At 41.5% G+C, this 119,424-nt stretch overlaps 7 protein-coding genes across 8 annotated transcripts; 4 read left to right on the forward strand and 3 right to left on the reverse strand.

The window, feature by feature from the left end:
- Positions 1-6,004: 6,004 nt before the first annotated feature.
- Positions 6,005-7,186, reverse strand: LOC124267439. Its single transcript, XM_046702362.1, has 3 exons — positions 7,122-7,186; positions 6,587-6,857; positions 6,005-6,495 (listed from the first exon to the last, which is right to left on the reverse strand). Exons 1-3 carry the CDS (start codon positions 7,142-7,144, stop codon positions 6,235-6,237), a joined length of 555 nt encoding a protein of 184 aa, XP_046558318.1. The 5' UTR covers positions 7,145-7,186; the 3' UTR covers positions 6,005-6,234.
- A 26,555-nt stretch (positions 7,187-33,741) lies between these two features.
- On the reverse strand, positions 33,742-51,885 carry LOC124267443 (cyclin-dependent kinase 9-like). The gene is made up of 4 exons (XM_046702365.1): positions 51,706-51,885; positions 50,658-50,739; positions 42,653-42,775; positions 33,742-35,142 (listed from the first exon to the last, which is right to left on the reverse strand). The coding sequence occupies exons 1-4, from the start codon at positions 51,798-51,800 to the stop codon at positions 34,393-34,395; spliced, it is 1,050 nt and encodes a 349-aa protein (XP_046558321.1). The 5' UTR covers positions 51,801-51,885; the 3' UTR covers positions 33,742-34,392.
- Positions 51,886-52,086: 201 nt separating this feature from the next.
- On the forward strand, positions 52,087-58,831 carry LOC124267404 (STING ER exit protein-like). Its single transcript, XM_046702314.1, has 7 exons — positions 52,087-52,291; positions 53,522-53,636; positions 53,969-54,010; positions 55,996-56,125; positions 56,211-56,300; positions 56,690-56,782; positions 58,150-58,831. Exons 1-7 carry the CDS (start codon positions 52,171-52,173, stop codon positions 58,201-58,203), a joined length of 645 nt encoding a protein of 214 aa, XP_046558270.1. The 5' UTR covers positions 52,087-52,170; the 3' UTR covers positions 58,204-58,831.
- A 2,234-nt stretch (positions 58,832-61,065) lies between these two features.
- On the forward strand, positions 61,066-65,812 carry LOC124267405 (zinc finger and SCAN domain-containing protein 2-like). Its single transcript, XM_046702315.1, has 2 exons — positions 61,066-61,158; positions 62,718-65,812. Exon 2 carries the CDS (start codon positions 62,768-62,770, stop codon positions 65,693-65,695), a length of 2,928 nt encoding a protein of 975 aa, XP_046558271.1. The 5' UTR covers positions 61,066-61,158; positions 62,718-62,767; the 3' UTR covers positions 65,696-65,812.
- On the forward strand, positions 65,695-66,902 carry LOC124267445 (zinc finger protein OZF-like). Its single transcript, XM_046702366.1, has 2 exons — positions 65,695-65,712; positions 65,760-66,902. The coding sequence occupies exons 1-2, from the start codon at positions 65,695-65,697 to the stop codon at positions 66,900-66,902; spliced, it is 1,161 nt and encodes a 386-aa protein (XP_046558322.1).
- Positions 66,903-84,285: 17,383 nt separating this feature from the next.
- Positions 84,286-111,658, reverse strand: LOC124267407 (kinesin-associated protein 3-like). The gene is made up of 17 exons (XM_046702320.1): positions 111,510-111,658; positions 110,555-110,686; positions 109,834-109,988; positions 105,202-105,405; positions 104,095-104,319; positions 103,375-103,467; positions 100,050-100,228; positions 98,562-98,724; positions 97,624-97,724; positions 97,160-97,378; positions 96,527-96,695; positions 96,084-96,209; positions 95,591-95,689; positions 94,636-94,721; positions 93,785-93,977; positions 88,701-88,803; positions 84,286-87,810 (listed from the first exon to the last, which is right to left on the reverse strand). Exons 1-17 carry the CDS (start codon positions 111,539-111,541, stop codon positions 87,627-87,629), a joined length of 2,463 nt encoding a protein of 820 aa, XP_046558276.1. The 5' UTR covers positions 111,542-111,658; the 3' UTR covers positions 84,286-87,626.
- A 174-nt stretch (positions 111,659-111,832) lies between these two features.
- Positions 111,833-116,743, forward strand: LOC124267414 (N-terminal Xaa-Pro-Lys N-methyltransferase 1-B-like). Of its 2 annotated transcripts, none has more exons than XM_046702330.1 (3): positions 111,833-112,035; positions 115,305-116,306; positions 116,350-116,743. In XM_046702330.1, exons 1-2 carry the CDS (start codon positions 111,853-111,855, stop codon positions 115,815-115,817), a joined length of 696 nt encoding a protein of 231 aa, XP_046558286.1. In that variant the 5' UTR covers positions 111,833-111,852; the 3' UTR covers positions 115,818-116,306; positions 116,350-116,743. The 2 variants fall into 2 exon arrangements, with proteins under 2 accessions (XP_046558286.1, XP_046558287.1); XM_046702331.1 differs by having other exon boundaries at positions 116,385-116,743.
- Positions 116,744-119,424: the final 2,681 nt, after the last annotated feature.

Raw genomic sequence — 119,424 nt, forward strand, 5'->3', positions numbered from 1 at the left:
CGTGCGGATTTTGTGAAACCCTCCACGCACGGTCATCTATGTTCGTTACACTTTTCGAAGAAGTGCTTTGAAAGAGACCTAACCTCTGGCGAAATATGGATACGAATAGGGGCCTACCTTTAGAATACAGCACCACAAACTTTAAAAATACGTCATTATTCCCTTTTACGTAATGTAATGTGATTTTGTTCGAAAGCACGTTCTCAAAACAATGCCCTATGACGCCTGCATGACAACACGGTTGTCTTGCTCAGCGATAAGCTGGTTCCCGGCTCCCTTTGCGCGCCATAACGTTCGACAAAGCTAGGAGCCGGTATAGCCTTTTGTTTTTATAATATAACGGAAATAATGTCATTCCAAAATGTGGGCCCACTTCAGCACCCGTTATAGGAGCCGAAAAAAAGTGGGCCCACATTTAGAAACTTGCTTTTTTTATCATGGTATTCTGTAAATGCCTTTTTGTTTTTATAATATAACACAAACTGCATGAAATTCAACTAAAACAACTTTAATTTCCTCTCAATGAACAAGAATGTATTTGCACTTGTTGAATTCCTTAGACACATCATCAGGTTGATTTTATTGAGTGTGTCCATATGCAGGCTTATCACTTAAATCATGCGGAGGGAAATGAAACTATAATGAACATAATGAAACAAGAACAACAGTTAATTAAAACTCATTACTGTGATGGAAATAATTTTACATCAGAGACCTGGAGGTATTTACCAACAAGTAAATACTGTTTCTGTAAAGTTATGAACACCAAACAGAAAAACTAGTGAAAGGGGTGGTATTTCCTAATGAGATCTGTCATGAGGGAAAACATGCACTCATTCTTGTTGTTTCAAGGGAACATAAGTTCATCAAGATGCGCACCAAGCTGCCCTTTGGATACACCATGCATGGATTTAAACTTTGATTTGGCATTACCCCAAAACCCTTCAATGGTATTGGTGTGAGCCCCAGTATGAGGATTTACATAATTGTTTTTGTGGCAAACTGTTTGGTGCTCATAACCATTTCTCTTTAACAAAGATATGAGTTGAATTCGTCAGTTATGATCTGAGTGCAAAGTTCAACATGGGCAAGTACTATGGGTAGTAATGTTTCAGTGGTTCTGTTCTCAACACTGAATAAAAGAACATTTTAGTGCCTCTATCTATGAGACCAAAACCCAATAGGTAGGAATACCCTGACTGGAACCCATGTGGTATTTTCTCTTCTCTACCCCATTTGCTTTCATCCATCTCCACAGTATGGCCAACACCCCCCAAAATAAATGGCTCATCTAGTAATGCTCGAGACATTAAGTCTCTGTATAAATTGTACCAATTGTACGATGTTGTCTCACAAACATCAAGCATTTTGAGAGCCAAGTGGGCAGGTACATCAATGCAAATCAGATACAATATCATGAGGAAAGTACCAAGACTAAGCCTCTGCCCTTCCCAGAAGCTACCTAATCTCACTGACCTTGTTTTTCTACATTTAGGACATCGCCAGTTATGGCCATCAGCGTTCTGTTTGTCTTTCTGCCACAACATATTACAATTGCATATGCTACATATTTGTGAGGAAGCCAGTAATTTGTTCCTTTTCATATAGTCAAGTGTTTTCTCAGAGTCATTGCAAATTGAAGCTATATCTAAAAACTGTAACTTCCATTTTGATTTAAACACACAATTACATCAGTGAATATCCTGTGAAATGCTTGAATGCCTCAACGGCCAGCCAGCATGTGTATTGCTTGGAATAAATTCCTGAAGATAAGATGGAACTGACCCACCAGTAAAGTCTCCCAACAAAGGTAAGACCATCAAGTCTGCTGATCACCAGAGTGTCAAATCCATTATGTCTAATTACTGCAAACTTGTATCTGTTATAACATCTTCCAAACATTTCATCAAATGAGGCTACGGCCTCGAACCTGCTTCACGTGCTAAACTAATCGCGAGTTTTCGGACATTCTCCAACACATAATGTCATTCAAACATGAATATATACCACGTCTGCACCATCAATTTATGAAAAAAGTCGTAAAAAAGTATAAATATGCACCAAAACTAAAACCACTTAAGCCCCGCCCACTCGTATGCATATTTTTTTATTTTTAGCGGTCTGCCGTTTGTGGGTGTGACGTCATACCCGAGAGTCCGTTCAGTGTGTTGACATTTCAGGAGTGTATACGCCATCGAGTTGAAAGTGACACGAAGCGCAATATTTTGAATGAAGCGTTGTTGTGGTTATGTATTGGAAACTGACAACAGCTCTACGAGTTTTGATGATTATCCAACTGCATAAACAACACGGATGTACATTTCCTGAGAAATTCTGTTTGACAAGAGGAAGGGCATAGATTGTTTACTATCGTCGTGCGGATTTTGTGAAACCCTCCACGCACGGTCATCTATGTTCGTTACACTTTTCGAAGAAGTGCTTTGAAAGAGACCTAACCTCTGGCGAAATATGGATACGAATAGGGGCCTACCTTTAGAATACAGCACCACAAACTTTAAAAATACGTCATTATTCCCTTTTACGTAATGTAATGTGATTTTGTTCGAAAGCACGTTCTCAAAACAATGCCCTATGACGCCTGCATGACAACACGGTTGTCTTGCTCAGCGATAAGCTGGTTCCCGGCTCCCTTTGCGCGCCATAACGTTCGACAAAGCTAGGAGCCGGTATAGGCTGCCATTTAAAACGCTCTGCTCGTTTATTTGACGTCACATCCGATTGGTCAATCTGGATTCCGTCTCGATGAAAGATCTATAAATCATAAGACTTGAAAAGTGAACGTTGTGCGAGAATTGCGCTTACCTGGTCCTGGATCTGCGTATGGCTATAAAAGTACATAGAAATGTAGAATATTAAATTTCCTATCCGTTGGTATTAAATATAAGTGCACCTACCTCGGCCGTGCGAGAAATATACACTGTTAACTGTTGTCCAAATCTTTGTTATGCGTTAAAAAGCAGTAAATATCTCCGCTTTTGATTGTGTATTGATGAAAGCACTGTGCTACGAATTTTTTAATTTGGCATCGTTACGGAAAGTGTGAGCGAAAAAAATACAGCCTGATATCTGAACTACATAAGTATATATGAAATGGGTGTGTGTGCTTATGCATAACGTCTTAGATTCCCATATTCTCCTGTTAGTGTAGATGTATTTTGACTAATTTTGCATCATTATTAATAGAGTATACTAGCCATATCTTCAAATGTAATGAAATTACTGAAAATAATACCACTGGATGCGGAAGTATTTTGTGACGCAGTTTCATAGGATCTGAAAAGTGAACGTTGCATTGGATCTACGGTCCTCCGACCATAACATTATGTTCAGATGTAGAATACATTTAGATCTGCTGACACTTGTCTAAAGGTACGAGACTTTGTATACATCACTAACATTGTCAATTTCCTATTAAAAGTATGTTCAAACCAACTAATTATCAAACGTTCATAAATCTATAAACTACACAGTGTAAGATCTGAATTGTGATGATTTGTTTACATTTTAAACAAGTAGAGTTTGCTCCGCCTTCGTTTTCACACCTTATCTATATTGTTCAATTTCATATAACCACTTTGTATTGATGACAAGACCATATTGCTTAAAAAGCCTACCCATGTTGATTTAATATTTGGTGAAAATTGATGAACAAAGAGTTTGCCGCGGTGTTGATGCATTGCATCAAAAGTTTTCTTGTTGCTGTACTAAAGTGTCTTCAGGACACATTCAGCATTTTCTAAGTGAATCATTCAATACTTATATATCGCCACAAAATATTATAAATTCATTTTCCGCCTTACTACTGATTTTGTGCCAGTGTTGGCACAACTACCAACTCTAAGACACACATACCTTTCTAACGTCATCCGCGAGGAAAGTTTAGAATATTTGCAATACGAGATTTAATTTGTATGCGTGGCTCGACCGATGTCCACATGTATAAATTACCTGCATATTTGTGTCGTTCATACATCAGTGATGATTTTATTCGCTCACAGTTTTCTGACAAGCATATAATAAAAATCTTTGTCGCATATGTAATTAGGGTATGTATTTGAAAAGCGACGATCCTTTCACGCAAATAAAACGAATATTTACGTTTACTATTTGTTTTCGTGAATATTGATATCAAATATGTACAATAACAGAAGGTAAGAATTTTGAAAAAGAAGTTTCCAGAAAATAAGAACAATTTATATTTTCAAAGGTCTTTCAAGCGCCTGCATGACCGATTTTTGAAAACGATACAAAATGTGTTTTGGACGTCTTCCGACGAAGGGACAGCGCGGCCGTCTAAAAATAGCAACCAATGGAACATGACATAACATTGTCAATGTTGGCTTTTCGTAGGCCTTCTCAGCCATCGTCTCTTTGGCCTGTACCGGCTCGTATATTGCGATATGCGAGACGGGGCCCAGCTTACCTCAGCGAGTGCGTATAAGCTCCGCTCACTGGTGTTTCATCTCTACGAGCTATGTCATTGCATAAGCCGTACGATGTTGAGAGTTTCCAGTAGTTGTATACCGGCGGATGCGCAATATTTTGCAAGCACCAGTTTGAGATATTTTTCTTTTTTCACTAATACGCTCATATTTATTTGTATTACGGGCTGCTGAGGTGTTATGTTTTGTGTATTTTGTATATTTTTTTAATTTACATATATATTTTTGTCATTCAGTAATTTGCACCATTACATAGAAAAGTGTTTTATTTGTATTTTATTTTTCGAAGCGGTAATAATGCATTACACTAGACACGTCAGTCGTGTTTGTGCCGGTTTGGTCAATGCATTCTATTTATTAGGATTAATTCAAGGGATTGGGGTTAGGGTTAGGGCTAGGACTAGGACTAGGGTTAGGGCTTAGGGTTAGAGTTAGAGTTGGGGTTGGGGACCTAATGCAATATAGTAGGTACATGTCCGGTGGTTCGGTCAATGCATTCTATTCATGTGTACCACGCCTGAGTGTCGGTTCCTTTGATCTTATCCGTGGTGTATGTGCTGGAAGACAACAGTTTTGTCTTGAAGGCAGATTTCGTCTTCCAAGCAACGCCCCGCGGCAAGAGGACTGAACTCAAAATTGTTCAACATTGTACACAATTTATGTCAGTCAAGGTTTGCAACAAGGAATTGTAACTTCTACAGTTTTAATGGTTTCAAATGAATTTACAAGCTGAAGAGTGAGCTGGGAAAGTCCCTCAAATGCATGAAATTCATTTTCCATAACTGATGCGATCTGTGACAGTGTGAAGTCGTCAATGTCCTCGTCCCACACTACATGTGCACTCATTTTGGCAACTAGACTGAGAATGAAACGGTCGTTAAAACTTTAAATTTTTTCCCGCTTCCCATACATAATAGGCGTGGTACAAGTCAGTTAGCTCATCCAATCCTCGATCTGTGCTCGTATACACCACAGTTTTGCCGGAGTTGATTGACAGGTGTTGAGGAAGCTCGAGCAAAGCTCTCGCGTCTCCCACCTGTCAATCAACTCCGGCAAAACTGTGGTTTATACGAGCACAGATCTCGGTTTGAAATGATCTAACTAATACTAGGATTATTTCAAGGGGTTAGGGTTTAGGGTTAGGGTTAGGGACCTAATCCAACATAGCAGGTACATGTCCGGTGTAATACGTGAGTACCATTTGTTGTTTTTCCTTTTTGCATTGTAATACTTTTTTTTCACACAAAAACGGGAAACCAAAAAAGTCGAAAGTACATTATGAAATGGGTTAATGTAGAAATTTTGGGCTAATGGAAATTGGCCTGGAATTTGCACTCAAGCCTCTTTCACACGCAACATAAATTTTGTAAAGTAATGATTCGAAGGCTAACTCACCCTCGAGCCGTCACTACACATGCTCATGTCTCCCTCGTTCCTTAGTGCGATCCACATTATCCTTACAGTGTTCCCTACATCACTTTTCTGTCACAAAATCACCGATTTATATAAAAGCGCGTCATTCATGCATGCACCGTGAACAGTGTTCACGAAATAGTTTGTAGTCCTGCAGGACATGGGTCCTGTGACTCTCAGAAATCTGTCTGACCCACTGAAAATTCACAGGACCCAAATTAAATACACAACAACAATATCTGAGCGCAGTAAATGGTAAATATTAGCAACAAAATTAAAAGATAACCTCCCTCCATAACAATACACTTTAGTGCACATTAAATTTACAATGTACTGTTTCATTTATCAAATGGCAATCTCAATAATAGTTCATGATTTTAGCAAATGTCTGTTCTTCATCCACGAAATCCGAACAGTAATCGCTGTCTTCATCGGGATCGATGGCTTTGTTGAAGACGGCGATCTCCTCTTCAATGTCTGACTCTTCTTCCTCCTCCTGCTCCTCAGCATCTTCCACATCTTTCTCCTCCACTACACAGATGACTTCAGATGTCTTGACAGCTGATTGGTTGTGCTTGCCTCTGTTATAGTTAAGAGACCTAGCCCGTGTAGGTGTTACCTGAATTTAGATGAGCATTCAGTCAACCCAAACATGAACTCAAATACAGTACCTGACAAAAATGTTGACAAATTCAACAAGATATACGTACCAACCACCTGTCAATGGCCTTCTCAGGATCAAAGTCTGTAATTGATGGGGCTTGTAGCTTCACAGTCATCAGAGTGTTGAGTGTCGATGATCTCATCCTACATCTCCTGCTGGTCTTGATCAGCTTCATCTGCGAGAAGGAAGTCTCACATGAAACTGATGTTGGTGGAAGACTGTGCAGCAGGTCCATCAAGACCAGGAGTTCAGGAAACTGCTCTGCATGCTGTCGGTGAATATCAGCCCACTTCTGATGTGGGAGGTTTGATCCAAATCTAAAACAAATGTAATGGAATACGACGACCACAATCTTAAGATTAAAGTCACTTTCAAACCAGCCTTATTATGTTGTACTTCATTCTATATGTCTTTATCAGTATTTTAAGGTATCAATTCAAATGACAATATGCTTTTCCTAAACTCTCTTTTGAGTACACAATATAGCTGACAGTTAGACACCCAGTATGCTTACAAAATGTTTCCATAAACTTTCGGAGAAGAGGAATTGCTTACGTTCAACATATGTTAAATATACTTACCTTTTGTAAAGTATTTTCTTCATCAGTCTCTATTCTTGATCAACAACGTCCTTTGTTATTCCTGCATTGGTTAGAGTGTTGCTGAATTGCCGGAATATGACACAGATATCACTGTCACAAAACTCTGAAATTGATCATTTTCATTTAAAATTTGATGTGTTTCATAAGATAGATAATTACTTTTTAAGTTTGATTTGATAATTTGCGGCGGGGGATTATGTCACCTTAGTGCCAATGCTTGTTGTGAGTAAATTCCATTATCAAATTTATCTTGCCTTGCGAATCTTCAACAGATGGCCATGACCGCAGACAAGCAATCTTTGTGGCAGCAAATATATCCGCTGATTCAGAGAGCTGCATGGCGAACCTCTCCTCTACGGCCTTCATAGTCTTGTCTACTAAATCAGACTTGTAGGTCATGGCTGGATAGCTACCTTTCAACTTCACATCCTGATAACTTCCTTGTTCCAAAACTTTGTGAAGATCCTATTGCACTGGCTGAAATGCAAACATAATGAATCATGATACAGATGCCTTATGATTGAACTGTACAAAGAAAATTTTACTTAATATCCTTTAATTTCTCTGTGTAATTGACAGAATAAAAACAGCTTAATATATAGATAGAAATAATCAAATTGGGCCACTAAAGTAATTCAGCAGGTTATATGTTATGAACAAATTATAAAAGTGCCTTTCTTTGCAATCTTGAAGCATCTCCGTAGTAGCCTCAGTCCAAAGTAGGACATCAGAGAGAGAGTAGCATTGTTCCTCTGTAGTTGCAGTGAGAGTTTCTGGAGGGGCACAAGGAGATTCTGAAAAATGTAATGTTAATTAATGCACCCAATGATTTAACGATTTCTTGAAATATTAACTTTTTATGCAGTTTGATGTATTGTGGAAATGCAATGTTTCACAATTATTTGAATAAAAACATATTTAAAACAAAATCATACCTGAAGGAAGAGCATGAAAGCTACCAGATGTCTGTCCAGGACCGTCTTCGCTAAGCCTTCAGCCTTAGCATTGCCGTGACTAGCTGTTGACAGGTGGGCCTCCAATGCAGGATATGACCGGAAAAATGCAGTCAAGCCACGTGAGAGGTGGGACAGCCATCTGGTACCAGTCACTCTAGGAGGAAGAAGTCCATTAAAACCTAAGGACTTCTTGATGTGGACAAGTCCTGTCTTCTGCTTTGGTTTCAGGTAGAATTATTGAAGACCTATGAGTAAAGTCATGCACTTATCATAGAGTGCTGTCTTCCTGAACACATCCCAGAAGGCCAACTCGAGTCGGTGGCATAGGCAGTGAACAGAAACCATCTCTGGAAAGTCCTCTTTTAGACGTGTTGCCAGACCTGTTTTGGAACCAATCATGTTCGATGCACCATCACTTCCCATTCCAACTAGCTTATCTGAAATACACATTGTGTACAAATGATTGCTTGAAAACTATATAGGCATCACTTGGAGCAAGGTTATTGTTATATGTAACTACTAAATTGTCTATCAAATTTGAAACTGAAAAGGTACAAACAAAGTGAAGCTAAAAATATTCCAAAAAGTTCCATAACATTTGAGAATATATTTTGGAAAGTTGTAATTTGACATCCCTCTCAATAGCTTAATTATATCTTTCAACATTGAGTCCATTTTCTGTTACTGGTTATATCCACAGTGGTCTCTTATTTTATTCAGTCGAATATAATTGTATGCATGTTAGGTGAAAATAATTATTATTTTCAGGGATATAAAAAAAAAGATGTAATATGGTATTATGTGCTGTTGGGATACAGTTCATTAAGATGATAGCTTTTAATTACCTTTTGCAAAGCTGTGTAGGCCAGTAGACTCCAAGATGTTTGTGACATAAAAGTACAAATCCGATGAACATGTGCTTCTTGGACTTCCTATATTGAGAAAATTCTCTGTGACAACACCTTTGTGACATGATCTGACATACATGGACTCTTGTTCATCGCCACTTATGTCTGTGCTCCCATCCATTATGAAGGAAAAAAAAGGTGCATGTTCCAAGTTGTTAATGACTTCATCATGTTGTGTAGCAGCTATAGCATGAATAAAATTCAAAGCTGCCCTATCATTAAGGTATGTGTCTCCAACTTCTAGAGATTTAACTTTGTCCAGTTCACACAACCATTTGAAATCCGAAAGGGGTCTATTTTTTACTGCAACTGCATGTGCATTTCTAAATAGAAAAGTCATATTTGTTTTGTCAGCACTTTTTAATTTCTGTAGAGCTCTCCCAGCCTTTGAAAACGCTATTTCATCACTGGAACTAGTCTCGGCTTTGAATAATTCAAATGAAGGAATGTGAATTCTACTCAGTTCGTGATCGTCACAGCCGATTTCTTGAAGTTTCTTACCCAGAAATAAAATTCTGATCAGAACTAGGCCTAGCTGAATTCTTGCTTGCATTATAGTTAACACAAATGTCGCAAGTCATTTTACCATCGGCGAATGTCAGCCAACTTCTCCCGTTTTGCCATGACGGATTGAACGAACGGTCCGGTCGTTCATAATTAGACCGTTTCTCTCATGATTTAAGTTCATCTGTAGGTAGACGCTTCTTTGCAGGGGCCTTTGAAGGCCTAGCACCATCATAATATTTGAGGAAATTCAACATGTCCCTTCTATTTATGTCATGACACGTCGTGAATCGCAAAGTTACGGAAAACCGGCCATTCTTGTTGTCACAGTATCTAACCTAAACTTTCCGTATCGTGGAATCTGATTGGTTGTTGAAAAGAAGCTGTCATGAAAACAGCCAATCAGATTGCACGATACATTAAATAGTACATAACCTTGCTAGCTGACCTTGATCGATCGATAAAAATAGCATCAAACGTGTTCCACTTAATATTCCATGAAAAACAACAAAAGCCGTCATGTTTTATTTTATTTATTGATGAAAACATATTAATGCAGGACCTTCATTGATGTAATATCCTGTTGGACACAAGGACCGACAGTTCTACAATATGCATCGGACCATCGTAACTTCCATCGGAAATGTCCGACGGACCTATGCTTTTCGTGAACACTGCGTGAAATCTACGTCTGAAACCTGACGTCAACAACCCTTTTCAGTTTGAGGCATATCGGCTCATTCCACGCCACACGTTAATTTGTAGATTACGGAATGGGACGAGTGTGCCAAATGGCATCGGATCCATTCGGCAATTGTCCGTAGAATAAAATCACGAGACACCAAGTCTACCCGTAGCATTCGTAATTGTCCGTGACCTATTCGACTCTCCGTTCATTTCCGTGACGTCACAGGAATGACTCGATACATTTGCACATTGTGCAACAGTGTGGACGTAGCTCAGACGGGTTCGCGTCCGACGGCTTCTCACAAACTGGTTGCTTGTCTTAATGACACGTCACCTACGGCAGAGATCGTCCTCACGAGAAGTTGTGGTGCTGTATTCTAAAGGTGCTCCCGAATAGGCAAAACCTAAACTTCATAAAGGATGCTATATATCGGGCATTCCTTGCGACATTCCAAGCAAACACAGAAGCCGAAATGTCAACTTTGGACTGAGACCGAGAGAGTTGCATTCCGGACGCGACGTTAGTTGCAGGTGAGTTTTAAGATGTAGTTGTTTTGGAGCAACATAAACACTCCAGTAGCTAGCTATATAAAGCAATAGTTGATGTAAAAGTACGTCATAATTTGCGCTCATGTCCTATTTTCGATCAGGGATATATTTTCACAGCCACTGTAACTGTTATTCAGTAGAACCAGTCATCTATTTCCCTAGGCGTGTGTGTTGTGGTGTGTGTGTAAGTGTGTTTGTGGAGGAAATTGGGATGGGGGTGGGCATGGAAAAAATAGAAATTGCAACATATGGGTGCAGTGGTGAGAGAGAGCACATAATTATTAAAAAATAATTAAAAATAAGTCATATGAGATAATTATCCACCAGGGACTGGTCCCCAACTATGTTTATATGGTATGTGAATTGAGGGAGGGGGTGGATGGAGTGTTAGGGCATGATTAAAATGTTGACTCTCACTCTTTCTCTCTTAAGGCAATGTACAATAAATAAAATGAAAATGACTGCTCTGTACAGGCATAAAACTAAGGTATTTATGGACCCCTTGTAAAAACATCCTGGCAGCTGTATATATAGGTAACTTTTAACCCACTTTCAAAAATGGGAAATCAGGGAAATATGTTCATTCAGATAATGGATTTGTTTGTTTTGGCAAATGTAAAAATGCTACTTTAATGCTATTTTTAGGATGTGCATGGCAGCATTTCACATCAATGAAAACAGCCTAAATGCCCTAGCAGTGACCAAGACTGGAGAACCCAAGTGGGCAATCAGCTTCCCCAAAGCCTAAACCAAGAGGCCAAGCCAGTGATCAAGAGACCAACATGTGGTAAATACAATTCAGACAATCAATAATTTTTGCCTCCTTGCTCCTTTTGTTGAACTGGTACACTGTTCCTATTACTGTATGTTTTTTTCCCTAACTAATGAGTCAACACTAAGTCTTGTTTGCAAAGACACTGGTTTTTAATCCTCATATATATTTTGCCTCTCAGCATTTGTTAAGACAAAAGTACTTACTTTATTAGTGCAGATTTCAAAGAAAATTATTATTATGATTGCCAAAACAAAATATACTGAAGTTGTGTTTCAAAATGTCTCTAATTCAATGTCAAATTTATTCACAGAGTATCTGGAATTCCTCCTCAGGGCCATTCTCGAGAGAAGAAACATGTTTCCTTCCGACATCCTTGCAGGACACAACAGGCCTATTTTTCCAGGATATTCTGCCAGACACTTTCATTTATAACTAGTAAACAGGAACTGGTGAATTCACTGACATCAAGATATAAAATGAAATCATGCAGTTGTGCCTAGGATGTGAACTGAAACCAGTTGTGCCTGATGTCTTAAGGTCTATTGTATTCCGGTTTGAATCCTGGGACTTGTTCAGATGGTAAATGTTTCCAAATTGCAGTCACCACTGTGCCACATGGTGTTATTGGAGAGCAATCTTGTTTTCTTAGGCTTTTACCAGTCCATCCAGTTAATTTACACGCAAGCCCATGCCTTCATGATGTTGGTGTACACACTGTATTCATTATTTTGACATAAACAGTTTAAAGTATGCAAATAAACTATTTGCTTTTATTTCTGTGTGCTGGTTTCTTGATTTGATCGCTGGTCTTTCTTTAGGACTGATCACACTTTACACATTACTACTAGAACACAATGACGAATTTTCACTAGCTGACAGTTAAAGAGAACGATAAGGATTTGTCAGTATTTATTGCATCTATATTTCTTTATTATATCTATTATCAGCTGTTAAGGAGGTTACTGTACAGATCTTTATCATTTTACATTTTATGTATATTTTGCAGATTTATATGACAAGTATCACGACATATGACATATGCTTTACATGTGCATGGAAATTGAACATGTAATAAAACTGATCCTTGATGCACCGATACACCGACTTCTCCTAAAACATACACTAACGAATTTAGGGTACTTCTCTACCATACAGTAGTGAGATCGAACTTATCGACTTCCGTAACGGTACGTATTTCATAGAAAAGATTATCACCATACTAAAACCTTTACGGATAAATTTAATCAGAAGACGCATTTTATGAAATAAAGCTGAAAGTTACTTAATAACCTTCATAAAATCATGAACCTCGAAAGTAACTATTTCAGTGTTTACCTTCCCGATGGATACCGGAAGACAGGCTCAACACATTGATCGAACATTGTTGTTATCGTGACTGCAAATTTCACTGTGACTGCTGAAAAATTAATTCAGTATCTAATCAGTTTTCCGTGAACATGTGATAGGCAAGTGACTTGCATACCAGTCTGCGGTAGGTCGATTCAAAACGTAGTCGGGATCGGGATCGTCCCACGGCTGTATGTTGTCAACTGGTGGAATCGTCGTTAATATTCATGTCGGTCTTGCCGCTAGAAATACTTTCAAATTGAAAAGGTTGCATGTATGTGATATTATCTGTATCTAATATGCCATCCAAATCCAGGTTTGACTTCGTGGATTGATTTATTTGCTAAACTAGAAGCAGACCTCAGAAAGCGAACAAGCTCGGTACCACTGTATTTTCCGTGTTCTGATGTAGCGACTCTCGGGTATGACGTCACGCGACCACGTGACTGCCTACCTCATTATCTTGCGAATAGGCGAAATATTTTTGAGGGACGTTCGTTTTAGATTCACAACAGAAGCTGTATAATGAAATATTACTGTTTATAACTGTATTTTTTGTATATTATATGTATCTAGGTGTTCATTAAGATCGAATATAAACAATGTGTAGTGACCTTTTTAAAAATCCTTTAACCTGCAACTGCTGAGTACAAGACAGTCTGGAGAAGCAAATGTTGCCCGCTACGAGCTTGGCCTGGATACTTACTCGAGTGTATTTTCACCATCTATACAATTATAAAACACTATCCATAAGTCGTTCGACATCTGGTGGACAATTGAACTTTACAGTGCTATCAGTACATACACCGTGGGGTAATGGTTCGTTAGGCATGGTTAGGAATTAAGATATATATTTCATTCCCATCCATTAAATAATAATAATTAAACAAATATTATTAAAAAGGAGTTCCTATCATGTCACATATATGAGCTTAAGTTTATGTCTGTTATTTGTAATAAAATACTACTGTTAAACAAATTGATGATTTTGAAAGCGTATCACGTCTGACTTTCTAAACGTCTATTAAATTGACAGGTTAATTGCCGTTTCTGTTGTCAGCCATGTTTTGGGCAAGTTAATTAAGTATGTGTTTATATTGATTTCTCAGTCATGACGACCAAGCATGTATGTCTTAACAGTGTAATAATCTCTTACTAGACGCCATTGTACCAAGTGCCGGAGCCCACGGTATGACGACGAGTTGTGTTATTCACGGTGCTGTCACCATCAACCTCAAGTCTCTGGATGTCTGTAATCTGAACAGTCCCTTCAACCAATACATTCACATGGGATCACTGTGTCCAAGTACTACTGCGTGTTTTTCTCTAGCATTAACTGTTTTCCTGCTGCTTGCATCCCACCCAGTGACTGCTGGACAATGTTGGCTTGAACATTCCGTCACTTACAGGACCATTGGCGTTAAACTGTGCCCAGATAAAGGTATCGAGAATGGCTTAGCTTTTAATTTCAAGTACAGTTATGAAGCTTTATTGTGTAATCCAACAAATGATGAATTAATGAAGATTATGGAGAGGGGAGTGCACGCTGTTCTTCCTAATACTAACTCCTATGTAAGTATCCATGAATGTTACACTGGTGTACGTTAGCTCTCTTTGATTTCAAGATTACGGACAAGCAAGTTTGCTGCGCCCTTGAACTATTTAGTTTCCACAGTAAACATCATAACTTTGTTGACGATTGTGTTCTGCTGGACAGAAATGAGTGCCAACCCAACGATGTGTCATATCGAATCGACAGTCACGGTGGTTCAACCCGCCCATCTACCTATACGTGTATCGGCGGATGCAACTTATGAGGGGAATCATCAGACCACGTTGCAGTGCATAGCTAAATTGTTAGTGTTTGAGCATGCAATGTTGGTTGATGGGTGGGTTCTAGAAACAAGAATACAATCAAATAAAACACTTAGAATACTTACAAATCCATATTTACAGATGGATCCATGATGGTGGCACTGTTGCTAGTGATACTGGCATTGGATCCAGAGCAATTTCTTCAAGATTACCCAAACAACAGTTGCATTATATTATTCTGCTCTTAAATATATCAATAAACAGTTGAACTATTAACAATACATAATATTTTCAGATTCCCATTTGTTCTCGCAAACCACTGAAAATATGTCAAATAAGCATCCACTATTAATAGAAATATTTGAATAACAAAACTGATCTCGCTATTGGACGTCGGCTTCTGCTGGTTACCCAGCCATGTTGGAATCACAGGTAACACAATGGTCGATACTGCTGCTAAGCATTCAACAAATCTGTGACACCACCTCTGATACTTTCCAGTGACAACAAACCTGTTATTAGAAGCTATATCCCAAATCTAATGTAAAAGAAGTGAGGCACCCAAGAAGGCATCAATACATTACATGCAATAAAACCCTGTATTGGCCAAAACCAAGGAAATGTATTAAACGTGTTGAAGTGTACATAAATCCATTGAGCTTGAACATAAATGAACGAAATTCGACACACGGATGAACATATGTATTGTTGTCAATGTCAGCATTAATCAGCTCACTCACTGTACATGTGTCGACACAAGGGGGCGTTCAGGTCAGCACCTGATGACACCACCCCTTGCAGCTCGACACCGCCTTGGAAGGGATTGCACAAGTCGTCGGATTTTTGCTTGGAAAATTCTTGGCCATTCCTCCTGCAACGCGTTAGCAAGTTCTGCAAGTGTTTGAGGACGATGGTGACGCGTTGATCAAGTTCGTCTCATAGATGCTCGATCGGGTTCAGATCAGACGATTTGGAAGGCCAGGGAAGGACACTGACATTTACATATATAGGCACCTGTTACACAAGCTGGGGCGGTGGGGAAGCCTAGTGGTTAAAGCGTTGGCTCGTCACGCCAAAGACCCCGGTTCGAATCCCCACATGGGTACAATGTGTGAAGCCCATTTCTGGTGTCCCCCGCCGTGATGTTGCTGGAATATTGCTAAAAAGCGGCGTAAAACCAAACTCAGTCAGTCAGTCAGTGTTACACGAGCTGAGTGGAGTCGAAACTTGTCGTGTTGAAACAGCTCCGTCTGGAGGTTAAAAAGTGGAAGGAGGTGAGGTCGCAGGAATTGGTCGATGTCACGATTTGCTGTATGCCTTGCCACATACTCTGATCTATACGTGTAGGACATGGCACCCCACCCCATGACGCTTTCTCCAATAAATTTATCCAACGAGACACGTTGTCTCCCACCCCGCTGTTGCAGGAGGACACGTGATTCATCGCTGAAACAAACGCGTCGCCAGTTCCCAAGGCTCCACGCATGTACCATGTTGCACCATTGGACTCGTCGTTGTCGGTGTAGTTGTGGAAGGACAGGGCCAACGTTTGGTCGAAATGCTCGAATTCCCGTTTCTCTCAGACGATTTCTGATGGTTTGGTCGGAAATTCTTCGAATACCAGGCACCTGTCCCGCAGTGTCCGTTGCTGTAGCATATCAGTGACGTAGGTAAAACACCCGGATGAATCGGTCCTGAGCAGGAGTGGTCACTCTTGGTCTTCCACTTCTTGGACGATCTTGGATCGAATTGAAGCGGGTATATCGGTGCCATAACCGAGATATAGTGCTGTGGTGGACGTTAAAGCATCTAATGTTGGCATTTTTTTTTCTTCGTTTACGTCGTAAATTTTGTAATCAAATGATAAATTTGGTTTGGCCTTTTATAGTCGATGTCTCTGTTCAAGTTTTCCGACACATTGCACGTGCATTACGTGGAACCTTTTTGCATGCACTTTTCATATATCGGTTACAAAAACAATTCGACAAACGTTTACATTTTGTAATTACAAACACATTTTGGGATGTGTTTGTGCATAATACACAACTACCACGACAAGATTAACGGGATTCAAACATAGGAATTGTCTAAACGATGACTGCTGTCAAAATATATCGAAATGAACTGCTGGAAAGTACGAAGCTCCTGAAGGGACATCCCCCATAAATATAATCTCGTTATAACGACTTTAAATCTCGTTATAACGACTTTCAAAACTCGTTATAACGACTTTTAAATGTGACAGTACCAGACACTAAGCTAAGTGTCCTTACATTTAATACATCACCAAAACCATTTAAACATTCCAAGGAAATTACTCAACCTTAAAAACAATATATAATATTTATGAACTCGCTATCAAATTTCAATATTTAGGTCTTCTGTAATAGAGCTAATCTATAAATGGCAGAAATATTTGAATATTTTGTCATTAATATGTAAGATTTAATAATTGGAGAACCATTAATACTTCATAGCAACTGTCGTTACACTGAAAAATATGTATAGAATTTGTGTAAAAAGTATGTAAAAAGACTAATAAACCAAAGAAGTGTTTCAAAACTATTTTGTCAAGTTTTAGCTCAATTCAGATTCATGTTACTAGCCACGTCCCCAGAGTGTGTTAATGAATGGTCCAGAAAACCTTCCTTGCCTTAATGTTTACAGATTCCCCCTCTGGTGTGTAGACGATACAGTCTGCCCAGAGAACAGGACCTGGTGTTCGTCCGCAAATTCCCAGGTTCCTATAACATGACCACGTTTCTGTTTATTGTCTGAAAACTTCACATATCACTGACTAAACTATTCTCTTGCTCTGGGGTGTCCCTTGTGTTTAAAACACCAAGATATTGAGTGTACCATCAAAGGACTACAATGCACTGGGGGTGGAGGGTGATGAATCCGGTGATTCTCTGTGCACCAATTAATCCAATCTATGACAATACTGTGGCATGCTCTCCGAAAAAACACCTGCGGCCTCGGTTCTATTCCAGACAAATAATACCCCTACTGGCGAAATAAGTTTTGTGTTGAGGCTTAAAATAGTTGCTATCTATGGCAGACTGTGTGTTCCATGTCCATTTAATCACATATACTTAGTTTATGTAATGATCATTTCATCATTCAGACCCTTTCAGAATGGGGGACCCAAGAAGATCCGGGTTAGAATTGGTCTTCAGCAACCCATACTTCTCGTCAGAGGCAACTAACGGGGTCAGATGGTCAGGCTTGGTTGACACTTGTCATCTTGTCAATAGATCGATACTTACACTGTTGATCACGGGATTGCCTGGCCCAGACGCGATTATATACAGATAGTATATCCGGTGTTTATAAATTTCTTAATGCAACTTTTCGTTTGAAGAATAAACAGAATTTATTATCCGTAAAACGTGCCATGTATTCATGTCCGTCCAACTTCAAAATAACTTTCAAGAACAACAAACAAACTGAATTGGCGTTGTCATCAAGTTTCTCACAGATTTGCTAAGAACTGTTTTTTCTGTACCATTTTGTCCTCATCTGTGTCTCCGTGACAGGGTAATCAGCAAAAAGTAACGTCGTACTGGCCACGAGCAAGATATCACCTGGGATATGCAGCGCTATGGAGTTCAGAAATATCCATGGCCACTGAAGTTTCAATGAACGTGTTTCTAAAACTAAAACGAGCGAGTGAGTGGGTTGGGTTTTACGCCGCTTTTAGCAATATTCCAGCAATATCACGGCGGGGGACACCAGAAATGGGTTTCACACATTGTACTCATGAGGGGAATCGAACTCGGGTCTTCGGCGTGACGAGCGAACGTTTTAACCACTAGGCTACCCAACCGCTCCTAAAAATAAAACGAAACCATATACAGACTATCACAATAACATGGGGGCCTAATGGTTAAAGCGATCGCTCGTCACGCCGAAGACCCGGGTTCGATTCCCCACATGGGTACAATGTGTGAAGCCCGTTACTGGTGTCCCCGCTATATGGTGGTGGTAGCAGGAGTTCCATCTAATCTCTCCGCCAAGGAATATACGGATATTTGAAATATATACGCAAAGGAAACATTCTTTGTTGATCTTCGTACACACTCGGAGTACTGTGAAATTCAATGAATTATGTTTACAGTGTGACTCTCGCCGTCTGAACTTCAGTTGTTCTGAGGCTCGGTCTGGGGAAGTACTTTGTGTCACAGGTAAGTGTCTTTCTCTTCCGATGTCTGTACTGAGGTACTTTAGGCAAGGAGCGGTGGGGTAGCCTAGTGGTTAAAGCGTTCGCTCATCACGCCGGATATCCGGGTTCGATTCCCACATGGGTACAATGTGTGAAGCCCATTTCAGATGTCCCCCGCCGTGATATTCTGGAATAGTGCTAAAAGTGGCGTAAAACCATACTCACTCACTTTAAGGCATGAGTTGAGAAACATGAGGGCCCTCAACAATGTTCTGTATCTGCTGGGGCAAGAGCCGGGGGGAAATCTAGTGTGTAGATAGACTTTGCCCTTGTCTACGTATGTTTCGTTTGCTTTCACTGTGTAGATCATAAAAGTTTTTGTGATTAATTGTTTGAACGGCATTCCAGAAGTTGGTGAGTCAGTATAATATAGTATGTTATACATGAAGTTGTATGCTTATTGCGATTCTGTCCTGAAGTGTGCCACTGTTGTACTTTCTTATACACACAACAAAGACACGCCGCAGTTGTAATGGTTGTATCAATTTACGATGATCAATCAGAGTCAGAGTGTTGGGTTGAGTCAAGGCAGTATATCAGGGTTTGGGTCGGGGTTGTATTCTCGGTCAGTCAGGGGTCTCTGTGTCGGGGTTGTATTCTCGGTCAGTCAGGGGTCTGTGTGTTGGGGCTGTATGCTCGGTCAGTCAGGGGTCTGTGTGTTGGGGTTGTATTCTCGGTCAGTCAGGGGTCTGTGTGTTGGAGCTGTATTCTCGGTCAGTCAGGGGTCTGTGTGTTGGGGTTGTATTCTCGGTCAGTCAGGGGTCTGTGTGTTGGGGTTGTATGCTCGGTCAGTCGGGGTCTGTGTGTCGGGGTTGTATGCTCGGTCAGTCAGGGGTCTGTGTGTCGGGGTTGTATGCTCGGTCAGTCAGGGATCTGTGTGTCGGGGTTGTATGCTCGGTCAGTCAGGGGTCTGTGTCTCGGGGTTGTATTCTCGGTCAGTCAGGGATCTGTGTGTCGGGGTTGTATGCTCGGTCAGTCAGGGGTCTGTGTCGGGGTTGTATGCTCGGTCAGTCAGGGATCTGTGTGTCGGGGTTGTATGCTCGGTCAGTCAGGGGTCTGTGTGTCGGGGTTGTATGCTCGGTCAGTCAGGGATCTGTGTGTCGGGGTTGTATGCTCGGTCAGTCAGGGATCTCTGTGTCGGGGTTGTATGCTCGGTCAGTCAGGGGTCTGTGTGTTGGGGTTGTATGCTCGGTCAGTCAGGGATCTGTATCGGGGCTGTATTCTCGGTCAGTCAGGGGTCTGTGTGTTGGGGTTGTATTCTCGGTCAGTCAGGGGTCTGTGTGTTTGGGCTGTATTCTCGATCAGTCAGGGGTCTGTGTGTTGGGGTTGTATGCTCGGTCAGTCAGGGATCTGTGTTGGGGCTGTATGCTGGGTCAGTCAGGGGTCTGTGTGTTGGGGTTGTATGCTCGGACAGTCAGGGATCTGTGTGTTCGGGTTGTATGCTCGGTCAGTCAGGGGTCTGTGTGTTGGGGTTGTATTCTCGGTCAGTCAGGGGTCTGAGTGTCGGGGTTGTATTCTCGGTCAGTCAGGGGTCTGTGTGTTGGGGCTGTATTCTCGGTCAGTCAGGGGTCTGTGTGTTGGGGTTGTATTCTCGGTCAGTCAGGGGTCTGTGTGTTGGGGCTGTATTCTCGGTCAGTCAGGGGTCTGAGTGTTGGGGTTGTATTCTCGGTCAGTCAGGGGTCTGTGTGTTGGGGCTGTATTCTCGGTCAGTCGGGGGTCTGTGTGTTGGGGTTGTATTCTCGGTCAGTCAGGGGTATGTGTGTTGGGGGTTGTATGCTCGGTCAGTCAGGGATCTGTGTGTTGGGGTTGTATGCTCGGTCAGTCAGGGATCTGTGTGTTGGGGTTGTATGCTCGGTCAGTCAGGGATCTGTGTGTTGGGGTTGTATGCTCGGTCAGTCAGGGATCTGTATCGGGGTTGTATGCTCGGGCAGTCAGGGATCTCTGTGTCGGGGTTGTATGCTCGGTCAGTCAGGTATCTGTGTTGGGGCTGTATGCTCGGTCAGTCAGGGATCTGTGTGTCGGGGTTGTATGCTCGGTCAGTCAGGGATCTGTATCGGGGCTGTATGCTCGGTCAGTCAGGGATCTGTGTTTGGGCTGTATGCTCGGTCAGTCAGGGGTCTGTGTGTTGGGGTTGTATGCTCGGACAGTCAGGGATCTGTGTGTTCGGGTTGAGTTAGGGCATCAGGGTTTGGGTCGGGGTTGTATGCTCGGTCAGTCAGGGGTCAAAGTCAAGGCTGGGGTTATCGGGGTCAAGGTCGGAGACAGGGTCAAGGTTGGGGTTATGAGGTCGGAGTCAAGTACAGTGTTAGAGTCAGGGTGAATGTTGTGGTTCGCGGTGGCGGTCATTGATTTGGACAGGGGGTGGAACTATGAGTCAGGGTCAGGGCTACTGAGATGTGTATTTTTTTTATCGTAAATTAGCATGTGAACAGAATGAAACTTTGTGTGACAGCAAACCAAACTACTTCACCACGAAGTAGCCTAAAACCCACTACTCCATCACCATCAACTACCAACCTGACAACCTCTGCACCAACTACTCCACAGCCAACTACCACACCTCCAGGTACCACACCACCGACTACCACACCACCAACTACTCCTCCTCCAACAACCCCACCAACAACAACCCCGCCATCGACTACCACACCTTCAACAACCACACCATCGACTACTACACCTTCAACAACCCCACCATCGACTACTACACCTTCAACAACCCCACCATCGACTACTACACCTTCAACAACCCCACCATCGACTACTACACCTTCAACAACCCCACCATCGACTACTACACCTTCAACAACCCCACCATCGACTACTACACCTTCAACAACCCCACCATCGACTACTAAACCTTCAACAACCACACCATCGACTACTAAACCTTCAACAACCACACCATCGACTACTACACCTTCAACAACCACACCATCGACTACTAAACCTTCAACAACCACACCATCGACTACTAAACCTTCAACAACCACACCATCGACTACTACACCTTCAACAACCACACCATCGACTACTACACCTTCAACAACCACACCATCAACTACTACACCTTCAACAACCACACCATCGACTACTAAACCTTCAACAACCACACCATCGACTACTACACCTTCAACAACCACACCATCGACAACCCCGCCACCTACAACCAAACCACTTCTAACTACCCCACTACCGACTACTACTCAATCAGCTACTCGACAGTCGACTGCTACAAAATGTAAAGCTCGACAGTCGACTGCTAAAAAATGTAAAGCTCGACAGCCTGATGCTGCCCTACGCGTGGCCAGTAAGAAGGGTGAACTGGCTCGGGTGAAGATCGTCTTGACTAACTGTCAAGTGAATATCAACAAGCGTGGAAAACACGGATACACACCATCATTACTGGCAGCTAAGAACAAACACACAAAGGTGTTGAGGTTACTGATTAAACATGGAGCCCGTGTCAGGAAGAAGGATAATAACGGATACAGCATACTTCACTGGTCATGCTTTTGGGGACTGAAGGCAATGACCTCTCAAGTTTAACCTCTCGCTGACTCATGTACAGATAGACTGCATAGAAAAGCTAGGGAGGACACCAGCGATGGTGGCAGCAGTGCAACGTCATAAACCACTAGTTGAACTGATTGTAGGCAAATGAGCATCTCTAACGATTACGGATAATAATGGCAACACAGTCCTGCATTGCGCGTGTGCTGGGGGGGATTTGGACACAGTTCAGTATGTCGCCTCACAAATGAAGGATCTTAACGCCAAGAACAACAAGAAGCAAACAGCAACAAAGTTGGCACTAGTGATGAAATACGATCCAATCTTCACGCATCTTCTATTAAAAGGTGGCCACACCTGTTAAGTACAGATGATGAAGAACAATAATTAACACTCAGTGATGTGATTTAAACATATTTTTATTCATGAAGATGAATTGGGATTGGTGAACAAGCATTACTGCTTATGTTAACACCGCTCCCATGCAACATAAAATACATCATGAAATGGAGGATTTGACGTCATCGATATTGACCATTGCATAAATATAATATTTTTTAATATATATAAATATATACAGATTATATGAAATACAACTATTCTCTAAGTAGTCATAAGTTAGAGAGTTACAGTTGTGTGTGTCTAACAAGCCATTGTAGAAATATAAATCAATCATGAGAAGGCTGTTGAGTAAATTTAATTATTTTGAAGCGTTGTGTCTTGGTTATAAAGTCGTGGACGGATTCAACTATTTTCTGGTTTACACAGGGAGTAAGTTCTTTGTTTCCCTTAAGAATGGTATCCAGGCTGTAACCGGTAGTGTAAAAATACATATTAAGTCTTATCCGATTATAGTCACGGCAAGTGAGGAAATAGTGTAGGGCGTTTTCACTCTGATGTCCACAAGAACAACATGGGCTGTCTATTAAATGTCTGTTATACTTATCGTCGTTTAGGTCGCTACATCCGAGCCTGAGGCGGCAGTGAACGATTTGGCAAAAACGAGTGCCATATTTAAGGTCAAAGTAAATCTTATTTTCAGTTTTTGCAATTTGGTTTTTAAATTCTGTGAGATTACATGATGCTTTGGAATTTGGTAGGGCATTCCATAAATTTATTGTGGCAGGTAAAAAGGATTTAGAAAAACAGGCAGTGCGACTGTAAATTTCTTTGTATTTCGGAGTTATTCCTCAAGCTGTAGTTTGTAGTTCCGGAAACGGAGTTTGGGATCAGGTCACAAAGATATTTTGGCAATTGGTTGTTGTACATCTTATAGAAAAAGGCTAACTTCTCGAAATACCTTCTATCTTGCAAGGATTGAGATTTGGTTTCATTATAAAGTTTGTTATGACTTGTGCCACGAACGGCACCACATATAGTTCTCATAGAATCAAGATGTAAATTTTCCAATGTACGCGATTGCTCAGAAGTACAGATTTCCGAAATATGCGAACAATAGTCAAATATTGCCCACAAGATATAGGACTTATACATAATATCCAACGTTTTACGTGATAATCGGTACTTAAAACACCTCAGGCAACTGATCATAGGGCGAACTTTACGTACAATATCATTAGTGTGATCATTCCATGTACAGTCGCTTTGGATTGTTAATCCTAAATGTTTATGACTTTTGACTTCTTTTATGATTGTTCCGTCACTCAGTGATGTGAACATGTTACACGCACGTATAAATGCGCACACTGACTCTCTCTCTCTCTCTCTCTCTCTCTCTCTCTCTCTCTCTCTCTCTCTCTCTCTCTCTCTCTCTCTCTCTCTCTCTCTCTCACACACACACACACACACCACACACTCGAGGTCTGTGACATTTTGTTACACTGACTGATAGACCTTTTTTTCATGACATCACTTTATACAAAATTGGAAGATTTGCTTTTACAATGGGCATTATTGTATAGTTATTAGGATTGTAGGTACAAACAAATGAAAGAATGTCTATCGCCTTTATTTGTTTCTTTTGTTTTCATGGGACTCTTGGGTACTTTTACTGCCTTATGAACAGCATTTTCAACTACCTAAGAAGATATGTCTTATATCTCTATTACATACACATGATGACGACATAGCTACTACCGTTATGCGTCGCCTATGACGACACTTAGTTTTCATTGTACACACGAAGAGCCGTTGAACGGCGAAAGATTTTGTGCAGTTAAGGTCTGGAGTTTTCTTTAGATAGATAGATAGATAGATAGAGAGAGAGAGAGAGAGATAGATAGATAGATAGATAGAGATAGATAGATAGAGATAGATAGATAGATAGAGATAGATAGATAGAGATAGATAGATAGATAGATAGATAGATCATCTACAGATAGGCTTATATATTTAGTGTGATAATTTAGTGTCACTTTATCCTCGGTGTTCAATCTGATCCATGTAGAACCAGTTTAGCCCAGCTTCAATAAGTAGCCAACTCCATCAAGGTACTGGGTTGCAGTCTACAAGAATACTATTTTAACTGAAAAACCCATTCGTGTATATTTCGCGTTTACTCAAATGTGCCTTTACCTTTACTCCAATATACTAAGCTTGGCTTTTTTTTCTATCATATGAATACAAGAACATTTACTAACTACATCATACCTTTCTTTCTTGTCCTTTACTTTCTGGTTATTAGATTACCTTTACAACAACATAATGACTGGTCAATAGGATTTTAAGCATGTAGTTATTCTGGCAGAGCTGATGGGCTGTGCTCATTACATGCCACTGGGGTGCCTCTACTCAGATAATTAATCCCTATTACTTTAACAAATATAATGTCTCTAGGGGTTTAAATATAATGTCTCTAGGGGTTTAAATATAATGTCTCTAGGGGTTTCTCGCATGAGACCGGAATGTGACCAAGGAAGCCAACATGTCCAGGATCCGGTTTCCGGCACAACCTTAGCACTATGACTGTCGTTAATCTATGTTGAAATGTGTATGACCGCATTTTGGAACCCAGGGCACATATCACTATGTCTCATAACAAATTATCAAATAAACAGTTCTTTAATATAACAGTTTGAACTTTCCATACACATCCAAATCTAAGACTTAAAATAAGTTTTAGGTTTGGAAGTTCAATTAATCTTGCTTGGCTTACACTTGAGCTAAACATTGTAACACTTCCTAGGGTATCTGGCATTGCTAATAACTTACACCTGAGTGAGTAAGTGAGTGAGTTTAGTTTTACGCCGCACTCAGCAATATTCCAACTATATGGCCGCGGTCTGTAAACAATCGAGTCTGGACCAGACAATCCATTGATCAACAGCATGAGCATCGATCTGCGCAATTCGGAACCGATGACATATCAACCAAGCCAGCGAGCCTTACTACCCGATCCCGTTAGTTGCCTCTTACGACAAGCAAGGGTTACTGAAGATCAATATTCTAACCCAGACCTTACGGGTACTTACGCCTGATAATCTGAAAATATTATTCCGGACTAGCAAAGGATGTAAAGAATTCTACATGAGCCTAACGAACACAAAATTTGTCAGCAAATCAAGTCAGTAGTAAAACAATGGGAGATTGTTATTGGATCAAATATAAGTGAAGAAATGTGGAAAATATATAACTTTATTCCATTTCGACTGACTGACTGACTGAGTTTGGTTTTACGCCGCTTTTAGCAATATTCCAGCAACATCACGGCGGGGGACACCAGAAATGGGCTTCACACATTGTACCCATGTGGGGATTCGAACCCGGGTCTTCGGCGTGACGAGCCAACGCTTTAACCACTAGGCTACCCCACCGCCCCTATTCCATTTCGAAGCAGGGTTAGTTGTACATCAAGATGGTTTCAATATGGTACAATTCATAGAATACTTACAACACACAGAAGTGATTTTATCTACAAACTGCACGATTCTCCTTTATGTACATTTTGTCACGGTACAAATCCACACATCCTTTATTTGACTGTGTACATGTAAAAAGCTTGTGGCAACACTTGTTGGAATGGATCAAAGATATAACTGGAATCAATTTAGAACCAAAGTAACTCACGTCATATTTGGTTACAAAGAAAAAAGAAATGATGTACCAAACTTGATTTTTTATTGTTACCAAACATTACATATATACAAGCAAATGCCAGTAAGCAACTTCGCTACACAGATTGTAGATTGTAGGTATGAACTCCTTTTTGTCATATCCTGCCATATTGTAATGTATGCCATAACACAGAAGATGCCTGGATCAATAGTCCGTTTGGCTCAAAAGCGGACCGATGAATTGCAAGGGACAGCCAGGTGTTCGATAATGGATGGAGACGGCAGAGCACAGGTTAATGAAGAAATAACTTTGTCTGTGAACGTGCTTCTCGAACACCTGGCTGTCCCTTTCTCTGCACTCCTCCCTCGTAACAAATAGTGAACTGTGTCAATATTTTAATGATAGTTTGTTAAACAACTTCATTATTTTTATGACAAAAATTCTGCAAAAACCTCACAAAGTGGGTATGATGTTTTGATTATGATCAGCGTTTCATTGAGTATGTTATGTTTATTAGTTTTCGAGTTAGATTGCAATTCATCGGTCCGCTTTTGAGCCAAACGGACTGTACAAGGCATGCTATGTTGAAAATGTATGTTGTACATGTTCTGATACCTAAAAAAATAAAAATAAAGTGGTACAAAAATAACTTACACTAGAATAGTTTACACATGTATATAGAATGGAAAGCGACCACACAAATGCATAAGAAATCATACAAGCTGTTACCTGTACTGAATGCATTTATATAAAACTGTTCATCATTTCCACACCAAGAACTGGAACTGGTTGTTGTGCAATGTACCAAATATCTTAAAGGAAAGGTCACAAGGCTTCAGTCTACACAGTGATCTCACAACTTTGAACAATATCTTCTTAGTAGTGTTGGGAATTGGTTGAAATCTCACAACTGATGATTGGTTCAACAAGGCAATCATCAAAACAAATTGGTTAGCGCCATTCTTCAGTTTTTCCTGTTCAGGGCCCTTATAATCTAACCGTTCATAGCCCTAGGAATACTTAACTTTGATCGCAGCCAAATGTGTTCAGAATGGGCTTAAGACGTTCGTAGGGCTACGAACGTTTCGAGAATAGCTAGCTAGGTTGTCAACTTAGGGAACCACAAAGAAAAAAAACCATGTGGTTCTCTGTTGTGTTTTTGTTTTTGGTTTTTTTGTTTTAATTTAGAAACTGTGCAAATTTCACATCCAGAGTAAAATGACATGCTTGACATGCTGTTTTGGAGTTTATGTACTGAGTGCATATAACTGATACAAACATGACATCATTGCTAAATTACAGTAAAATCATCACTTTACATATTTCCAAAACATGATTTCCAGAAAGGGTTTGGTAAAGCCACAGAGGGCTATTAAAGCCACTTGGTCAGAGTATCATACATGATCATCGATAACAGCTTGGCAGCGTCGGCCCATAAAAGAAAAGAAATGTTGAATGCTGTCTTAAGCAATGTTTTGATACTCTGAAGTGCTGCGTGCAGTTCTTGTAGTGTCTGAGGTGGCGGATTACGCTGGTGCAAGCGTCGATCAAGAGTATCCTATAGATGTTCAATAGGACAAATTTTGTGATCGAGAAGGCCATGGTAACACCTGAACGTTGTTTTGCTGGAGGAAGTCCTGGCAAACACGTGCAACGTAAGGTCGAGCATTATCATGCTGGAAAGATCCACCGTTGACGTTGATGAAGGAAACGACGTGACGTTGCAAAGCATCTGCCAAGTGCACACCAGCTGTCCGGCCCTTATGATGGAAACCTGCCCACACCATGACACTTCCACCACCAAATCTATCGACCTGCTGTATCGACAGTTCCGACGTCTGTATACACGTGAACGTCCATCAGCACGTCTGAGAAGAAACCGAGACTCATCTGAGAACAAGATTGTCCAGCATCTTGCCCGCGTCCATGTCACTCGTTGTCTGCACCATTGTAGACGTTGTGTCAAGACCCTACGTCGAACTGGTCTTTTGGCAAAAAGTGCGGCTTCCCGAAGCCGCCTGTGCACTGTCTGGTCGGAAATTCGGCGCAGTCCAGGGATTCGGGTTGTTGTGGATGTTGCAGACGTGGTGCGTGAACGAAAATGTATCAACCGGATGTAGCTATCCTGGGCAGCGGTGGTAAGTGTAGGTCGACATGACCTGGGTCCGTCATTAACACTCCCAGTATTGTTGTATCGGGTCCATAGGTTTCAGATATCTGGACACGCCGAAGTGCCTTGGCAACTCATGCTGCAATGCCCCTCATTGTAAACGGCCTATGGCGATGTGTCGTTGAGCTTCTGTCTTGGCATTCTTTTGTCGTGGATAATGGCTTAAGCAGTGAATGTGGAGTACTATTGATGTGGCGTTTTTCTAAACCTACAGTCACAGGCTTCAGTCGGGGTGATACACAATTTCATGATGCACGTGCATTTCTTGTAGTATGCGTTTCACGCGTGCTTGTAACGTTATGTTTTTTTAACGTTTCTTTTTTTAAACATTTTGTCGACCATTCCTCTACATGTTGGGATTCAGCATGGATTGGTTTGTGTCAAATATTGTTCCTATGTCAAGTTCTTTTTTTAAACAGTATATTTTTTTATGAAGAATTAAACACGTTTTCCATCGCTGACAACATAGATATATAAGTTCCAAAATCGTTTGTGTTCGATTATGAGATAATGTGATCGATTATTTGGTCATTTGGTCACTGCGACCAATCTTCGATTATTTCAATTAATCGCAACAGCACTACTTAGTCTGTGTATGAAAGTTTCCTGCAAGTGGCACCCATCACAAAGTTCTACTCAAAGTAATGCCCAACTATTAATGACACGAATCACCTTCCAGCCACTCCCACTGATAATACCACTTTCGACTTCTTGATATGACTTTCTTGAAAACTAAAAGTTTGGTTTCATTATAAGCATTAGTTGACGGCTCCTCTGTTTTCCAGCACCCAATGAAGATCCAGGTTAGAATTATTCTTCAGCAACCCATGCTTGTCGTAAAATGCTACTAACGGGATCAAGTGGTCAGAAAATCAGACTTGGTTGACACATCGTATCCCAGATCAATGCTCATGCTGCTGATCACTTATTCTTCAACAACCCATGCTTGTCGTAAAATGCTACTAACGGGATCGAGTGGTCAGAAAATCAGACTTGGTTGACACATCGTATCCCAGATCAATGCTCATGCTGCTGATCACTGGACTGTCAGGTCCAGACTCGATTATTTTCAGAGCGCTGCCATATAGCTGGAATATTGCTGAGTGCGGCATAAAAAACGAACATTTTCCGTCAACAATGTCAGATATGGGACCGACATCATCAGCAAATAGTGAAAAGAACAAATATGTTATGGCTGGATGTAACTCAATACCATAACTACAAGTAAGTTGTTTCAAGTTCCCTGCCAACTCATAAATAAACAATGAAAATAAATTGGGGCTGAGTACGCAACCTTGGCAACACCTTACTTTGAAGCAAGTATGAACAAATATTACATATTACACATGAACAAACTTTACAATAAACAGACTAGGTACATTTTAACATTTTTTGTACACACTCTGTACCACATTCCATAACTTTGTCCAATGAACACCAAACAACAAACACAGTCACATGCACACACAGGTAAGTGGTGCTGCGAACTAACATCCCGGGATGACCCATCACAAAAGAACTATTCATGAGTCTCCATCTTTATTCAAGCTATAAATGATTAAAATACATGACACAAATAATCATCCATAAAATCTAACAAACTGATTCAAGATACCATGATACCAAAACCATTAATGTCTATCAAACAAAACACAGGAATGGTTTCAATAATTCATTAAAACACTTCATGTTTGTAGCCAATTGACCTGTAGATTGTACACTTTTCAATATATAACATGGAGCAGCATTAGCAGAGAGTGAAATGACTCAAGCCAACCCAAGACGGTGTAACATGGGGCATCCTATACCATGTGTTAATACTGATTTAGTCAGCTCAACCATGAAAGGTTGACACACTAGATCTTTCAGTGATTTCATTAAGTGATTTCATTAAGTGTGTGATTAAATGTTCAAAATGCTGCATCAGCAATATTGCAGATATTCACAGCTGTCAGAGATTAAGGACAACAATGAAACTGCCAAATTCATCATTAGGAACAAAACTCACAGAACAAGACTGCTGAATTATTCAAGATCTGCACTATATTACCTTCAAATCACTCTCAAGCTGGTGAAGCGTTCTGCCAATATAATCAAATTTCACATCATTAATGTTACCATTTGTCATCAAGAAACTGCCAGTTCCATGCATTGATGTTAAGCCTGACTAAAACACCAAATATTCATTTGGAATTTGCCTCTTCAAGACATCATTTTGGAATCGATACTGCATTGTCCATAATGAACATCATCGACCTTGTTCTAAACACAGGCTCAAGATTTGCAATCCCACTTTATATTTTGGTTATGAAAAGAGCAAAGGACTATATATTTAAATCTGAGTCACAAACAGACTCTGCTTTGAGGAGCCTATTGCCAAAGCTAGCTTTTACCACGTGAGGGATCTGTATATCAGCAAGTTCATAATGTGTCATGTGGTTCTTTTATAATAATATAAGCTGAACAAATTTTACTCTTCTAAAAACTACACAAAGCAATACGATGTTGTTTTCTTACCACCAGAAACAAAGTTTGACGTAAGAGTAACCTGTAGATAAGCCAACCCCTTTCTACAGACTGCCTTTTTGGTCCTCAAAATTTGGCTTATCTACAGTAGTCATATACAGAAACAATCTGTATGTTTCAAAACTGTAAAACAATTAGCCGGTCACATGAAAAATCAGCCACTGAGCCACCCATAAAACTTTAAAACTTGGACACCGAAACTGCTGCTCTGATAAAAGGAAAGTACGCAATAAAATTTGGATCTTGCAAACATTCTCTTTAAAACCATGTGGTGCACCTAAAAGATCTCAAATCCTAAAACTTGAGAATATTATAAAAAATAGCATATAATATATAACATTTGTATGATTATTTCAAAATCTGGTGACAAGCTGCCATTAAGCCATACAACAGGGTGTTCTATCAAAACAGACTATGTCAAAACAAACACGCAGTGTAAGCCATTGATGTAGGTACAGCTACTACCAACACAAATATTAAAACACATGATAATGACAATAAATCATTGATAACTGAAAATTCATAATAAGGAAATCGACTGTAACCATAATAAACCTTAACAGATTGATTCCTCTTCTAACTGGCAACACGACAAAGACACAAAACAGACCACCGGCGCTTCATAGCATGCCAATACATATTGCTGTCAAGTGAAAGTAGAACATGTCACTCCCCTGTCTGACTCATTGGGTATGAAAACAACCAGACCCTTGACTTAACTGGAATCAATACATAAACTGAACTGGACATTTTGAATTAAGTTCAGTCTGTAAAACAAGAAATAAAATTGGTCTCGCCTTAAATGATAAATGACACTATATCCTAAAGCTTGCAAAACATGTTGGGTGATTATTGTGCTTTACTAAACACCAGTACATCGAGTGCATGAACAAGCTGCACACACATTAGCAGTATTCAGAACAAATCTTCAAACAATCTATTTGATACAAAACATTCACAGCATATGAACATTATCATAGCACAGGAATATGAATTCATAACTAAAATAAAAAATTAATGTTTTTGTAGTAATGGACCTTGTACATACATCAGCCAACACCAGGCAATGTCACACAAAGACCACTTTCAAGTCCCCCCTACAAATCCCCATAAACATAAACTGATTGCTAATAATTTGTAAGAGGAATTTACTTGGATTTAGTGATGTATTTTTGTCACAAAATATTACTTGCACAAGGTCATTTTATAATGCTGTATCACAAAGATTATATGAAATGTACATTGTTGATACAGACCTGGAATTCCAAACTTCACCCACATCCACTTTCTTACAGTACTTTTAAATCTGTTTTAAATACAGAGTAATACCTCCACGATATTAATCTCAGAAAATCTTCGTTTCAATATCCAGATTTAGATGTTCTTCACATGACCTTATAATCGAGAAGGGTAGAAAGTATAATATTCCAAGATAATACAGATTGTGTAAATGTTGTACATTAAATGCTATTAAAGAGGAGTTCCACGTTTTGTTGGTATGTCCTTACTACGCTGATTTAAAGACAAAATATCTACCACAATATTACCACACATATCCTACTACTTGTAAATTTAATTTGTTAATGAACTCTAATAATACAAGTAATATTCGCACACTTGGTATGTATATCTACCATGCTGGTGTATATAGAAACAACACCTGCAATCATTGTGATTGTGTGCCACTATTGTTATTGTTATTGTTATTGTTATTGTTATTGTTATTGACTTTGTACTACACTTCATCACTGGAATATCAGACGTTTTAGGGGAAAATGGTTTCTGTGATACTTACACTTAAGTCTTCAAATTTATTGTCACTTCTAACTGATGAATCAACTTATCCTTCACTGAAGTAGTTGTTTATTCTTTAATATTCTCAAAGACTTCAAATGAAAGATTTTCATAAATATGACAAAGAAAACATGCTTCGGTTTTGTGTTCCCTGCTTTTGATGAATGTTCCTTGACTTTTTGTTAGACATGAACAGAAAACATCAGCATTCATCCAGTTCCTAGACCCATCACTGTCTTTGAACAATCAACATCTACCTCCCTACAAACATACATCCGACATCCGTGATTGTATTCAATATTCACTGTAACCACTGTATGACTCACCATCATACTTCAGTGACAATCTACACAGTAACATGCTTAACAAGATGGAACATGATGAAACAAAAATGACAAAAATATGGGGAACAAGTCTCCCTCTTGATCTATCTGAACACACATTCTCCTATTAGAAGAAACCCTTGAGAAGAAAATCTCCCTCAAGCCTAAAATACTAATGGCAACATGATTGATGGCCTCTGTCTTTTCAAATCACTCCCCACCCCAGCCCCACCCACCATTTTTTCTATGGCTCATATGATGATGGAAACAATTACATTCCTTTCCGTCATATAGACCCAACATAATGTAGTAACATTATAATAATTATACACAAATGGGCTTCACACAATGTACATGTACTTATGTGGGGAATCAAACTCGGGTCTTCGGTGTGATGAGCAAAGTTCCAATTGTGAAAACTAAGAGAGCCCGTACATCCTTTATTCCAAGTACCATATCTCTCTTAAACAAATGTGAAGATACCTAAATCAATGAATTTATGTAAATATGTTTTGTATCTCTCTGATGTGTCAGTAGCTCTGCTGATGTAACACAAATTCCTGAAAAGGCATTAAAGTATTATTCTATTCTATTCTAAACGTGATTCTTCATAAAAACTACCGTCTTCATTATTATCACCTGACAAATATGTCAAAATGCTCACTCCAAGAAACAAAAAAAATGACCTAAGTGGAGATTTACTGTCACAACGTTCTTACTGAAGTATGCATAGCTTACTGTTGACTATTACATACACACACATATCACTAATTTAGCATTAAACAACAAGTATCAAAAAGATATACTGACTTGTACCCTTGTCATTGAGTTACAAACAAAAACTATCTACCCAACAGAAACCTTGATTGGCGCCAGAGTATTAGGAAAGCATGTACAACCCTCATGACAGCTACAGAAGTGACTAACTTTACACTAACCAGTTTAACCACTTCATGCAGTTAGGTCCAGGAACCTGAACCAACCCTAATCATAATGAGTGTTGAAACTTTAGGCTACAACAGTATGACTGCTTTATAGTGCAGAAGATGTCTATTACCCTTCGTCTCATGACATCCTAACGCCCATCTCGAAGTCACTCTCTTCCACACAACAAATCGGACGACCTTCTTGACCTGACAACCAATCAGAAGACCCTCTCAAAATGCTGATCAGGATTGTGGGATGGTCTGTGTGCTGGTGCATGAGGATGGACAGGTCCACGACGACGGGGCGGGGCCAGGTACTCAAACATTGACGTGGTATGCCTGGACAACATCTGCGTCAGCTCTGTTGGCATGGGATCCGACCAGAATAAATCATGATTCAAAGCAGTGTCACAGTCCAGCCTTTTAGATGGATCCAGGGTGAGAAGCTTGTCCAGAAGATCAATAGCATACTGATCCCGAACATACGGCTTTAACCTCTCCCTGACCTTCCTCTTCTGGCCTTTGGGGAGCTCAATCTTCCCATACAGCTCCAGCTTATCTACCCCCACCCACACCTCCGGGTTGATGGAGCCACACAACTGGCTGATGAGCTGGAGCTGGTGCTGCTCTGTGTTGCCCTGCATGATGGGCGATCGAGTCCACATTTCAGCCATGATACACCCTGCACCCCACACGTCAATCTGGGGGCCATAGTTCCTCTCCCCAAGCAATAGTTCTGGTGGCCGATACCATAAGGTCACAACACGGTTGGTATATCTGTTTGGCTGACTTCCTTTGGCAGCGCTGAATGCTCGAGCAAGACCAAAATCTGCCAGTTTGAGCGTGCCATTCTTGGTGATGAGGATGTTGGCTGCTTTCATGTCGCGGTGGAGGATCTTGTTGCTGTGAATGAAGTAGAGGCCATTGAGCAGCTGTTGCATGACCTTCTTAATTTCCCCCAGTGTGAACTTCACAAAAATGTAATTTTTAGAGTAAAATTGATATTTTATACTTATCCTGACTCATGCTCTTTTGCTTGTCTTCTTCTTCTTCTTCTTCTTGAACATAGTGGAACACTTGTATCTCCTTATTTGAAGCTCCTTCAAAATAAAATCACTAATTGGTACTCACCACGAGTTGCTCCCCTTTGTCTCCCCTGGCGGGAAAAGGTGTCGCCACCCTCTGGCCATGTGCTCCACTCTCTCCTGATTTAGCGAGCCCAACACTTGAATTTACAGGGAAATCCAAAGTGTTATGTGGGGAGGATGGGAGGGCTAACCTCATGAGTCAGGATAAGTATAAAATATCAATTTTACTCTAAAAATTACATATTTTTCCTTATCCTGACTCATGCTCTTTTGCTTGTAGCATCCTCACAGGAGCGGAGGTGGGTAACAGAATACTTTGGATTTATAATTAGTGATTTTGTATAGATATACTGTAATATCCCCTACGGGAACTTCATGAAGTCTTAGATTTAGGATGTTTCCTGTATAAAGAAAACCATAGGTTATATAAAGCCATTAAAGGGGAATTACATTATGAATATATTGAACAATACATATAAATTATATATATATATATATAGGTGACTCTGATAGAGGCACTGAAATTGACTATATCAAGTATATGCTTAAGGTAGAATACTTAAGCTGAACATATATACATAGCCCTAAAACTCCTTAGAGTTATAAGCTAGATGAGTATGTATAAAATACATATTAATCTTGTGAGGCTAATATTTTAAGCCCTCTGAGGGACTGTCAGTTGCTGGCGAGGACCAGTGGTCGAAATGGTGAATGCCAGAGACATCTTCTGTAGTGATGTCTCTTAGGTAGTGATTAGCAAATACCATGTTAGATTTCCAATAGCATCCTTCCATAATGGTGTTCAAGGAACAGTTACGTGTAGAGGCGAGGGTAGAGGCCAGTGCCCTGATCTCATGTGGATTTGATGCTGTTGGTGGGTCCAAGCCTGCTGCCTTGTAGGCCTGGGAGAATGACAGTCCTTATCAAATAGATATTGTGGTCCGTGACACTTCTGTGTTTGATTAAGTGGCGATAATGGGATGAATAAGCGTTTGAGAAATCTTCTCCTTGTTTTGGATAAAATTAAATAAAATAAACTTTGAAGCTCTTACGGACACAGTGATAGGTCTTGTGTATCTTGTGATCGAGAATAGAGGATAAGCGCCGGGATGTGGAATAATCTGTCTGGTTGACCTGGCAGTTGATTCTTTGCAATGAAATCCCATCTTAATCCGAGTGCTGTGTTATGATTGTCATCAAACTGTATCCTCTAAGTAATCCAAGTGAATTTCAGACATTCTTGCTGCTGTGGCTAGCGATAGCAGAAACAATGTTTTCTGTGAGAGAAATTCAAAGTTTATGCGATTCAAAGGTTCATAGACCTCACTTTCGTGAGGTGTTGTAACACTACATTCAGATCCCAAGCTGGAAGTGGAACTTCCGCTTTTGGTCCTCAATCGGAGCTTCGTAGTAAGGCCAGTAACTCTGGAGATCTTGTCAATTTGACACCCGTTCTCATGGTGATTACAGAGCTAAAGCGGCAAGATATGTTGATATCGTTGAACCTTTTAAATGTTTGTTTTGGTAGGTAACACAAATAGTCTGCCACTTGAGGTTGTGAAGCCTCTCTTGCTGTAAACCCTTTCTTTGTTGCATAATTTTTGAAACTGTGCCACTTGTCGTCGTTACAAGTTCACGAGTTGAATAGCGTAAAGCAAAGCGTGACTGCTTTTGCCGCCCTGGCAGAATATCCTCTCTTGTTTAAACACATTTGTATACAGTCCATCGTGTAGTTGGAACATTGCTGGGTTTCCGTGCACTTGTTTGGTGTGAGGATGAATTAACAGGTTTGCGGCAGGTAGCTCCAGTGTTGGTTGACCGATTTCTTGAATTAGTATGGGAAACCACGTTCTGGCCGACCAGTAGAGTGACGACAAAGTGAGTTATAGGCTCTGTGTTTGTCTGATTTTCTGTAATACTTGAGGTATTATTGCTGGCGTGAGCTTGGCGTCGCATTGAGGCCTTCCATGATAGACTTAAATCCGTTGCCCAAGCTTGGGGTCTGGGACTGGTGACCGCGAATGTCGGTAGCTGATTGTTGAATCGGCGTGGCGAATAGGTCTATTAGCGGCTCCTAATTGCTTGATTATCTGTGCAAAATTTCCCGGTTGATCATCCACTCTGTCGGTGATGGTAGATGAGGCCGAGAGGCGTCTGCTAGTATATTTCTGGCTCGGGGAATGTGCACTGCTCTGACATGTAGATTTAGATCTTGTATTAAATCGAACAGTTGAAAGCTTAGGTTCAAAAGGTTCATCGATCTCGTTGAGCCTTGCTTGTTTATGTAGAAACGCCACTGTCGAATTGTCTGTATGGATCATTAGGTAGCATTTTGTAGAAATGTGCTCCAATGTAGAATAAGCGTTGATTACAGCTTTCATTTCTAGACTGTTTATATGGAGTTTGCATTCTTGCTGATTCCATAACCCTGATATCGTGTGGTTGGTGAGATGAGCTCCCCAACCTTGGGTAACGGCGATCTACATACAGATGGGTTTTGTATTCCTGCTCTGCTAAACAAATCCCTTCGCAGACATTCGATTTCTTGGTCCACCATAGTAGATGTGGTCTGAGATGTTTCGGTAGACTGAATGGTTGTACATCGTTGAGATGTGCGTTGATGAGGACCTGTAGGGGACGTAACTGTAATCTGCCTGTGACAGTCATGTCTTGGGCTGATGTGAGAAGACCTAGTAGGCTCTGCCATTGTGCGCAGTAGTAGCGGAGAGTAGAGCTAGTGGAATGGTCTGTTGTATCTTGAATTTGCGTAAGTTTACTAACCAACCCTAGTTGTGTTAGTAGCTTTATGATGTAATTTAACTGTAGTTTGAGACGCAGTGGATCTTGATCTACTTGTATCCCGTCGTCGAGGTAAAACGCACTGCGTAGCCCTTGACGATGTAGAAATTTGATAATCGGTTTCGTTATCCTCGTGAATAGCCAGGGGGCTGATGATATTCCGAATGGGAGTACTTTCCACTGGTAATGTAGCCCTTCTAGAGTAAATCGTAGGTATTTCCTGGAATCGGGATGAATGGGGATGTGCAAGTAGGCATCCTGTAGATCTATGCTGCCCATGTAGTCCATAGGGCCGAATCATCTGGCGTAACTGAGAGTAAATGTATCATCACGCGAGAACCCGGTGGTTTTGCGTAGATAGTTCTTGTTGAAAAAGCTCATGTTGTAGATGAGTCTGTATTTCTCCGTGGAGTTTTCTTGGGAACTAGGAAAACTGGGGAATTAGAAACCTGGATTCGGCGTTTGCTTGATCTATTACTTCTATGGCCTGTTTGGATAGGAGTGATGAGACAGCCTCTTTTATCTTTGGTAGTTGTTGTGCTTGTAAATCGTCGAACTTGGGGGTTTGATTGTCGAGCCGGAGGCTTATCCTGTAGAGGGATCTGAAATCCGTGTTGAATAATGTTGGAGGCGTAAGGATCTTGCAGTATTCCCCAGTTTTCCCAGTGTAGTTGGAGGCGTCCACCCACTTGAGCTGGATTTGTACTGGAGCGGCTGGGGTGGAAGACTCAGTCGTTCGAACCTGTGTTTCCAGCGTCTATAATTGCGGGAACCTCTGGGTGTCCTGCCTCTTCCCTGATCCTCCTCTATAGTTGCCATATGGAAGCCGAAAGAATCTTTACCTCTAGAGCTGGCTATCTTCCTGTCTCTTGCTCTTTGTAGGCCCGTGAACTTAGATCTGCCTGAGTATCTTTGTGAAGTCCCCAGCCGAATGGCTGGCTAGTGTGTCCATCGATCTAATCATAAGGACTTCCCTGGAATCCTTAGAGACTTCCTTGGCGACCTTAGCCGATTTCTCCGTCAAAGATGGATGTTATGCGACCAGGGGCTGTATAAAGTGGGGCTGTAAAGTTCTCCCCAATTACAGGGAGAGGAGGCCTTGGCGACGAGCTAAGATCGAATGCTGCTGAAACAGATGTAAGATGATCCGTTAAAACTGCTGATCTTTCTTTTTGCATAAGTAAGGCAGAATAAATCATTCTATCATCTTCCGTCGTGGAATCCGGAATCTAGTAATAAGAGTCTCATTGATGCGTCCTAGATCTATTTAACCCAAAAGAACATCGTCGTCAGTCATGGTTTCTATATGAGCCAACTTGCGATCATCCATCTTGTAAATCTTGTTCTTTACATGGCTGATGATCTTATAGTTCTCATCGATGTCCTGGGCCTTGTAGAAGGAGTCCATGTTATCGTGGAGAACTTCTTGGCTTGAAAGTTGGGTAGATGTGGTATCTGAACTTTTCGTAGCTTTCTGGAAGCTGCATCTAGATTCTAATGGCACTGCCGCAATCGGGTCGATCGGGGTAGAGTGATTGCATCTGGATCATCTTCCTTCATCAAATCGTCTGAGCTGTATTGCCACTTTTAGATGGTGATGTGAGGATCTAGGTTATTGACCATCCAATACCGTATCTCTGCATCAGAAAATATGATTCCTCCATCATCCTCAAAACCATCATCATTAATAAATTGTAGATGCTCTTGGGACTGCGTGTAGCTGTCTGTATATCTGATGAGGTTTGTGGCGATCTAGTTGACTTGTCGCGCGCTCTATGTGGAGATCTGATGGGTGATCGACCTGGTGATGAAGCGGAGTTGGAGATCGTCTATGGGATGATCTTCTCGGAGACTTGTGAGTGAATGTTGATAGCTTGCGAAGCTCTTCCGGCGATCCCTCGATGTTCTTCTAGGCGATGAAGATCTGGAATCATATGTCTTTAAGCGAATGCCTTGCGAAGCTTCATTCGTCGGTCGGGGGATCGATGATATGACCTTAGCGAAGGCTTCCGTGATGTCTGATGGTCTGAGTCCATATCTAGAGATGAAATCGAAGATGGTGATGATCTCTCCGCCCGCCAGCGAAGGCCTTCAGCGAAGGCTGTACATCTAGGTCGCCGTCAAGGTGGTGCGGGACTTCCTTGGCGAAGGTGACATCGTCTTGGCTGCTCGTTGGCGGGGGTGCCTCTGGGGTGCTGTCTCGTTGGAGCCTTAGCGAAACTTCGGACCCTGCTTGCGCGGTTTGTAGTGGTCCTCCATGATGTTCATAATCTGCGCATCATGTCTTCTGGGATGATCTGTAGCCGAAGTCGTCGGCGTCTTTTCTGCGATGGGGTTCACATCAATGGCGTCTGGCGTCGGTGTAGAGGCATCAGGCTGCATGGAGATCTCTGCAGAAGTCACGGTCGCTGACACGGTCGCTTCTTCTGCCGTAAGTCGGGGATGATTATCGGCTGATCATCGTAGAGGCCCAACTCTGCTGCTGGAGCGATCTCGGCTGAAAGTTCTTGCTGTCTTCGTAGATTTCCCTTTGGAAGTCTGCGCTGCCCTGGAGTGTCCTCAATCTGCGTTGAGGCGGCGATGAGGAGCCCTCTTAGACTTAGTCTGCAATGGCCGGGATGTCTGGGGGAGGCGGTCGTTTCTTCGAGTAGCGGACTGCGTCCCGTTCCTCTGCGCCCAGGGTCTCTAGCAGAACACCAGGCGGGAGAGAGGTCGATCGCTAGCAGCTGACTGGAAGGAATATCTGGACTCTCTGCCATGTTTGCCCTTGTTTGCGTGATCTATCTGCAGCCGCGTCTTAAGGCATAAAGATGATATTTATTAAATGCAGAATGAGATAAATTAATGCAGTAACTGCAAGCGTGAATTAAGCGCTTACCGCGGCATTAGAACAACTAGGGCATATTACATGTGGATCGGAGGCAGAAAAAGCGTAATCTACAAATCGTACAGATTTTCATGAGCGTAAAGCTAGCTGAACAATCCGCGAATACCGTGAATAAACAGTAGAAATCACGATAATTAATCAATACAAATGAGTAAAGGATACTAGCTATACCTCTATAGTAACCTATGAGGTAAAAACTAAGAGATTATCAAAGGATATGTGTGTAAGGAGACACAAGGCGGCTCTCATCCTGCTCACTCACTGAAGAAGAAGAGAGTGAAGCACATGGCCAGAGGGTGGCGACACCTTTTCCGCCAGGGGACAAAGGGAGCAACTTCGTGGTGAGTACCAATTAGTGATTTTATTTTGAAGGGCTTCAAATAAGGAGATACAAGTGTTCCACTATGTTAGCAAGAAGAAGAAGACAAGCAAAGAGCATGAGTCAGGATAAGGAAAAATCTTCGGGTCTTCGGTGTGATGAGCAATACATTAACCACTAACTAAGTTACCCCGCCACTCGGATGACGCCCTTTCAACTGGAAAAGGTTCATGTCTGAACATGATTATTTGTATCACTATTATCATCAACATGTAGAATGAGGGAGTAGGTTGCAATTATTGCCACTTTCAACAGTATTTCAGTTACCAGGGCTCAATTTAGTGCTTTGTATATATTACAAAGTGCAACCTAGTTATAAGTCTGACTTGCACCAGACGCAAGTCAATTTTTGAGTGGATGAACTTCTGAATAAAACATCTAAATAATTCAATAGCATATTTCTGATATTACATATTGCAATAACAACAGTGCAACTGGAATTTGGCTGGTGCAACTAGGTTTTTATCTTAGGTTGCACCTGGTGCAAGTAGGTTAAAATCTCTTAAATCGAGCCCTGGTTACACCACAGTATTTAAGCTTGACATGGAAAGCAGTGTGAACTGAAGCTTTTGTTGACTGACCTAGAAATGTAAGCAAGATGACACAAGATTTGAACAAAGTTTTTTTGTATGTCTAGCAGATGCAACTGTAAACAGCAAATTGCTGCACCTTGGATGACTGAGGAGTATATGACTGCCCCACCGTATGAAGACACGGAAATATATGTATACTGTCCTTTGCAAACAGATTTCATACCTAACCTTACACTATTGCAATGTGCACTCGTGGGGATTCTAAGTAGACCCAAATTGTGGGGATTCTAGGTGGACCCAAATCGTAGGGATTCTAAGTGGACCCAAATCGTGAGGATTCTAAGTGGCCCAAAATCTTGTTGAAAGACACAACTAAATGTATCAGGTGGTCAAGTGCTGTGACTTGGCTGAATGCAGCTGGGCACTAGACTGTCCAGTCAAGACTTGATTACGGACAAACTGTCAATATATATCAAGAATACTGTGGAGTGTGGCATTAAATAAGAAACACTGTCTGTCACTCTGGAAGTAATCATCTGTAAGTGGGAGTGAGTGACTTTTATCGGCAGAGTGAAAGTCACATTCCTACAATACAACTACAGTTTGACTGAACCACAACAGAATCTGAACATCAGTAGAGTCTGAACCAAGCAAGCAAAAGCAAAAGCAACAAACAAAGCCCCTTCAAAACAAAGTAAAGCACACTCAGCCAGGAGACTGACCACCTGATCAGTAGTCAGTTGAGAGGTAGTGCGAACATTCTGACTTCCTCCATCACAATCTCAACCCTACCGCTGACCCTGCATTTAGAACAGCCCTCTCACCTTTTGTCCGGCATATCTCCAGGAGGTTGACAACATTCTCGTGCTTGAGGAGCTGCAGTATCTTTATCTCTCGTATAGCCGTGATGGGGAACTGAAACACAGACACAGATACAGGTAACTTTTCTCGTAGCAATCATACCTCCTATTCTGTATACAGCAATGTACCTGGGGTACACATCTGAGGTAGCTGGGCCGACAACGACCCCTTCAGCTTTAATAAGTTAGTGAGAGACACAGACACAGATACAGGGCCCCGTTTCACAAAGCTCTTGTAAGCCTAAGATCTCATAACTTTTCTCGTAGCAGTCATACCTCCTATTCTGTAGCAGACTTACGACAATCATAGTACTATGATCATGATGCCAGCTTTGTGAAACGGGGCCCAGGTCCACAAAGAGTAAGTGAGTGAGTGAGTGAGTGAGTGAGTGAGTGAGTGAGTGAGTGAGTGAGTGAGTGAGTGAGTGAGTGAGTGAGTGAGTGAGTGAGTGAGTGAGTGAGTGAGTGAGTGAGTGAGTGAGTGAGTTTTACACCGCTCAGAGCACTATTCTGGCAATATCACAGCAGGGGACACCAGAAATGGGCTTCACACATTGTACCCAGTCCACAAAGAAGATACATACATCCCTGGATAGGCATGTTTCTATAAAGATGTATTACAGTCAATCACTGTTGAGTCAAAGTTATGTCAAACTTTCAGTCGTCACAAAGTACAAGCTGGGTCCCGGTATATTTTGTATTTCGTCATCATTTTGCTGTTTGATAAATCAAAATATATATGTAGGTCCGTTCAACTTCGACATGACGACGTTTGACTGTATTTTAGTCTCTGGGTGTAATTTTCAATAGACTTTGATGCTTGTATATTGCCTATTGATGGATAGGCTTATCCAAGTTCACCGATCACATCTTGTGGCCTAAGTCAAAGGCTGAGTGAGTTGGTATTGTATCACAGTCAATCATCCCACTGTCATGATAGACTCTAACCTAGGCTGGACCAGACAACATGTACTGGTGGTCTTGATGATCAACTTAGTCTGTATGGTCATCCCATGTAAATAATACACACACCAACAATAGTTCTCACACCACCAATATTACACACACAAACAACACTAAACACACAAACAATAGTTATCACACCATCAATTGTTCTCACACCACCAATATTCAACACAACAATAGTTCTCACACCACCAATATTCAACACACCAACAATAGTTCTCACACCACCAATATTCAACACAACAATAGTTCTCACACCACCAATATTCAACACACCAATAGTTCTCACTCGACCAATATTCAACACACCAACAATAGTTCTCACACCACCAATATTCAACACACCAACAATAGTTCTCACACCACCAATATTACACACACCAACAGTAGTTCTCACACCACCAATATTCAACACAACAACAATAGTTCTCACACCACCAATATTCAACACAACAATTGTTCTCACACCACCAATATCAAACACACCAACAATAGTTCTCACACCACCAATATTCAACACAACAGTTCTCACACCACCAATATTCAACACACCAACAATAGTTCTCACACCACCAATATTCAACACAATAGTTCTCACACCACCAATATTCAACACAACAACAATAGTTCTCACACCACCAATATTCAACACACCAACAATAGTTCTCACACCACCAATATTCAACACAACAATAGTTCTCACACCACCAGTATTCAACACACCAATAGTTCTCACTCGACCAATATTCAACACACCAACAATGGTTCTCACACCGCCAATATTCAACACACCAAAATAGTTCTCCGCACCACCAGTATTCAACGCAAAAATGGTTCTCACACCACCAATATTCAACACCAAGAATATGGTTCTCCGCACCACCAATATTCAACACAACAATGGTTCTAACACCACCAATATTCAACACACCAAAATAGTTCTCCACCCTACCAATATTCAACACACCAAAAATAGTTCTCCACACCACCAATATTCAACACAACAATGGTTCTCACACCACGCAATATTCAGCACAACAATGGTTCTAACACCACCAATATTCAACACAACAATAGTTCTCCCGCACCGCCAATATCAAACACACCAACAATGGTTCTCCACCCGCCAATATTCAACACACCAACAATAGTTCTCACACCACCAATATTCAACACAACAATGGTTCTCTAGCACCACCAATATTCAACACACCAACAATGGTTCTAACACCACCAATATTCAACACAACAATAGTTCTCCACACCACCAATATTCAACACAACAATGGTTCTCACACCACCAATATTCAACACACCAACAATGGTTCTCCGCACCACCAATATTCAACACAACAATGGTTCTAACACCACCAATATTCAACACACCAACAATAGTTCTACCAACACCACCAATATTCAACACAACAATGGTTCTCCGCACCGCCAGTATTCAACACACCAACAATGGTTCTCACGCCACCAATATCAAACACACCAACAATGGTTCTCACACCGCCAATATTCAACGCCAACAATGGTTCTCCGCACCGCCAATATTCAACACAACAATGGTTCTAAGCACCGCCAATATTCAACACACCAGCAATGGTTCTAATAACACCACCAGTATTCAACACAACAATGGTTCTCCGCACCGCCAATATTCAACACAACAATGGTTCTCCGCACCACCAACATTCAACGCACCAACAATGGTTCTCCACACCACCAATATTCAACACAACAATGGTTCTAACACCACCAATATTCAACGCACCAACAATGGTTCTAACACCACCAGTATTCAACACAACAATGGTTCTCACACCACCAGTATTCAACACACCAACAATGGTTCTCACACCGCCAATGTTCAGCACAAACAATGGTTCTCACACCGCCAATATTCAACACAACAATGGTTCTCACACCACCAATATTCAGCACAACCAATGGTTCTCCGCACCACCAGTATTCAACACAACAATGGTTCTCCGCACCACCAATATTCAACGCACCAACAATGGTTCTCCGCACCACCAGTATTCAACACAACAATGGTTCTCCGCACCACCAATATTCAACACGCACCAACAATGGTTCTCCGCACACCAATATTCAACACAACAATGGTTCTCCGCACCACCAGTATTCAGCACAGCAATGGTTCTCCGCACCGCCAGTATCAAACGCACCAACAATAGTTCTCCGCACCACCAATATTCAACACACCAACAATGGTTCTCCGCACCACCAATATTCAACGCACCAACAATGGTTCTCCGCACCGCCAATATTCAACACAACAATAGTTCTCCACCACCGGTATTCAACGCAATGGTTCTCCTTACCTCGACAATATTCAGCTAACACCAACAATAGTTCTCCACCACCAATATTCAACACACCCAAAATGGTTCTCCGCACCACCAATATTCAACACACCAAAATGGTTCTTCCGCACCACCAATATTCAACGGACCAAAAATGGTTCTCCGCACCACCAATATTCAACACAACAATAGTTCTAACACCACCAATATTCAACACACCAAAAAATGGTTCTCCACCACCAATATTCAACACACCAAAAATAGTTCTCACACCACCAATATTCAACACAACAATGGTTCTCCGCACCACCAATATTCAACACAACAATGGTTCTAACACCACCAATATTCAACACAACAATGGTTCTCCGCACCACCAATATCAAACACACCAACAATGGTTCTCCGCACCACCAATATTCAACACACCAACAATAGTTCTCACACCACCAATATTCAACACAACAATAGTTCTAACACCACCAATATTCAACACACCAACAATAGTTCTAACACCACCAATATTCAACACAACAATAGTTCTCACACCACCAATATTCAACACAACAATAGTTCTCACACCACCAATATTCAACACACCAACAATAGTTCTCACACCACCAATATTCAACACAACAATAGTTCTAACACCACCAATATTCAACACACCAACAATAGTTCTAACACCACCAATATTCAACACAACAATAGTTCTCCACACCACCAATATTCAACACACCAACAATGGTTCTCACACCACCAATATCAACACACCAACAATAGTTCTCACACACCAATATTCAACACACCAACAATGGTTCTCCGCACCACCAATATTCAACACAACAATAGTTCTAACACCACCAATATTCAACACACCAACAATAGTTCTAACACCACCAATATTCAACACAACAATAGTTCTCACACCACCAATATTCAACACAACAATAGTTCTCACACACCGCCAATATTCAACACACCAACAATAGTTCTCACACCACCAATATTCAACACAACAATAGTTCTAACACCACCAATATTCAACACACCAACAATGGTTCTAACACCACCAATATTCAACACAACAATGGTTCTCCACCAATATTCCAATATTTCACCACACAACAACCAATAGTTCTCACACCACCAATATTCAACACAACAATAGTTCTCATACACCACCAATATTCAACACAACAATGGTTCAACAATAGTTCTCACACCACAATGTAGTTCTCACCACCAATATTCAACACAACAATGGTTCTCACACCACCAATATTCAACACAACAATGGTTCTCCGCACCACCAATATTCAACACAACAACAATAGTTCTCCGCCACCAATATATTCAACACAACAATAGTTCTCACACCACCAATATTCAACACAACAATGGTTCTCCGCACCACCAATATTCAACACAACAATAGTTCTCACACCACCAATATTCAACACAAACAATGGTTCTCACACCACCAATATTCAACACAACAATAGTTCTCACACCACCAATATTCAACACAACAATAGTTCTCACACCACCAATATTCAACACACCAACAATAGTTCTCACACCACCAATATTCAACACAACAATAGTTCTCACACCACCAATATTCAACACAACAATAGTTCTCACACCACCAATATCAAACACACCAACAATAGTTCTCACACCACCAATATTCAACACAACAATAGTTCTCACACCACCAATATTCAACACAACAATAGTTCTAACACCACCAATATTCAACACACCAACAATAGTTCTAACACCACCAATATTCAACACAACAATAACACAACAATAGTTCTCCGCACCACCAATATTCAACACAACAATAGTTCTCACACCACCAATATTCAACACAACAATAGTTCTCACACCACCAATATTCAACACAACAATAGTTCTCACACCACCAATATTCAACACAACAATAGTTCTCACACCACCAATATTCAACACAACAATAGTTCTCACACCACCAATATTCAACACAACAATAGTTCTCACACCACCAATATTCAACACAACAATAGTTCTCACACCACCAATATTCAACACAACAATAGTTCTCACACCACCAATATTCAACACAACAATAGTTCTCACACCACCAATATTCAACACAACAATAGTTCTCACACCACCAATATTCAACACAACAATAGTTCTCCACCACCAATATTCAACACAACAATAGTTCTCACACCACCAATATTCAACACAACAATAGTTCTCACACCACCAATATTCAACACAACAATAGTTCTCACACCACCAATATTCAACACAACAATAGTTCTCACACCACCAATATTCAACACAACAATAGTTCTCACACCACCAATATTCAACACAACAATAGTTCTCACACCACCAATATTCAACACAACAACAATAGTTCTCACACCACCAATATTCAACACAACAATAGTTCTCACACCACCAATATTCAACACAACAATAGTTCTCACACCACCAATATTCAACACAACAATAGTTCTCACACCACCAATATTCAACACAACAATAGTTCTCACACCACCAATATTCAACACAACAATAGTTCTCCTACACCACCAATATTCAACACAACAATAGTTCTCACACCACCAATATTCAACACAACAATAGTTCTCACACCACCAATATTCAACACAACAATAGTTCTCACCACCAATATTCAACACAACAATATTCTCACACCACCAATATTCAACACAACAATAGTTCTCACACCACCAATATTCAACACAACAATAGTTCTCACACCACCAATATTCAACACAACAATAGTTCTCACACCACCAATATTCAACACAACAATAGTTCTCACACCACCAATATTCAACACAACAATAGTTCTCACACCACCAATATTCAACACAACAATAGTTCTCCACACCACCAATATTCAACACAACAATAGTTCTCACACCCACCAATATTCAACACAACAATAGTTCTCACACCACCAATATTCAACACAACAATAGTTCTCACACCACCAATATTCAACACAACAATAGTTCTCACACCACCAATATTCAACACAACAATAGTTCTCACACCACCAATATTCAACACAACAATAGTTCTCACACCACCAATATTCAACACACCAGAAACAATCCACACAAAACTAAGGCTAAATCTTGAAGTAGTCCTTCCCACATCATCAGTCCTTCTGCTGTCACACTAGTGAACGTGTGTATTGACCTGCTCTTGGTCAGTTGCAAGATTCTGAGATGCCTGAGACGTGGAACACTGTACGTACATTGTCCTTTATTACATTACAACATTCTAAAGACTTTTTGTTCTTTCAAGAGCTACGGGAGGCAGGAGGTGAGCCTTGGGCCGAGGTGATCTTTGGGCGGAGGTACCCCCGTAAAAAGCAAAAAATGCTAAATCTAAACATAAACAGTCAGAGACGGCCTATCGTCTCTTGTACGCGAGACGGGTGCGCTCCGCAGTACTAACTGAAGCGCTTGACCCTAATTAATTCAATCACCGTGGAACCAACTCGATTGGGTGCAAACAAGGCTCGGGGTGATTAAAGCGTCCCGTAAAATCACCAAGCGTGGTGGTTACTTGACAGTCGTGAATAAACAGGTTTCTGGGGAAGAAACACCACGCCCAGGGTCGGTTGTTTACACATGCAAATTACGTAAAAACAATTAATCGCATTTGAAAAAATGATTTATTTTAGTGTCATGGCTAATTTTAGAAATGTTAAAGTACTCATCTTTGCAGTGAGTTCTGGAACATTTTGAAACTAATATGACCTCTACCGCCATTGCATCTTGCATGAATCAAAACTTACTTAGTCAAGAGATAAAGGCAGTAAGGGTCCCAGAGCCATCGTCACCAGTGTACTCTTGTGTCATATATCAATTCCACACAATCTCTTCCCCCAACTATATGTCCGCACAAAATGGGGGTGTGGTCGAAGCAAGCACTCTGATACTTGATGCCTGTTAAGGAGACATTTACAACTGATGCTTTCTTTTCAGAAACCATTGTTGGAATATAAAGTCTTACATTCCCAAGTCAGGCAGTCAGTGAAAGGAAAAATTTCCCACGAATTTATAAAGAATGTGCAGATTTACAAGCATTGACCAAACAGGGGGCTCCATGATTATGTTTACATTAAGTTGCTCCTCTACAACATATCCACTGCTAGAAAGGTTCACCAAGCTGATGTTAGTGTCAACACAAATAGCGCAAATGTTGCCATCCTAACCTACACGACTGCTCTGTGCACAAACACAACCAGTGAGTCTAAACTCAAAGCATAAGGTGTTAGATATTCTAGCCTGACTGGGATGGATCATGAACCTCAAGAAATCAACATGGTACCCAGCTAGGATTTGGTTTTCTTTGGGGAAACATTCATTATTCTCTCTCACCCGATCATATCATCATGATATGGGAGATGGTTTCGAATAATTCTCGGGTTTCTGGCTCAGTCTCCTGTTCTAGTACCTTTACCATGTTTACAGCGAGACATTCCGACTCAGAACGGTAGCCACACCCAATTGTTTACTGTCATCATGTCGCCGGAATGTTGCTGAGTGTGGTATTAAACAACAAACTATAAAGGACAATAGAAATGCATACCCCTTCCTTCTCATTCTCCATGAGCACCTTCTTCATGGCCACCAAGCTCTTGGTCTCACGATTCCTGGCCTTGAACACTTCCCTGTAACAATGCAACAACCAGTTATCAGAAACAATCAAGGTAACATATATAGAGTCATTCTACTGAAAAAAGACACATTATACTCTGATTAATTTCATATCAGTCTTTCAATAAATTCATATACATTGGATATATTGAACATGAAACCACATTGTTATTGTGTACAAGTGTTTGTTGGACAAAAGTCCCGACAGGTGAGAAATACTTGATGTTTGGTTTTTATTTTACATATGTAACTTAAGAATTTAAATCAAATTAAAAGTGAAAATGTCCAGTATGGAGTCAGCCAGATGAGGACAAGAAGATCTTTCTCACAAAGTTTCACAAACAAATGTCAATTTTTTCAATATATTCATAAGACATTTCTGTATACAGAAACGAACCTGGGGTACACATCTGAGGTAGCTGTGCCGACAACGAATCTTTCAGCTTTAATAAGTTAGTGAGATGTTTTGCGATTGTCTATGTGATGAGCGGGTAAACAATAAACGTTTCTTAAGCATCAAATAACCCATTAACAAGGATTCAAAGAAAATACGGTTCCAGGTGTACCCTAATGGTGGTGGTTTGTGGTATTTGCACACAGTACAACACAATCCATAGGACCACCACATTACCAATTTCTTCAATACCACAAAAGGTCACCTTCAGTTCATTTCAATCATGTTCAAATATCGTTGATCAATGATTTTTCAATGAATAAACTCTGAATGTCTAAAACTCAAATAAATAAAAAATAACAAAGTTAAAACTGTTACAAAGGAGACAAATGATTCTGGCTGGTTTCCTTGAATAGGTATTACTGTTGTATAGGCTTAGTAGTGAGTTGTCAGTCATGAAGTTCACAGTGATTAGGTCTTCCTCTATGATATGGTGTCTGGATCTACACAAGCCCTGCTTGTTGAGTTATATAGTTACCTTCAATGATTCAGACAGTTTTCGATCGTAAGTTTCTAATCATCTTACCCAAAAGTGCCTTGGCCAATTTTTGTGAGCTTCTCATATTTTTCACTGGCATTTTCACAATAGGGAAACACAAGGTCTTCCGTTTGACTACTCATTGCTGACAGAGCAGATTTGTTTTCTTCGATGTTACATTATTGCGCGATCAAGAGCAAGATTGTTTTGTCAGCGTATGTGTACTACGTCATGAAAAAGGTGAAGCGCGAATTACTGACATACATAAATTCAATTACACAACTAACGAAAGACAAAACGTTATCATTTGCAGTTATTTCATCAATAATCAGAATACTATTGGGTAATAACTCAGTAAAGAAAAGAAACGACGGTTTTGTCTATGTTGTGTGTGGTGTCTGTGTGTACAGAAATCAATGACGTATTTCACAAGCACCTTTCGTGTGTTCCGTTTTGGGTCAGTTTCGTCAAACCTGCGTTTGTTATAAAGAGTTATTTCAACTATATTTCAAGATGCCAAAGGTGGTGTCAAAGAGCGTTGTGTGTACGGACACGAAGGATCAAGAAGAATACCAGGGAGAGAAGCCCCTATATGTTTATTATTGTATCTGTGGACAAATGTGCCTCATTTTAGGCAAGTTACATTTCAACTATATACAGTATACCGGTATTATATAGAAGGTCTCACCATTTCTATACCCGTGAAGGTCCGGGTTAGAATATTGATCTTCAGTAACCCATGCTTGTCGTAAGAGGCGACTAACGGGATCGGGTGGTCAGGCTGGCTGACTTGGTTGACACATGTCATCGGTTCCCAATTGCGCAGAGTGAGTGAGTTCGGTTTTACACGGCTTTTAGCAATGTTCCAGCAATATCACGGCGGGGGACACCAGAAATGGGCTTCACACATTGTACCCATGTGGGGAATCGAACCCGGGCCTTCGTTGTGACGAGCGAACGCTTTAACCACTAGGCTACCCCACCGCCCCTAATTGCCCAGATCGATGCTCATGCTGTTGATCACTGGATTGTCCGGTTCAGACTCGAATATTTACAGACTGACGCCTTATAGCTGGATTATTGCTGAGTGCGGCGTATAAGTAAACTCACCATTTCTCTACCTGAGAAGTAATCTTGCGTGGAAGCTTCTGTGTTATGTAATCGATTCATTTATTACTGTTATCTGTTCAGATAATTGGTACAATGATATTGGTATTGGTACAGGTTTGCAGACATGGTGACAGTGGAATAGAGGTAAAGGTAAATCGATCCACTGTGAATTATTGAATTTGGGTCAACACTTCAGTTTACAGGGCGTAGGTAATTTCCCGAATCTGCTCAGATTCAAAGTAACACCTCTTTCTTTCAATTTAGAAATCTCATGTGCCACTTTGATCCTTTATGGTAGGAGCTGGTTAACTACCTGTGCCGACAATGGCCCCTTCAGCGACATTATGTGCTAACCTAGAGGCAAGAAAACAGTGTTGGATGATATAAGCAATGTTCTTTTAGTTGAGGTAGATACTCAATCTTTAAGCCTATGACGTATTACAAGAGATTATATATATAGCTGGGTACTAGATATGTAGAGGTGTAACCTCAGTATGAAATTATCAGGGACAACTCTTTTTTTGATCAGTCCATAAATGATAATTAGCAAATAAAAAGGAGAAACAAACAAGGGTTTTCATGGTTGTTAAAAATGTTGGATCTAAAAAGCACATCTGTCATGCATAGCCAGGGTTTAATCCAACCTATTGCTCTTCATTGCTGATGGGCATCACATGAAAGGTTACAGAACTGGTAATGTGGCCTGTACTTGAGTATTTGACATATGACTTATGTGTGTGTTTTTTTGCTTCAGATTGTCCAATGGACAAATTGCCACTCAGAAAACGAGACAACTCTCGAGTCATCGATGGGCAAAAGCATGCACACAAGTTGACCTGTGACCCTGATGACATCATATATCTCAGACGGTAAACTAAACTCTCTCAGACAAAAAAATTCAACATTATGTAGATAAAATCTATTGAAACACAACACTCTAAAATAGGCATTCAGTGTTATTTTCATAAGTCCTGACACATAATCGATTGCTGTGTTACTGTTTGTGGTACTGTCTGGTAAAAGTGGTAGACAACTACCAAGTACTTTAAAGATGTTTTTCATGAATTGTATGCTTTGATTACTTCCTGTTTTGCACTGACATCTTGTTTTTGACTGTGTTGATATTCTGATTGCTCTGGGGACTGTAATATTCAATATACCATGTTTGCTGTTTATAACCACTGTTTATGGTTCTTTACAGGCCTGAAGGTATTGAGAAGCAGTACAGGCAGAAATGTAAGAGGTGAGAATCAATAATTTATCAAGATCCCTGATATCAGGCAGCAAAATCATTTTCCAGCTCACCTATTACAAAGTCAAGTGAGCTATATTTTTGTACATTGTCATCATTTCTTTGAACTTAATATGAATGATTACATAATGATGTCTCTAAACTATGTCGAGACATAGCCGCCATGGTGCCAATTTTGAAAATGTAATTTTGTCCTTACTTTGTCACTTTGGCAGGTATCGAATTTGATACACAGCAAGGAAGTATTTTCCAGTGTAACATGATACAGCTTTTGTCATATTTTGATTTCATATCCAGCTGTGACTTTTGGCGTCCTCATAAATATTTGTCTGAAACTTGGCATCCATTATCTCAGCAATGGTGTCTCAAAAGCATACTCTCAGAATTCTGATCTGATTTTAGACATGGTTGCCATATTTCGAAACCCATTCGGGGCGGTGGGGTAGCCTAGTGGTTAAAGCGTTGGCTCGTCACGCCGAAGACCCGGGTTCGAATCCCCACATGGGTACAATGTGTGAAGCCCATTTCTGGTGTCCCCCGCCATGATGTTGCTGGAATATTGCTAAAAGCGCCGTAACACCAAACTCAGTCAGTCAGTCAGTCGAAACCCATTCAGGTATGTTTTTAATCAACAATCATACTTTCAAAGTGCATTGAAATTTGACAACGATGTAGTCTGTAATAATAATAATGTGTCCATTTATATAGCGCCAAACTCCACACTAGGTATACTCATAGCGCTAAGAATCAAGGCACAGAACATTATTACCCCTGATAACCCAAGCTGCCTGTTAGGCGCTAGAAGGTTATAGTCATATGACTTTTTCCACCGGGTACCCATTTTCCGGCTGGTTGAACAGAGAAATTTTGAACAAACTCACTTGCCTAAGGTGAGACCACATGTGTCACATGTGCTCTGTAGTGAGGCCGACTATATGTTTCCTTTATTGTGTATTATGATTGTGATTCAATCACTACCACATAATAGTGGAATTGTAAGCAGTTGCAAGATATTTAGTCACTACCAGTGTTAGTACTGTGTGAAAGGAAAGGGACGTAACAATGTCAACACACCTACTGGCAAACAAGGATAAGTTGAGCACCGACCTGACAATTGACCCGTATTAGCATGTATGAGTGCTGCCCATTGGCGCTTGCCATTGTTAGCGAAGGGGCCCCAGGTTGTCCACAATCAAGTGTAGTGTGATGGGTGAAACAAGGAGCAAGCGGTGTGCAGCTATGTGCTGAATCAATTTCATCATCATGCAATGCACGTGCACTAGCCTACATCTGCACTACCTTTCACAAACTAAATGGGTTTGCTCATTGCTGTGCACCACCTACTTCTCTCGTAAATGCGTTTTCTGCACCTGTCCAACTTATCCTTGTTTGCCAGTAGTTTGTTAATGGACAAGGTTAACAAGGATCACTCATAATACCCAAATGAAACAGTACACTCCTCTCAGAATCAGATCTATTTACACACACAATCATGATCATAAAAAATACATGAAAATTTTTAGAACCATACTTTGGGAGATAACATCTGAGAGTTCAAGAAACTGTTGAAAATCGCCTACCTCTTGACTTTATCAATAGTATGCCACACAATGGGCCTACCTTTTCTTTGCATCCCTAAATCAAAATACTTCTCGACACTGTACTATTTCTTTTCTCTCCCTGCACCACAAGACAGAGAAGTGAAAAAATAAGTTAATTAGTTATCTCCCCTGGTCAAGTCTATCCTTAATTGACCCATAATACCTGTCAGAGCCATGTTTCTTATTTGTTACCATGGTTACTGAAACTGAGTCGAGCATGAAAGCCTTGAGAGGAAAGGCCTGAGCCCTGTTCCACAAAGCAATCCAGTTATATGGGTGTCAAGTTAGATGTGCTACCTTAGACTGGTGAGGGTATGTGATCCTGCTGTGTGTTTATATTTCACTGCTGATGTCGTCCACGTTATGTTGATCAAGGTGTGGACTGTGGCTGTATTATCATCACCAAGGCAACAGCAACGTTATGTTTGTCATCGACGGTGCTCTAAAACGTGAGACAGATGGAATTAAGACTGATGTCTACAGTCAGTTAGCAGCTCCCAAGAAGGTAGGAAACAGGTCTCCTTTCCTGATAAAGTAACACTGCATTGGAGTCTTGCTTCTCTCTACCTGCAACATGTTTCTGCTTCCAGGTTACACTAACAAAGCACACAAAGAACATGGGCAAGTTCAGTTCTGTCACCGTGTCAACTGTAGACGAAGAAGAAGAAGAGATTGAGGCGGTAAGTTAATTGCTTGGGCATCACCTGTAGGTGGCCTTCAGTACTGTAATGTGTTATAATCACTTGAACATTATCTGTAAGTCGCTTCAGGACTGTAACAAGTCTGTCATTTTCATAGAAGTGGTAAATATCATAGACATGAATCAGCTCCATCCTCCTGTATAGGACTGGCATAAATGTTCATTCACAAATGGTGTCTTTGAACAATTCTGAGTAATACTTACTATGGTGTTGCAAAAACAATATCTGCACATGCAGTTAATGTCAATTACGGTCCAAAACTTTAGCTCCCAGTTTATTGCAGTGTATTGCTTTACAAGAGTTTGCTTTTTCAGTTTTAGTAAATATGTTGGTAAAAGTCTGTTGAATATGTTGATTTTGTTGTACAGAAAGAAATAGCCGATTCATATGCAGCCAATGCCAAGGTCATTGAGAAGCAGTTGCTGAGGAAAGGGATGAGTAAACGGAAGCTTCTGGAACAGGTGAGCTCAATAGTGGCAGTAGTTACACTCAGTTGTTACCCTTCCTGAGGTGAGGTGAGGTGAAATTGGGTTTAACGTCGTGCTTGAGAATATTTCACTCATATGACGACGTGCATGCGTGTGTATGTGTATGTGTGGCTGCTTGTACTAGCCCAGACTTAAGCTGGTTTTATAGTGCTAGCCCACTGAGATACCATGCCGCAGTGAAGCATGAATATCCCACTCAGACACATTATACTGACTCCGAGCCGACCAGTCCTTGTTGTACCCATTAATGCCCAGCGCCAGGCAGGGACCAACAAGTACCATATTTTAACGTCTTTTGGTATGACGCGGCCGGGATCGAATCCGCGACCTTCCGCTCTCCGGGCGGACGCTCATACCACTACACCACAGAGGCGGTCTTGATTTACAAACTTCCTGTCAGTATGACATGTACATGTCTCCAGTGGTTAGGCTGGGTTAGGCTGGGTTAGGCTCGGTCCCCAGCAACTAATTCTTGTAAAATGTGATTTGGTTGATTGTGTGTCACAATACCCAGAAATGTGGGTCGGTGCTCACAATATCAATCACTGTCAATCTGTCATCTAATAGCTAAAGGGGCGGTGGGGTAGCCTAGTGGTTAAGGCGTTCGCTTGTCACACTGAAGACCCGGGTTCGATTCCCTACATGGGCACATTGTGTGAAGCCCATTTCTGGTGTCCCCCGCTGTGATATTGCTGGAATATTGCTAAAAGCGGCGTTAAAGTAAACTCACTCACTCACTCACTCTAATAGCTGAAAAATAGCTACATGCAGTGTTGAAAATGTATATATCCTTGAGTCTGCACCACCTTAGTCAGTATATATCCTTCATTCACTATGGCATGTACTTGTATATATCCTTCATTCACTATGGCATGTACTAGTATATATCCTTCATTCACTATGGCATGTACTAGTCTATATCCTTCATTCACTATGGCATGTACTTGTATATATCCTTCATTCACTATGGCATGTACTAGTCTATATCCTTCATTCACTATGGCATGTACTAGTATATATCCTTCATTCACTATGGCATGTACTTGTATATATCCTTCATTCACTATGGCATGTACTAGTATATATCCTTCATTCACTATGGCATGTACTAGTCTATATCCTTCATTCACTATGGCATGTACTAGTATATATCCTTCATTCACTATGGCATGTACTAGTATATATCCTTCATTCACTATGGCATGTACTAGTACATATCCTTCATTCACTAGGGCATGTACTAGTATATATCCTTCAGTCCTGCTATGAAGTGTATGTCATTCAGTTTAATACTACAGCAGTTGATATATTTTAGGTAAGCAACATGCTTTATTTTCTAGGCTGAGGAAGAGGCAAAGAAGATGAGACCGAAAGGAACGCTGATTGACAAATGAGGAGTGCCATGGGTGACACTGTTCACCAGTTCACCAGCTCACCCACTGTGAGGATTGGCTATTGTATATCCTTATACCACATAGGGGTGCCACAGTCATTATACCTACGACTTTGTGCAACATTTAGCCATGTCCATCACTGTCCTTCAGGGTTGTACAAGCCAATGTCTGTAATAGGGGTTCTACAAGGAAGAGCATCTGTGTTTTCCTCCAGGGGCCGAACAAGTATGACTGTGATTGGATGTTATTCAAGACAGACGCTGTAATTACTGTCTGTAAGACAGACCTATCCCTCAAGGGATGATTTGACCTGAAATGGTGCGTAAATCTAACATGTGGGAACGTATGTGTGATGTGTAATGCAGTGTACAGAGCGATGTTTATATTGTCAGATATAACTACGAGACAAAAAGCATCCAGGGAGATTGTAAATGTGTACAAAAAAATTCATAATGTATATATTATCTTGATGTTGACAATTCACTGACATTTTCATTACCATGTGCCAGAGCAGATCAGCGAAATATGGGTTATTCATTTAATCAGAGTTGCATCCCTTAGTTTTGCCAGGATCAGAATACCTTTGGTTTGAATTCACAATTATGATCCACAGTTCATTGGAGCCCTTCTCATCTACGACAGAAGTAAATAATAAGTACCTGCAACTGTTCCGTCTTCCCTCCCACGTTCCGGGCGGTGGGGTAGTCTAGTGGTTAAAGCGTTGGCTCGTCGCCGAAGACCGGGTTCGATCACATGGGTACAATGAGTGAAGCTTTCTGAATATTGCTGGAATATTGTTAAAAGCTGCGTAAAAATTAAACTCAGTCAGTCAGTCAGTCCATCCCACGTTCATCAGACAGAGCTGAAACATTGCTCACAGTAGCACAAACTCCCTTCCAAACAGAACAGTATCTTTGTACAAGTTGTATATACCTAGTTTCTACATCAAAATATCTGACACATTGTTATGTCCCCTATGTATTCATGCATGTGTTAATTTGCTATCAGTGACAAAGACAGAAGTATATAGATGTTTTAGATGTCCCCATCTGTAATAGCTGCAAGCCTTGAATTGCTATATGAAGAGTGAAGCGGCTCACATTGAATGATGCTCATTTTGTACATAGTTGTCTTCTCATTACTGTGTAAACATCACATGAAATAAAGTCTTGGATTCACTATGTTGGTTCTGCCTGTCAAGGAGGGTCAGTTGTACAAGACACTTGTTGTGCAGAGTTGTCTATCTTGTTCTTCGATTGATGAAGAGTTTGAACCCCACATTAGCTCCAATTATGAACCAAAGAATACAATGTTCAATTTCTGGAATTGCATCACTCAGAAATTTACTTTCATCTGCTTGACCTGATTAAGCTGAAATGTTCTCACCAGTGTAAACACTAGATAACTTCACAGATCATGTTTGAAGAGTCATCAATCAAATTAGTTGCTAGTGGGTTTCATAACAGAAGAGAGACATGTAAGACCTGCATCCAATATCTCTTATCTGTAGGAGGTGGTGATGAATGCCCTGACTCCAACATACTTAGTTGTGGTGGGGTAGTTAAAGCATGCACTTGTCATGCCCAAGACCCATGTTCGACTCACCAAATGGGGACAATGTGTAAGGCCATTTCTGGTGTCTCAATCAATGATATTGCTGGAATATTGCTAAAAGTAGCACAAACCCTGACTCACTCAACAGATTTAACAGCTTCCTGAAGAAACAAACCTTGAAAGTCGAGGATCTGTTCATGGTAAGCTGCATCTGAGATGTAAGATCCACTGAAGACGTTTAACAGCTTCCTGAAAAACAAACCTTGAAAGTCGAGGATCGCCTGCATTTGAAGAAGATCAACCACTCATTGAAAGTTTGAAAAGTAAGGATGTACCAAACAAATATAAAACACCCATTAGGAACCATTCCTAATTTATGGCTTATTTATGGGTGATAATGATGGGTGGGTTGGAGGACAATGTTTGAATGACCCCTAAATTTGCCTATGTTACAAAGTACACATTCATACATACTTTCCACATATTGACACAAAATATCATCAGTACAAAATCAGTGACCCTCACTTCTTAGTTTCCATATGGGGATTTTGGTCATCAGCATGTAATTTTTAAGAGATGTTGCCCAATGCCACATAATTGAATGTCATTTTTCTCTTACCTCCCATGATATTTTTGGCACTGGTAAATTTGTGATAAAGCAGGCAGACTTCCGAAATCCATCCAAAAAGATGCAATCACCTTGAAAAGAACACATAATTATGTATGCATGATATGATATTTGGATATTTTGTACACAGACATATAGCATATATAACATGCAGATAATACTGTATCAACGACTAACGTTGTATAGAAAATCAGTAAAATATATAATATTAAAAAATAAAATCCGCCCTACCAACCCATTCTTTAAAATAAAAAGTGATGAGAAACAAGGAATTTATTTTATGTGGCCTAACAGCATTCAGAAAATATCACCAAACACACTGGAAAACCGCCATGAAGCCAACATCAACATTTGTACATTATCTTTGGTTACATCGGCTTCAATGTGAGGAATGCGAATCGAGGATTCACTGACAATCAGAAATCGCAGCTCCCAACTATGAGTTTCTTGTCAAATCCAACGTTGATATGACAATGATTTTAGGTACGCTTTTTGCGAATCGAAAACCACATTCTGATCATTTAACTTTTCAGTAAGCTTTTAAACTTTTCAGTAGGCATTTTAATGAATTTCGCGAGTATATAAGTCATAGAAAGTTTCTTTTAATGCGGCCTTCCTTGTAAGTATTTCAAAGTGCGAAGAGGCAAGGCACGATACCGGAAATACAGAGTTATCGGTCCTGAGCCAATGAAAATGGAGGACGCGCCTGAATTATTTTGTTGTGGGAGGCTGAAAATAAGATGCTAAGCAACACTTGTTGAGTAAAGATACAGGTAAAATTGTAAAGAGACACTCATTAACGATTTTGTTTTGTAAGGTAAAAGACGAGAATGTGAATTCGTGTACCAAATTGCTCACAAATACTGAATTCACCAGATTTCTACAAGCGACACTTGATTCGAACCGTGCTCGAAAATGTTTGGCAAATGTTATATTGTCCGTACATGCATAAGCACAGTTAAACAGTTAATGCAACAGTTGTATATTTCTGGTGTGTACGAAACTGCCGATCCAACAACATTTTCCCATTCACACAAAGTCTCATGTTTATAAATTTCGTCGAGCAATACAATCAACACGAGCGTAACGAGGAAGGACATATTTTATAGATATGGCCCGGTATTATTTGATAACGAACTGTATCTCTGTCAATAGACGTATCCCACCCTCATAATGAACTCCTGGGTTGCACCCTGCATGGACTGCAGGGTTTCTACATGATTGTCTTGAGAATTTACTGGAACATTTCCATATCATCCAAGGGGTACTTGCCCAAACGTCTAAATTAGTCAGTTTATCGTCTTTGACAATGGCTTTAAGGTCTTTGTAAGTTAGGTGTGAGAGTGAGAACCACCCTGGAAAGTCTTGAGGTACCAGTGGTTCCTAAGATGCCCTACATTCCAAAGTAGGAAATATTATTTAAAACAACAAATGGAGACTGAGCAATAAACAAATGCTCAACACTGTAACACCTCAAATTCTACAGCCATACCGTTGGCTCTATCACATCAATATTTGAAATCTATGTTTCAATGGTGGTATGAGTACATTTTATAAATAAATTAGTCAGGTTTGAACTTACATCCTGATGTAGCGACAAGAAAGTAGTATTATGTAGTGACCTTGTCAGTGTATCACCCTGATCATGTGGCACTGTTCATACAATTATCGTTTCGAATTAGGTGATAGTAGTTAGGGGGGCAACAAATCCACTATGTAGAAAATAAATACCACACATTTACTGAGTAATGCATTAGAGTATTGTCGAATACAAAAACAAGTGGGGTAGCCTAGTGGATAAAGTGTTTGCTGGTCACACTAAAGACCTGGGTTCAATTCCCCACATGGGTACAATGTGTGAAGCCCATTTCTGGTGTCTTCCTGGAATATTGCTAAAAGCGATATAAAACCATACTAACTCACTCGCTCACTCACTCACAATAACAAGTCAGCAGTTGATGAAGTATTCAGAATGTTCGGGGAAACAATAACAAATACATTTTTTACCATGTTGACAGCATTATTCATCATGACAATTACCAGTGGCCACTGTCAAATTAGATATATTAAAGTGTTGACTTATAATCCTGACTGGCGTGGCTATATTCCATTTTTAATTAGTTTAAGTATGAAATAAGGATAGGCATAAAATAATATTTTTACCCTGAAAGATATGTATTTTCTCAAAAGTGAGGCAATGATTTTAAATTTCTGGTACTGAAAATACAAGTGCTGTTGGAGGAATACTTACATTTTGCTGTAAAAAGTACTTACAAACAACTTGACACAAGGTTTAATGTTTCCTAGTTGTGTTTGTTTTGTTTTGTTACAGGTAAAGTGTAAGAGAAGAAGTTAAGAGTGAAGAAACATTACCGTGGAAGTATGAATCCTGAAGGCACTCTGGAGTTAACAGAGGCAGATCATGATCTGGGAAGACCCATGATCATACAGAGAGAGGACATGTCTCAGACTGTAGTGACGGAAGACCAGTGTCCTCAAGATGGCGTTTTACAGCAACATACCACTGGTGTAACAGTAGCAGATAGAACCAGGGAGATGGTGATGACTGGTGTGTCTAGCTCAAATATGTCCCAGAGCGTTGTCGTGGATGAGCAGATCCACTACCCCCAGGATGGCGTGTTCCAAAATGAACCTGGAGTCGTCGTGGAAGAGAGATCCCATGAGATGATGGTACCGAGGGTGTCGCAGGACATGGTGGTTGACCAGCAGGAAATAGTCATCCAGGACGACTCACAACAGGTGGTACTGGTCACTGTGCCGGACACCTCGGGGGGAGACAATGATGGTAATGTGGAGATCATAGTTACCACATGTGCATTATCATCAATAAATGAACATGTGTCACAACAAGTGTCACTGGGTCCTGTCAGTAAAGCAGGTGAACATTATGAACAGATGAACACCATGTCAAGTTCTGATAGAATTCTACCCCAGAGTGTTTGTGACTACAACAAAGCCATCTTTAACCGGGGCAACCACAGCTCCACTCATTCTGTGACAGTAGCAACAGACAGTGGAGATGGGGAGGTACAAGGCCTGGAAACACTGTATAGTCCAGTTGACAATATGTACAACCAACAGCTGTCCAGTGCAGTGGTTCCTGCTTTAGTAAACAGCACAGATGATCCCGTGTATGACTCAGCTGTGTCCTCTGGTATCATATCCTCAGCATTCCAGTCTGCTCTCAACACTGTGTCCACTACGCCAATGATAAGTCTCACTCGCTTCCCAGGGAGCCCAGTCAAACAAACTGACCGGGAAGGAGGAGTGCCGCTGCAAAGTGCCTCCAGCACTGTGGTTGCTGGGCAACAGACAAGTGTAATCTCCAGCACCAGAGTCCAGCAGTCATTACTGACAACTACCTCTATGACACCGCAGGATCAAGCTTTGTATGAAAAACAGGAAACTATGAAGAGTTTAGAGTTAGTTGATGCTCAGTGGAAAACTTCAGTTATGGAGAGTCCTTCAAAATCTGCTGAGACTGATGCAATGTTCCTCACTGAAAATACACCTGGTGAAGGTGCCGTTTTTGGCTACAAGGTAATTGACATTAATGCAGAACAGCCTGAACATGATATGGAACCAGAAGATCATCATGCAAAGATGGAGGAGGAAGCAACCAGTGACCTTGGCTCCAAGAAGGATGGTGCTGTTGAAGGTGATTCAGCTTCAACCAATGATGCTAGGACCAACAAGAGAAAGAATGTTGAAACTGTTGAGTCCGGCGGTGTGGGGACTTGCAAGGTGTCAGAGCCGAACGAGGTGAAGGCACAAGTGAGAGAGTGTGGTGTGTGTCACACAAGTTTCAGTAATGCAGAGGAGTTTGTGCTGCACATGATGCAGCATTCCTTGTATGACTCATTCATGTGTGACCATTGTGGCAAGCGGTTTGTTGATAAAGGTTCGCTGAGTCGGCATAAGCTGAAACACAGTCGGAATCTCAGACGGGAGTTCCACTGCAAGGAGTGTCACAAATCATTTACTACAAACACTTATCTTAAATCCCACATGCGGACACACACTGGGGAGAAGATTCACGCCTGTGATGAGTGTGATGAGAGATTCACTTTCTCCAACATGCTTCGAAGACATAAGTTCAAAGTTCATAAGGATTCCATCCGAGAGTGTCCCATCTGTAACAAGGAGTTTGTGAATGGTATGTTGCTGGAGAAACACTTAGCTGATCATGAAAAGCAACCTCCTGAAATGGGGGACAAACAGGACATGCCATCACTCAAAGAACCAACAAAGCGGAGAAGTAAAAGAAAGATCAGAAAAACTACAAAAATGACTGCTGCCAAAATGAGGGTGAAAAATACAAAAGCTGGCAGTAAACCTCAAACAAGAGGACAAAAGAAAAAGGAAACTTCTACAACATCTCCAGTAGTGTCAAATGTTCCAAAACCACAGCAATTTTCCTGTATGATCTGCCAGGAGAAATTCTCATCAAAACTTCTTTTGAAAAAACATGCAAGGACTCATTTAGGTCAGAGAATTTTGAGGTGTGATAAGTGTGGGAAGGTGTTCCAAGACTCCATCAAGCTGAAGATGCACAAGTTGTCGCGCACCGGGCAGACCTTCATGTGCGACTTCTGTGGGAAGAGCTTCAGCTATGCCTCCACTCTCAACATGCACAAGAAGCGACATGCGCAGGAGAAGGGCGTTCAGTGTAATGTATGTGGTAAGAGATTTGCTACAGCGGATATTCTTAAAACACACAAGACAACTCACACAACCATGAAGGCATATGTCTGTGATGTGTGCGAAAAAGCATTCACCAGTCAATATTACTTGAAAGCTCACAAGCGCATTCATACAGGGGAGAAGCACTATGGCTGTCTACATTGTGGGGAGTCTTTTATGTTCTCAACTGGACTCAGACGCCATGTTATCAAGGAGCATGGTGGGATCACATCAAAGAAGACACCAGAGGCTGAGAAGAAAGAGAACTCCCCATCTCCTGAGGATGATGTAAGTGGAGGTGGGGATGATGACATTGACGATATCCCAGATCTATCTTCACACAATATTCAAGACATGATGATTGGAAAGGATGGAGAAATATTGTCAACCTGTAAAATTAAGGTGGAGAAAGGCATGCTTATGGCCTCTACGAAGGACCAACATGGGATGTTGGAATGCGGGTGGTGTGGGAAGAAGTTCCAGTCGACCCCCTGCCCTCAACACTCACATGAAGGAGCATGTAGAATTTCCACACACCTGTCACAAGTGCAACAAAACCTTTTCCCGAGAACTGTATCTCCAGAAACACCTTCAGCGCCACAATGATGACCGACCCCATCACTGTGAGGAATGTGGGAAGAGTTTCCGCAGCGCCAGCTATCTGGCCCAGCACCAGCAGATCCACACCGGCGAGAAGAGCTACCAGTGTCAGCTCTGTGGGCAGGAGTTCATCTTCGCTAACAGTCGCCGCCATCTCAAAACTCACACAGACCTTGGTCCCAACACACAAGGACTGATCAGAAAGAAGAAGAAGAAGAAAACTTACAGACCAGTGAGTGAGATTAGTCAGGAGAATGTGTCCCAGTTGAACTGCACGCTGTGTGGCTACACCTTCAAAACTGTATCTCAGGTGGAGGAACATCTGAAAACTCACTCTGGAGAGAATCCTATCTTTGAGTGTAATGTGTGTAAAAAAGAGTTCAATAGTCATAGGTCTCTATGGAGACACAAGCACAGTCATGTGGACAATAAACCAATCAGTTGTGAAATCTGTAACAAGTCATTCCGAACCAGCTACTACCTGAAGTCTCATATGAATGCTCACAATGGTGCTAAGCCTTACAAATGTAAGTTCTGTGATTTACATTTTACATATGCTAGCACCAGGCGGCGCCACCAGCGAACACACATTCCAGAGGAGTGTATGAACTTCATGTGTAACATTTGTGGAAAGAAGTTTTATGATCAGTGTGATTTTGACCGTCACATGCTGGGGCATTCAGGAGAGAAGCCTTTTATGTGTGATGTGTGTGGAAAGACATTTGCCACTAAAGCTCTACTTAGGAGTCATCTGAACCGCCATAATGGAGAGAAGCAGTACAAGTGCCAGATCTGTAACAAGACGTTCCTCTACCACTACCGTTTGAAGCGGCACATCAAGACACACAATGCTGTGAAGGCTTTCAAATGTGACATGTGTGACAAGGGTTTCCTCACGCAGGCATATCTGTCCACGCATCTTCGTTCTCACACCGGCGAGAAGCCATACAAGTGTGAGTACTGTAATGAGGAATTCAGCTTCTCCAACACCTTCCGTCGACACAAGCGAATCCACACAGGTCAAACTCTCAACTGCTCTGTGTGTGGGAAGATGTGTCTGGAGCTGTTTGACCTGAAGAGGCACATGATGTCTCACTCCGACCTGAAGCCAGTCATGTGTGACATCTGTGGCAAGACATTCAGCCACCACAACAGCTGCAAGAGACACATGAAGAGGATCCACCCAGAGATGGTCCTGCCCTTTAATGTGTAGAACAGGTGCTTGTCGGGTGTCAGCAAGCATCTATATATGTGCTAGTGTACTGTAGTGTCTACAGTCCGTTTGGCTCAAAAGCGGACCGATTAATTGCAATCTAACTCGAAAACTAATAAACATAAAATACTCAATGAAACGCTGATCATAATCAAAACATCATACCCACTCTGTGAGGCTTTTGCAGAATTTTTGTCCTAAAAATAATAAAGTTGTTTAACAAACTATCATTAAAATATTGACACAGTTCACTGTTTGTTACGAGGGAGGAGTGCAGAGAAAGGGACAGCTAGGTGTTCGAGAAGCACGTTCACAGACAAAGTTATTTATTCATTAACCTGTGCTGTGCCGTCTCCATCCGTTCTCGAACACCTGAGTTTCATTGAGTATTTTATGTTTATTAGTTTTCGAGTTAGATTGCAATTCATCGGTCCGCTTTTGAGCCAAACGGACTATATATGGGTGACTAATATGGTCTGTATATGCACTGAATCTGGGGACTGTTTGTGATGGTCCCAGACATAAGCTTACATCAAAATGATACACGGGTGACCACTGTACCATCACCATGTGAAATACACATGTCTGATGCCATGTGCTTATTATGGATGGGGATTTCCATGTGTGAACAAGTCAGGTGATGGAATGAGGGTGTTTACACTTGATTTGTCTTTTGACTCATGTTCTGGGGTATGATATGGTTCTTCCTTGAGCAGTCAGGCAGAAAGAAGGTGGCTTGTAGGAGAACAGGCTTTTAACATGTCACATAAGCCTGATACATGAGAGTTTCATGTACAGGATCTACGGTACCCCTTATCCCTAGAAAGTCATACATTCCTTGGTGTATTTGCTAATTCTCCAAACAAAGGTAATTATAGTGGATAGATGGCTGTTGCAGTTTTACATTCAGTTTTGTCGCAACAGCACAGTTAGCAATGCAGAGTTGTGTCCCTTAGTTGTGACAGGATGTGCTCCCACATTCATATGCTGCAAGCAAGGATTTCGACTTGCAGCTGACATGTTGTGATCTGACTAAAATACCTTTCACCAAACTCATCTAGTCAGTTGCTGCATTGAGGACAGTTGTAAATTGTAGTATCTGATTGATAACTTTCTTGTTTGTATCAGGCCAGTCAGTTCTTCATGTTCATATCAGATGATGATGTAGCAAAACAAACCTTACACTTGTAACCTATGCAGTTGAGTGATACATGTTTTTGAATGTAATTATTAGTTATAAACTGTTAATTTTCAGCAATTTCTGTTCTGTCATCAAGTATATGTAATGTTCTCACCTAGAGATTGTGTTAGGTGCACAATTAGATCGTGTATTTGTTATAAATTAGAATATCAACATATCAGAGAGGTTATTTGCAGGTAACACAGTAAAACCCACCAACACTGGAATCATTTGTTTCTGAGAATATGATGTTCAGATCAGCAATAACGGTTTGGACCTTTTTGAAGGAAGGAGGGATGGGGTTGTAATATTTTGCCGTGACTTGTTACGTGGACAGTTCACAGTGAGATGATGTGACGACAACAGCAGCGACAACTGTAGATGAAGACAGGGTTGTGATGAAATAAGCAGCAGTGACTTTGCTGCATCAGTTGTCACTGTCAGTGTACCTTGAACTGGTAAACAGACAAGACTTGAAGATTATATATATGTACTGGTTTAAATCAAACATTCACCTAATGATCATTGGTTTGCCAGTACCAAGTCCATACTGATGATTATTTAAGAAAAGTGGTTAACTTGGACAACCTGCATCACCCAGCGTTTCCTACCCACCATAACCTGACACACAGTGATGTAACAGAAACAGTTTGAAGCATCTTGAGTCCTAACTGTCAATCTCGGACTGGTGAGGTTAGGTAGGACCCGAAATCCAGATATCAATGTATGCTTAGCTTGTTGTTATATCATGTTGAATTAAATTCTGTTATTTAAACATGATTTGTCAACAAATAAATAGAGATGAATTACTTTTTCTTGAAATTATTGTGATCATGTTTCATGATGTATTTATCAAATTGTAAATAAAATCCCCATATTTTGCAGTTAATGTGTCATCTTTGATACCTGGTGGACCACCCTTGGGAGCACAGGGCACCGTGTGTATGTTAGCGGTGGTCTGATTAATTGAAATAATCGAAGATTGGTCGCAGTGACTAAACCACCAATTGAAAATGTTTTCTCGTGATCGAACACAAACGATTTTGGAACGCTTGTTTGCATTAACAATATTTTTTCACAAGGTTGGTTTGTCTGTGTCATTAATTTTGCATTTAATAAACACTACAAGCTCGTTCCAAGTCATGATTGAATATATCTTAAATATTCCAGGAAATTTATGTTCCTAACATACTAGTCATCCTTTAAATTTGTGAAAAATGAAAATGCATTTTGTGCAATTTGAAAAAACCCCAAAGAACTACGTGTTTTTTCGTTATTTATTTTGGTAACAGGAACATTTGATAAAAGATGCAAACCAGTTATTTTCGATGATTGATCGGTTGTAATGGACCGATGATCAATTATGAGATTTTAACCAATTCTCAACACTAAGTGTATGTTATACACAACCTTCACATTAATGGATTTCTGCACTCTTCATGTAAAACAAACATGCTGTCCCAGTTTCAGTTGTATTTCAGAAACTTTACAGCGAAAACATCTTGCACAAAATGTGTGGAATGTCTGTCATGCCTTTGGGAGCTGCACAAAGTAATAACAATATGAATCTCAGTATGTCTTTGAACAAGTTCCAGAATGTTAACTTGACTGAAGTTGAGCAATGTTTCGGTGTAGGTTCTAACACCGTTACCATCAGTTGCTTATATCCATATATTGTTTTCCTTCCCCCAAAATTTTTCGGTCAACATACACAAGTTACAACTTATATTCATGACACTTCGTTTGTTATAACATAAGTTAGAGTTGAATCAGTACCGTCAGTACCGATGATGTGCCAATGGTGTGACACAATTTCACCCAAGCATCTTCTCCCATAGAAGCCAGTTTTGTATGGTTACTATCGAGGGCCAACCCTCCCCAAAGCCTTTAATTCATCTAAACTATCTACAAAACTCCTTTGTGCAAACTCGCAGCAAAACAGGGGCCTTGAGGTAGCGTTTGCTCATAATGATTATGGTTAAAATGTCTGAAGCCCATTTCGGTGTCCCCCAACGTGAAATTGCTGGATTATTGCTGAAAGCCGAGTAAAACTAAACTACCTCACTCAGCAGAACCCGTCAATTGTCAGTACTATCAACAACACACTTTCAATCTTCTGGTCAGCAGGGCTCCCGTCAGTAGTCAAGTGAATAAGAAACCAGTTCTATCGCCAGTCACCAGTTCACAGGTCATCAGTTCCTTTGTTTGTTTAACCGGTTAACAAAACTGCCAACAACGCAACTGCAATCATACAAACTATCTATTAAAAAGTAGGGAATATTCAAGAAACTATTGATATTGAATACCCGTGAAGTTCCACCTCTTCTTTCATTTCATTAATATTTGTCAGATTTTTCTTATTGACACTTTCCTTCATAAGTCCACAAACATTTTCTATTGGATTTAGGTCAGGGCTATAGCTTGGCCAATCTAATAATGTCATATTTTGGGTCCGAAACCAGGCCTGTGAATGCTTTGAACGTTGTTTTGGGTCGTCGTCCTGCTGGAAAATCAAAACATTTCCATAGGACACGTGAGCAGATGGAAGTAAATGTCCCTCAAGAATATCTGTGTACCGCTCACTGTTCATATTCCCTTCAAATACACAGAGGGGCATTGCCCCTAACACATATATGCCACCTCACACGTTAAATTTCGGACTGGACTTTGAGCGCTGAGACAAAGGTTTTTCAGTTTGTTTGGCCTGGAATTTCAGTGTGTTACGAAACAGCCACACAGAACTTTCATCTGAGAAAATCACATTGTCCCAGTTAAAATTTCTATGCTGTAAGCACCAGTTCAACCTTTGCTCCTTTTGTTTAGGTTTCATGATCGGTGATGGAATTCCGCAACTTTTCTGCCAACCCATTGCATGTAGCTCAGTTCTAAATGTCTCCTTACAGACAGCCACAGTTCCTCTATCAATCATATCTAGCCTTAAGTTTTCTAAACTCCTTCGTTTGTTTTTAGAAACAAAAATACCAAGCCGCCTCCTGTCACTGACAGTCAATTTTCTGGGCCTACCTGCACCTCCCTGGTGCTCAATGCCATATCCATTTGCAATATTTTTCAAAACACGATAAACAGTGGACAAAGGGATGCCTGTTCTACTTGAAATCACTTTAGCTGATCTGATGTCCTTGTTATAATACTCTAAAATCAACTTCCTCTTCTCTAAATCATCCGTACTGAGGATCACTGAAAATGTCGTCTGCTAGCATGTAAACAAAGGGGGATAACTCTTCACAAACTAATGAAAAAGGATTAACAGAGTTGTCTCTCTTGAATGAAACCAAGCACTTGACAGCTGGTCAAGGTTGTTTATACTTACTAGAAATCCAATTAAACATATTCCTTAAATTCACAATAATTTCTGGTCATACTATATTGTGGTGCACCACAAAGCTGTGTAATATCTCCTGTTCTTTTCACCCTCTACACTAATGATTGTGCAAGCTCGAATTCAACCTGTTCAACTGTAAAGTTCGCAGATGATGCAGCAATTGTCAGCAAACTGAACGACACTGATTCTGAAGGAGGCGAGGTGAGGTGAAATTGGGTTTTATGTCGTACTTGAGAATATTTCGCTCATATGACGACGTGCATGCGTGTGTATGTGTATATGCGGCTGCTTGTACTAGCCCAGACTTAAGCTGGTTTTATAGTGCTAGCCCACTGAGATACCATGCCGCAGTGAATTATGAATACCCCACTCACACACATTATACTGACTCCGAGCCGATCAGTCCTTGTTGTACCCATTAATGCCGAACGCCAGGCAGGGACCAACAAGTACCATATTTTAACGTCTCTTTTGATTTGACGAGGTCGGGGATCGAACCCACGACCTTCTGCTCTCCGGGCGGACGCTTTAATCACTACACCACGGAGGCGGTGATTCTGAAGAACTGTATAAAAAGGACATTTATCATTTCACGACTTGGTGTGCAGAAAACCACGTACTCTTAAATGTCACAAAAACAAAAGAACGATAATTGACTTTCGGAGTAAGCCCACAGAAATGCTTCCAGTGATAATCAACGGTGAATGTGTTGAGACAGTGTCGGAGTATAATTATCTGGGAACCTTCATTGACTCTAAGCTGAACTGGAACTCTAACACTGAAGCCCTATACAAAAAGTGTCAACAACGTCTTCATCTCATGCGTAAACTGAGATCTTTTAATGTTAACCCATCTGTGATGTCATCTTTTTATGCAGCATTTGTTCAGAGTATTTTAACATTTTCCTTCCATTGTTGGTACTGGTCTCTCTCAGTTCATCTCAAATCTAAAATAGACAAAATTGTTATCACTGCAAGTACAATCGCTGGAGTCAGATTTGAAAGCTTATCATCAATATATGAGCGCCAAATCGTGAATCAAGCTGTCAAAATTATATCTGACCTAGTAGTGGTACGATGATGGTACTGCCGCAGTTGCGGCTTAGAGGCTTATTTGTGGGAACTAAGTCCCCCAGCCCCCATTAAAAACTAGCGAGAGGCATCGTTCGATGGGATTTTTTTTTGATTTTTTTTTTTTGTACTCGGCTATGTCATAATGACATCTACAAAGCAGTTTAACGTGCATCTTTTACGAGGTCTTTGTTCTTGGTCAGAAAGGCTTGAATGATTTGTTGTTGGCCTTGTTCTATGAGCTTTTTTTTCCTCATCTTTGCTGAAGTCGGCGGTTTTCCGAGTCTTGGTTCGAATATCTTCCTTCATGCGTTGGTACTTGACGAGTTCGGCTAGAATCAGGCAGAACTCTTCTTCGGAGATTTTACTGTCCATGAGCGCCAACGAGACGCGATCGTTGATCGTGTTCAGCTTTGCTTCGGCCAGCACTCTTCTTCGTGTTTTAAGGCCTTCCGTTGCAACCGACGTGAAACGAGCTTAAGAGCTATTCCCGCCATAACCGATACTCTGGTGGCTACTCCTAACCCGAGGACGATGGGTGCGGCCACGATGGTCGACAACAAGCCGATGCCGGCACCCCCTAGTCCAATGCCGGCGACCACGAGGGCCGTGTCCACGCTGTCGATGGCATTGATGGCCCGATGGTACTTTTCGTGCAATCTGAGTCGCAAGTCGCGTTCTCGATCCAGTTGGCGTTTGATGTTGCTGATCTGTCACAAACGAAATCCATCCACGGTTTTGAGCATTTGAGCCACGTCGTCCATGGCCAGATACAATCCCATCTTGCACTATATATATACTTTACGAAATAATATTTAATTGGTCTTCCGTCGCATTTGACTCGATAGGATGAGCTATGGCATTTTAATTGGTCCTCTGTGTTTCACTTTCACGTGTACTACCAGATCAGACACATCCTGAAAGAGATCGGCGCCCCGATGCCACAGGACAAGGCGTGGAATGCATCCAACAATCCATACGATCGATGAGCTTGCAAACGGATTTGTGGTGATCGAAATCAATCCGAACACAGATTGGCATATACAGGGTACGAACCACGGGTTGGGTATTCCCTACAGTGATGGACTTCCCACGAAATAAGCCAGCGCTGCTTTGTTTAAACAATATATCTTACTAACACCGGCCTATGTTCTGGAAAGTAATGAATGGAGAGATGATCGCATGAACTTTACAGGTCAAGGTAGAATTCCTTTCACCATCCAAAAAGTCGACGAGCCCCAATACGTTGAAGACGATTGGAAAATATATATGCTGGACACGTTGAAAGGGTTTACTCTCGCAGGCACCGTACGGTTGAACGATTCGATTCGAACGTACGTGTGGCGACGTACACCAGGCCGGCCGCACCAATGACGACTGCCCACAGGTTCTGAGAAGCCCAGCAGCCAGGACACGATGCTGCCCAATTTGCCGGGCAGGGCTTCAGCAGCTTTGCCGGCCAGTCTCGCCAGGGCTTCCACGAGCGATTTCAACTGTTTTTTTATCCAGTCTCTGACTTCGCCACCTTTTTTGGGTGGTGGTGCTGGTGTTGTACCTCCACCTCCCGTCAGTGCTAAGACCAGGGTCGTCAGAACGCTGGCGATGGTGATCCCTCGTTCCCGGAACAGATTTCGGATCCTGTCAGCCAACATGGTGTCCTCGTGGAGGACACGCTCGATGGTTTCGCGCACACGGCTGATCTGGGATCGAAGCTGGTCTCAGAAGGAGGGAGCCACTTCCAATCGGGTCGATCATTCCTCTTCAAAGTCGTGCAGTCTTTCCGCGATCCGACGTCGGCTAAACTTGTCCTCCGCTTCGTCGAGTTTGGTTTTTCACGAGCAATAAGCTTATCGAGAAAACGACCATCAAAATCAGTGGAAACGAAAATTTGAGCATTGACGACAGTGACGTGTTCTTCAGCTACATGGACCTCTGGAGAACCACGAGCAAACGGGAAAACATGAAGTTGCAGGGGATTTGTCCGGCCGAGTGCCCATTGACTCGGTTGTGCGTGGGGTACAGTTTCAACCAAGCCGACCTCGCCGCGATGGTGAAAAAACGTGGCCATCGCCGAGGCGTTCAGGAACCGATTTTGCATCCCACTCGACTTCGAGTTGCTGGAGGGTCACATGCCGATTTACCAAGCCGCGCTTGGAACTCACGTTTAATGATTACTCTCACGTGATCGTGATGGAGAGCGGCTGGGAGGGTTGCTACACCATTGACAATATTTCGCTGGAGTTTGACAAGGTGATGAATCCGGAATTGGCTCGACAGATCCGCAACCAGTATTCGGGCACATTAGCCATCCTGTACGATCGCATGCTGCATCACCGGAAGATCGTCACGGAGAAGAGCGACATGCTGTGGAATATCAATCTGAACGTACCCGCGCCATCGATGAAGGGCATTTTCATCCTGTCAGTGGACGAATTTTCACCGTTTCGAAGGGTCAACGAAAAATATTGGAATCTAAATTACGAAATTCCAGGTGACCGTCGGAAGCGTGCCCAACCAGCATTTCAGCCAAGGCATGCACGCTTACCATCAGTGGGACGAGATCCAAAAGTTACCGGCGATCAAGCGCCTGCCGGAACTCGATGCGATCGTCAAGGACCTCGGTCTCGCCTAGGTGTCGGTAGGAGTACCTGACGACCAAGTACGCGCTGTGGCTGGACATGCGGTCCACGGACGACGATCGACTGCACGGCAGCGTGCGTCGCATTGAGAACGGCAGCGAGGGGATCACCATCCAAATCACCAAGAAGGCTCAAAACCGCACGACAGGGTGAGAAACAAAACGTACAAGTACGCCCTGACCATCGTGGATGTTGCCAGTCGCTACAAGGAAGCGGAGCCGTTAATGACCAAAGATTCGAGTCAAGTCGCTAAGGCCTTAGAACGTATCTACAAACGCAGTCGCTTGACCTGGCCAACCGAATTACAAGTCGATCCTGGACGCGAGTGCATGGGACTCGTGTCGAGGCTGTTTCGAAGCATGAAGTCCAGGTGAGACGAGGCGTGGTTGGAGCTCACCGAAGCCAAGCCATCGTTGAAAGCTTCAACAGGACTTTAGCCAAGCGTTTGTTCGGACATCAGTATGCACGAGAGATGGTCAACCCAGAAAACGATTGACGGAATGGGTGGTATGCTTACCCCGAGTGGTGTCGGCGATCAACAACAAAGTCATTCGACTCCTCGATAAAAGACCTGTCGAAGCCATTCGAATTAAATCCATGACGACCGAATCGGCTGCGCCATTGCGTCACGGTCAAGAGTAAAAACTACCGGACTGGGTCGTCGTGAGGTATCTGTACCAGCCCGGTGAACTTGAAGGAGGGGATAAACATCGCGCCACAAACATCAAGAAACGGTTGTTCAGATGCATCGGGGTGGACGTCCATAAACTCGATATTTACTCTGCCCTGCGTCGAGTCATAAGTCGAGGGAAATTCGACAGCCTGTACGATTAGTTTAGGTCTCGGGGGATCCGAACGGTTACAACGTGGATACGTTAGTCAATTATAGCCTCGATACCCGAGAATGCGATGTCCCGTTCTCCCTAATCCACTTCGAGGAATTCATGGCAGACCCACTCTATAAAGTCGTCGCCGAATATTACGGCTACGTTTAAAACCAAAAAAAAGTTCAAATAAAAAAATAGCATGTAATTTTTTGAGTAAAATTGATATTTTATACTTATCCTGACTCATGCTCTTTTGCTTGTCCCCTTCCTCTTGCGAACATAGTGGAACACTTGTATCTCCTTAATTGAAGCTCCCTTCAATGTAAAATCACTAATTGGTACTCACCCACGAGTTACCTCCCCTGCCATAAGCGCGGGAACAGGTGTCGCCACCCTCTGGCCTCATGCTTCACTCTCTCCTGATTTTGCGAGCCCAACACTTGAATTTACAGGGAAATCCAAAGTGTTATGTGGGGAGGATGGGAGGGCTAACCTCATGAGTCAGGATAAGTATAAAATATCAATTTTACTCAAAAATTACATATTTTTCCTTATCCTGACTCATGCTTTTTGTTTGTAGAATCCACGGAGAGGTGGTGGGTAAAACAGAATACTTTGGATTATAATTAGTGATTTAAATAAGTGATATTGTAATAACCCCTGGAACTTCATAAGGCATTGAGACTTAGGATATTTCCTTTATAATAAGCCATCAGATATATACACTATAAGTGGGGTATTACCTTACTAATATACTGATATATCAATATATATATAAACTGCTACTCTAAAAGTAGCTGTACACTGAATATAAACTCAGTATGAGCTTAAGGTTGAATAACCTAAGCTAAATATGTACATAGCCCTAGAACTCCATGGAGTTATAAGCTAATGAATATATGTATCATATATATAATAATCTCGTGGGGGTGAATATTAACGCTCTCACGGACTGTCAATTGCTGAGCGAGGACCAAAGGACCGAAATGGTGAATGCCAGAGACGCCCTCGGTGGTGATATCTCTGAGATAGTGATTAGCAAACACCATGTTAGATTTCCAAAAGCATCCTTCCATAATTGTATTCAATGAACAGTTACCGTGAAGGGCGAGGTGGATGCCAATGCCCTGATTTCATGGGGATTTGATGCTGTTGGAGGGTCCAGTCCTGCTGCCTTATAGGCGTAAAATGACAGTTCTTATCCATATAGATATGGTGGTGCGAGAGACTTCTGTCTGATTTGTAGGCGATAACGGGATGAACAATCTTCTGAGCGATCTTCGCCTTGTTTTGGAAATCGGCGTAAATAGATTATGAGAGCTCGTGACTGGGCATAGAGATAAGTCCAATGTATCTTGAGATCCGAGAATTGAGGATAAGCGCAGGGATGTGAAATAACCTGTCTGGTTGACCTGGTAGTTGATTTTTGGCGATGAAATCCCATCTTAATCCCAGGTGCGCTGTTTTTTGATTGTCATCAAACTGTATCCTCTCATAATCTAGAGCATGAATTTCAGATATTCTGGCTGCCGTGGCTAGCGATAACAGGAAAACTGTTTTCTGTGAGAGAAATTCAAAAGTTGTCGATTCCAATGGTTCATAATCCTCACTTGTGAGGTGTCGTAAAACTTCATTCAGATCCCAAGCTGGAAGTGGAACTTCCGCTTTGGTCCTCCAATCGAAAGCACGTAAGTAAGGCCAGTAACTCTAGTGTTCTTGTTAATTTAACACCCGTTCTCATAGAAATCACAGAACTAAGCGCGCAAGATATGTTGACAATGTCGAGCCTTTTAAATGTTTGTTTTGCCGTAAGTAACACAAATAGTCTGCCACTTGAGGATCGTGGCATCTCTCGCTAAAAACCATTGTTTGCTGCATAATTTTCGAAACTTTGCCACTTGTCATCGTACAAGTTACGCGTTGAGTATCGTGAAGGCAAGCGTGACCGCTTTTGCCGCCCTGGTAGAATATCCTCTCTTGTTTAAACACATTTTAATACAGTCCATAATGCGAAGAAGTTTGAATACTTCTGGGTTTCTGTGCACCTGTTTGGTGTGAGGATGTATTAAGAGGTTTGCGCCGCTTGGGTAGTGCGGGTTGACCGATATCTTGTATTAAAGCGCGGAAACCACGTTCTGGCCGGGCCAATAGGCGACCAAAGTGAGTTGTAGGCTCTGCGTTTGGCCTATTTTCTGTAATACTAGAGGTATTATTGCTGGGGGCGGAAACGCGTACGCATTGAGGCCTTCCCATGATATGCTTAGAGCGTCCGTTGCCCATGCTTGTGGGTCTGGCACTGGTGACACGAATGTCGGTAGTTGATTGTTGAACCTTGTGGCGAATAGATCTACTAGCGGCGCTCCTATTTGCTTGATTATCTGTGCAAATATCTCTGTATTGAGCATCCATTCTGTCGGCGACGGTAGATGTGGCGAGAGAGTCGTCTGCTAGTATATTCCTGGCTCGGGGAATGTGGCATGCTTTGACATGTAGATTTAGATCTTGGATTAATTCAACAGTTGAAAGGTTAAATTCAAAAGGTTCGGGCGATCTCGTTGAGCCTTGTCTGTTCACATAAAACGCCACTGTCAAGTTGTCGGTATGTATCATCAGGTGCGCATTCTGTAGAATGTTGCTCCAATGTCTTATGGCGTTGATTACAGCTTTCATCTCTAATGCGTTTATGTGGAGTTTGCTTTCTAGCTGAGTCCATAACCCTGATGCTGTCCGGTTGGTGAGATGAGCTCCCAACCTTGGAGCGTAATGCGTCTACATATAGATGGGTTTTGAATTCCTGCTCTGCTAAACAAATCCCTTCGCAGACATTCGATTTCTTTGTCCACCATAATAGATGAGGTCTGAGATGTTTCGGTAGACTGAATGGTTGTAGGTCGTCGAGATGTGTGTTGAGGAAGACCTGTAATGGACGTAACTGTAATCTGCCTATGACTGTCAAGTCTTGGGCTGATGTTAGAAGACCTAGTAAGCTCTGCCATTGTCGAAGTGGTAGCGGCGAAAGTAGAGCTGGTGGAATGATCTGTTGGATCTTGAGCCAACGGTCTTCTGGTATGCGACTATCACGGTTGAGATTGGTGATAAATCGGATGCCTAGGAATTGCAGATCTTGCGATGGTACTAGGTCCGACTTGTGTAAGTTTACTAACCATCCCAGCTGTGTTAGTAGCTTTATGATGTAGTTTAACTGTAGTTTGAGATGCTGCGGATCTTGATCTACTTGTATCCCGTCGTCGAGGAAGAACGCACTGCGTAGCCCTTGACGATGTAGATAGGTAACAATCGGTTTCGTTATCCTGGTGAATAACCATGGGGCTGATGCTATTCCGAATGGGAGTACTTTCCACTGGTAATGTAACCCGCCTAGCGTAAACCGAAGGTATTTCCTGGATTCGGGATGTATCGGGATGTGCAGATAAGCATCTTGTAGATCTATACTGCCCATGTAGTCCATGGGGCTTAATCATCTGCCGTAGCTCGCGGTAGATGTATCATAGTGAACCTGGGTGGTCTGCTTAAGTAAGTCTTGTTGAAGAAGCTCATGTTGTAAATGAGTCTGTATTTCTCCTTGGAGTTCTTCTTGGGTACTAGGAAAACTGGGGAGTAGAAACCTGGTTCGATGTTTCCTTGCTCTATTACTTCTATGGCCTGCTTGGTTAGGAGTAATGTAACCGCCTCTCTTAACTTTAGTAGTTGTTGTGCCTGTACCTCGAACTTGTGAGGGTTGACTGTTAGTGGAGGCTTGGCCTGTAGTGGGATCACGAAATCCAGCGTTGAAGAATGTTGGAGACATAGGTGTCTTGAAGTATTCCCCAGTTTTCCCAGTGTAGTTGAAGACGTCCACCCACTTGTGACGGTTGTACTGGAACGGCTGGGGGTGGAAGACTCCAGTCGTTCCGAACCTGTCTTTCAGCGTTTATAGTTGCGGGAACCTCTGGGTGTCCTGCCTCTTCCTGACTCTCCTCTATAATTGCCATATGGGCTTAATTTAAAAGAATCTCTTCCCCTGGAACTGGCAATCTTCCTGTCTCTAGCTTTTGTAGGCCCGTGAATTTAGATCTCCCTGAGTATCTTTGTGAAGTCTGTCGAATGACACTGGCTAGCGTGTCCATCGATTTAATCATCAGGGCTTCTCTAGAATCCTTGGTGACTTCTTTGGAGACTCCGTCTATTCCTCCGTCAAATATGGATGGGGAAGACCACGGGGCTGTATATAGTGGAGCTGTAAAGTTCTCACCCCAGTTGCAGGAAGCTAGGAGGCCTTGACGACGAGCTAAGGTCAGTGCTGCTGAGACAGACGTCAGATGATCTGTTAAAAACTGCTGGTCCTTCTTTTGCATCAGTAGGGCCGAGTAAATCATTCTGTCATCTTCAGAGGTCGTGTTCCCGAAATCTGGAGATAAGTGTCTCATTTATTGTTCTAGATCTATTTAGACCAAAGAACATACGCCTCGTCATGGTTTCTATCTGAACCAATTTCCGATCATCAATCTTGTAGTACTTGTTCTTGGCATCGGAGATCAGCTTATAGTTCTCATCGATGTCTTGCGCTTTGAAGAAGGGGTCCATATTATGCGTGGAGAACTTCTTGGCGCTGAAATTTGGCAGATGTGGCGTCTGAACCTTCGTGGCTTTGTTAAATGCTGTATCTAGGTTCTGAGGTACCGTCGCAATCGGGTCGATTGGGGGTAGTGTAATAGCATCTGCATCGTCTTCTTTCATCAGATAAGTCTGCGCCGTATTGCCACTCTTGGAAGGTGATGAGAGATCTAGATTATTGACCATCCAATATCTTATCTCTGCATCTGAGAAAATAATTCCTCCATCATCTTCCATTCCATCATCATAATTAAGAGGTTGTTGCTCTTCTGATGTAGGGCTGTGTGGCTCTATCTCTATATCGTTTGACGCTTGTGGAGATCTAGTTGTAGGCTTATGTGCAGACCTGTGAGGTGATCGACGTGGTGATCGGGCGAGGCGATCGTCTTGGTGATCTATATCGATAGGTTGACCTTCTTGGCGACCTATGAGGGGACTGATGGTAGCTTCGCGAAGCTCTTGTGTAGTCCCTTGATGACCTTTTAGATGAAGACGATCTGGGTTCAGGTGTCCTTCGCGAACGCCTTCGCGAAGCTTCGTTTGCGTCCGGTCCTGGGGAACGATGATATGACCTTCGCGAAGGCTTGCGTGTGGTCTGATGATCAGATTCCGTATCTGAGTATGACGCCGAAGAAGGTGATGATTTTTCGCGAAGGCTGTACATCTGGGTCCTTCGTCGAGGTGGTCTGTGACTTCCTTCGCGAAGGCTGCATTGTCGTGGCTGCTACGTTGACAGATGGTGCCTCTGGGGTGCTGTCTACGTTGGAGCCTTCGCGAAGGCTCGGACCCTGGGATGGCTGCTTCTCCAGTCTATAGTGGCCTTCCATCATAATCATGATCTGTTTCATAAGATCGTTTGGGATGATCTGTGACGTAGTAGATGGTGCCCTCTCTGCTGTGCTAGCGGTGGGGCCCTCAGCGATCTCGTCTGACATCAGTGTAGAGGCATCAGGCTGCATGGTGATCTCTGCTGACGTCACTGTCGCTGTCACTGGTCGCTTCTTGTGGCGTATGTCGGGTATGATGATAGGCTGGTCATCGTAGAGGCCCAATTCTGCTGCTGGAACGATCTCGGCTGAGAAAGTTCTCGATGACTTCGTAGATTTCCCTTTGGAGGATGACGCTGCCCTGGGGGTACGAAGTCTGCGTTGAGAAGACGTTGAGGCCCTCTTGGACTTTGTCTCGCGATGACTGGATGTCTGGAGAGGCGGTCGCTTCTTAGAGGTGACGGACTGCATCCCACGCCCTCTTCCGATGGGGTCTCAAGCAGAACACCAGGCGGGAGGATCGCCGACAGCAGTTGACTGGATGGGCAATCCGGCGTGTCGGCCATGTCTACACCTAGTTTGCGTGATCTATCTGCAACACGTCTCAAGACGCAAAGATGGTATTTATCAAAGGCAGAATTGGTTAAATTTATGCAGTAACTGCAACGTGAATCAAACGCACAAGGCGTGGTACAACTAGGGCATACCACATGCGGATCCGCAGGCGAAAAAGCGTAATCTACAAATAGTACAGTTTTTCATCAATGTAAAACTAGCTGAACAATCACGAACTCCATTGAATAAACAGTAGAAATACGATTAATTATCAATGCCAATAACTGAAGGATACTAGCTATACCTTTATAGTAAACTATAATAGGTAACTAACTAAGAAAAACCAAAGGATATAGTGTGTAAGGAGACACAGGCGCTCTCACATCCTGCTCACTGGGCGAAGAAGGAGAGAGTGAAGCATGAGGCCAGAGGGTGGCGACACCTGTTCCCGCGCTTATGGCAGGGGAGGTAACTCGTGGGTGAGTACCAATTAGTGATTTTACATTGAAGGGAGCTTCAATTAAGGAGATACAAGTGTTCCACTATGTTCGCAAGAGGAAGGGGGACAAGCAAAAGAGCATGAGTCAGGATAAGGAAAAATAAAAGACCTCTGCGGCCACAACCCACGGAGGGAGAAATTGTGTGTTTTGACCAGAGACCAGCCTGGTCCCTGGTCTGATGTTTGTGGTGCGCTGGTATTTCTCCCGTGGGGTTGTGGTCGACTGCCCTCTCCCTGAGAGCTCTGTGTGTTTTTTTTTTAACGGCAGGCTTCGAACCGCAGTGACAGAGTTGCGCATCGCTGTATCTTGCTCGTACCCCAGCAGTCGTATGACTGAGCCACAGAGAACCTGAAAGTCAAGTGCTTGGTTTAACGGGTCTATCCTGAGATTGCATCATCCGTCTAGAGGAGCACAAAGGATGTCTAGAACCCGTTTTATGACGTCATTCCACTTCCCCTTCAGTGAGATCGGTCACTTCGAACGCATTTGGTGGCTTTTTCACCTCGAATCAAGGTCTCATAAAATACCAACACGATGCCCGTAGGTAGTTTGAACAACGCTGATTACGATACATTGGTCGATGAACTCTGAAAATTTTAGTAAAGGCTACATTATTTATTACATCATCCTCTTGAGCTGGGCTCCGTCTATACTAGCTACAGTAGCACAGAAAATGTCTAGAACCAGTCTTACTATGAGATCGCTCGCCTCGTGCACGTTTGGTGGCTTTTCACCACAAATCAAGGTCTAAGAAAATACAATCACGATGCTCTTAGGTAGTCTAGACCACGCTGAATACGATGCATGCGTCGATGGACGCTGAAAACATGTTTAAAAGCCACAATCGGCTAATTTAGAATCGGATTACATAAGCTCGCAAAGCGTATGAGCTATATATAGCTTGAATGCACTGCCACTGACAGAGTGAAACTGCTGGTCTGAAGGGAATGTGCCGGACTTCAGACTTAGAGTTTTAGCGTTCGAATCCCAGACAGAACTTTTCTTCTTCGGAGGATGCCTCTTGTTATTTTTTAATGGGGGCTGAGGGACTTAGTTCCCACAAATAAGCCTCTAAGCCGCAACTGTGGCAGTACCATCATCGTACTACTACTGACCCTACTCACTACTTAAATTCGGGAATACAACCTCCTCCCTTCAGGCCGCCGTGACAAAGTTCCAATTGTGAAAACTAAGAGGGCCCGTACATCCTTTATTCCAAGTACCATATCTCTCTTAAACAAATGTGAAGATACCTAAATCAATGAATTTATGTAAATATGTTTTGTATCTCTCTGATGTGTCAGTAGCTCTGCTGATGTAACACAAATTCCAGAAAAGGCATTAAAGTATTATTGTATTCTATTCTATTTCTTTTGGAGTCTTTCCTTTTCTTACAATTTCCTTCATGACAGTCTGTTTCTCTGATGGCTCCATTTTTGTGAAGTTGACGACCCTGATGTTGCTTGATTGGCATTTTAGAAGATGCTTTTAATGAACATAAACATAAAGAATTTTCTGGATTTCATCTTCTTTTATTCTTTGATTCAACGTTTTAGCGCCTATTCCGGCCCCATCATCAGGTAAAACTAATGAACAGTCACTGTTAACTGTGCCCATGACGTCACAATGCTTATGACATCACGTCATTTGTTGACGCCCATGTTACATTCAAGTAAGTATCATTGTAACTGAACATGTCACAACAACCAATTTTGGCATGCTTATAGTTGACTGTTTGCTTCCCACAGATCTTATCCAGTAGCACTTTTAGTTACGCAATGTACACGAGGACACAAACCTCTTCATTTCGCCTTGTAAGTATTACATTAACTTTGCAGAAAGAGGTCCAGGGTATATTGCTGAACCAAATAAAAAGAAAACAATGGCAGAATTATGTTTTGATTTATTATAATGGGATGAGTGACATCAATAATGATGTTTGCAAATATCTGCCCCATCATGCACACACAGATTCACTTCTCACACACCAACACAAACACTCGCCAATACACACCGTGACATTCATACACATCTCGGTTTTACACTGTCCAGCCATTTCATAAATATCCAAACATTAATTTACAAATTGTCAATTACATTGACATAAACAAGACTATACAATGACAGATTATGTGTACACACAATTTGTAAACCATTGCATGTTGTTTCATGTGTCACAAACAGGACAAGCCCTCATCACTCAATCTACAACATATTTGTAAACACACAGGAAGCGTTTCCTTCAAAGCATGTACAGTAACATGCACATGAAGCATTTCCTTCTATGCACATGTAGCGTATCCTTCAAAACACATACAGTAACATGCACACAAAAAGTTTCCTTCAAGGCATGTACACTAACATGCACACGAAGTGTTTCCTTCAAAGCACGTACAGTAACATGCACACGAAGTGTTTCCTTCAAAGCATGTACAGTAACATGCACACAAAGTGTTTCCTTCATAGCACGTACAGTAACATGCACACAAAGTGTTTCCGTCAAAGCACATACAGTAACATGCACACAAAGTGTTTCCTTCAAAGCACGTACAGTATCATGCACACAAAGTGTTTCCTTCAAAGCATGTACAGTAACATGCACACGAAGTGTTTCCTTCAAAGCATGTACAGTATCATGCACACGAAGTGTTTCCTTCAAAGCACATACAGTAACATGCACACAAAGTGTTTCCGTCAAAGCACGTACAGTATCATGCATACAAAGTGTTTCCTTCAAAGCACGAACAGTAACATGCACACGAAGTGTTTCCTTCAAAGCATGTACAGTATCATGCATACAAAGTGTTTCCTTCAAAGCACGAACAGTTACATGCACACAAAGTGTTTCCTTCAAAGCACATATAGTAACATGCACACAAAGTGTTTCCTTCAAAGCACGTACAGTATCATGCATACAAAGTGTTTCCTTCAAAGCACGAACAGTAACATGCACACGAAGTGTTTCCTTCAAAGCACGTACAGTATCATGCATACAAAGTGTTTCCTTCAAAGCACGAACAGTTACATGCACACAAAGTGTTTCCTTCAAAGCACGAACAGTTACATGCACACAAAGTGTTTCCTTCAAAGCACGAACAGTTACATGCACACAAAGTGTTTCCTTCAAAGCACGTACAGTATCATGCAGAGTCAGATCAGGGGAGCACACAAACCCTGTATAATGTTCAATAATGTGGCTGACATATAACACATGAATATGAAATCAGCAAGTGACATTTCAATAAATATAACAATTAATTGACAATTTTGAAGGTAACAAACACATTTTCTTTCAATGAACAATTTCCACTCATTCTAAGCGCACCCCATCCCCCCTTTTAAAAAACTGTTTACCCGCTTTGGAATCAAGCATGCGTTCAAGTCAAGCAAACAACAAGTCGCACATGCACAGCTTCAGGCTTCACAATAAACACAGAATAAATAAACTCTATCAGCTAAACTGCTGAAGCAAAAAGTATAAACTAGAGACATGTAAATAACTGGACGGATATATCAATGACCATAAAGATTCTCCCCCAGTTCAATAATACTCCACTGTTTGTCTAGGGATGTCAGGTACCTTCTCACCACTTTCACAATCATGTCTCCAATGTCTTTAACAACAAATATGTGACATTAATTCTTCAATATGCATTAACTGTTATAGATGTGTCCCCCTCCAAAAGGAGACTGTTAGTGCCTGACAAACATTACAACTTGACAGTGACATTTGTCTGTAACCATAACAATTCCAGTAGAGACAGTAACACTAACTGGTAACCATGACAACTCTTGGAGACAGAGACACTAATCCACAACCTTCACAACCCGAGCAGACAATCACACTTTACTGTAACCGAGACAACTATGATAAACAGTTACAATAGACTGTAACCATGACAACCAAAGATTTTTGCAGTAACAGTAGACTGTAACCATGACAACCCTAGAACACAGCTACAGTAGACTTTAACCATGACAACCCTAGAACACAGTTACAGGAGACTGTAACCATGACAACCCTAGAACACAGTTACAGTAGACTTTAACCATGACAACCCTAGAACACAGTGACAGTAGACTGTAACCATGACAACCCTAGAACAGAGTGACTGTAACTGAGGAGAAAATGAGATATCACAGAACATGCACCCAATGTCGTGGTAGAAGGACATCATTACAAACTTGTCTCGCATAGGTTCAATCACACAAAGCAGTGATGCCTCGATGTTCACCCATAAACTGACGGAGTACAGACAGAGAGGTTTTAGAAAACATATACCATATTCATCCAAAATCATGAATGAGACCTATCGAACTGAGCACTCCACCTAGGACGGGGTGGATTGTTTTAACAGCCAGCAGTAGTTCAGCTATTTCGGGTGTATGAGTGAGTGAGTTGAAGATGATTTGAAAAGGGCAAAGCCCAAAGTGATGCATGTCTCAGATGTTTGCAACCTTGGAGAGACCAACCATGAGAGAGATATTGACAGATCAGATCAAGTTGTTCGACACTGGGGTGAACATTGGGTTGAATACGGTATACGACAGGCAGTAACTCCAGTACACACTGGAGCTCTGCCACATGGAATATTTACATACTGTACATGCTGACTGAAATCTTCGCCACAGAAACAAGATAACAGTAGATCACTATGAGGGAAGATTGAGTAACTTACTCCTTAGGGAGCTGACAATGAAAAATGATGGTATACTCATTGGTTCATCAGAGTAATAGTTCAAAAGCCTGAACTTGTGGATATAATAAGACCAAAATATATTTTACTCCACACTGGCTTGTAACACTGATAGATGAAATCACAAACTGGGGCTTTCTGCTTTATACCATAAGGCCATACCAATGTACATACCACAGCCCCTTAATAAATACTAAGGGGTATATTTCTTTCAGACACTCTTTCACACGAACTTTTGGCAAATTTAATTTCAGTGCATAAAATCTACACAGTGATAAATTAAGGCCAGGTGTTAAATTGAGAACCAATGTAACTTTGAGATCAAATCAATTTTCAGTGTGCCATGAGACTACAACAGCTTAGATCACACAGTCTTTTAGATAACCTTAAGTATTTTGAACAAATATTGTTTAAACGTTGTAAGTAATAATTCTATCTTGACATTTGCATAAGCATCATTACTCTTCCCTCATAGAAATCAAGAACAAAAATACCCTATTTACATCAGTGTACAATGTAGATTTCAATGTGGTTATCTCATTCCATTCGTGTAGCCGTACTGGTCCATGTCGCCGTTGATGTAGTTGCCATATTGGTCCACCATGCAGCCCCCGTAGGTCTCAATTCCACGGCCGTACTCATCCCCATTTTGACCATCATCCACAAACCCAATGTTTGACTCCGGACGTGCATATGGTTCATACTCTCCATCAGCCCTGGAAGGAGAAATAACATAATGTACCACACTAACAGTTAACTGTGTTCACTGTCACCCCCATGTATCCTCTGTGACACAGTATCCCTGGACAATACCCTACCTGTATCTCTGTGACACAGTATCCCTGGACAATACCCCCATGTATCCTCTGTGACACAGTATCCCTGGACAATACCCTACCTGTATCCCCATAACACAGTATCCCTGGACAATAACCTACCTGTATCTCTGTAACACAGTATCCCTGGACAATAACCTACCTGTATCCCTGTAACACAATATCCCTGGACAATACCCTACCTGTATCTCTGTAACAGTATGCCTGGACAATACCCTACCTGTATCCCTGTAACACAGTATCCCTGGACAATACCCTACCTGTATCCCTGGACAATACCCTACCTGTATCTCTGTAACAGTCTCCCTGGACAATACACTACCTGTATCTCTGTAACACAGTATCCCTGGACAATACCCTACCTGTATCTCTGTAACACAGTTTTCCTGGACAATACCCCCATGTATCCTCTGTGACACAGTATCCCTGGACAATAACCTACCTGTTTCCCCTCAACACAGTATCCCTGGACAATACCCTTCCTGTATCTCTGTAATACAGTATCCCTGTAACACAGTATCCCTGGACAATACCCTTCCTGTATCTCTGTAATACAGTATCCCTGTAACACAGTATCCCTGGACAATAACCTACCTGTATCCCTGTAACACAGTATCCCTGGACAATACCCTTCCTGTATCTCTGTAATACACTATCCCTGTAACACAGTATCCCTGGACAATAACCTACCCGTATCCCTGTAACACAGTATCCCTGGACAATAACCTACCCGTATCCCTGTAACACAGTATCCCTGGACAATAACCTACCCGTATCCCCTGTAGTAGTCGACTTTGCCGTTGTACATGCCGCCATCATCGATGTATTCTGGTGTCAGGTGCCCTTCCATCATCATGGCATGATCATAACCATCTGAAATCAATATGTTGATAACTTGAAACATATCATTTCACTGATACAGCACTCATACAACTGATCACACACAGAATACACACTGTTTGTAGACATAACTCATCTCCATTACCGTAGAACAGCTCTGGTCTGTCCAGGATGTCGGTGTCCTGTATATACGGATCGTAGCCATTCTAGGCCAGTCTATACGGTAAAACTCTGGCAGCCATGCTGCCGGTACAAAACCAGTAGCTTTACGGGATACCGTAATAATTCATACCGTAAAATATACGGTAATAGTTTGGCAGCCGTGCTGCCGGTACAAAACCAGTAGCTTTACGGTGTACCGAATGTATTCATACCGTAAAATATACGGTGAAATTGTGGCAGCCGGTAGAATTCCTGTGCATGTATAGCCAAATAAAGTAATAACCATTTACTGAGGTTACCTGCACATAACAGCTGAAAGGCAACAGCATTGGAATGTTAGCTACAACATGGGAACTATATCTATAATTGTCTTGCTTTTAATGCTGCGAACATATGCTATTCAAATAAAAAGAATACAACTGTGTTAGATGAATCTTTGAACCAGATGATTCAGATTTTATTGTTTTCAGTGTGAAGCTGGTCTTTTCTTACATCATCAGAGTTAGTATAACGATGTTAACCTAAGTTGGCATAGTATATGCTGTATACAGCTATACCCCCTCGTACTTTGTTTAAGCTGGGGGAAAGAGGCGACAAAATGATGTGCATTAACAGCAAACAAAAAAAGAAACATTTCTCTATGTCCTGATGACAATATAGGTCTCTAACAATATAACTAATCCACGTGGACTGATATAAACAGTGATCTGTCTGAAAACATTACATGAAACAGAAAACACTAAACGCAAACAGACTACCATTTCCATATGCTAGACTCACCCTGAACACAAAGCAAAATGAGAAACAGGTCAATGTCCTGTGCTCAAATTACGGTAATACAATTTCCCTCTAATGGAGGGTATTCGTCAAAGGAGTATTAGAAAACCTTAAGGTTTGAAAATGTCCAACATAAAAGAACTCAATAACACGAACATATTCCGTGAAGGAGAAAACTTGAAATATATATGCCAATTAATCTTCTGAAACATTTTACAAAATTACACAAAATCACACGGCCCAGACTCTAGCATTACTTTAATGGTGTAATAAAAGACGGCCATCTTTCTTCAAATTGTTCCTTTCATTAAACGATCCTTCAAACTGCTCAGATATTTCTAATCTCAAAAAGATACCAATTCACAGTGAATTTTAACAGAATAGATGAACTTTAAAACAATAAAATCACAACATTCAGAAGTGAAATTCTTCCGTGAAAATATAAATAATCGTACCGTACTCACTGTTAGTCCTCCCGTTTAATGCAATTAATTTTGAACATTTAAGCATTTCTAAAAGCTAAATGTCAACTAAAACTGAATCTATTCAATTTGATCTGTTTCATAAATGCTACGTCATGAAATAAGGATTGTGTTTATACATATCCAACATTGCAAGACCGCTCATATCCTTGATGTACACTGACATCATATGAACCACTTCTAAAGAAAATATATCAATTATCTGTCTTACCGTCAACAGACAACAGAATGCCAGGGACAGCTTACAATCATCTTCTTAACATCGACAAAGAGGACAGCTAAGTGTCAAGAAAAACTGAATCTATTCAAGGTGATATGTTATATAAATGCTATGTCATGAAATAAGCCTAAGTATTGTGTTTAAACATATCCAACATTGCAAGACCGCTCATATCTTTGATGTACACTGACATCATATGAACCACTTCTAAAGTAAATACATCTTACCGTCAACAGACAACCGAATGCCAGGGACAGCTTACAATCATCATATAAACTAAATGGAAGAGCACCAAGTGCAAACATGACACAGAAGTGTTCATTGTCCTGTTATAGACTCCAGTCCACCATGCTATCACACTATGAGTCTGATTCCAGCCACTCAAAATCCGCAAGAGCGTTGATTAATCTGAGTACCTTGGGGTTAATCTTAACCTTCTTCTTTTTTCCTTTGTTCCCTTTAGATCCTCTATCAGGGTTGATGCCAATGAAACATCTGAATCATATTAAAAACATAATTAAACAATCACTTGAGGATGTGATTCAAGTAAAGGTATTTATTTATGTTAAACACACCGTGCCTGTGTTGAGTGCATTGTATACTCATTCTTCACGGACTGCTTTATATGCTTTAAAATGTACCACATATGACTAAAATGGCACACGATTATTCCCTTTACTGGGCTCTAATTCATATAATTTCATGGATTTTAAAGAAGAAAAGATGTATCTTTCAATTCTGTCATAAGAAGCAAAACAAGCAATCTGCTTGTATTTTGTCATCCCACCTCTGACTATTCTACTGAATGTAAATACCTCTGAATAAACTCCATGGTTGCTGAAACCGCCGGGGGATACTCCAGATTGAACACGTAGAATGATGCAAAGAATGCAGAGAAGGCATCCATGAAAGCTTGGGATTCTTCCCATGGATGAAATGACCATTCTGTCACACATTAACATGTACGACTTGCCAGCAAGGACTGAATCACCTGGAACAAAAAGTATAAGAGATCACTTTATAAGAGCATTATCTGACTGGCTACTTAGACATCGTTCTGAAATTTTTCTCTGTGGATCTAAATTAAATGCATCCGGGGCATGGATAGTATCCTTTTAAATTATCCACAGTGCAACTTTTAATGTTAGTATTTTAACAGACTACGAAAGTATGCATAGGAAACTGTCCTTGTGGGTACATCTAGAAATACTGCCACCAACAAAGCTCAATATTACATTTTGAAATAACTGAATAAAATATTTACCAAAACTAGCAGCAGTAGTGATTCCATTCCTGTGGTCGCCTCTACTTCTCCAACACTTGTTGTTTCCTGTTCCAACAGTTTGTAAAAAATAAAATGAATAAACAGGAAAACACTCCATGAGCATAATGTCTTGAGGAGACGTTTTTTGATTTCATACTGATACTGAAAACTGTAGAAAAACAATAGAATTGAATAGAGGTCCATCTAAGTTTAAAATTGGTCTTAAGAGCAATGATAATAATTCACCACCTGCATTTTACTATTAAAATATATCTTACATCAACGACAAAGAAGACATCTTTCTCATTTTCCCCAAAATGGTTCAGAACACAGAGAATCACTGCGGCCAACCAAGCCTTGATGTTATCCTTCTCACTCTGCCTTCTGGCTTCATCATAGATCATCTGATACTTGGAACTTGATTTGTTTTTAAAGAATCGATTGATTCTTACTGCTTTGTCCTTGTAGGCGGTTCCCAAGGCATTCCCTTATGTCGATTTCCAAAAAGTTCCTGAGCATGATCTAAAATGCCCTTGACGTCAAAAAAAAAGATATGGCCAGTCTCTCTTCAGTTCCTCCATGGAGGTCCCACTGTTAATCTCCTTGCGCTGCAGGGCATAGCTAGCTTTCATTAGATGCATTACCTTTTCATTATCAGTTTCAGAGGCGTCAAACATGGCTTTCAAACTCTGTTTTTGAGTTTCCATAGATTCTGCATCCCCTGTGAACAGTGGCATCCAGTTGATGCAGCCATATGAGTCTCTTCGTTCAGCTGTTGCTGCTGCAGGAGTGCCACCAATATCTTGATTATCTGAACTGTCACTAGAGCCTGAATCACAAGCAAGTGGTCTCTTCTTGCGAGAAAGACACATGCTACTTGCATTAACCGATCTGTTAAGATTTTCATTTCTGGATACAAGCTTGTTGAGAATGCTGTCATATCCAGAACCAATAATGGAACCATCCAGGTTATCCATTAGACTATCAGGATATCTCTTCGCACTCATCCTTTGGGCAATGATGGACATTTGGGGGTCTAGTTGCATGATGGGTTTTCTTTTTCTGACTGCATCAACAAACAACCTGACAAGATCCTGTTTCGCACTTGGATTAAGTCTTTTCCCCCCTCCAAATCATTTACTACAGCATCACTCACATTTTTCCATGGGAGGTATATTTTGACAGGCCAGTTTGGATCAGTGCTTATATTTTATTGATCAATATAGGACTCGGATTCCGTGTGAAATGACATGGATGAATTCATACTGGATGAAGGTGAAGGGACTCCGCACTTGATGGTTGGGCTGGAAATTAATATATACCATTTTTATAGGGACAGTTTAGGTGTATTACAGTGAGATTCTGAAACTGCAAACCATTTAGCCCACAAGGCTTAACAGTAATAGTTATGATTTTGGTTGGAGAAAGCAATATTATACGTAAGCTCAACATACATGTGGGAACACATTTAGCTATTCATATACCATCTATCACAGATAAGTGGATAGAACTGTAATTGTATTGTTGCAACAGCCATGTCGTGCATGGTATCCACAGGTTTATGGAAGGTCAGCAATTCAATTCCCATTACTTGAGTACTATGACTGTTTCAGCAATTTTAAAGAAGCAACAATGACTTTACTACAGGAAGCTGAAACATGATTAATTTATTTGGGCATTAGCTTGTCAAATACATATATACCAGCATCAACATTGTTTGGCTTTTAGGAGTTTCCTGTAAAACTCATCTCCATTACCAGAGAACAGCTCTGGTCTGTCCAGGATGTCGGTGTCCTGTATATACGGATCGTAGCCATTCTAGGCCAGTCTTAACTCACCTCCATTACCGTAGAACAGCTCTGGTCTGTCCAGGATGCCGGTGTCCTGTATATACGGATCGTAGCCATTCTAGGCCAGTCGTAACTCACCTCCATTACCGTGAGAACAGCTCTGGTTTGCCCAGGATATCGGGTGTCCTGTATATACGGATCGTAGCCATTCTAGGCCAATGGTAAATCACCTCCATTACGGTAGAACAGCTCTGGTCTGTCCAGGATCTCGTGTCCTGTATATACGGATCGCTGCCATTCTAGGCTAGTCGTAACTCACCTCCATTACCGTAGAACAGCTCTGGTCTGTCTAGGATGTCGGTGTCCTGTATATACGGATCGTAGCCATCCTCCTGGTACAGATACTGCTCATTGAAGTCTTCAAGCTGCCGAGTCTCCACCATCTCCAGCCACTGTGAGTTGTGCCATCGAACTTCTCCATCTGAATTTTTGGCCCATTCCTCATCGTACTCCTGAAAAAAAAAATCAGAAGCTGTATGAATGACCACAGTTCTTGAGTGGGGTTCCTGCCTTAAGAGTTCTCAGTATATAAATCATATATCCATTCAACAACATTTAACATATCCACCAAACCCTCCTAAAATCCCACCGCCATTTCACAACCCATCAGCTCCACTTTAACCCTCCTATAAACAAACCTTCTAAAGGCAATATACCCATGAAAATCCGGGTTAGAATATTGATCTTCAGTAACCCATGCTTGTCGTAAGAGGCGACTAACGGGATTGGGTGGTCAGGCGCGGTGATTTGGTTGACACATGTCATCAGTTCCCCACTGTGCAGATCGATGCTCATGCTGTTGATTACTGGATTGTCTGGTACAGACTCGATTATTTACAGACCGCCGCCATATAGCTGGAATATTGCTGAGTGCGACGTAAAACTAAACTCACTCACTCACTCTGAAGGCAATACCTCCTTCCCACGTCTTCCTCCACAAAACTGAAACAGTGAAGTCCTCCTGAGCCAGTATCACTTGAATCACTCGCTCTCCCACAAATCCAAATGACAAGATCATCACAAATCCATTACTCTATGTTAAATCGAAAGCACACTGCTAAATTATCACATATCCCTTATAACATAATAACTATGGAGACTCCGACTTACTGAGATCATGTCGAGGGTGTTATCACACACTTTGCGGATTTCAGAGTTCTTGTCATGCATCAGGTCAATTAGATAGGCTGGGGCTTCTGTTGTGTGTTAAGGCAAACATCCACCCCTGTATCTCTCACACCTGTACCCGACCTACTTGTTAGAGGTGTCAAAACTTTGTATAAAGAACATTTGTAATAATTACCTCACAAAGTCTACAGCATTTTAGATGTGTTACAAGGAAATTGACACATTTCAGACAGCATAAATAGTAATGGTGTAGAAGTGTGTTATTGTTGATGTCATGTTGACACTGTTGCTTTCAGGGCAACAGTTTCAAAATAGAAGCTACCAAAGACATATAATCCTTATAATGTGTATATCCTATCTATTCCACCGCCTCCGTGGTGTAGTGGTTAGAGCTGTCCGCTCGGAGAGCGGAAGGTCGCGGGTTCGATCCCCCGACTACGTCAAACCAAAAGACGTTAAAATATGGTACTTGTTGGTCCCTGTCTGGCGCTCGGCATTAATGGGTACAGCAAGGACTGGTTGGCTCGGAGTCAGAATACTGTGTCTGAGTGGGGTATTCATGCTTCACTGCGGCATGGTATCACAATGGGCTAGCACTATAAAACCAGCTTAAGTCTGGGCTAGTACAAGCAGCCGCACATACACATACACACGCATGCACGTCGTCATATGAGCGAAATATTCTCAAGCATGACGTAAAACTCAATTTCACCTCATCTCCTATCTACTCCACGGACCTTGTTACATAATTCATAAAGCTCAGTTGGCCATCCCTAAGACTCTATACCACAATTTACTGTGATGACTGGTTTATGTGCCATTAGAGACTGTTTTAGTTACTAAATTACCAAATCTCTTGTAAAATATCAAATAATTAATTAACAATAAATAAGGGAGTGGAGTTATGTCCTGTGCATCTGTGGGCAAGAAAGGATACGTGTGTCTCGGATGATGATCTCTCGCGTGATTGCATGGAAGATCATCTGGTAGAAGACGTACACAATCTGACACACCACTTCATCATCCTCCTGCTTGGCTGAAATACAAAGGTAAATGTCCTGTATTTGTCAACTCAGCATTAAGAAGCTGTATTATATTCTGTATTTGTCAACTCAGCATTAAGAGTGAGTGAGTGAATCTAGTTTTACGCCACACTCAGCAATATTCCAGCTATATGGCAGCGGTCTGTAAATAATCGAGTCTGGACCAGACAATCCAGTGATCAACAGCATGAGCATCAATCTGTGCAATTGGGAACTGATGACGTGTCAATCAAGTCAGCGAGCCTTACCACCCGATCTCGTTAGTCGCCTCTTATGACATAGTCGCCTTTTGTGGCAAGCATGGGTTGCTGAAGACCTATTCTACCCCGGATCTTCACGGGTCTTAGCATTAAGAAGCTGTATTATATTCTGTATTTGTCAACTCACCATTCAGTAGTTCGATCAACAGCTGTATGATATTGGCCTGGGCCAGCATACGGGCACATGCGTCATCCTGACACACCGTCCCCACTAGAATGATCACCTCCAGGACAACGTCATCCTCTGCAGCGCCTAGTAACACAAGAAATGTCAGGTTACGTTCCTGTTCTTTCTACACTAATGATACTTCACAAACAAATATCACACATTTTAATGTTTTACCCCCAATGTTTAGATATCCAAAGCCGAGTGTTTGTCTCTGTGTGTTTGTGTGTGCAGGGCCTCAGGGCCTGGGAATCGTGTTCACAAATATGGGTGTTATGATTGAGGCGGTGAGGATTACAGAGTCTCTAGTCATTTGCCAGTACCCCAAGCACAGCAACCCAATCCTAGGTGTCCCCAGCAACACTGTACACCAAACTGCCTTTACACCAAACTGCCTTCTGTACCTGGCTGCAGTTTAGTCTTGATCCACGGCACCAGCTGGTACTCCTTCAGTATCAACTCATAGTCCAGGTCGATGATTGTCAGATTACCCAGAATTCCCAGACATTCTAACTGATAGTCGTCATCACCACCATGTGCTAAAACAGCCTCGCACAAGTCTCCGATGTATTCCTGAAAATACAAGCGTTAAACTTTGTCAGTGCAAACAGAAACATTCTAAATACCTGTAGCAAGGGTGAGTGAGTTTAGTTTTATGTCGCTTTTAGCATAGTTTCAAATCGCTATTATTGGTTTATATTACAAGGGGGAATGCCGAGAACCAGTAGGGCTGGTCTAAGTTAACGCTCTTCAGGTACAGCACGTGCATTTGTTTCACTGTTCCATCTACTGCGCTTACCCCCTTGTAATACAAACCAGTAATAGCGATTTGAATCTATGATTGTTTGTTAAACAACTTTTATCCTAAGTTGAATAAAATTCTGAGATTTAAAAGTTCATTTGGCAAGGTAAAATTATGAGGATTCGCAATCTTTATTTCACTTAATTTGATTTACTTTTTTGTTTAAAGTGAAATTCATCGGTACGTTTTCACTGCAAACAGACTATAGCTAATGATTGCTTTCTTTCCTCCTCACCACAAATAGGTTCTTTGTTGCCCCATCATGCTGAGATATGTTTCTGATCATCTTCATCACAAGTGGATCCTTAAACTTGGCCGCTCGTTTCATCAACATCCGCAGCCCGTTACCTTCACAGATGAGTGCGGCTGTCCTCTTATTAGCTGCCAGGTTTACACACAGAGCAATGAGTTCTGGGTCGGGGTTCTCGGGGCTCTCCAACAGCAGCTTCATCACCTGCACACAAACAGAGGGCAATGAGTTCTTGGTGGGTATATCATGGAGTAGTTTCATCACCTGCACACAAACAGAGGGCAATGAGTTCTGGGTCGGGGTTCTCGGGGCTCTCCAACAGCAGCTTCATCACCTGCACACAAATAGAGGGCAATGAGATCCAGGTCAGGGATATGATGACATGAGTGAGTCTGACCACCCGATCCCGTTAGTTGCCTCTTCAAGACAAGAATAACAGATGTACATACCATTGGAATACAGTCAGTGTAGGTGAACATGGACTTGGCTTTCTCTTCCATACTGATGTGGTAGAGTATGCAGAGCACAATCATCTTGTGGTTTTCATTGTCTGAAAAGGGAGAGCAAGACTGAAAAACTGAGAAACTATAGAATGTGATTGTCACCAATAACACCTGGCCTTGCAATTTAGGGACCTTAGGGGGATGATGATGATTCTTTTTAATTTTTATGTTTTCATTATGTGAGTGAGTGAGTTTAGTTTTACGCCGCTTTTAGTAATATTCCAGCAATATCACGGCGGGGGACACCAGAAATGGGCTACACACAGTGTACCTATGTGGGGAATCGAACCCAGGTCATCGGCGTGACCACTAGGCTACCCCACCGCCCCTTTTTCATTATGTATTTTTTATGATAAGATTGATATTTAATACTTTTCCTGACTCATCTATGGCCGGTCATGTGGGACACAGTGGCGGGAAAGTATAAGGGAGGTAACCTGAGTGGGTGAGTGATTTTACGTTTGCTTCAGGGAGTAATAGGGATCAATGTTTCCACTGCTGTTCGGAGGAAAAAGTGAGATAAGCATATAGCATGAGTCAGGATAAGGAAAAAAAATCTTTGGTGGGGCAGGGGGGTCCCACCCATTTTGTTTTGAGGAGGTAGTGTGCGGGGCATCAATATAGTACACATGAACTAGGGGGGTGTCATTGGATTTGTACATTACATGCAGGGTGGGTCACTTACTTTGTACATAAATTTAAGCTGGGGGTCATTCACATTGTACATGCTTCTCCATAAAAATCATCATCACACCCCCAAGCCACAAATTATGAATGGTCCCTTATCATTATTAATTTTCTCTCATGACAATCATGGGTTATATTCTGTTGTGCATTCCCTCAGGTTCCGCATGTAAAGTTGCACAACAGTTTATTGCACTCACTGAGCAGACCCACAAGTTTGGGGAGCAGACCGAACTTGATCATCTTGCTACGACAGTCGGTGTCGAATGAGAGGTTTAGGAGGAGACGGAGGGTGATGTTGAGCAGGTCCTCGTGGTCACATGGCACCAGCTTCGTCAGCTTCTCGATGATGTTTTGCTCCGCCTGGAAAAACACAAGCACAACTCAGAGGGTTGCATGCATGGACACATCACGTGGTGGGTAGTGGGAATATCTCTACAGGAACAACCATCAATACCTCACAGCTGACACGGTCCATACTTAGACATTTTACACTGAACATTTCAAAAACCTTTCATTGTCAATGCTACACAGTTTATATTGTCAATACTACAGTGTCACAATACTTCACAAACATTGTCCTACTTCACAACTTGTCAATGCTTACACAGTTTATATTGTCAATACTACAGTGTCAATACTTCACAACTAGTGTCAATACTTCACAACTACAGTGTCAATACTTCACAACTACAGTGTCAAAACTGTACAACTACAGTGTCAATACTTCACAACTACAGTGTCAGTATACTTCACAACTACATTGTCAATACTTCACAACTACAGTGTCAATACTTCACAACTACAGTGTCAATACTTCACAACTACAGTGTCAATACTTCACAGTGTCAGTGTCGGTACTTCACAATATCAGTGTCAATACTTCACAACTACATTGTCAATACTTCACAACTACAGTGTCAATACTTCACGACAGTGTCAATACTTCACAACTACAGTGTCAATACTTCACAACTACAGTGTCAATACTTCACAACTACAGTGTCAATACTTCACAACTACAGTGTCAATACTTCACAACTACAGTGTCAATACTTCACTACAGTGTCAATACTTCACAACTACAGTGTCAATACTTCACAACTAGTGTCAATACTTCACAACTACAGTGTCAATACTTCACAACTACATTGTCAATACTTCACATCAGTGTCAATACTTCACAACTACAGTGTCAATACTTCACAACTACAGTGTCAATACTTCACAACTACAGTGTCAATACTTCACAACATCAGTGTCAATACTTCACAACTAGTGTCAATACTTCACAACTACATTGTCAATACTTCACAACTACAGTATCAATACTTCACAACTACATTGTTAATATTTAACAATTTGTACTGTCAATGCTTTACACATTTTCAAGGTCACTAGAAATGAGGTTCCTTGGTCCATGAGAAATATTTCAACAATTAACATGAAAGGTAGGACAATAACACCTTAGCTTTCATGCTTAGTTTTGAACACCGGGTTGGTTACAAAATTCTATCAATATTTTCAAGGGTTTGGTTCAGGATTAAACTTGAGCTGTTTTCTATGCTCTTCTTGTTTTCAAGGGATTCAGCTAGAGATCAGGATTCAATGACTTTAGCCACATGTGCAAAGTTTAAGTTAAATATGTCTTTAGAATATGTTCTCATTGATGACAAAGAACAACCTACCATCTCCTTCTTGTTCTCAATGAAGATGCTCATCTTCTTGAGGAAAGAGACGACGAGAATGAGGAGTTCAAAGTTGGACCTCTCCAGAGTCTTGACCAGCATGCGGACGATTCCCTTGTTCTTCATCTTCATCTCCACCTTCAGATCCTCCGCCAGGTTCAACAACAGGTAGTACGCAACTACACAATCAAACACCAAACGTCACTTCATCATACCAAAGCAACACTTTTTACAACTGATCTATACATTCTGTCAACCGTACAGATTGTGCCAAGTGAACTTTCTAATTAACCAATCTGTTCCTATATTTCGAAAACAAGTATGAACAACCAGTTCCAAATGTAAATAAACAAATGAAGGAGACTGACAAGATCAGAGACGGATCCGAGGTTTAGAGAAAGGGCTGGTTTAGAGAAAGAACAGATTAGAGGGTGTCAGATCAGTTAAGAAAGTGTCAGATAAGGAAGGTGCCATATTAGAGAGGGGATTGATTATAGAGAGCTTATCCGCCTCTCACCTCGCAGTAGCTGCTCCTGTCTCTTCACCAGACTTTCAAACTTGCGGAAGCTCTTCTCATAGTCTTCCTTCAGCTTGTAGGATTTAGGGTCAGGTAAAACAGTCAAGGAATAATTGAAGTCAGTGGTCACCATGGAGACATTTCAGCTCTACACTACATGATAATTGGGGGCGCAAGGAATGTGTCTTGAACTATAATCCCTCGCTACACTACATGATAAATGGCAGTTTGAAATGCTATATCAGAAAGTGATGTCTTGAAATCGAACAGACCTTGACAAGAAGCTAAGGATGTTTAACTATTTCTCAGGTTGACAGTTGAACTGGAGAGGTGTATTGCCCCACAAACTGGTGATCACCACCTTGTCAATGATCAGTGCAACTGATAGCAGTCAAAGTCAGTCTGTAATTGACTATTGTTTAATGCAGCATCAAAACATTTCAGAATAATAGAAAAATGCAACCTTGTTAAAATCAGATCGGTGCTTCTATACAATACCTCACTGTAGAAAGGCTGACAACCAATGGTTGTGTCTGCTAATTGATTTCTGTATCTTGAAAAGAAATACAAACAACCTGTTCTGGTTGTAAACAGAGCTGAATTGGGGGGTAGAGAAATTACAGATTTACAATCAATGTGACATTTAGAATGCTACTTCCAGCCTAATTCTCCTACACATAAACATTCTCTTAAGTCTGGTTTGTAAAGGATATCAGCTGCCCTCTTCTTCTGAAGTTCCTCAGTCCAGATACCATACTTCTTGAGCTCATGTTCCACAATGGCCATGGAGAGGGCCCCGATCTTGAAGTGGAGTATGACGCCGTGGAACTGGGAGAAGCTCGAGAAGCAAAAGAATGTATAGATGATGTTGGTGGCCACCTCCGTGCTCTTCTTCCAGTCCTCTCGCAGGACTCGTGCCAGAGCACCGATCACAGTCTCTGGAAACACAAGATGACAACATGAACAACTGGAAAAACATCTTCTATTCTTCTAACAGTTTCTATTAAACACAGTAATGTAGTTTTTTTTAGCGACAATACACTTTTCAATAACATCAGTACCTTAAATATTTTCCAGTGAAATTAACCAATGACACTTCCTGACCCTTTATACCCAAAGCAGTCTAATGCAGACGGTAAGTGACTTTGACAATAAGGCTGATACCACCATCACAGGGACTCCTACAGTTTCACCTTACATTAAATACTGACAAATGACAACAGCTGAGCCGTGGCACTGCACTTCACCTAGCTATGTCTCTAACATCTGTGGGCGGTGGGGTAGCCTAGTGGATAAAGCGTTTGCTTGTCATGACAAACACCTGGGTTTAATTCTCCTCATCGGTACATTGTGTGAAGCCCATTTCTGGTGTCCCCTGCCATGATATTGCTGGAATATTGCTAAAAGTGGTGCTAAACCATACTCACTCACTCACACACTCTAACATCTGTCTTAAGTTAGTGACAGGGTGAGGGGTGTCACCCATTTTGTTCTGGGGAGCTGGGACGGGGGTTCAGCAATTTTGTACATAAAAATATGTTTAAAAATCATCCTCAGAAATTATGTGAAGGGGAGGGGGGTTTATTGATTTTGTACATGACATGCAGGGGGGATCACTTATTTGGTACATAAATTTTACATGCTTCTCCATAAAAATCATCATCACCCCCCCTAGCCATAAATTATGAACGGTCCCTAAGCAGCTTCCTTTCAGGGTACTGGTTAATGAGCTACATAAAACTCCTGTGATACACGCCTTTCCTGAAGTTTGAGCACACCAGGGTAAAACCTCATCATTCAACATAACTCACCATTTTGAAAAAGTTCCTCCAAGTTGTCTGGGTTTCGAGACAGCTGCAGTATGAGTGCCGACCCTCGAATCTTGTCAGGGACATCTTCATAGAGTAGCTCCAGATATTCATCTACATCGTTGATGTTGGCAACTTCATCAATCTCACACCCATCATTCAACGAGGGTTCTTCTGGTTTGTCAGATAGTTTAGTTTTCCCAGACGCTGAAACAAATAATGAATGTCACCATGGTAAAAACAAATGAAAACAAGTGTTTGCCACTGATATGTCAATATCCCCCGCCGCTAAAGAATGGAATATCTATTTTTTTTGGTCACATACAAAATGCATGAAATGACTGGTGCCTGCATATTCACCCAATGTAGGCTGTCGACATAATTGAAGACATTGGGTGCAATGTTTTATGAGATGTCACGTTTAAATAAGTTTCAAAAGTGATCAAAGTGTCATGGTGACCTTGAAAAAAAGGTCAAGGCCGCCCAAATCAACTGGTGTCTGCGTAATCCCCTAATGTAGGCTGTCACCAAATGTGAAGACATTGGGTACAACAGTTCATGAGATATCAAGTTAACAAGAGCTTGAAAAGTGGTCAAAGTGTCATGGTGACCTTGAAACTCCACCTTCAGATCCTCCGCCAGGTTCAACAACAGGTAAATGCGCGACTACACAATCAAACACCAAACGTCACTTCATCATACCAAAGCAACACTTTTTACAACTGATCTATACATTCTGTCAACCGTACAGATTGTGCCAAGTGAACTTTCTAATTAACAAATCTGTTCTTATATTTCGAAAACAAGTATGAACAACCAGTTCCGAATGTAAATAAACAAATGAAGGGAGACTGACAAGATCAGAGACGGACGGTTTAGAGAAAGAACAGATTAGAGAAAGAACATATTAGAGGGTGTCAGATCAGTTAAGAAAGTGTCAGATAAGGAAGGTGCCATATTAGAGAGGGGATTGATTATAGAGAGCTTATCCGCCTCTCACCTCGCAGTAGCTGCTCCTGTCTCTTCACCAGACTTTCAAACTTGCGGAAGCTCTTCTCATAGTCTTCCTTCAGCTTGTAGGATTTAGGGTCAGGTAAAACAGTCAAGGAATAATATAAGTCAGTGGTCACCATGGAGACATGTCAGCTCTACACTACATGATAATTGGGGGCGCAAGGAATGTGTCTTGAACTTTAATCCCTCGCTACACTACATGATAAATGGCAGTTTGAAATGTTTTGTCTTATCCTATGCTATGTCAGAAAGGGATGTCTTGAAATCGAACAGACTTTGACAAGAAGCTAAGGATGTTTAACCATTTCTCAGGTTGACAGCTGAACTGGAGAGGTGCATTGCCTTACAAACTGGTGATCACTACCTTGTCAATGATCAGTGCAACTGATAGCAGTCAAAGTCAGTCTGTAATTGATTATTGTTTAATGCAGCATCAAAATAATACAAAAATGCAACCTTGTTAAAATCAGATCGGTGCTTCTATACAATACCTCTCTGTAGAAAGGCTGACAACCAATGGTTGTGTCTACTAATTGATTTCTGTATCTTGAAAAGAAATACATACAACCTGTTCTGGTTGTAAACAGACCTGAATTGGGGGGTAGAGAAATTACAGATTTACAATCAATGTGACATTTGGAATGCTACTTCCAGCCTAATTTTCCTACACAGAAACATTCTCTTAAGTCTGGTTTGTAAAGGATATCAGCTGCCCTCTTCTTCTGAAGTTCCTCAGTCCAGATACCATACTTCTTGAGCTCATGTTCCACAATGGCCATGGAGAGGGCCCCGATCTTGAAGTGGAGGATGACGCCGTGGAACTGGGAGAAGCTTGAGAAGCAAAAGAATGTATAGATGATGTTGGTGGCCACCTCCGTGCTCTTCTTCCAGTCCTCTCGCAGGACTCGTGCCAGAGCACCGATCACAGTCTCTGGAAACACAAGATGACAACATGAACAACTGGAAAAACATCTTCTATTCTTCTAACAGTTTCTATTAAACACAGTAATGTAGGTTTTTTTTAGCGACAATACACTTTTCAATAACATCAGTACCTTAAATATTTTCCAGTGAAATTAACCAATGACACTTCCTGACCCTTTATACCCAAAGCAGTCTAATGCAGACGGTAAGTGACTTTGACAATAAGGCTGATATCACCATCACAGGGACTCCTACAGTTTCACCTTACATTAAATACTGACAAATGACAACAGCTGAGCCGTGGCACTGCACTTCACCTAGCTATGTCTCTAACATCTGTGGGCGTGGGGTAGCCTAGTGGATAAAGCGTTTGATCGTCATGACGAACACCTGGGTTTGATTCTCCTCATCGGTACATTGTGTGAAGCCCATTTCTGGTGTCCCCTGCCATGATATTGCTGGAATATTGCTAAAAGTGGTGTAAAACCATACTCACTCACTCACACACTCTAACATCTGTCTTAAGTGAGTGACAGGGTGGGGGGTGTCATCCATTTTGTTCTGGGGAGCTGGGACGGGGGTTCAGCAATTTTGTACATAAAAATATGTTTAAAAATCATCCTCAGAAATTATGGGAAGGGGAGGGGGGGTTATTGATTTTGTACATGAGATGCAGGGGGGATCACTTATTTGGTACATAAATTTTACATGCTTCTCCATAAAAATCATCATCAGCCCCCCTAGCCATAAATTATTTACGGTCCCTAAGCAGCCTCCTTTCAGGGTACTGGTTAATGAGCTACATAAAACTCCTGTGATACACGCCTTTCCTGAAGTTTGAGCACACCAGAGTAAAACCTAGTCATATTCATCATTCAACATAACTCACCATTTTTAAAAAGTTCCTCCAAGTTGTCTGGGTTTCGAGACAGCTGCAGTATGAGTGCCGACCCTCGAATCTTGTCAGGGACATCTTCATAGAGTAGCTCCAGATATTCATCTACATCGTTGATGTTGGCAACTTCATCAATCTCACACCCATCATTCAACGAGGGTTCTTCTGGTTTGTCAGATAGTTTAGTTTTCCCAGACGCTGAAACAAATAATGAATGTCACCATGGTAAAAACAAATGAAAACAAGTGTTTGCCACTGATATGTCAATATCCCCCGCCGTTAAAGAATGGAATATCTATTTTTTTTGGTCACATACAAAGTGCATGAAAGTTATATGGCCCCCCACCACGTGGGATTACCTCCCTTACCACGCAGGCCCGGCCAGCCAGGCACAACCCCATCCCCAAATCATCTTTCCTTCTGCTGACGATATACATCAGTGAACAGAATAGAGGGGAGGTGGGAGGTCCTACCCCAAGGAAGATTCTCTTCAAAGAATTGAAACCTCTACAGGTTTGGCTAATTCTTTTCAGAAGACATCTTCCTTGGGGTACACATATGCATAAACACAGACTTCCTAAGACCAAGTCTTGGGAGGATGGAAATTCTGTTAGTGTACAACAAACCCATAATAGCGAAAAACAAACATAGCTGAACAAACACTATATCACCATGACACTTACCTGGTCACTTGATGTGCGGCTCGAAGGGAGGCATGCCAGGAGGTGACCCGTGGAGGAGGTTTCGGACACATTTCCGATCTCAATCGTGTTAAGCACAGAGAGCGCAAAATGGCATTCATATATCGCCCCGCCACCCTCCCTCTTGTAAATAAAGAGAACGTAAGGGTCGCACATACAGTCAGATCCGACTGGTAAGGTTATGAGATTGTAGTGATGTCAGCCTTCAGTGGAATGTCAATAATACCCATTGACCACAGAACCAACGCCAATGACAAGATTCATTGTCGAATGAAGGTGCTCGGCCTGCTCCAAATATCGGCAGAACAGATCTCAGCCTTCCCGCTATCATGGAAGCAAGACAACTAGGTACCTGTATAGATATCCTGTGTTCGTTTGATATAAACCGTGTCCGGCGGACATCCAAAGGGTGAGCACTCATGAGCGGTAACAATACAGGAGGCGAATACTGACACAATCAGCATGAAAAACCATCAGTGCCGGGTTGGCGGACATCGCATGAATATCCCCGAGCCTTCTACTGGAGGTCACTGCCACAAGAAAAGCTGTTTTCCATGTCAACAACTGAATGGAAATAGCCGACAGACATGAGAAAGCAGGACCAGACAGCCAATCGAGAATGTTTGACAAATACCAAGGTGGGCTGGTTTGCTTGAGAGCAGGTCGAACCAGATCCACACCAGCTAAGAAGCGCTGAATGAGAGGGTGCTGCCCAAGAAGAGCACCATCGACAGGGGTGTGAAACGTGGAAATAGCAGTGGAGTATCCACAAATGGTTGAGGTTGCCAAACCCTCTTCCAAACGGGATAGGAACTACAAAACCCGGACTAAATCCGCAGAAAAGGGATCTGCAATCCCCCTATCTGCACACCAGCACCCATATCGTGTCTGCCTATCCTCATATTGAATGTTTGTCGAATCCCCCTCGAAGCCAGAATTGTGTCTGCACCTGCAGGAGGTGCCTGGAGGTTAGGCCTCACAGAGCCCAAGCCACACATTAAATCTGCATGGATTCGGGTGTGCGCCGTTCTGAGTGAGAAGGTCCGGCTGTAAAGGCAATAGAACAGGAGGCTGAGCCAGAAACCTGAGAATCACCACTCTGCGATGGCCAAAGAGGTGCCAGTAGTACAAGTAGACGAACTGGCTGGGTGGACAGCTGGGAGAGGACCCTGGGAATCAGCGGAAGAGGAGGGAATGCTCACAGTACCCTGTCCGTCCAATCCAGCAGGAAGGCGTCAGAAGCCACCAGGCCCTAAACGTGCTCTTTGAAGCTCTCGAATACCAGCCTCACTGCCCTCAGTTCTAACACATTGATGTGAAATAGGCTTCAGACTCGGACTAGCGTCTGGAAGCCGACAGACTGCCCAGAACATCACCCCCCCCCCACCCGGTGAGGGATGCATCTGTTTGAACTGAGAGAGCCAGTGCCGGGAGTACCAGGGGGATCCCCCTGGAGAGATTCCCGGCATCGGTCCATCACTGAAGGTGAGGAGACAACCACTCAGGAAATATGAGAGACTTCTCGAGATCCTCTGAGTAAGCCCACAGACTCACCGAAGCTTGCTGTATAGGGCTCATCCTCAACCACGCCTGCCACTCCACAGCGACGGTCACCGCCATATGACTCAGCAAACCGAGCTATGTCCATGCTGGGGCCTGTGGACGTGAGAGGAACGAAGACACTATCTCCGATACATAGTGACACAGTCTGGCGAGAGGGATACCATACCCTCGTGAGTAGTGAATCTCGCCCCTAAGAAAACCAGAACCTGGAAGAGTACCAGTTCGGATTTCTTGAGATTCACAATCCACCCCAGCCATACTAGAATATCTAGCACCATGTGCATAGAATCTAGACTCGCTGGTTGAGTCAGTGCTCGTAGGAACCAGTCGTCCAGGTAAGGATGACAATGCCTTCCTTGCGACCTTGCTATTTGCGCCAGCACCAACATGAGTTTGGTGAACACCCATGGAGCAGTGGATATGCGGAAGGGGAGCATCCGAAACTGATAACAAACTCTGTCATAAGAGAACCAGAGGAAACTCTTGAACGAGGGGTGTATCGGTACATGAAGATACGCATCCTTTAGGTCAATTGTATGGTGGAAAGCATCCAAGGATTGGACGTCACCCACTCCCATTCTGTAAGGAACAGAGAGAGACGTGACACACATGAGGTAGTGACGAACCCACTGGGGCACTCGGGAGCCCTAGCAGAGGATCAGGGCAGATCCCCAGGCTGCTGCAAAAGGCTGCTGGGAACCAGCACCATGCTGCCCTTTGCCTTTACCGTTGGAATGATGGCTCCTCTTCATGCTCTTGCCCAACGCTCCAACAATGCCTTTGAATCCTTGAATGAAGTAGCTGCTTATGCTGCCTTCCGAATGACTTGCTGTGCCCCTAGAAACAACATCGCGCCCACCCTAAACGGAAGGGCCAGCAAGGTTTGCTGTGTAGCCACCAAGTACCTAGATGGCGACAGCCACAGCTTTGTGCATGCCCATGACTGCACACATCACCTGACCTCACCTCAAGAAGTCACGCGTCAGGGGGCCTGTACATCGGTCAACTGCCAGAGGAGAACCACACTGGGTGAAACGTCACTGGGGTTCCCCCCCATTTCCAGGACGGATCTCTGAAGCAAGGAGAGATACGCGGCAAGTAGAGGGGCCCCTGCCAGGGAAAAAGGTGGAATCAGTCCACCCTGCCTTTGCTGGCGGAGCAAGCCGATGAGGAGGCCAAGCCCCCCACCCAGGGTGACCGCGGTAAACACACATTCATCCACCACCGGAACCAGAAGCAGAGAATCGTCCCCAAGCTGGTAAATCGAAGCGCAACCGGCTACCAGAAAGCAAGGGTCAACAACGGCCTGGACCAGCAATGGGAGAACACGGAGATGACTGTCGAGTCCTGTCGTTCTAATGGCACTGCAGCCTGGGGTAGGACGACAGCTATACACTGCCGTACCTCACACAAGGCCAAAGCAAAGCGGAAAGCACCCTCAGAGCCCTCCACATCCCCAACCTCCCCAAGTCGACGTCCTCCCATACATAGGATCCGACAACAGACCCGGCTGAATGCCATGCCGTGGTAGCCAGGGAAAAACAGGACTCTGAGAGGCTCCCCTCTCCGGAAACCGCATATTGGTCAAGTAACTCAGTCCCGAAACTCAGGACCCGACCAGTGGGCTCTGAGCTCAAGGGAGCCCGAGGAACCGAAGTATCCGGCAAGCCAGGAAATACTAAGAGGTCCCCTAGCCAACACTTCAAGAGGTACTGGGTGAAAATCATCCCTTTCGGCCGGGCCGAGGCTACCAGACCCAAAGCCAAGGGCGTCAGATCGACAGATGCCCAAGGATCAAGCCAAGGACGGCAGGAAGTTCCCTTGAAGGATCACCCCCTGCCTCCCTAAGTTCCTTGTTGAACAAAAGTCCACTGCGCGCCTCTTGCACGTCTTAGGGGTAAAGTCAAGGCACAACTTGCAAATATAAGGGTTGTCCCAGCCCGCTCCAAGCAACAAAGACACTTGACGTGTCTGTCCTGAGGGGTCAAGGTGTTTTCACATCGCATGCCTTGAACACCTAAAAGCAAGCATGCACTCTTTAAGCATGGCGCTAACGGCAGACAGGCCCGTTAAACACATGGAAAAAAAAAACTTATACGTAGAAGACATTGAAATTACTTGAATAGAGCGCATAAAAGAAACAAGACTTTTTTATTTTGTGCAATATTTTTATTAAAACATTGTTACAACTGTCACAGAACATTTTCAGTTACAGAAAAGGCATACATGTACCCCAAGGAAGATCTCTTCTGAAAAAGAATCACTCACCCTCACACTGTCACAGGTGCCAACCACAATCCTTGCACTAGTAAGAAATAAATCTTGGGTTTCAGGGTTTGTTTAGGATTTCTAATAGTATTACCTTTTGTAGGACTAGATTCCTTCCTGTTCTGCAGATAGTACAGCAATTGCTCAACCTCAGGCAGCTTGCTCGGGTGGATCAGCTTGCACTTGTCAATGATCTCTTTCGACAATGTCGTCAGGTCACTGTTGGAGTTGAGGCCTTTCACACGGATACTGCAACAGACACACTACAGTGATAGTCACTCATGACACTGACACAGTCACACATACATTTACTACTCCAGTAGAGTCACACATTACACAGCCACAGTCACATAGGTACATTAACTACTCCAATACAGTCACACACTACACTGACACATATTACCCGGGGTAATAATGTGTTAATGCGCTTTGAGCCTACCTTGATGGCAGTTGGCATGGAGACAGCACAATATAAATGCCATTATTCATTATTATTATACTTATTATTATTACTGAAACACAGTCACACCAACACAAACACAATACATTACTCTAAAGACTATATGTATGGTAAAATTTACTGGGCTAAACCTGGTGTCATAGATAGTTTTCTCCAAAAGAAAAAGAACACTAAATTCTATTTCTGCCTTATTACATTCATGTACTTTTGGGACATCATTGAAACACTGCAGGCAGATAAATTAACTGCAAAAAACCCAAACCATTCATCACCATGTTTACAGGCCCAGCCACACGTGAGTCAATGAGTTTCAATGTTTGCTGAAAGAAAATCAATGAAAGGTCTGGAAACTGACATTTTCTGACACTCTTTCCTTTCCCCCAGCATGGGATCTCCCATCTCCCCTAGGATCGTGGCCTCCAACTCATAGTTGACCACCAGTGCCTTCTCTGTCGGGTGGACATCGATACTGCCACCTTTCACCTTCCTGCAATCATAGCAATAGACAATACTTCCATTAGTGTCTTGACACACTACATGCACAATAATGAGATTCAAACAATAAGGCTCTATGGAGTACTAGCAAATCGGTCACTTTGATGTGTAAAACTGTTGTCCTGCACCTCAGAGTTGCAGTTGTATGTGCAAAACAATATGTAAAGTTTGCATTAACACATCTGTTGTTATTTCACAAAAACAAACATGAAAATTCAATTGATCAATTGATAAGCCGATAAGCCGATAAGCCTATGTCCAATGATTTGTAACTGTAGCAAAATAAGGTGAGCAGAGCAAATTAAGCTGCACTGTTATCCATGCTGGTTTGAATACAGTGCTTTACGGCAGTGGACATAAAACCCCGGAAAAAAACATTTAAATATCTGTTATGCTTCATTGTAGCCACTGACAGCAAAATAGATATTAACATGATGTAATGATAAACATGACAATCAGGTACAACAGATAAAAACAATCACGATTAGAAAATCATCAATCTCAAAATGTTATGTTACACTATTTCTACACTTTATCATAATCATAAATGTGGTGATTCAGACAAGAATGAAAAGAACCGTGGGTCCTTTTACAGACTATAATCAAATCTTGCTTCATCCGAATGACCTTTTATCATTGGAAACACATTATTGGGTATCTTAATCGTTTATACAGATGCCCTCGGTGTGCATACCGTTATGTGATACGTTAGAAACAGGTCATTAGGTAATCTACTGTCTCGAAATGAGTCAAAACATGGGATATGGATTCGTTGAATAATTATTTACAAAGATAATAAGACCAAGACACCTCACCTTTTCAGATACCGTGCGTCTTCAGCTTGCATCGTAACAATTCACACGTAAGTTCAGTACTCGCTATTGTAAACACCAGACGGTATCAAAACATTAAAACTGTAACATGAATATCGTCACTTGACATGTTTGGTGGCCATGTCAAAATATGTGTTACTCTCTAACCCCTGATACAATATTTGATGCTTCAGCTGTTCACTGACAGGATAAAACTCCTGACAAATATTTGATTACACCATTTCTATGCTCTGACTTATATTCAATCACACGATGTAGATGTAAATCGTGCTATTGCTTCAAAAGTAGTTCATACTAGAGATTTAGAGGGTATTGCGAATCCAAAATGGCAGACACAACAACGCACGTGTGCGGAAAGTCAACAAAAACAGACGCCAAATTTTACAGCGATGCAAAGGAATACTGGGATGGTTTACAACCAACAATTGATGCGATGCTCGGTGGTTATGCTAAAATATCCCCAACCGACATTGATGGGTCGAAGGCTTTTCTCCGACCATATCTGAAGGTAATGACTGTTGCTATTTGAAATAAGGATTTAGTGTAGGAGTGACATGTCAATCTGGCAGAAGTCGTTATCACGTCCAAATCAATAAAGGTTGACATCAAATTTGTGTTACGTGATACGTTACATGTTGTGTATGAATCGTATATAGAACGATAAACGTGTATTTTCCGTACTATCAACGTGTACAACATCTTAAATCTACCGGGTACACGAATATAATGGAGGTTCAGTTGATGAGAGACAGTATCTGCTAGTCAACATGTGTTGTTGGATAACATGTGAACCGCTGTGGAATATGTTTGCCACTAGTGTAAAGTATCTTTGCTCGAGCATAGAGTTGGGGCTTACCTTCCCAAAGTTTGCAGTCATACTTAGTTAGAACTCAAGGATCAAAGATGAATGCCCAAATGTGTTTTCTGATAAGATGCGGTAAATACCGGTAAACCGGTTATATTGCGCAGCCCTACTACTACTAATAATAATGCTAATTTTTGTGCCTAAAAACCAATGCGATGCTGTTCTCTGGCATTACATTATTACCCTGACGTAATTGTACTTTCAAAGCTGCTACTAAGCGCGACCGTATAGGTCCGTACATCCGCTTTTCAGGGACCCATTTTAAACAGCTGGGTGGACTGAGTGCAATGTGGACGAAGTGCCTTGCCCAAGGACACAACACAGTATGAGACCCAGGTCACAAATTTTGGTGTCTCCACCGGGATTCGAACCTGGGCCTTTGGCGTGAGAGGCCAGCATGCTAACCACTACACCACTGTGCTCCACAGTGTCTGGTACTCTTACCAATCCTTTGGGAGCTGACTCGTCTTTAGAGGTGCAAACAACCCTTTCCGGTCTGTAAGGATTAGGCTTAGACCCTACCTAAGGGCAGTGTTATTTGATTTTATCCAATTGAACCACATTTCGCATGAGTACTGCTAGAAACAATGGTGCAGAAAAAAAATAAATGGGAAGGGCATGGCATAGTGAGGTGCTTTTCTTGTGCCTAGACCTCACTGCTGTGCTTACTCATGAAGGTCCGGGTTAGAATATTGATCTTCAGTGACCCATGCTTGTCGTAAGAGGCGACTAACGGGATCAGGTGGTCAGGCTCGCTGACTTGGTTGACACATGTCATTGGTTCCCAATTGCGCAGATCGATGCTCATGTTGTTGAGCACTGGATTGTCTGGTCCAGACTCGATTATTTACAGACCACCGCCGTATAGATGGAATATTGCTGATTGCGGCGTAAAACAAAACTCACTCACTCACTGCTGTGCTATTGACCTGTAAAACAAGCACTCATTAACCATGTCCCAAGGTAGAGCAAACGCTATAGTCCGTTTGGCTCAAAAGCGGACCGATGAATTGCAATCTAACTCGAAAACTAATAAACATGATAAACATAAAATACTCAATGAAACACTGGTCATAATCAAAACGTCAGACCAACTCTAAAAACTTGTTTAACAAACTATCATTAAAATATTGACACAGTTCACTATTTGTTACGAGGGAGGAGTACAGAGAAATGGACAGCCATGTGTTAGAGAAGCACGTGCACAAGTGCCGACAAAGTTATTGATTCATTAACCTGTGCTGTGCAGTCTCCATCCTTTTTCAAACACCTGGCTGTCCCTTTCTCTGCACTCCTCCCTCGTAACAAATAGTGAACAGTGTCAATATTTTAATGATAGTTTGTTAAAACAACATTTTTAATTTTAGGACATAAATTCTGCAAACAAATCACAGAGTTAGTCTGATGTTTTGATTATGATCAGCGTTTCATTGAGTATTATATGTTTTTTAGTTTTCGAGTTATATTGCAATTCATCGGTCCGCTTTTGAGCCAAACACACTATAATTATGTCAAGCGTGTTTGAGCCCCCACAGCGTTAATTTAGCTGAAAATGTGCGCTCAGTAGACAATGGTAAAGTGCAGTGTTCCCTTTTATGACACTATCATAGATGCCAACCCATACGATTTTATCGTATTCGTTACAAAAAACAACACAAAATACGTGACTACGATAGCAGTAAAAATATACGAATTTTGAAAAAAAAGATACATTAAATTCAATTATCAAATAGCATACGTACCATACACAATAATTTCGATCACATTTTATTCAGTATCAAGCTATATGTGGATACTTACTACTGATTTAGTTGAGTACAACGTTAATAACAAGGTCTTAGACTATATTTAATTTTTTTATTTAATATGAAAATTCTTTGGAAAAGTTAAGACTAATTTTGGCCAACAAATACTAATTTAGTAATCAGGTTTTGGCCAGAATACTAATTGGGCTAAGTTAGGGTTTGCATCTCTGAACTATTCGGTAGGGATCTAATTCTGTAATTGCAATTGTTAATGATGTTGTGAAAAAGTCAAACACCATTGTGTCTGAATTGAAGGGACCTACAACAGCAGGAAAATGATGAATAATGAAAGTATATGAAGGGAGAATTTTACCTAGAGATAAACATAAATTCGATGTTACAAAATTTAAGATGGTAGTGTTTGCCTATAGTTTCAATTTTGCTACGTTTAAGACATTCATCTGTTTGCATTAACATGGCTGCTCCCACTGTGTGTTAACCAGCCAATAGATTTCTGAGGCCTAATTAACTAATTGTACCATGGCAAAGGTGTGCGCATTGATTGATAGTAATTATGTAACATATGTTACTTTTGGGATTACACTTTCTTAGTTAAGTACAGATTCTAGTCCTTTTGTTGGGTTGAGTCCCATCCGGGATTCAACCCACACCTTCAGGTCAGCCTCAGGCTCCTAATTGCCCGCTCATAAAGTCTAACTTCTCGCTCAGCCACCACTGCTTCCACTATTGTAGTGGGCATACTTTACTAAGAAAGTGTAATCCCAAATATAATATATGTTACAATTGACCACTCTCTAAGTGGCGCCGATGTGACGTTAAATATTAACTCACTCACTTACTCACTCTAAGTGGCATTGTGTATTCAAAGTAGTAATCAGAAAATCAGACAGCTCACCACATAAAGAGCACAAGATATCACGCTGTCATAACGTGATGAATTGGTGCATGTATGTTATTTATACTAAAGTTCCAGATATTAAGTAAAACATTTCAGCTAGGGGACTCAAGGACTGACACTGACTTTACAGCTGATATGACCAAAATTACAAGTAATCTCTGCTACTAAAGTACTCTTCAAAGCATCAAAATTCAATAGTGATTTGACTAATTCAGTATGGTCTAAATTGTCTCTAACAATCTTTACAGATCTCTGGTGGGAAGACGAACAGCAACCGTGCTCTTGACTGTGGTGCTGGTATCGGGCGTATCACAAAGAGGCTGCTGCTTCCAATGTTTACATCTGTTGACTTGGTTGAACTGAGCCAGAAGTTTGTTGACGCAGCTCCAAAGTTTATAGGGGAGGAGTCAAAACGAGTGGGGAAGTTCATCTGCAGTGGGCTGCAAGATTTCACCCCAGATATCGGCCACTATGATGTCATCTGGTGCCAGTGGGTTCTGGGTCATCTCCGGGACGATCATCTCGTCAGCTTCTTCAGAAGTTGCAAACAAGGGTTATCAGAAAATGGAATTATGGTTGTGAAAGAAAATGTGACCTCAACAAGAAATTCTGACTTTGATGAACTGGACAGCAGTTTCACAAGGCCGTTAGATGTTTTAGTACAGCTTATACAGAATTCAGGACTGGTAATTCTGAAACAACAAAAGCAGAAAGGATTTCCGAAAGGATTGTATGATGTATATATGTTTGCATTGAAGTGATAAAACTGTTCATAGTCAAATCTGTCATAAACCTATTATTTTTACAGAGATTTGATGCTATGCAACTTATCTGATGATGTTTACAGCTGTAGTTTGTCTGTCCTATTTTGTTGAATGCCAACTTTCAGATCAGATGATCATTGGAATGGCACAGTAGTTCACGGTAAAGATGTGTGCCCCATAATCTAAAGGACAACAAAGCCGTAAGCATCCATGACATCTATCACTTTGGGCATTCATGACACACTGGGTAGCAACTGAAATATTTTTCCAGCAAAATGAAAATTGTACTAACTTTTTCAAAGTAACCCCAGACAATATCAAGCCCTGTTTATGAGACTAACAGTCTACTGGCTTGGCACTCCATGTCAGTCTATGTATCTACCAGATGTGTATGGTAAAACTTCTTTACAGGGAGATTGCAGTACAAGATTCACATGTATATCATCTGTACCCTATTATGGTGCAATGGATTTTAACCATACCCAGGTATTACGGTATAGTACAATATAGACATGTTGGCTGTACCCAGGAATAGTACAATGTATTTGTATTGACAGTACTCAGGTATAGTACAATGTATTCACTGTACTCGCATGTAGTACAATGTATAAATAATGTAGGACCTTTCCCCATGTTATTCACCATTTAGGTAGTGATTTCAAGAATCTATTTTCGGGGCCAGTCCCTGCCTGGTGTAGGCAGGTACCCAGTAAAACACAGCCCACCAAACTCGGTTTCACTTTAGTGAATCTTGTGTAATCTTATTTTGTGTAAAGTGAATGTCTCTTGTTCATGTGATTGTGACCTGTATTCATGTATTCAATGTTTATACCATAAACACAATGATAAATATCTAAATAATCATGTATTCTGAAATAAATAAAGTTTCATTTCAAGAAGTTTACTGGAAGTGAATAAAGAGATTAACATGTTCCATGTTGCATTATCGTGGTTTCACTATGTCATAAAACACTTATTTGATATCTGTACACAGAAACATATATATGCATATTTAAGCTCTGTCGTATTGTGCAATATCATTGGCATGGTCGTTGCTTCCATTTTGTAATTACAAAGTTGACAGTTAATCAGTGCTTACAAATGTGAGTGTTTTGTTATGTTAGATATACTACTATGTACAGTATTATTTTGGAAAATCATTTCCAAGATATTTTCAATCAAAAAATGAATTAATGTGGTCATGTCTAATGTTTCCTGTGTAACACTGTGTAACAACCATATCCCAGCTAGTAGCAAACTCAGTGATAACATACTGTCACTTGATTGCAATTTTTACAAAAAGAATTCAGACTTTTTCTGAGTCCCTGTGGACGCGTTAATCAATTTTGTTGTGTCCATTGTCGTTTTTTATGCATATAGGACGCAGAAATTCGTGTCCTGTAAATCCCTTGGTAACCTGGTGGCTGTAACACCCCGCTTCGATTGCCAGTGTGTACAATGTCAGCCCCCTTCCTGCTCTATATAGTATCATTGACATAGTTGCTGTTCTAATACCATTGATCGGTTCAGTACGTCTGTAGTGAGACCACAATGTCAGTCCCCTACCTGCTCTATATAGTATCATTGACATAGTTGCTGTTCTAATACCATTGATCAGTTCAGTACTTCCATAGTAAAACTACAATGTAAGCCATATTAGGGCTTGTTTTTCCACTACTTTTTCTGAAGTGAGAAGCTGAGCCGTGGTGTCATGTTCTCACGTTTCAGCATGTCCAGATTGACCAGTAATTATATTTTCTAACTGAATTCCAGGTTGTCGACTTCTCATTCACCCTCACCTTCAACCTCAGCATAAGAATTTCAAATTCCATGCCGTTACACTCTTCCACTCTCCCAGAATATAAAATTGTCACTCTTTGTTGTAGAATAAAGACGTAATAAGTTAACAAGATTAAGACTGAAAACCTATTTTCAGTAGTTCTGAGAAGGCATTACTATTATGAGAAAGGTCGCTTGGGAAAAACTACTGATATTATAGATGACTCCATATATATAATTTGGATGAATTACAGAAATCTAGGTGGAAAGTATAAATGAATGTAGTATATTTCATACATTACATTATCATCAGAATGACACACTCCTATCAATAGTGAAGATTCTATACAGAGTAATGCTGAATCAGAAAGCTGAAGTCATAAGATACTGCAGTGTGCGGCATTTACGCTGGTCCTGTGGTCCCTGACTAGTAAAAATTCATCAGGACCACTAAATGATAAGTTTGCAATGGTCCTGGTGGCAAGTAAATGTTTCAAAATTTAAAAGATGTTGAACATTCAAATAAATAAAATAATATTGATACGAAATGTTATTTTGTATCAGTGAAGTACAGACAGGACCACTAATTATTGTCCACGCACTGGTCCTGTGGTGTAGTAGGAAATTTTGAAAGGTTTCTAACACTGTACTGGAAAATATAGACACCTATGTGAAAGTTACTTTAGTGGCTATAGAGTCTTTGTTTCTGTCTAAATCTCTACGAGAAGTCTGCTGGCAGGCCCTTCTGTCAGCCCTGAGTCAGGCGTGACAGTGTTGATGTGGTTCATTTGGTGAAGATATTTAAGATGAAAGTGTTTAGATTTATAGATCTATTGTGTTGGTATATATGATGTAAAAACATATTTACAATTTCTAGATATCACCACTTATTGACTGCCTCAGCCAAAACTGTTTTTCATCTATGAATATTAAACTGAAGTTGATTTTCTCAATGTGTATGTGCTCAATAAAACTGATGAAACAATATGTGTAGTTGCTTCAGTATTTTGTATGCTGTTAAAATATAGCTGCTTCTACAAGATGGACCAAATCTGTGAAAACCAGGAGCTACTAAAAACCTTGTCATGACTTACAGGTCACAGGTGCCAAGCTGCTATACAGAGTTGTGTCCCCTGGGCACACCAGAGTAGTGTTAATTCACTCACAGCTTTCCAAAACACTGCTTTAATTCTTTCTACAGTGTACCATTAGTTTTTGTTGGCTTTTTGTTGTTAATACCACACTCAGCATTATTCCAACTATTGGTTGTTTTTTTCTCTCAGGATAATCCAGTGACATAACTTCATTGCATCAATCTAAGTAAGTGAGTGAGTATGGTTTTACGCTACTTTAAACAATATTCCAGCCATATCGTAGCTGGAGGACACCAGAAATGTGCTTCACACGTTGTACCCTAGTCTGTCTCACAGTCCCTGAACCACATTAATTTCCCTACTGCCAAGCCCTCTCTGCAGTGCTAAAGCCTTAAATAAAGCAAGTCTAGATTTCCTCAAGTTCAGGGTCTGTTAACATCTGCAAGAAAACTAACTCACTTTGGGGGTCGGATTACAAAGTAAACATATCTAACTACCATGGCTGGCTGGACCAACATCCTCACCAGTGGTCTGGAATCTTTCCTCACATTTTCATCTGTCAACTCTTAATTAACAAGCACATTGGGTGACATGAAGCTATAGTGGAGGCCTTGTGCACAGTTTCTAGTCTTGAAGAGACAAATCAAGCAAAATCTTGGGGAAAGGTTCCTCCTGAATGTTATGTTGTAAAAAGTATTGTTTCATTGTCTGACTTGGGTACACACATAGCA

The sequence above is a fragment of the Haliotis rubra genome, unplaced genomic scaffold, assembly GCF_003918875.1.
Source record: "Haliotis rubra isolate DU_JTF1 unplaced genomic scaffold, ASM391887v1 Scf131, whole genome shotgun sequence".
Classification (NCBI taxonomy): Eukaryota; Metazoa; Mollusca; class Gastropoda; order Lepetellida; family Haliotidae; genus Haliotis; species Haliotis rubra.

What these genes read in the sequence shown, in the direction of transcription:
- LOC124267439 (XM_046702362.1), bottom strand. Translation starts at nt 7,144, where the DNA reads ATGAAGAAAATACTTTACAAAAG. An exon ending in AAGAAAATACTTTACAAAAG is followed by an intron (nt 6,858 to 7,121) that starts GTAAGTATATTT and finishes CATTTGTTTTAG; the next exon opens with ATTTGGATCAAACCTCCCAC. An exon ending in AGGCCATTGACAGGTGGTTG is followed by an intron (nt 6,496 to 6,586) that starts GTACGTATATCT and finishes ATCTAAATTCAG; the next exon opens with GTAACACCTACACGGGCTAG.
- LOC124267443 (XM_046702365.1), bottom strand. Translation starts at nt 51,800, where the DNA reads ATGAGTAGTCAAACGGAAGACCTTGTGTTTCCCTATTGTGAAAATGCC. An exon ending in ATTGGCCAAGGCACTTTTGG is followed by an intron (nt 50,740 to 51,705) that starts GTAAGATGATTA and finishes GCATTGTTACAG; the next exon opens with GGAAGTGTTCAAGGCCAGGA. An exon ending in TGGAGAATGAGAAGGAAGGG is followed by an intron (nt 42,776 to 50,657) that starts GTATGCATTTCT and finishes TCTGTGTTTCAG; the next exon opens with TTCCCCATCACGGCTATACG.
- LOC124267404 (XM_046702314.1), top strand. Translation starts at nt 52,171, where the DNA reads ATGCCAAAGGTGGTGTCAAAGAGCGTTGTGTGTACGGACACGAAGGAT. An exon ending in ACAAATGTGCCTCATTTTAG is followed by an intron (nt 52,292 to 53,521) that starts GCAAGTTACATT and finishes TTTTTGCTTCAG; the next exon opens with ATTGTCCAATGGACAAATTG. An exon ending in AAGAAGAAGAGATTGAGGCG is followed by an intron (nt 56,301 to 56,689) that starts GTAAGTTAATTG and finishes TTTGTTGTACAG; the next exon opens with AAAGAAATAGCCGATTCATA.
- LOC124267405 (XM_046702315.1), top strand. Translation starts at nt 62,768, where the DNA reads ATGAATCCTGAAGGCACTCTGGAGTTAACAGAGGCAGATCATGATCTG.
- LOC124267407 (XM_046702320.1), bottom strand. Translation starts at nt 111,541, where the DNA reads ATGCAAGCTGAAGACGCACGGTATCTGAAAAG. An exon ending in GTTGATCGAACTACTGAATG is followed by an intron (nt 95,690 to 96,083) that starts GTGAGTTGACAA and finishes TTTGTATTTCAG; the next exon opens with CCAAGCAGGAGGATGATGAA. An exon ending in GCTGTTCTACGGTAATGGAG is followed by an intron (nt 88,804 to 93,784) that starts GTGAGTTACGAC and finishes TATTGATTTCAG; the next exon opens with ATGGTTATGATCATGCCATG.
- LOC124267414 (XM_046702330.1), top strand. Translation starts at nt 111,853, where the DNA reads ATGGCAGACACAACAACGCACGTGTGCGGAAAGTCAACAAAAACAGAC. An exon ending in TTCTCCGACCATATCTGAAG is followed by an intron (nt 112,036 to 115,304) that starts GTAATGACTGTT and finishes CAATCTTTACAG; the next exon opens with ATCTCTGGTGGGAAGACGAA.